This window comes from Protopterus annectens, chromosome 9.part0 (genome assembly GCF_019279795.1).
Source record: "Protopterus annectens isolate FY-2018-M chromosome 9.part0, PAN1.0, whole genome shotgun sequence".
In the NCBI taxonomy this organism is placed as follows: domain Eukaryota; kingdom Metazoa; phylum Chordata; order Ceratodontiformes; family Protopteridae; genus Protopterus; species Protopterus annectens.
In genome coordinates this window covers 1,837,009,634-1,837,133,370 of record NC_056743.1, presented here as the reverse complement: position 1 = coordinate 1,837,133,370, position 123,737 = coordinate 1,837,009,634, and the positions used below count along the sequence as shown (strand labels likewise).

General features: G+C 43.7%; 2 protein-coding genes across 2 annotated transcripts in view; both read right to left on the bottom strand.

Moving 5' to 3' along the window:
- Nucleotides 1–2,689: 2,689 nt before the first annotated feature.
- Nucleotides 2,690–73,771, bottom strand: LOC122812289 (F-box/LRR-repeat protein 12-like). Its single transcript, XM_044084691.1, has 3 exons — nucleotides 73,362–73,771; nucleotides 35,916–35,988; nucleotides 2,690–3,740 (listed from the first exon to the last, which is right to left on the bottom strand). The coding sequence occupies exons 1-3, from the start codon at nucleotides 73,568–73,570 to the stop codon at nucleotides 2,955–2,957; spliced, it is 1,068 nt and encodes a 355-aa protein (XP_043940626.1). The 5' UTR covers nucleotides 73,571–73,771; the 3' UTR covers nucleotides 2,690–2,954.
- Nucleotides 73,772–110,418: 36,647 nt separating this feature from the next.
- The window catches only part of LOC122812288 (F-box/LRR-repeat protein 12-like), a 101,762-nt gene continuing 88,443 nt past the window's right edge, over nucleotides 110,419–123,737 (bottom strand). The window contains exon 3 of the mRNA XM_044084690.1: nucleotides 110,419–112,082. Coding sequence (XP_043940625.1) covers nucleotides 111,273–112,082 — 810 coding nt within the window. The 3' untranslated portion in view covers nucleotides 110,419–111,272. The remainder of the gene's footprint in view (nucleotides 112,083–123,737) is intronic.

Genomic DNA, 123,737 nt, shown 5'->3' with positions numbered 1-123,737 from the left:
ACAGTGCATAACAAACCAAAGGAAAAAAGGCAAAGAGATAATGATTTGAAAACGGTTAACTTGTACCACAAAAGTAAAAGATGATGCATTTTCATCAATATATACAACTCACAATAATGAGACCACAGAGGAGTCAAAGCCTAAGTGCTGTGGACAGGAAACATACAAAATGGTTTCCATGCTCGAGCACATCATGGATGGAATCATGCTCAAAACACGCAAGGCTTAAGTATACATATAGTGAAAAAAGGCTGATGATCATGGAGAAGTACTAATATCAGGATACAATAATGGAGAAGTACTTCGGATAAACTACAGTGCACAGCAAAGACATTTCATTCAAAATACAGTTACACAAGTGTCCACTCAAAGAAGGAAAATCAAAATGAAACTAGAGCAGAGAATCCGTGATTTTCTGATATCTCAATTAACTTATTCTTTACACTGGTCTGTTCGAACGCTGACTCACTGGGTCACAAGAATAACCTCCTCACATTCATGTCTTACCACTTATGTTCTGCTCAGTCAGTCTATTGGTCTATTCTCATTTTTCACACAAATTATCCCTTATTAGCTTCATTCCATAATTTTAGGTTTAAGCGCCAATATTTCTTTAGAAAAGATATTACAATTTGTTCAATCTCGTGACTCCTTTCTCACAGTGCCTGCTCTGCCAAAGTTCCTACAGTGTCTACCTCAAGGAAATCTCATGCTGTTTAACAGACTACCTGGCAATGCAGGACAGTAACAAAACAACTGCGCTGTTAAGCACAGAAAAGAAGGTTATAGCTATGTTCCGCTAATGAACTCCATCTTGCATTCTTAAAATTGAGAGCTCCAGCTTTCACTTTCAAACTTGAATAAGCAGTTTTACCACACAGTGGTTTCAGGGGGCTCTGGAAAGAGGCACCTGTGCCTAACAGGCTTACCTGATTGAATAAAGGTAAAACAAAAATGATGCATCCCTTGCACAATGAGATTGCTCTTCACTATACAACATACACATTGTTGGAAAAAAAACACTGCAAAATGAAGTCCACAGCTGACTGCACTGCTCCATCAGATGGGACTCCCTTTTGGGTGCAAATGCCTCACCATGTATAGAGGGATAATCTACATGGTTTGCCACTCTTAACACACTAAGCTTTAATCCTGAAATAAAACAGTAACATGCTTTGCCATACAGAAAAAAAAATCTACACTTGTGCCTAATTATATAAAGAGTAGCAACATATTCTCCCATTGCTATCTGGCTGTTCTCCCAAACCATCTGCTTTTCTTAGGCTATGGCACTCTATAAAATGCACCTGCACATGTGCGCACACACTTGTGAGCACATGCACACTCACACAAGCTCATCAGCCATTAAGAAATGGCTCACAAAGATATTAAGTCACTCCCGACAATTGTGTGCTGTCCCATGAATCATGTCTGCCTTTGTTACTGCTCCAGTTCTTGACTTCTCTGACACTTCATGACACACTCACGACACACTCACTTTTACAACTTAATGTAATATTACTATATTTAAATTCTTACAAATTTCAGCAATCTTATCATTACTAAAACATGTACCATACCTGCTGTGAGCCGTAATAACAAGGCAGACAAGTCACAGCTCTTCGAAGCCTACAGACTTCAGACATGCACTGCTTGCTTCTATTATCATCGTCATGCAGGTACTCCTTTAACCTCTCCTTAAGTAAAGTTCCCAACAGTGTAGGCCTGCATGTTGCCAATTTCCTCTCTGCTTTCCTTTTTTTGAGCACAATAATTACACAGGTCTGTTCCTTTGCACTACAGGTAGACTACCAGGTGATGATGCCAGGCTTCATGCTTCACTTTTACAGCAGACAAAGGGTACCATTACTAAAGAATGTGCCAAATGCCAGGGCAGTGCACACCTTTAAATGGTAAAGTAGAGAGATTAATTAGAAGGGGACGCACATTGCAGAGAGAGACGGCCAGTATCTTACAGTCATTAGGTAGGGACAGATGCTTTGTAAATGACCTTTTACCTAAATTCCCTATCAAAGGAATGAAAAGGTGTCTAAAATGCATTTCAACCAATTTAAACAAATCTTCTTCAAGAGAAGCACCTCCCCCCATTCAACTAATATAACCAACAGCAGGATCAGTGCATTTTGGGGAAGGGCCTTATAAAAATCCCTACCTGATGCAACCCCTTCAATGAGCATGTTTTTCAGCCAAAGCTTAAAAAATAAATTATATATGTTTCAGTACCACTAAGTTGAAATCATGATATCACCTACTTTGTGCACAGGTAAAACTGCTTTATATGCAAAGCATTATGCACTGCTTTTGCTTACTGGTTTTGTTACCCAAGAAATTTTTTTTTACATTTTTTTTTAATGCAAATATAGTGCACCTAAGATGACAAAACTAAAGCAGTACAACTTTGAGGAGCAAACGTACATGCAGGCCAACATACGGAACAAATTAAGTCCAGGCATGGTTGCCTGGTACAAAGAGGTATAAAAAAAGAGAGTGCTCACTTGCTGCTGGAGAACTGAAAGCACAAATGCAGGGCAGAGTAAAATGCAGAACATTCATTCACCTACAAAGACCTGAAAGGCACAAAGTGGAATCTGCACCATAAAACTGGAAATGTACCTTTCAATCTGGACAAAAAAAAAAAAAAATTGTGGAATCTGCACAATAAAACTGGAAATGTACCTTTCAATCTGGACAAAAAAGAGAGAAAGACTGTGGAAGGTTCATCTCCCAAATGCCACAGATGAAGATTACAAGTACAAATATAGTCCGAGAATGCATTGAGGACCATCTCACCTAACCATGACCACCACTTAAATGTAAACATGGTATGCAGTAAGGTATAAGATGCTGACAGGAGGGTATCTGATTTTACAGCTGGCATCAAGCTACCTAGCTAATGTACACCATCTGATTCTGCAAACAACACTGCTCAGGGATCAACGGTTTGGCGGAATTAGTACTGTACATTTTGGGAGTGCTGCCCGAATTATCTGCAGTTCCTCAGAACTGAATGAGCTTCGTTGGAGGTCAAGGCTCAGCAGTGCTGGTAGTGTACTGCACAAAGAGACCAGTCTCTCATAGGAAAGATTTAAACAGTAGTCCAAACACAAGTAACATAATGTTTTATGACCAGAAAGACAAGACAGACTGTCGGGATACATAAACCGAAAGAAGGAAAGCTCCAGTACAAGGACCTTCTGAATATGCCCTAGAATTAATGAGAGAGAATCTTCTGTGACATTATAACCAGTCAATTTCAAATGAGTAACGTCTGACAATGCTGCTGCTGACATTTTAATTCCGTAATCTGTCACAGAGCACTTTCCAGAAATAATCAGTGTGCTTAGGCTCACACGACTACAGATGTGCACCAGGTGTTTATCAGAGAAATCCTTCATGTTTTTCACAATAAGATGATGTATTCTTGGCGGCTTAAAGGAGTCCTCTGGTATCCCAGTATCGCTAAACCAATCTGGGTGAAGTACGCAGAAACTAAGTTCTAGAGTTTCAAGAGATGGTGGGAGAATGCTGTAAGCAATACAATTAAGATCCATTGTTGAGATGCAAAGCTGTTTTAAATTCGGGCATCGTTGTTTAAGATTCATAAGCATATCTCTTGTTAACTCTTCCAGCTGAAGCTTCAACTGCCCCTCTAGTTGCAAATTCTTCAAATTATACCCCAGATATTGCTTCACTAATAGCCACAACCATTTAAAAGGCATCTGCAAGAAAACAAAAACAAATGGAAAATTTAAATTGCCAGCTCTGGGTACGAATCGATTGTATCACTCCACAACATAAAATTCACAAGTCAATTACTTCTTCCAAAATAAAACTGCAACTATCATGGCATACACTGGCTGTCACAACTACCCCTCCTTCTCCTGGTCTATAGAAACTCCCTTAAGAATATTACACCTTCTGCTAGATTCAACATACGCAGAGCCATGAAATAAAAAAAATTACACACACACACACACACACACACACACACACACACACACACACACACACACACACACTTCAGGGAGCGGTCTCAAAAATCTAACTAATTAAAGGGTCATCCAAGCTAAGAAAGTAAGCTGAACATAACAGTAGATGTTTTAAGATCCATTACCAGAATAACCTTAGATACATTGGCTATATCTTGCCGAGGATACAACAGCCTTCCAGCTTCCTGAGCTTAAGGGTACATTCCACATGCCCAAACCATCATCAGCTCAAGCACAGCTGCATAAAAAAAGAAGTTATGTACTCACCGTAATGTTCCATGTTTGTTGTCCAGTATCTTGCCTTCATTCTTGCTGGTTGTGTTTGGAGCCGATCCTCTGCTCCGACTCAGCCGCATACCAAAGCTCAAGAACATCTACTGGCTCGAGGCTACAACCTATCCCAGGATACCTAGAGGCTGTTCCCCAAATCTCATTTGAGAGACCACTCCCTAGAGTATGCTAACATGCAGAAAATTAATTTTTAGAAAATATATTGGTCATAAAAAGTAAAGAGGCAGGAAGGGAATCGGATCATATTTGTCAATTGTAAAATCCTCTAGATCCTCCAGGAAGGGGAATGGATGGTTGGGACGCAAGAATGAAGGCAAGATACTGGACAACAAACGTAGAACATTATGGTGAGTACTTAACTTCTTTATGTTATGTTGTCCTATCTCGCCTTAATTCATGCTGATAAGTCCCCAGCACCTTTTTCTTGGGTGGCTCAAGGGAATAAACTCTTCAGGAAAGAGTAACCAAAGGATGCCTGTTCCGGGAGGCCACATCTACTTTGTAATGAGAGATAAAGGTGCGAGTATTAACCCATGTAGCAGCAGCACAAATTAAATCCAATGGGAGTCTGGATTGAAAGGCAATGGAAGTAGACACCACTCTAGTTGAATGTCCTTTAACTTTCCTTGGTGATTCTTTATTATGAGAATTGCACACATAGATGATGGTCTCAGTAAGCCATTTGGACAAAGTAACTTTTGAGACTGCCATGCCTTTTTTATTTTCTGAATAGGAAACAACAACTGGTCTGTCTTTCTGAAATCTTTGGTCCTATGCAAGTAAAAACGCAACTGTCTATGCACATCCAGTTGGTGAAGCTTATATTCTGCCTTGTTGCCATAGCTAAGAAAAAAAAAAAACACAGGCAATTCTATACACTGGTTTAAACTCGCTTCAGAACAAACTTTTGGTAAGAAGGAAGGATTTGTGCTGACGGAAACTCTTATCTTTGTGGAAAATCAAATATGGTGGGTGGATAGACAAAGCTTGCAACTCTGAAAGTCTCCTAGCTGAAGTAACTGCTGTTAGAAAGACTGTTTTCCAAGATAAAAATTTTAGTGAACAGGACAATGCTGGTTCAAAGGGAGGAAGGATCAGGGATGATTATCTAAATTTATGTCCCATGGAGGAGGGGGTTCTCGTAAGGGTGGTCTTAATAGAAAAGTACCCCTGAGGAAGGCTTTGCATACTCTATGGGATATTACATTGGATCCAAGGTCTCCCACATGATAATTTGATATGGCAACTAATTGTACTCTTATAGCGGCCACCGCTGCCCCTTGATTAAAGACTTCTGTTAGAAATTCCAAAATTGCAGGTATAGGTGCTGTAAAGGGATGTGTTTTTTGTCCGCTCAACAAGAGACTCTCCTCCATTTGCTTGCATAAAGTTTTAGTCTTTTTATGCGTGGAAACCAGAATGTGGCATACCACAGGGGATAATTCTGGAAGCCTGGCTAAGATTGGAAGTGGAGTAACCAAGCTGTCAGCTTAAGGCTCTGAAGAGCAGGATGGAGCATTCCTTACTGATATGTCAGAAGATCCAGCACTGGGTCCAAGATCCACAGGCCCTCCTGAAGGTGGGGCCAAAGGAATGGGAACCATGTCTGACGAGGCCAGTAAAGAGCAATGAGAATTCAACGACCTGGCTTTCTGAATCACCTTCGGAATAAATGGAAATGGAGGAAAAGCATAAAGAAGTCACGGGGGCCAATCGTGGATGAGTACATCCCTCGGTGACTCTCCCGGAGGGGAAATGAGGGCAAAGTAGTTGCTGCATTTGGCATTGAATGGAGTGGTAAAAAGGTTGCAGCAAGGCTGGCCCCACTTGTGAAAGATTTGATTCACAACTTTCTGATTCTTGGACCACTCGTGAGGCATGAGAATTGCTCTGCTTAGCCTGTCTGCTATTATGTTGGATTTCCCCAGGATGTGCTTTGCCGTCAGAAAGTGATGAGAAGAAACTGTCCATTGCCAAACTCTCTGGGCCTCTTGACATAGGGGATAGGATCTGATTCCCCCCCTGTTTGTTGATGTACCATACCACCGACATATTGTCTGTCTGAATTGCAATAGTCCCCACGGGAAGAGAGTTCTGAAAAGCATGCAACGCCAGAAACACTGCCCTCATCTCTAGGACACTGATGTGCAAATGGCACTAGTGATCTTTCCACACCCCTTGGACAGTCTATCCCAGATAATGCCCCCACCAATATGGAACGTGTCCGTGGTTACTGTAGCGACAGGTTGGGGAAGTACAAACGGTCTGCCCATCGTTACCTGAGTGGACTGAAGCCCCCATAGTAGGTCCCTCTTGCAGGAATCTGTAATGAGAATCTTGTGAGACATGGGTAACTCCTGTATGGACCATTGAGTGAAGAGTAGCCACTGTAATATCTGCATGTGTAGTCGTACCAGTGGAACTAGTGTTATCACCACTGCTACTGAGCCTAAGACCTTCAGGATGAATTTTGCTTGTACTTTGAGTAGGATAGATACTTGACTGGGTAGCATTTGTATTCTCTCTCATGGCAATTTTGCTACCATGTCATTTGTGTTTAATTCTGTACCTATAAAGATAATACCCTGTAATGGCAACAAGGCAGATTTTTCTGTATTTACAGTAATGCCTAGATTGGAGCAGAGATGGATGGTGGCGTCCCTCGTTCCGATTAGTAGGTGCTTGGTGGTGGCAGTCAGGAGCCAGTCATCTAAATATTGAAACACCTGGAATCCTTGACGTCTCAGCTGAGCTGCGACTACTGCCATGCATTTGGTAAATGCTCTGGGGGCTGTAGTGAGACCAAAGGGCAGAGCTATGAACTGATAATGACTGGCTCCCAGCCGGAAGTGTAGAAGTCTTCTGGAGCGCCTGTCCATCTTTATGTGGTAGTACGCATCCTGTAGATCTAAAGAGCACATCCAATTGTCTTGTCCTAGAAAGGGGAGTATAGACTGCAGTGTTGCCATCTGGAATTTTGCTTTCTTTACTGACTTGTTTAGTCTGCTGAGATCCAATATTGGTCTCCAGTCACCTGTCTTTTTTGGAACTAAAGAACCTTGAGTAAATTCCAGATCCGATATGGTCTGCGGGGACTTCTTGGATGACTCTTTCTAGCAACCTTTGAATTTCTAGGGTTGCTTGATCCCTTTGACCGGGTGGAATGTCTGGGATAGACTTTGACGGACGAGGTGGACAGTGGAAAGGAATGCTGTATCCCCTGGATATAATGGACTGTACTCGTTTGTCTTGAGTCAATTGTTGCCAGGCTTCTGGGCACAGTGATAGTCTTCCCCTGACTGCCTCCAAAGGTGGACAGTCGGGCCTCCTTTCAGGAGCGCTGGAAGGGCCGACTGGAGAGTGCATCTCTGTCGCTCTGGTTTTGCGTACCCCCTCTGCTGCGTGGACGGCATCTTCCATTGTTATTCCCCAGTCTTCCCCTGGGGGGGGGGGGGGGACCACGAGTGACTGAAAAGGTTCCTTTGGAATTCCGGAATCACATTTTTCCACTCTTTTGACCTTTAGGATAAGGTCTGGTGGGGTGGAAAAACGTACTCCGACGGCAGAGTCTTGCCATTTTGTTGGGTCCTGGTGAGTCTCTTACTTTCAGCCTGAACAAGGATGAGCCATCAAAAGGGGTGTCAATAAAGGAAGATCTGAAGGGTTCAGCAAACTCACAAAGGTGCATCCAGGAATGCCTCCTAAGAGCTATTCTTGTGCCTGCTGCCCTGCTCACTCCATCGGCTGCGTAGGAAATGAGACGCATGGAGGACTTTGTAATCAAGGTTAAGGTCGCAAGCTGGGAATTCATCTGATCTGATAAACCCTAGGCCATAGCACCTTGTAGGGCATCTCCTAGCTCTTTAAGGAGATCCCTCTGAAGTCGGGTGAAATATAAGTAATTCAGCAACTGTAGGGTAAAGGCTGCTGAGGAGGACATACGCTTCCCATATTTGTCCATCGTATGAGACTCCTTGTTCAGTGGATGGATAGATGCAGAATTTCAGCTAACTCCTTCTTTGTGGCCGCTGCCACCATCATCACATCTACTGGAACTCCCTTTGTTAAGTATGGTCTATCCTCTGGGGCCCTAATGAATTTATTTGGCCTCCTCAGAACAGGGTCCACCGACTCCGGGGAGTCCCACGCCTTTTGACTCAACACCCAGGAGTGGGACGAAGGGCTGAGGACACCCAAGAGGTGGAGGGGTGACAGTCAAATGTTACCTCTGCTTAAGGATCTCTAGGATGTCTGAAAAAGAGAGCCTCAGAGGGCGACCATGGGGATCCTTCCGAATCCTAAGTCTGTATCAGAAGTGACATACTCAGGGGAGTCTCTTACACGGTCTCTTCCAAGGGACCTCCTCAGGGGGATGTTCTGGTAAGGTGTCTGAAGAGGGGGTGCCACCCATTGGGGTTTCCTGGGCACAGTTTCTACTCTGGGGCTGGTGGCGGGATGATGAAGCAGTAGTCGCTGGGCCTTTAAGGGAAAGAGTGTCTGGAGCCAAAGATGGAGCAGACTCAGTGGAGAGCACACCCCTCATCACCTCGAAGGCACCGCGATCCTGGACCGAGAGAGACTCCAATCATAAGTGACTGGGAGATCTCCCCATCACAGAGGAGGGTGGCTCCATCAGAGGCTGATGTGGACGCTGAACTCACCTGTGCCGAAGTGCCAAGGGGGAAGACTCTGTTCCGACAAGGGTCCGACTCGATTCCCCCCCCCCTGGAGCCAACCAGGGAGTGTCAGCTCCCAAATCCCCCGATTGAAGACAGCATCAACGAGATTGAAGCAGACGGAGCAGAGATATCATGGGTGGTTACTGGCTTCACCAATTCCAGCACAATGACTTCCTAACACACTGGCTCCGAACTCGTCTGAGTTGGAGGAGGAAGAGATGACACCTGAGGTACAGTGATCAGCTCCATGATCCAATGGGCTGGGCTCACAGGAATTTGTGCCAGGGCCCGAGTCGGCAGCAACCTCTTCACTACCCACTCCACGTCATCATCCGATAAACTTCTGGGGGACCGAGAGGAATTGGTCGAGGACCTGTGACTACCTGCCACAGATTGTAGTAATGGAATCTGACGCACTGATCGTACTGGATCCAATAACAGTGACAGACTCCTTTTTCGGCTTCACAATGGTTCCGAGGACTCAGATGAAACCGAGGGAGGGCCAGGTTTGTTGGAAATGATAACGTTCGGCTCTGAAGATACTTGTTCCTTATGACTACTTGACAGCTCAGACACCGGAGCCGATGAAGCTTTTTTGTCTTGTCCGATTTTGAGGCCTGATTACCTTCTTCAAAAGGGCCTTTCAATAAAGCTCTTAATGTGAGTTTATTTTTTCTTTCCTGTGGGACCCTCGCACTAAACCCATGACAAATGGAGCAAGAATCCTGCAGGTGGACTACTCCTAAACAATATACACCACTTGTGTGTCCGTCCATTTTCTGGGTGCATGAATCGCACTTTTTAAACCCAGATTGTCTCGATTCCTTAGTAGGTTCTTTAGACATTGTAAAGGATACCAAAGGAAAATCAACTACCAGCAACAACAATAAGAACAGTAACAATAACAGCACTGAAGCAAAAGGTTAAGGAGAGTTTTTTTTTTGTTTTAATTAGGAGAGAAAGAATGGGTGGAGGAGAAGTCTCCAAGTTAAACGACAGTCTCCTCCAACTTAAAAACAGAGACTCCTTAAGGAAAGGAAAAGCAGCCTTGTAAGAAAAAATGGGTTAAAGAGAAAGAATCCCCTAACTTAAAATGGATTCTTTAAGGGGATAGAAGAAGAAAAAGGGCCCTAAAGAGAACAGCTGAAGAACACACCCAAGTAATAAAACACCACATGAGCACACTACTTGTAAGGGAAGATATTATTAGTTTTTGTCAAAGATATACAGAAAATATATGATAAAAGCAATTACTAGCCTGAGACAGCAAAGACATTCCCGATGCTTCAAGCAGCAAACGAGATCTGGGGAACAGCCGCTAGGTATTCTGGGATAGGTTGCAGCCTTGAGCCAGTAGAAGTTCTCGAGCTTTGGTATATGGCAGAGTCGGAGCCAAGGATCGGCTCCGAACTATACCAGCAAGAATAAAAGCTAGATAGGACAACATAACATTCAGTGGTTTGGGTGTGTTCTGAAACCCTTCTAGCTGAAGTGACTGCCAAAAGAAAAGCTGCCTTCCAAGAAATAAATTTTATATCCGCAGTAGCTGCTGGTTCAAAAGGAGGCAGGGGGAGTTTTTCCAGCACAAAATTGAGGTCCCATGCAGGAGTTGGTGCGTTCTCCTGGGAGGCCTTAAATTTTTGGCCCCTCTGAGGTACTGTTATAGCAGTGGATGAGAAAAGGGGGGAGGCTCTGTGTTGTAATGAGCTAAAATGGCAGAGGCATGGATTTTTACTGAAGAAAAAGATAGGCCCTTGTCAAGCATCTCAGTTAAGTATTATAAAATCTGAGGAATATTGGGCTTTGCTGCGTCTATTCCTTGTGCCTGGTTCCAAACACAGAATCTCTTCCATTTATCAGCATAAGATTTTCTAGTACTAGGCCTTCTGGCTTCCAAAATGACATCCATCACAGGTTTACTGAGAGATGTGGTTGGTAAAATTAGTGGATTAGCCATGCTGCAAGATTCAGAGTTTGGAGATGAGTGTGCAGAATCTGATAGTTCTGCAGAGACAATAGGTGAGGTGTTTGAGGCAAGTACCACGGAGGAAGGTGAGACATATTCCTTAGAAGCAGGTACCAGTGCTGGCGAGGCCAGTCCGGAGCAATTAGAATCATTTTTGGTTTTTCCTGTCTGACTTTTAGTAAGACCTTGGAGAGTAGAGGCAGAGAGGGAAAGGCATAGATTGATAGGTTTTTCCAGCTGAAGGACAGAGCATCCACTTTCCATGCTTTTATGTGATGAATTCTTGAGCAGAATTTGTCCAACTGATAGATTTGCCTCTCCCCAAAACTATGTCTGGGCTTCCCCATTTCTGTGTTAACATGCTGAAGATTTGTGGATCCAGTTTCCATTTGTGCGGGTCCATAAGATTTCTGCTTAGGTCGTCTGCCAGAGTACTTAGATGTATTTTGCAAGTCAAGGCTGTGTTCTACAAGGCCATGGCTAGTCTACAAAGGGGGAAGGAATGGGTACCCCCCTTATGTACCACATAACTGTGGTGTTGTCCGTCTTTATCAGTAGTTTTCCTGGATAAAGTAAGTCCTTGAAGCTGTCACAGCATTCTGAACAGCTAGCATTTCTTTCTGGTTGATATGTAGATACATTTGGTTTGGGGTCCATTTGCCCTGAATGCATCTCCCTGCCAGGTGGGCCCCCCAAGCATAGTCTTGATGAGTCTGTAGTTAGGGAATGGGTGGCAGGGGGCAGAGTAAATGACAGTCCCTTGTTTTGGTGACATGTCTGCCCACCAAAGAAACTCCTGTTGCAGCCAGGGAATGAGAGGAATCATTGTTTCCAGGCTGTGACAATGTTGACTCCCATAAGCTTTTTAGGCACCACTGAAGTTTCCTCATATGCAGTCGCACATATGGAATTAGTACAATGCAGGATGCCATGAACTCCAAAGCCTACAGAATTTGTCTTGCAGATAACTGGGTTGTTGTCATTTGTTTGACGTATGTTGTCAACTGCATGTGTTTGTCTGGCGTGAGGTAGGCCATCTAGGCAGTTGTATTCAAGCTTGCACCCAGGAATGTATTTATTTGAGAGGGTACCAGTTGCGATTTCTTTTCGTTTATGGTGTACCCTAGGGCATGCTAGAAGTCTTTTTACAAACGCCAGATGTTGAAGAAGAGTGTCCTTGTCCTCTGCCTGAATGAGACAATTGTCTTCTTTGTCTGCAGAATGCAATTACTTACTGGTGCCAGGCACTTTGTAAAGACCCTGGGCACAGTAGATAAGCCAAAGGGCAGTGCAGAGAATTGGTAATGCAAAAAGCGGAGGTATCTTCTGCAGGATTCCCTTACTGGGATATGCAGGTATGCCTCTTTTAAGTCTAGAGTTACCAACCAGGCATTCTTGCCTAGTATAGGCAGTAGCTGTTGTAAAAAGTCAGCATTTTGAATTTTGGAATGTCCAGGAACGTGTTCAGAATTGATAAGTCCAGTATTGGACGCTACGGATTTGTCTTTTCTGGGTACCAGGAAAAGTCTTGAATAAAATCCTTGTCCTTTTTCCTTTTCTGGTACCGGTTGAATAGCCCCCATATCCATGAGGGACATGACTTGTTTCTGGGCCTCTGCTCACTGGTTTTGTGGCAGATCTGGCCATCCGTTTTGAAATTGGCAAAGTGTGGAAATGAAATCTGTACCCCTGTCATACTATGTTTAATACCCACTTGTCCTGGGTAATTAACTGCCAATTTTTGAGCATGAAGTGCTAGTCGTCCCCCCCCCCCCCCCAAGGGGGCTGCCAAAAGATAAGTGCTTGGAGATGGTAGAGAAAGTCATTGAGACTGCTTACTGTAGGGTTGTGCTTTGTTACCTCCAGATTTGGAGGTGGAGGCACACCACTGCTTTGACCTGTAAGATCCTTGTGATTGATATCTGGAGCCTTTGGGGCACCTGGGTTTGCCCAGAGTGGCTCTGTTGGACACAGGAAAGGACCAATTCTTAGTAGGCCAGTGCCTACTGAACCTGGGTGGCGCACTTGCAAGAAATCTTTTACAGTTTGCATAGATTTAGCTTTGTCTTCCATTTTCTTTAAAACCTCTTCTGCCTTATTACCAAAGAGTATCATGCTGTAAAGGGGCATCCAACAATTTAGCTTTAAATTGATCAGGCAGATTTTGCTCCTTGAGCCAGGCATACCTTCTCATCACAGACCAGTTATGGCGGCCCTGCAAGAGGCCTCCAAGGAATCAAAACCACATTGCAAAGTATGCTTTCCAACTTGTTCTGCTGAATGCAATAAATCTTGTAACTCTCTATTTTCCACACAATCAGAAATCAACTTCAGTTTCTGTTTCAGTAAGCCCATAACTTGCTGTTGATATTTAAGCATATGAACCTGGCAGTTTAAAGCCAAGGCTGCCGACATATAAACCTTCTTACCCTATCTATCCAGCACCCTGGAATCTCTATCAGAAGGGGTAGGATTTTTGGCTGTAGAAGCCTTAACACACTTGGGACCCTGAGAAATAGTCTCAGGATCAGCCTCAGGATTTTTGAAAAGAAATTTGTGGGAGTCAGGAACCCTGTAATATCTATCTGGCTTACTAGGAGCCGGAGGCAGGGAATCAGGAGCCATGCTAGATTCAGAGAACACATCATCAACAATGTTTAATACAGGAGGTATTGCCAAAGGCCTATGCCGAGGAAAAAGAAAATGCCCAAGCCTCTTTTTGATTCAGAGAAGTCCTGACTCTCCCAGTGAAAATGTTCCCTTAAAGTATGCAAAGTCTCCCCAAAAGAGTAATCCGCAGGAGGAGATGCAGATGGGATGGATTCCTCTGCATCAGAATCCTCATAAGGTGGAATAGAAAATTCCTGATCAGAAGAAATGGAAACCTTATCTGAAGAGTCATAATCAGTGCCTTGCCTAGGTCTTTTAGGGGGGGGGGGTTGGGAATCCCTGATCAAGGTAATTAAATCCTCAGCCATTTTGATCATTTGTTTTTTAGGCATAGGGGCCTGAGCACGTGGCTCATGCATCGGATTTTTTAGACACAGAAGTCGGTTTTGACCTTGTTTTTGTTGGTGTCGGTTTAATATAAAAGAGGCCTGAAAACACCCTCAGAAGCCGGTGCCTGCTCAGCAGCTCTGCACCCACCCAAGGGAGAGACATCCGCAGGTTCAATACTTTGCGAATCTTGCGGCATACTGGACTCAGAATGGGTCTCGGTAGAGGCCTGCGACTCAAAAGTAGTGGGTATCAGGGGCTGCGAAAGCGCCTCACTGAGTACTGGTGACTGGCTTAGGAGAAGCTTCGTCATCAGTTTTGAACCTCGACGGTCTCTGTCTTTTTCCTTGCATTTTTTGTGAACTCCAATAGTCAGATTGCTAACAATCAGGGTAGTTCAATCTAGAACCAAAATATTTAGAAACAAAAATATTCCGAAGCTTAATAGTGCATTGGTTAAATTTAGTACAAAACCAACAGCAAGGAACATTGTGATCAGGGCATAGGCAAGGAATACAGTATAAATGAAAATCCTTATGAGGTATTTGCTTCCCACAAGTAATGCAATTATTAACTTTTACTGACATCGGTAAGGAGCAAGAAAAAGTTTCCCCAACGGGGCACTTGGCTTTAGTTTGAAGACTTTGGTTCTGAAACTCGAAAACGAAAATTTCAGGAGATGGCCGACCAGCACTTGCTAACTGTTTCTGCTTCGGGCACCGTGCGGCAAGAAAGACTGATTAAAATGGCGCTGGCTGCATGTTTTATACCCCTGATGACCTGACGTCATAGAAGAGGAGACAGCAACCGACGCAGGACCCAAGACTTTGTTATTCAGGCCGACTGAGGGCAACCTGCCAGAAGATTATCCAAATGTAATGACTGCAACAGTGAAACACGAAGAACATCTGACTAGAGTTTCTGAAGGTTTTAGTTCTGTTAACATCAGGTTGTTGTCTGTGGATATAATATCCAAGTTGTCTGTGGACTTCCCAGAGTATGAAAAATCCTCTCCCCCTTATTTCTAGGTTCTGGAAAAGGACAGGAAGAAAAACAGCTTGGCTCAAAGTAAACTCTAATACACCACTTCAGGCATAAAAGATTAGTTCTTAAGAAAAGAATATCTTTGGTCAACCTTATTTCATTTTTCCACAACCACGAGAGTGCAACTCTTCATGCAGAAGTCAGAGCAATCAGTACAAACTGTTTTTTCCAGGTTCTGAACCTCAAATCATCCTAAATGGGCTGGTCCAAATGGAGCAAAAATTAATTTTTCCAAAACAAAAATTGGGTACTTGCGTATTATCGTAACCAGATTATGGTGGTAGTACTGGTTGCTTCCTGATATTGAAATCAGGCTGTTGATGTTGTAATGAAGTTATGCAATCTGTTTTCTTTCACACCTAGGGTTGTTTTACTTCATTCATTTTCCATACTAAGCATGTGGACATAGCTAACCTGTTAGCTGACAGCTTCTGTGAAAACATCACTCCCCTGTCCCCGCCACACATACCCTATGACATCCCTACCGCCTGTCCTCTACCTTGCATCGCTAAAGAGCAGGTCATAAAATGCTCCAAGGCCAAAAACACAGCATCTATGAGACCTGATAACACCCCAGGTTGCATCCTACATGGGCTCAAACAAGAATTAGCAACAACACTGGGTACTCTTTTCAATCATAGTTTAAGCACTGGCTTTATCCAGGCTGAATGGAAAACAGCCACCATTATCCCCTTGCACAAAGGCGGTGCTTCCACTGACCCTGAAACTATAAACCTATTAGCCCAACTAGCCTTTAAGCCCATGGACCAAATCATTATGGACCTTCCCAAATACATGACCCTACTCAGTTTAGATTTGTCAAAGGGAGATCATGCCTGTCAGACCTGGTGGACTTCATTGAGACAGTCACCAAGGTCCTGGATGAGGGGAAATCTGTGCATACAACCTACCTAGACTTAGCAAAGGCTTTTGACATGATCCCCCACTTGGGCATCATTAACAAAATCACCCAGCTAGCCAACCTTATAGCGTTAGATGGGTTGCTAACTGGTTCACTGCAGTCAAAACAGGGGAATCCACCTCCAATAGCAGACATGTAACCAGTGGTATTCCAGAAGGATCAGTCCTGGGACCTCTACTGTTTGGAATCTATTCCCCCAAAGTACAAGCTAAAACTAGTGGCAGAGCAGTGGTGCAGCGGTCAACATTGTCACCTCACAGCATGAAGTTCACTGGTTCAGTTCTTGGCTGGGATGCCTTCTGTGTGGAATCTGCATGTCCTCCCAACGTTTCCTCCAGGTACTCCGGTTTCCTCTCACATTCCAAAGACACATGTCTGCAGCCTTTCTCTCTAGGCCTCTGCTGAAAATAGACTATATCCTAGTCGGACTTTCCCAGTCAACAAATGCTAAATAAAATATAGATATAAATAAATATGGTCTGGCTGACAAAGTTTGCTGATGACTGCAAACTTGGAGTGGTCACAGAATCTCCAGATGAGAACATCCTACAAAAGGGTCTTACACAAACAAATGATTGGTACCAAAGTCATGGCCTTAAGCTCAAAGCAAAAGAAATGTATTATCATCCATTTCAGTAAGTGCGAAGTTCCTGCTAACTGCCACATCAATAACAATACCCTAAGTATGCACTCACTGGCAACAGACCTGGGCACACACGTCTGACAGCAATCTTTGATCACCATGTCTCTATAGTGGTTAAGAAGGGTATTCGACATTGCTCATCTCATAACTTAAGAGACTGCATCCAGAAAAAAAAGAAATAACCTCTCTGTACTCTTCCCTAATCATACCAATAACTGATTGCAATGCCTCTTTTGGTATGTACCTTTACAAGCACCTGCAGCAATCGGAGAGACGATAAAAGTTCCTCAAGAAAATGACAAGGTATTCAGCATCTGTTCCATGTGATCATCTGAAATCACTGTCACTTTCTTCTGTTTCATACTCAAGAGGTGATATATGCCTTGCATACAAAGGCAATCATTGACCCTGCTTTATTGGGAATGCTGCACATCCACAAGTCAAATGGTACATGGGTTACTCGCCCTTAACCTGCTATGTGAAATCAATAGAACCTTTGATGGAAAAAAACGCTGTCTGGCAACAATAAAGGCTGTCCTCCACGTATAATACCAAGGAAAGAGCAACACTGAATGAATAATTAAGACAATTTAATATTAAAAACTTCACAAAACAAAAGTCACGAAACAGATTTAGCATCTCATACATGAGATAAAAGCGCGCTAAATCTGTTTTGTGACATTTGTTTTGTGAAGTTTTTAATATTAAATTGTCTTAATTATTCGTTCAGTGTTGCTCGTTCCTTGGTATTATACAAGTGGAGGACAGCCTTTGTTGTTACCAGACAGCATTTTTTTTGCATCAAAAGTGTTGGTTGTCTACGGGTTGCTGCTATTTTACATTAATAGAACCTGCTAGAGGGACAGATTTGTCTCTCAGAAGTTACCACACCTTTGGATCAGACTCCCACTTCATGGAAAACACAGCACCTCATTGGCCCACTTCAAACACATGGACAGCTGGATGGGTAACAGTAAATGTATCCTGGGGGTTCCACCTGTGTCCCTCTTGGACTGGGGCAACTGGTGCTGATCATGGAAATAAGGGTAGAACTTGGGCTAGACTTCCAAGGACTGTACGGGCATTAGCCTAGTATTCTAAGATTCTATAAGGGTCAATGTTGGTCCTCATCAGCTCGTCTATCTCAACCTTTTGCTCTATTGGATTAATGTGAACTTGGAGGGTTAACCAATGCTTCAGGTGCCCTTCCAAGCCACCACAGCTATCTTGCACAGAAGGCGGGACCTAGTGCCCCAGTTTGCGAATCACCATGGTGTGGTCTGCAACCACCTGCAGAGGTCCCGGGGAGCACAGATGAACAGATTCTAGAACATGGATTACAGCTAACATCTCTGACATGCCTCATCCCTGCAAGTAAACAGCACATCTATTATCAAATTCTAATCAAATGTCAAGAAGCACAGAATGACAAGGTAGAAGAACTGACAGACAAGTAATTAAGCCTCAATGTGGTTTAAATCTGGTTAGAATGATGGCATTAAGGGTCTCAGGCGTCAGAAATAAAGGAGCAAAACAATAGGGCAGATTTCACCGGACAAGTGAAAATGCTAAGTGGGAGACCAGGGAAAAGCAGTTATTTGCAACAAGGTTCTGGAAGAAGATGCAAGCAGCTGTGTTCAAAAGGCAGTCTTCTCAGAATAATTAGGAAAGGCAACAACAACGGGTCACAGCAGGATGGGAAAGGAGTTGTGTGAAAACAAAAAGACCGTGTACATTAGGATTGTGGATGCATATGCATACGTTCAACAGAACTGGACAATGGGTGTGATTTTAAATACAGTAGTGAAAGCGAGAAACTGCATTAGTACTGGTTAAGCAAAAGCCATGGGTTCAATAAATTGTGTACCTTTATTCCCTTGCATACAGCAATGGCATGTGTGTTATAAGGACTCCGTTTAAGCAAAAGGGATTGTTAAAGACACCAGAAATACCTAAACAAAGTCAGTGAAATACAGACAATGAACTGCATAATCACAAAGTAAATGACCGTGTAGCATACTTTGTTAGGGACAATGATGCTGCAGGAATACAGACAGGGCTTGCTCATGTACCTCAAACGTTGTGGAAATTAGCAGCTGATGGTTAAGGTACACCAATCAGAAATGTGCTGTTCGGTAACACAGCTCACAGTATTACTTTTCATTCCATGCACACACAGTAGCAAGGTAAAGTGCATGTAGGTCGGGGGCTTGTACCACAGTCTCCTCCTCTAGCTGCAGACATTACTTCATATTCGTTACTACTTCCACTGCTTGTGTTGCTCACAATGCCGGCAGTTTTTTAAATGTCCTTTCACTGTGTTGGGTACAAAGACAGCTGGATTCACATCGTCAGAGTGACAAATCTTCCACAGACAGAGAGAGGGAGAGGGTTAATCAAAAATTGCTGCAAGAACTTTTAGCATCCGCCCAATCACCCCCATGTGGGAGGATACCCCCCCCAAACTTTTACATACCTACTCCAAGGTCAAACACTGGAAAAAAACTCCACGGGTGGTGAAAATTTTCATAGAAACATTACATGGATGACTGGCACTTAAAACAACAGCCAACTGATTGTCATTAGGTCCATTAATCAAATACATGCAACCTCACAAAAGGCAGCTCTCACCAGATGAATTTAACCTATTTCAATTACTGACTACTGTTGGAGCATGGTCAGTTGCATGTGTCCTCTTGCTACCCTACCTGAAAAGGTGTTACCTACCAGCATCTGACCAGAATTAGAACTGCTGGTTGATGTCACTTACTTTCTCCAAAGATGGCTCAGATCTACCTTTGGGTGCCACCTCCTAGTTCCTGACAAATATCAGTAAAGCTCATGGATACTGTAACACAACCTGAACTACATCAGAACTAGAACTAATTGTGGATGTAATTTGCCTGTATGTTAGCTTCTTGGAGGCCACTCAATGTCATCTTAATGTACAGTGGATAAAAACAAAAAAGTGTACACACCCTTGTTAAAATGCCAGGTTTTTACGATATAAAAAAATGACACCACAATAAATCATTTCAAAACTTTTCCCACCTGTAATGTGACCTATAACCTGTACAATTATTCAACTGAAAAAAGTCTGTTAGGGGAAAAAATATAAAAAATAAAAAACATACAAAGTATTAGTTTAAGGGTGAGCACACTTATGCAACCTCACCTATCTGCACCCAAGATGAAATCAGAGCCCCAGTGAAGGTCTTAACACAGGTTCATAAGCAGTAGATCCTGGTAGCCTCTGCAAGATATACCTGTCCCGCAAAATATTCTGTTAAATGTTACAGGATAAGGTGTTTATATTCCATAGACAGACTATTTCTGTGCCATTTGACTTGCTGATGTGCAGTAAATCCATCAGTAATGGGTCAGAGGATGCCTTGTATGCCAGACACAGGTCACTTCTTAGCAGTCTGTAGGGCACAGAGTACAATGACAAGGATACAAGTTGGTCTATGTAGGACATGCTATTTAGGCCTATTACCCTTTATCTCTGTGGGCTTTCCAGTTGTTGCATTTGTCTGGACTGATACATGCTAAAGAGATCATTATACTGAATGATGGCCTAATGAGGCCCTTCACCTCCACCTCCCAAATCTAGTTAGCTGTGGTAATCTATCATAAACCTAAGACTGCCCTCTAAAGTGCAAAGTGTGTGCAAACAGGAAGGATATTGTGGTTTCACATGTTTCTCTTGTGGGTCTAGCCTATTTGTTATGTTTACTATTACACTGCTTAGGTGTACATAGATGCAAATATACAAATGATGTAACAGTACCTGTGGGCCTAATCACTCCAGAATGGAACAGAATGTGACAACTAGGGCCGAGAGAGAGACGCAATACATCTCTGTCACACTTTCATGGTGTATCACAATGTCACAACCATACCGTACTGTGTGTACAAGGCCAAATGGTGGCACACTGCTTATCATTCAACAATGGCCTTGTTCTTCTTGACATACAAACTGTTCAACCTTTGACAATGCTCAACTATTTCTTATCTCAATTAGCTCACAAACAGTGTTATACTCTCAAAAACAACAGTGCAGCAGCAATGGATTCACAGTTTTCTGTCTGGTAGATCTAGAATACTATCACTCATCATACAAGACCTCAGCACACACTCCTTTCTTCAGTGATGCCTTTAAAGCAGTACTCCAGATGGGACACTTCCTGACATATTCAACGGTTCATAGGTTTACGGTTCATAGGTTTACACTAGGCTATCTGCCCTAAGGCATTTATAAGCCTAGCCCAAAGTTTTGTGGCTTACGCCACCCCTTATATGAAAAAATACTGTACCCATAAGTTTGTTGTGCCTCTGTCCAGCAGTGACACAGAGAGAATTCCCGGGGTAAACCTACGATCTCCCATACACAGGTCAAGATTTCTCTTGAACACAGCCAGCGAGGTGCTCTGCCTCACATGGACTGGGATTTTATTCCACAGCATAGGGAGTCTCTGAGTGATAAATCTATCCCTCCAGCACGTCCTATTTATATCCATGCTAAGGTTTAAGTCGCTTGCTCTACTGGTTTTGGTGGATTTGGATTTTTTGAGGTGGAGCATATCCATTAATTTCGGGTTGGACATGGCCTTGTATGTCAGGTACATGTCACCTCTGAGCAGACAGTATGTGACTGAATAGAGCTGGAGTTTCTTCAATCTGGCAGTATATGACAGATTTTGGAGTCCCTTTATCCTTTTGGTGAGGAACTTTTGGGGTCTCTCCAATTGCTGCAGATGTCGGGTGAGATACATCCCGAATGGGGCATTGTACTCGATCATTGGTCTGATAAGTGAAGAGTACAGGGGAACAATGACCTCACTAGATCTGGATGTGAATCCCTTCATGATCAGGTGGGCAATGTAGAAGGTCTTTCTAACCACTTTAGCAACGTGAGTGTCAAAAGAAAGGCCACTAGTGGATTGCCACCTATATGGTAGCTTGGGGTTACCTTGTTTTTCCCGAAGGGTATGACTATACATTTTTTGGCGTTTAACTTCAGGCCATGGCTCTGGCACCAGCTATCTGTTTCCATGAGTCCCTTCTGAAGGATATCCGTGTCCGATGCACTTTCCACTATGGCGCCCAGTTTGCAGTCATCTGCAAACGTTGTCAGCCAAAGTCCTCCCATGTTGGCCTGTACTTCTGAGAAGTAGATGCCGAACAATAGGGAGCCAAGGACCGAGCCCTGTGGGACACCACTTGTGACCGGCTTGGAGTCTGACATAGCGCCAGCAACTCTAATCCTGTGGGTTCTGTCCTTAAGCCAGTTTGCAACCCATCTTGTGACATATGGGTTTACATTTAAGCTGGTAAGTTTTTCTACAATACCCGAGTGGGGTATTGTGTCGAAAGCCTTTGCAAGGTCAAGGTAGGCTGTATGGACTGCCTTTCCCTCATCAATGGCCTTGGTGACTGTTTCGAAGAAGTTGACCAAGTTCAAAAGGCATGATCTGCCCTTGACGAAGCCAAACTGGGTCGGGTCCAATGTCTGCAAGTCCCCTATATCTTTGTTTATGAGCTCCATTATGATCCTCTCCATAGCTTTGCAGACTAGACTTGTTAAGCTTATGGGGCGGTAATTACCACGGTCCGTAGAGGCACCGCCTTTGTGGAGTGGGACCACAGTTGCCATACGCCACTCCTTGGGCATGTATCCTGTGGTAAGGCTGAGATTAAACAGCTGCCTTATATGCAGGTTTAATTCCTCATTTAGCTCGTGTAGCACACAGCCGGGGACACCATCCGGTCCCATTGATGCTGTGTTTTTAGCTTTAGAGAGAGCAGCTTTCACCTGCGCATTTGAGATGTCTGGGAGGCTACACTCTGCTGGGATAGTTCTCTCTCCTTTAGGGGGGGAGAGGGGGGTGAAGTTTGCACTGAACCTGTCTGCCAGTATGTTGGCAATGTCGGTGGGTTCAGTGATTTTTGTATCATTTTGGACTAATTCTGAGCATATCTGGGAGTTTCCACCCAGGTTCCTAACATAGCTGAAAAAGGCCTTATGATTGTCCTTTGAATCCATGGCAATTTTTCTCTCAAAATTGGCCTTAGTTGATTTTATGAGTGCTCGTATTTTTTTACTAATAATGATCAGAGGTGACTTCCCTTTTATGGATTTTGTTCTATCATGTAATAGCTTTCTCCTCTTATTGTAAAGTTTGTTAATGGTTGGGGTCCACCAGACTGGACGTTTGCCCTTTGTGGAAAGAGTCTTGGTTTTATTTGGGAATGCCTGATCCATGCAGTCCTGGAGGTGTTCATAGAAGGCATTTGTAAGGGCTTCCGCAGCTTGGGTTGTGGTTTCCACTGGCTTAGGGGCCTTGAAGGATACCACACCAGTCTTGAGTAGTGTGAAGCTTGCTTTAGAGAAGTTCTTCACTGTGGTCTTTTTTGTTTGGGGTCGGGGGGGGATGTGGATTTCCAGTGAGATTAGTTTATGATCAGATCTCACCAATGAGGGATATACTTCCAGTGTGGAGCATTTTGTCCCCATGTTTGTGATAATGAGATCTAGTATATTTTCTCCTCTCGTGGGAACAGTGACTAGCTGTTCCATGGCATTTGAATTTATGAACTCCAGGAACCGTTGGGCTAGAAAGTTAGGGCTTGAGTAATGTTCCCAGTCTATATTCGGGTAGTTGAAATCACCCAATATGATGGTGTTTGGAGATACATTTATACCCTCCAGTGTCTTCAGGAAGGCTGTGTGGGGTTCCCGAGTTTGAGAGGGTGGCCTGTAGCATGCTACAATTTGTAGAGCAGATTTGCCTATGGTTAGTTGCACCTGGATGGTTTCCGAAGCTTCATGCGTTGCCACCAACCCGGAGGTGTGGGTATCCTTTATGAATATGGATACACCCCCTCCTTTTGTGGTGTGGTCCGGGTTTTGGGGCCGGAACGCATGATATGAGGTAAAACCTAATAGTGCCGGGGTGCTCTCAGGAGCCTTGAACCAGGTTTCAGTTACAGCACAGACATCGATGTTCTCCATACTGAGAAGGGCCTCGAGTGCGTGCATTTTGAGATTTAGACTTCTGGCATTGAGCAGCATTACCCTCAGTTTCTTCCCATTTTTGTTTTCTAGGGTGGTAGGTTTAGAATTTGAGCCTTGCCTAAAAGAGGCACTATGGGGGTGGCAAGAGCCTTAGCCAATATCCGGAATCCCATGGTGACAGGTGCAAGCTGTCCCTTGAAGCAGCGTGGCTTGTCAAGCATGTCATCCCAGGCAGACAGACACTGGATCCCCTTTGAATGACACCAGACATTAAGCCAATTGTTAAAGCTGATCATCTTGTCTCTATATTGTGGCATCATTCTTGGTGAAGGAAGGATACTGCTCAGGGTCAGGGTCATACCTGCCTGGGCTACATAATCAGAGAGCTCCTCTATGTCTCTTTTCATGTAGTCCAGGGAGGTACGTCTCAGGTCGTTCACACCAGCATGGACAATGACTGTGTCATATTTGTACTTGCCGTGGAGTGACCCGAGTGCTTGTGTTATGTGGCGGATTCTAGTGCCAGATAGGGAGCTTACTGTGACCCTCTCCTTGTTCAGTCTGGTGAGTGGGACGTCAGTGTGTCATGGAGTCACCTATGACAAGTATGTTTGGTGTTGTATTTGGCCTTAAGGGCTGTGACTGCTTTGCACACTGATTTTGTGGTTTATGTGTTGCTTGTGGGGTGTCTTGAGGTAGCAGTTGTTTGGGTGTCTGCTTTGGAGGCCTCTGCTGTTTAGGTAAATTTTTACTCAGAGCCTCAGAGTATGTCTTTGTGTGTTTATGTGTTTGATTCAGTGGTGTGGTAGCATTATGTGAGGCTGGTTTTGTGGTGAGTGTAGTTGCCTTCTCCTCCTGTCTGGCCTTGCCAGTCCTGAGTTGAGAGAGCTCAGCCTCCAGTTTGGCTAAATGGCTGCATCTCTTGCAAGTATTTGTGTTATGTGGGAGGAGGAGAGGGTTGTCTGTGTACATGAGGCAGTTATAACATTGCCTCAAGATTCCCAGATTCACCAGCTGGACCGGAGAGGAGATTGACAACTGACCTTTGGACATGCTAGAATAATATTGGGAATTCCTTAATTGAAAACAAGGGCCAGTGGGGAGTGAGGGTGTAGTGCTTTTAATTTTTAGTGCTGACTTATATAATTGCTTTAGTGAGAAAGTGCCAGGTAACTTGAGTGCAATGTGTTACAAGTAACTAAATGCAAAAACAACAAACAGTAACTTTCTTTCAAGTGAAACAAGGAAATAAGTACAGTAAGCAATGCAGATATCACTAGTGATCCACAGAAGCGCTGAGAAGCCGTGTATTAGGTGGAATTAGCGTTGCAGGGAAATAACAAGCAAACAAACAACAAGCATATAAACAAAGCTAGATTCAGCAGGCCTGGATCTAGTCTATGCTACATCAAACAAGGTGTACCAATTTCAGTAAGATACAGTTCAAATATTCAGGCACTATAAACCTTTAACCAGAAATTCCCAGCTCAGAAGGGCAGAGTCCAGCCTCTTCTCCCACAAGAGTGCAGACCACGAACCTTCTTAATGTAAAATAACTGGCCTGAAGCCAAAGTGCTTAAACCAGAACTAATACACTTGGACACTGGGCTCTCAATCAGCAGTTCCCAACTTAGAAGGATGAAAGCTACCTGTCCTGCCACCACAGTGCTTGCCACAAACCTTCCTGAATCATCAGGGGACAATGTTCTATATCTTCAGGAATCATCAGGGGACAATGTTCTATATCTTTGGGGTGTCTGTTACAGGTAATACAGGTACAATTATTACCGTCTACTCAAAACTAACTTTGTTCATACCGGATTCCTAGTAAAGATGAGTAATGGTAAGAGGCACTGTGTGGACCAGACAAGTCTATTCACATAGTTATGAAAAGAAAAAATGCAGACATTAGAATAATGGGTGTGATTAGGCAAAATGCAAACACTAGTAGTGCAGAAGGGAAAGGATGCTACCCAACTGCATTAAAATGGACCACACGTAAGCACTTCTAATTACTAACCTTTTTGTATATTCATAGACTCCTAGGTTTATGTCCATTAACCTGTTACAATTCAGAGCGAGTGGTGATCACAGGTGAGCCCAAGACTACTGAAGTGAATGTAATCCTCATAATACAAAAACACACTGTAAAACATCTCTATTTTTAAGCAACAGATTCAATTATCTAAAGAAATGCAACCACTACAAAAACTTTGCACATATCAGAGTACCTCAAGACATGGACAGTACAGTTACACTAACAGTAGACAATTGAACAGATCAAAGTTGCAGCAGCCTATGCTAGACTGGTTATATTCTGCCAAGGATATGATAACTGATAAGCATCCAAAGCTTTAGAGCCTGTTCCAGGCATCCTAACTGCTGACCAGATGCAGAAGCGTTTAATAAAGTCAGTGGTTAGGCAGTGAAACCTTCACAGCATTCTTACCTCCGAATAAGGGAGGACAAAGCCCTATCATTTAAGTATATGCTAAAAACTAGTTATCTTTTTACAAAGGTGTGAATATAACACACAAAAAAGGGGTGGATGGAAGGTGTCCCTACTGCTACAGTGATCCATCTGAACATCTACTGTTATGGCAAGTTAACTTAAAACAAACTGTGCTACATCCATCCTTAGCCCAAGATATATGGGTAGAATATCAGAGCTCAGAACGAAACTAGCAAGGAAGAAGGGTCATCGTCTAGGAGCACCTGGAGAATATTCCTAACAAAACCTGCTATGGACTTACAAAAATAAGCTAAACTGATTTGTAATGTTTTGTACATGCATGCTCAGAGACAAAGTTGTTGCATTTCTGTCACCAGAAAGATTCCTGTAAAATCAAATCATTTCCCCGTTAGTCTGGGGAATAATTCTAGAATGCCTAGACACAGCATTTTTTCTAGGACAAGGGGAAACATGGAAGTTTGGTTTGTTGGATGAAAAGGAGGAATAATTCCCACTGCCAACTGTGTCCTTTTTTGATGGATTCTCAGTACTCATTTATACGACATTATCGCATGCTACAGGAGGAAAAAGGCCGTTTCGGACTTTGCTTTCTCTGGCTTCCTCCTTCCATTTTGAGTCACACTGCCTTTGCTTTTTGAAATTCTTTTTCCCTGAACTCTGCTGAAACTGTCTGTTCCTTCTCCTATAGAAGGATCCTGAAGAAGAAGGGTCCTTTACACTTTGGCGACCTGAGTGAACCCCTTAATTAACTTCACTCTTTCATCACATCTTTTAACAGGTTCAGCAGAAGATGGCCCAAACACCACATTTCTATCTAGGGGAGCACTCAAGACCACTGTTTTGACAGACTAGTAAATTGTGTGCACTATAAAAATCAAACAAACCTCACTACTGACCCAGGAAGAGATGCTCTGGATACAGCAGAGTCATAAGAAAACCTCAAGATGTATTTGGTTACCCAAGAGACAGAAGCTGTTAAATTCAGAAATGCTTTAATCTCTGAAGAGAAGTTAGTACTTATTTTTCCATACCTTCAAATGAAGCAAACAGAAATATGTTTATAAATGCATCAAAAACTAAGCATATGAGATTTGGGAGACAAACTAAAAGGTGAATATTTAATACAGCACGCAGTGATTGAAACTTTAGATTAATTTAAGGACCTGGGTATATGGGTAGATTCAGCTAGGAGTTTTTTTCTAATCAGATCAACCAATTGGCTAATGTTAGTTATAGAACTATAGGCTGTATAAAAAGACTTATAAAGTCTAGGAAATCAAACATAATGAAGTCATTGTTTGTTAGTTACATTAGACCCAAACTTGAGTATGGAATAACAATATGGAAACCCTATAGGAAAACAAGCATGAATAAACTGGAAAGAGTACAGCGGAAATATACTAAAGGACACTAATACTAATGGATGCGAAAATCTATGTTATTATGAAAGACTAAAATATCTGAACTTTTACAGTGTCTCTTACAGATATTTAAGAAGAGATCTTATTCAGGTACATAGGGCATTTAGGGACAACTACCTCTGGGAATGTTTGGGGTTATCAAAAAGTACTAGAGAATAGTCAGATAACCTATGTAGAAGAGTCTATAGGAAAGTGTACCAATTGGTTCTCCGACAGAGTAGCCGATGCTTGGAACATACTACCAAATTACATTAAAGCAAGTACTAGTTTAGATATTTTTAAGAACAACCTGGACATTTATGATGGGAACAAGTGTTTTGGCATAATGGCAAGCTAGAAGGGCTTTAATGCCTGTGCTTGAAACATTTGTATGTATGTATGTATCTATGTATGCTGACGTACGAGCCTGACAATATACTTTCCTCCCAAATCTATCAGAAGTTTTCCCACAACTGTCAGAAGGAACAGGGTCAGCATTCACAAGACGTTTGGCAAAAGATCTGCCAAAAAAAAAAAAGTGTCTGACCCAGGATTGGAAAATTGATGTGTTTGTATTTGGGAAGCTTTATAATTATCTGTCTGACCTTAGGGGGGGGTCGACTGTGAGGCATACTGCAAGTTGAAATCATACTTTGAAGCTAGTAAGACAGATGGAATGGCTGAAGACTAAAGAAAATCCAACTATAATAAGTCATACTACTTCTGCTGGGACACTGGAATCTCAATTACGTTCCTGCTGAAACATCATTTTGGTTATAATTTCAGGGGAAAAAAATTTTCAAGGGGAAAATCTGAAGGAAAACTTTCAGGATTCCCCTTCCTGTGACACATGCACTGGAGATAAAAAAAAAACTCCCAGTCTGAAAGTCCTTCACACTCAGAATCAGTATTCAAAATTTTGTGAAGAATCTCATTTAAAAAATGAAAGGCTCAAAATAAGCCCTTGGCAAAACCCAGAAATCTTCCCTGTCCATCCTATGTGAAAGCAGGACAGCATGGATATGCAATTTCCTAACACCTCTGTAGCCAGCTTGGTGGATCTATATCGACGTCCACTTAATCCTTAAAAGAAACAGTATGCAAGAGGTGTGCTTACACTGGCTAAACTCTCACATACAAGCGCACATCAGGTCACTGAAACCATGCACAACACACAGAATATGCTGAGGCACTTAAAAAGCAATCTTCCTACACAACAAAGATTTCCTTAACCCCTCAATGTCAAAGCTATGCCTCAGCAAGCCCAAAAGCACTCAGAAAAAGCGCCGCCTAACACTGCACATACAGTCACACTCAATACAACTCAATACAACCCCAAACACAAAAGTCCCATAAGGCAAACAAACATTTCCAGATCTCTTGTCAAAGGGACCTCCATTATAAGACACAGTGATGCCCCTCTAACCAGGCTAAGCAAGGAGAAAATAGCAGTTAGTTGCTTATCTGGAGCCAGGATCCACCAAAACATGCAGACACTAGTTATTATACCACCGGTACCAGTACAACTGGATCATATCCCCATGTAGGAAATGACCTGAAACATACCACCCTGAACTATATGTAGAGAGAGACAATATTAAGCTCTCAAACTGCTAAGAGCCTAGCACTGAGCATCATATTACCATCACAGAGGATGATACCACAATATGAACAAAATCAATTAGCTCTTTTTCTAGTGTCATTCTAAGATAAGCCAATATTTGTCAGCATGGGAAGACATGGTTAACACACCACGTTGCTTTGCCAAGGATGATCTGTACCAGTCCCTTCCAGGCTTTCGAATAGTGGACAAAAACTTCATCCACCTCTATGGCGGCTTTTTTAGGCAATGCCAAATTGACAAACCTATCAACTTGGCAAAATCAACAACTCTGTTGAACCTCAAAGCTACTGATCAATGCCAGGAGCCTAAATAAAATCAAACTATACTCCCTCCAAGCCCTCCTTACATTTATGCAGTTACTGAAACATGGTTTAAAGGGAGTACCCCAGCAGTGCAAGGTTTCAGTGCCTTACACACGTCCCAGCAGTGCAAGGTTTCAGTGCCTTACACATGTTTAGATCGGTAACTGCACACACAACGGCTAAAGGTGTAGTGCCTTGATATACATCAATAAATGAGCATAACTCTAAGGTAGTCAGATAGGATGGTGCACTGGAGTTCTTGTGTGTTACAGAAGACCATAGACAAAATCTTGTACCGTACCTTAGCCAGCAACAGGCCACTTCGCATGTCCCAAGAAGCTCACATTGCTTACAGTAGACACTATCCAACCCAACACACTACTCATGGAAGACTAATTGCCCATCTATACACTGGGAATCCTATATGCCTGCTGTAGAGTGGTGATTCGTCACTGGGACAAAGCAGAAATTCCCTAAGACTCCAAGAGCAGAATAAGTTAACTTCTTACATTTATTTTACTGAATTGCACTTGACGCTTATAATTGTGCTAAACAGCTAATCTACTAGATTTTGCACTGTTATAAAGCTGCTTTTTACTGTTTTATTAACTGTATTTTTCATTGTCAGGTAGCATAGTCTGGATACAGGCCTGCTGTTAATCCACGCCTGGTTGTTTTGTTTGTGGAGTTGCCCGTGTTTCTGGCAGCTATCTTCTGCTGATATAGAACACAGCACTGTGTGCAAGGTATTAACTCGCAATTTTCACCATTTGTTAAACATCTGTTTGTTCCGATTTTCCTCTCACTCTGCTCACTACTGTTTTTCTACTGTGATAAACACCAACGTAGTGTTTTCTGCCTAAGCTACTAGCTGTAATAGTTTCCCATCCCCCTCCCTATTGGTGTCTTGTTCTTATACTCTGTGGCTTTGCAGCTGCCTGCCCCTACTGTAAACTTGATCTGGGACTCTCCTCTCAATCTAGTGTCATTAGCTGATTCTACCCAATACAGAGAGAACATTTGAGAAGGCCAACCCACTTAAGAGAGACAGAAGATAATTGGTTAAAAACCTTTTCTCCCTTTCCACTTGACTAACAAAAAAACAAAACACTTTGCTAGAATCTCCCTGTGTTCTACATTTTGTGCACTTAACTGCTCAGAGTTGAATAAAACAATAACACAATCCAATAAGTTCACAAGCACAGTATAAGCAGTACAGCAGACCAAGGCTGAAAAATAAACCCCACATGCAGCACTGGAATAAAATCGAATGCTTATTCGCAAAACAGGAGCAGTCAGGTTTTTAAGCACTTTCATCCCAGAGAGCTTCTTCAGACCATTTACAGATGGAAATAATCAAGGCTGAATTAACTTGTTAATTTGTACAGGATTTAAAGTGGTACTACCAAAGCCACAGCAGTGTAACAATGACTAAAATATATGAAAGACAAAAACAACGAGACAGAAAATAGAAAATAAACAATCATGTAAAATCTAATATACATATAAAACCATTCCATTAGTCGTTTACTTCACTTTTAAACCTCTAAAGTATTGGCCTTCGTGGGAACCTTGTCATTTAACCTGGGCCACCGATCTGTCCTGAACCTAATAATCCACTTACTCTCTCCTACATTGAAAGACAGCTGAAGTGCCTATAGACCTTTTAGAATGTGCTTTGATGGGTTTTAGGCAAGGTTAGCTTGTTTTTATCATATATAAATAAAATGCAGTCTTTCAGCCACTTAGAGTAATCTTGCTTGACTGTCTTTTTCCTTTTCCACTGCAAAGTTGGGCAACAGTTGACTTGAGCTTTGTTCTGTGAAGATAGAAATGTAACACAATTGTCTATGGACGCCTAGTAAATGCAGGGCGCATTCTCCCTTGTTAGTATGATTAGGGAAGAAATTGTGTAAAATTAATCGCCTGATTAACATTAGTCTCCGATATAACCTTGGGTAAAAAGGATAGGTTCATTTGCAACGATACACAAGGTAAGGAGGCTCAGGCAAGGCCTGGACCTCTGAAATTTTTTCTGGCAGAGGCAATGGCTACAAGTGTATTCCAAGATAAAAATTTCAGATCACATTCTGCAGAGAGTTTGAATATCACTGCTTGAAGTACTAGGTTCAAATCCCAAGGAGGGTTGTCGAATTAGACACTGCCAAAGAAAGGGGAACCAAACCTGTTGAGGCCAAAAGGGAGTAATGAGGATCACAGTGCCCCTTACCCCATTGTTTTCTGCAAAAACTTGGGAATTAGAGGTAGTGGGGAAAGGAGTCAGTCAGTCTCTGGATGACTTTCCTGGAAGGAGAATCAGGGCGAAGTAACTGCTGTTTGCACTTTTTGTTTAGGGGAGACGTGAAAAGATTGCAGCAAAGTTGACCCCAACGGCAGAAAACCATCTTTGCCACTTTGACAGAGACCACCTGTGAGGATGAAGAATGCATCTGCTCAGCTTGTCCAATCACACTGGAACTTCCCAGAATGAGCACTGCTATAAGAAAGGTTTCGACAAAGGGGGTTTAAGACTTGGTTCCTCCCTGTTTGCTGATGTACCAAACCACTGACACATTGTCTGAAATGCAATAGTCCCCAGTTTGAAATGCAATAGTCCCCAGAGGAAGAGCTGTCTGAAAGGCCTGCAATGCAAATAGCACCACTCTTATCTCCAGTACCTTGATGTGCAAGGTGGCCTCTAATTGGAGGCCAAGTGCCTTGGACACTCTTGCCCAGAAAAGTGCCCAACTGCACATCTAGGAGGCATTCATGGTCACTATAGCTGTGGGCTCCATAAAAACAAAAGGACAACCGTGGAGAACTTTATCAGAATGCATCCACCAAAGATCCATTTTGCAGCAGTTGGCGATTGTTCTGACAACAGATGATGAAGTCTAGACCACTGGAAGGCTAGTAGCCATTGCAGAATTCTCATATGTATCTTGGCTAGTGGTACTAAAGTTAAAGAAGCTGCCAATGATCCTTGAGCTTTTAAGATTAAACGTGCTGGAACCTCCTTTTTGTGGATTAACATTTGTACCAGAACCACAATTTTCTGACAATGTTCTCAGAGTATTCAGTACTGCTCCTATGAATTCTAAATTTTGTGTTGGGGTTAAATGTGACTTTTCTATATTTACTGTGATCCCCAGATGGGCACAGGTGTTGAGGGTGTAGTCCATGGTTGTTATCAACTGATGCTTGGTGGAAGCGGTTATGAGCCAGTCGTGCAAGAATGGAAACACAGAATCCTTGCAGTCTCAAGTGATGTGATACTACTGCCATGCATTTGGTGAAACACTCTGGGGGCTGTGGCAAGTCCAAAGGGCAGTACTCTGAACTGGTAATGACTGGTTCTCAGATGGAAAAGGAGGAACCTTCTGGAGCATTTGTCCATTTTTATATGGCAATACACATCCTGAAGGTCTACTGAACACATCCAGTCATCTTTCTTCAGAAAAGGAAGGACAGACTATACCACGACCATCTGGAACTTTGTTTGCCGAACTGATTTGTTCAGTACACCAAGATCTAAAATTGGTTTCCAGTCCCCTGCCTTTTTTTGTCACTAAAAAGAATCTTGAGCAGGTTCTGGATCCTTCTTGGTCTGGCGGGGCTTGTTGGATGACTCTTGTCCAGCAGTTTTGGATTTCTTGTACTACTGAATCCCTATGACTGTTACACCCAGTCAGGGATTTTCTTGTAAACAGGGGGAGGATGAGAAAAGGGAATGGTATAGCTTCTACATATGATCCGTTGCACAGGCGTTTAGGTGAAACGATAAGCATTCCCAGACTGCCTCTAGAGGAAGAGGTGGTTCAGGAACATTGGGTTTGCCTGGGAAGGAACCCCTGTAGCCCTGGGTTTGCTGACCACTCTGCCACAAGGGCGGCGTCTTCCATTGTGGTTCCCCCCTCTGCCCATAGGAGAACTCTCTCCATGTGTCTTGGAAAGGCCCTTGGGATTTTCTGAACCATATTTTTCCACCACTCTTCTGCTTCCCAGGAAAGACCTTGGGGGGGGGGGGGATTATGTCCACAGCAGAAAGGGTTTTACCAGCTCTCTCACACACAGACAAAGTTCCTTTCAATTTGAGGCCAAACAAGTATGTTCCATCAAAAGCAGCACTGATGAACGAAGACTTGAATGGTTCCATCACAAGGAGCACTGATGAAAGAAGACTTGAATGGTTTTGCAAAATCAAAAAAGTGCATACAGGCGTGTCCTCCAATGGATATGCCTGTACCCGCTGCTCTAGACTTCCCTTCAGCTGTATGAGCGATCAGCCTCACGGACAAATTGGACACAGACTCCAAGGTGGCTAACTGGGAAGCCACTTTCTCTTGGACTCCCTCAGTTAAAGGCAGCTGGTACAACCACAGCGTCAACTGCAAGACCCTTCACCCAAACTGTTTGTGGGTGCAGAAAGTATTTTGGCCCATCCTTCAGAAATGGGCTCAACGGTGTCAGGAGCCTTCCATGCCCGCTGTGAAAATCAAATGAATGAGCTCATCAGCATGTGGAGTCACCCAAGAAGTAGATGGGCAGGCGCTAAATGCCTTCAGCTAAACCGCCTCCTCAAGAGGAAGGGTTTTGGGACTTCTAGCCAACCCTCTGTTTCAGAATTTCCAAGATTTCTCGAAAGGAGATATCTTCAGAGGGTGATCATGGGGACCCTTCCTCCTCCACAAAATATGCATCTTCAGTGATAGACTCCTGGGGGAAAATTCAAGCTATTCTGAGGGATCTCATCAGGGGGATAAATCTGGGGAACTATCAGAAGATGACAAGTTTGGTGACTAAAACTTGAGGCTTCAGCACCTGCTGTCCCACTGGAGAGGCAGGAGGAATAGTAGAGCTATGGGGAGGGGTTACCAGTTCCAAGGGGTAGGCACAGTGTCTCTGCAAGAGAAAGGGCCCTCTGCATAGCCTCAAAGGCTGGTCCCCCTGAAGAGGGAAGGCAGCCCAGAAACAAGACTGTCTCGGAACTGGGGTCACTCTCCGATCTGAAGAACCAATGCTGAAGACCAAAGCCAGAGCGGAACTAACTCAAGCTGAAGCCGCAAAAAACCTACAGTCAAAACTTGCTCCCTGGAACAGACAGGGTAGCCACAGGTCTTGGAGCTCTCTGGTTCAGAAATAACCAAAGAACTCAGGGTAACTGCTGGCTCCGCAGAAGCAAACAACTCCAGAGCTAACACAGATGGTGCCGGAAGAACTGGAACAGCAGACTTTAAGACCTCCGAGGAGGTTAGAGGAGTAGTCAACGGGGTGAAGGAAGTGTCTGTACCAAGACCGAAGGGAATAGATACCAAAAGGTGGGCCTGAAAGCCCTCTAGCCCACAAAATTTTAATTCAACAGCCTCTCCACATAGAGTTCTAAAAGACTTTTGGTAGAGCGGACCAATGCAGAGGAAGGGAGACTCTGTAAACATACTTCTGGTAGTTCCCCACACAATGTGATCTGTCAATGGAGAGTAAGATGTTCTAGGTACAACGGTCTTAGTTGGTGAGTTACATGCATACCTCTCAACTGTACAGATTTTTGCCTCATATTTTGGTCTGGTTCTCATAATAATTGTATTTTCTGACAAATTACTGGGATGATCTAAGGATTAAAGTCACTAATTAACAACATGCACTTGAGTTTCAGACTTGATCTTCAAAAAAATGCACGTTATTGCAAATCCTGCTTTTCTAACAACTTTTAAGTTTATAAGCGCAATATTCAAAATATGCCCCTATGTTTGGGTCTTTGTACCCCCATTATGTCAGGCTTTGTCCAGATCTCTTGTACTACGAGGTTGAGAGGTATGGATAGACGCTAATTCCTGTGTCCAGGCAGAGGACTCAAAATTGTAAATTGGTGCTGAAACTGAAGTTGTCTGTACCATATTGTCAAAAACAGAGGCCTTTGGTTCAGAGGGAACTTTTGGACAGAGCTCTTTAATTTTTTGGCTTTCAGAACAGATGGGGAGGTCGGAACAGATACACAAGAGAAGGAGGGAGATGGAGATGGAATTTCTGTCTTCGCTTTATCAGCAGTGGATAAGGCTTCTCCAAAGGCTGAAGGCAAAAGTCCTTTTAGAATTAACTTGATGCGTCTTTCCATCAAAGTCCTGTGGGTGAAGGCATGATGTATACTACAATCCTCCTGTAAGTGAAGGGGGCTAAGGCAGTAGACGCACAAGGAGCGATTCCAAATACATATATGGACTTCTACGAACTCCATGTCCGTTTTCCTAAGAGTGTCTGGGAAGTGAAAATGTTGTACACAATAATGGAGATTAGTGCAGTCAAACTGCTTTTTCTACATGTAGTGTGTGTGTGTGTGTGCTTTTTCTACATGTAGTGTGTGTGTGTGTGTGTGTGTGTGTGTGTGTGTGTGTGTGTGTGTACAAGCACAGTTGCTTAGTACTACTAACTCTAATATGCAGCCTTGTTCACCAACAGATTAGCTCTTTTACCGACAGCAACTTGGGTGAGACAGAATACAGCTATTAAATACCATACTACCAATATCCTACAATATTAAGTTCTCTTTACCTTAGATGGCCTCAAATCCACATTTTTCCAGAGCCGTTTGCGTTCAGCTATTTTTTTCCAATATCTGCACACACTGTAATAGACAGAAAAGAATTCAGAACAATTCCTACATGTCTGAAATATGTACAGGCACAGCTTGACCAGTCAGAAACATAACACCAGTAATATACAAAATTTGGTATTCCAGCAATACCAACCATAACTGCATATAATACAGGTCTTAAGAAAGCATAGACTGAAAACCTATCATACAAGCCAGTAGCAATGTGAAGCAAAGCAAGCATTATATACACAATTCAGGAGATAATGTACAGTTACCAGCACTACCTACAAACTTGGACCAGCTTGTTAAAAAATTGGTTGAATAATATTTGAAATGAAACACTGAGATGGCACTCAGCACTGAAATAAAACATTTTTTTTTGTTTCATGGGAGCTAGGCAGAGCCCTGGTCCCCCTACTCAATGTGGTCAAGTTTATGGTTGCCATTCCTCGTCAAGCAGGGAGATTCCACCCCTCTCACTGACTGTTATTGATCCACTGGTCAGGGGACCTTGCCACTGCTGTTCACCCTCAGTCAGACTTTTTGTAATCCAGGGAAGTGCTTCACCATACAGTGTCCTTTGTAGGTCAAACAGCTCAAATTCAGTATTTACTTGGACATTAAATACACTCCCTTTAACAGACAGGGCATGCACTCAAAACTATCAAATGGTGCTGCATAAACTACCTGCATTAAACTTTTCTGCAAAAGTCTTTTCAAACCGTTTATACAAATAACTTCTACATTATTCTTTCCTTCCAAAAAGTAGCAAGAGATCACCACAAAATGCAAAACAAACAGAAAACTAAGTTAGAAATTTTAAAGAAATACCCCATACTTTTAGGTTCATAGGTTAGTACTAGGCTAACTGCCTTTGCAAGTCATTTTAAGCCTAGCCAATTATACCCTGTGAGATTCAAACCCTGTACCTTGTGTTTGCAAGGCAAACACCTTAACCATTAGGACACCCTTTTTCTTCCTGAATTATGCAAATGGAAGTCAAACATCTGTCAAACTCTCAATATTTAATAAGGATAATAACACAGGACAATAAAAAAAAAAGTGAAATAAACCACGTAAAAGGATAAAACCAACTCCTTGTATATAAAAGCAAAACAAAGGAAGCGATCAACACAGCAGGATAAAAGCAAATGAAATTTAATGCAGCATTATACTCCATTAAATTTAGTTTGCTTTTACCCCGTTTATCGCCTCCTTGGTTTTGCTTTTATTTACGAAAAAAAAGAAAAAATGTAACAAATTTAATATATTTAAAATAATTTCCAATCTGCATTTATGACAACTCGCAAATCTTTGTTTGCAATTATTGTACTCAGCAGCCTTAAATGAAACACAAAAATGCTGGATATGAAAAAAAAAAAATAATGCACGATTGTTGGTATTGTACTATGTAACATGGTATACCCGAATATGTAACTATAAGCGGTATTCCTCAAAGCTGTATTCAAATGCAAAATGCTGGAAAACAATTAAGTCTCATAACACAGCATTGCACAATTCATAAACGTCTCACTATGAAGTTTGATACTTCACAGGATCATAGTTACCAGGTTATTGGCCCCGAGGCCCTTACAAGCCTAGCCAAGAATTTAACCCATATTCCGACAAGTCATCACCAGATGGCCCTTGTCCAGCAGGAACACAGGTGGAATCCCAGGGGTGTATTTTCTGTTTCCCATCCAGTTACTCAGGTTGTGCTTAAAAAGGGATAATGAGGTACTCTGCTTGATGTGGAGAGGGAATCTATTCCACAGATGGAGTCTCTGGGACACAAATATGTCCTGCCAACAAGTCCTGTTGATGTCACAGACCAGGTTGAGGTTGTGCATGCGGGTTACTCGAGTGGAGCTTCACTTGCAGATATGCAGCAGTCCCATCAGGGAGGGTCTGAGATTGCTTTATATGCCAGGGATCACTTCTGAGGAGTCTGTATGAGACTGAGTAGAGGGATAGGGCTTTTAGCCTGAGTAGGGTAGACGTTTAAGGCCCTGGATTCTCTGATGAGGAACTTTTGTGGTCTCTCCAGCTGCTGCATGTGCTTTGAGAGGTACATGCCGAAAGGGGCATTGTATTCAATAATGGGTCTTATAAGGGAAGAATACAGGAATATTATGAGGTTGTCCCTAGATACCTTTACTAATGAGGTGGGCCATGTAGAAAGCTTTCCGTACAATGGAGGCAATATGGTGATCAAAAGTCAGTTTGCTTTCAACTTGGGGGCCCAAATCCCTCACAACTGACTGTGTACTTAGGACCTTGTTATTAATGTGATAATTTGCAGGGACGTCACTCTCCCCAAATGGATGATTAAGAGGGACATCTTCAAAATGCATAATGAGGTCCACGATAATCCGTTCCATGACCTTGCAGATCAGGCTAGTTAGGCTTGTGTGTCTACAATTGGATCACTGGACGCTCCACCTTCGTGGAAAGGGAGGACAGTGGCTGTCCTCCACTCGGATGGGATGAAGCTGGTATCGGGCTTTGGTTGAATAGGGTGTCTAATGATGTTACAAGTTCATGTAGAATGCAGCCTGGGATGTTATCTGGTCCCATGGAGCTGTATGTTTTTGCCTTTGAGAGGGCAGTGATTACTTGCTCCCCAGAGATAAGGAGACGGGGGCAGGTGCTGGGGGTGTCCTGATTTATGGATGGGGGAAACACAGGGGTGAAGTTTTCACTGAACCTGTGTGCCAGCAGGTTGGCTATATCTATGGCGCTTGTGTATGTGGTGCCCTTTACCACCATTTCAGAGCAGATCTGAGAACTTCCTTTGAGATTGCGGACATATGTGAAGAAGGCCTTATAAAACTGTCTTTAGTAGATGTGGCCAGTTTGGACTCTAAGTTTGCTTTGGAGATTTCACAAGTAAATCTCATTTGCTTGTTCAGGCTAAGGAGAGCTTGCTTCCAATTAGGCACCTGCTCCTTCTTGGTTCTGGACAGCATTTTTTTCCTTTTGTTATATAGAGTTTATTTATTGCAGAAGTCCCACTAGACAGGTTTACACTTCCTTGAGGAGAATGAATTTGTCATATCAGGCATTCCCGATTTCCATGCAGCTATATAAATACTCGTATAGTATTTTGGTGCAAGTTTGGACATATCTGCCAGTTGCTATGGAGGGGGAGGGGGCTGTGAAGTAGTTTATAACTTCCCTCAGGAGGTTGTAATCAGCTTTGGAAAAGTTTTTTTGTTTGACTCTAGCTAGGTGGGGGGTCAGGGGAGATGACGACTTCGAAAGTGACCGCTTTTTGGTCGGATCTTACCAGGGAGGAGACCACTGTAGGGATGCTGCAGTGGTTACTCGTGTTGGTTAATACCAAGTCCAAGATATCACCTCTTGTGGGGGTGTTGACCAGCTGGTCCAAGGCATTTGCAGTGACAAAAGGAATCTCTGGGCATATGTGTTTTGGCATGAGTAGTTCTTCCAATCTATGGTTGGATAGTTAAGGTCACCCAGGATCAGGGTAAAAGGTTGAATCTTGACAGATTCAAAAGAGGTCTAGATAGGTAGAGTGGGCATTGAGTCAAAGTTGGGGGCCTGTAGTTCGCTACGATATGAATAGGGGTTTTGCCAATGGTTAAATGCATCTGGAGTATCTCCTTGTCATACTGTTTGACCAGCCTGGGGGTGTGTATGTTTTTAACCCCACCCCCTTTTGCTTTGCTGCCCACACTTTGGGGTCTGAATGTATGACAGGATGAGTAACCTGGTATGGCTTTGAACCAGATTTCTGTGACTGCACTATGTTAGCCTCTTCCAGGGTTAAGAATGCATGCAATGAGTGCACTTTCATGGTTAGACTCCTAGTGTTTAGTAGCATGAGCTTTAATTTGAGTTTTGAAGAGGTTTTCATGTTGGTAGTTTTGACCTCATGGCACTGCCTAAAAAAGCACTATGGAGAAGGCAACAGCCTTTGCCAGAAGTCTGAAGTCCTAGGGAGACAGATGCAGGCCATCTCTGGCAAAGCATCGCTGTCTGTCGATCAAGTCTTCCCAGACTGCCAGGTACTGGATCCCCTTGGAATGGCACCAGAAACTAAGCCAATTGTTAAAGTCAATCATTTTCTATTGAAGCATCATTCTGGGTGACGGCAGAATGCTGCTCAAGGCTAGGGACATACCTGCCTGGGACACACATTCAATGAGCTTGATAATGTCTCTCTTCATATAATCAAGGGAGGTATGGCTCAAGTCATTCTCGCCAACATGGACTATGACAGAGTCATAACAATACCTGTTGAGAGACTTGAGTGCATGGGTGATACGGGGGATTCCGGCACATGACAAACCACTAACAGTGACTTTCTCCTTATCCAGCCTGGTGAGGGGCACATCTGTGTGTCTTACAGTGGAGTCTCCTAGGACTATGTTGGGTTTATGTTTGGGCCTTAGCGGCTATGAGACCCAGGTGTGTAGACTATTGGTGGGCATTGGATTTTCTGTGTTTTTGCCTCGGAGGTCTCCCTTGTTTGGATTTATTTTTGTTGAGGAACTCCACAAATGTGTGTGTGTTCTGTTGACAACCTTCTCAGTGCCAGACATACTGGCTTGTGAGGGAAACAGCATAGACTTTAGGTTCTTAATGTAATTGCATCTCTCACAAATTGTGTTCCTAGGTGGTAGCAGTACAAGGTTGTCTGTGTACAAGAGGCAGTTGCTACACCATCTCAGGATGCCCATATTAATTAGACTAGCAGGAGAAAATGCAGGAAATTGTGCATCATATATCTCAGAATCTGAGGGAAAGACCAGAGAGAGCTAAGGGGGTAAAGGGTGGAAGATCTAAGTTGAGTATTACTAGGTGATCACACAAGTGCTACTAAGAGAAACGTAGCTGGAATACCTCACAGTGGGTTAAAAAAACAGTGCGACTGCAGTATGTGATGTACAAACAAGCCCAAACCAACTCAAACATGGGGTTTAAATAGCACAAAATAAATAAATAAATAAATAAATAAATAGAAGATTCTAGTAACACAGAATCTATCCAATCCAGCTAGTCCCCACTTTCTTTACCAGCAGTGCCAGACAAGGTATAGGCAGCCCTGCTACTCTCACTAGCAGAGGGAATAGGCCACTACCAACACAAGATGGCTGCCAGAAACACAGAAGGCAAAAAACAAACAGCTTTGGATGCAGCAAACCTGCATCCAGACTATGCTGTTCAATTAAAGAGTAAGAACACGTTAACACTCTCAAAAAAAAGCACACAAGGTCAAACAGCACTAGATTCAGCTCTATGCTTGTTTTTTTCCAGTTGCAGCCACAAGTAAAAGGAACAAAACAAGCAGAGAAAATAAAACTGACACAAATATTAGAACAGAGGAAAGGATTCAATTTACTAAGCCTAAAAAACAGGTGCACAGTTTTAACAGATATGCAGAAAATATTGTTTTAGTTGATGAGAAGTGCAGAACAGTTGAAAATTGTAGTCTCACAGCAGGTTTTTGGAAAACAGCAGAGCAAGGGCAGAAGGCCTAACTCGCTGCTGAACACATTTGTTAGACAATCAGCAATGCAGACTCCTGCCAAAATTACAATCCAAGCTTTTTTTAAAATGATTCGGTGAACTTTTTTATGTCAATAGGAAACTTATTCCAAAAGTTAGGAGAAACAGGTACATCGCCTAAATTATTCCAAAGTGTTTTGTTAAACGTCGTAACAGGACAGCCCACCATCTCCAATGCCAGAATGTTGTAGAGCTAGTCATATACAGTTCTAAATATTTAAGCCTATTCAAAACAGGAAGTTGTTAAATAATTCTTATCCTTTTAGCGCAATGTCTTCATACAACTCCTTAAGTTCCAATATCCACCTGTGATAACAAAATGGAAGACAAATTCCACACTTGGCCTTACAGTAAACACAGCCCCAAGAATCTTAGGATGAGTGGGTTTGATTGTACTAAATATTAGGCCAGCTTGTTTAAATGCCTGTTCTTTACATTCTGTATAGGATACTTAGACTGTACTTGTTACAGCTCCCAATATTTTCATTTGGTTACCTCGATCTAGAAGACGAGTTCCGATCATGAGCTGTAATCCCATCCCCCACTGCTCTATGCAGTACCACCTTACTTTTTCTGGTATTAAAAGGCCACATTCATCCATGTCTCTTGCATCCTCAGTTACTAAACTGATTCTGAATGATACTACCTAAACTGAGGCTAAAATTATTACAAACCTAATGGTAGATAAATTCAGATCTAACATTACCTCTCTGTCACTCTTCAATTAGAACACACAAGACCAAATTCTAAAAGCTAAAAATACATCAACGGGTTCTGAAAACATCCCGCGATGCATCTTAAATAGCATGAAACACATACACTTCTCCAACACTAGTGTAACCTCAGCTTCCATACAGGTTTTGTACCAAGTGAATGCAGAACGGTTAGTCATTCTACTGCATAAGGGAGGACCTTCTACAGACCCAGGTAACGGCATATCCATAAGTCTGATCAGCCTCACTTGTATGCAAAGCTATGGAAAGACTTATGGGACTGATCAATAAAGGACAAAGGGAACCTCCAAACACTGGAACCGTATTAGTTTGGATTTGTCGGGGGCAGGTCATGCCTACCCAACCCGGTGGACTTTTTAAAAATGTCACCAAAGCAACGGATGGAGGTAAAATGGTATACGCCACATAACTTGACCTGCTGAAAAGCTTTTGACAACTTCCAACTCGGGCATAGCAGAGAAGCTAAATAAACCAAGAATAAATCCTTATGTCAACCAATGGATTGCCACCTGGCTCACATCTAGCAGTCACTGAATCCCCAAATAACTTAGCCATCACACAGGATGGTTTGGCCAAAATAACTAGTGCTAAAATCATGGACTGAAACTAAAAGCTAAAAAAATGCATTATTGCATCTTTTCGGAAGTCATCTACTCTAGGAAATACCACATCGACAAAAAGTTCCCGAGAGCTGAACCAGTTTGGATCTTAAAGGGAGTCTGGAAGCACAGTCCCCTTCCAAAGTAAAACAAAACTCATCCCTGCCCATATTCAAGCACAACTTGGATCTATGGGTGGGAAATAGAAGAATTACCCCAGGACTGTCCTCTGCCCTATTGAAGGGCACAGAGAGCTCCTAAATACTTTACCTTATGCATAGGTTCCCTCAATTATCTACGGTATGATCCCAGTTATTCTCACTAGGAGTAATCTATTAATACAACACCAAATGGGATTGGTTAATTAAAACACCAAAAGGGAACTCTTGTTAGGCTAGGCTTAAAATGTCTCTAGGACTTAACCTAGCCTACCTTACAGTCATTAGCATACTTAAACAACTGTGTTGTGGGAAAAGTCCAAAAAAAGAAGTTATGTCCTTACCATAACGTTCCATGTAGAGTGTTCATCTCGCCTTTGTTCTTGCACACTGGTTCGGAGCCGATCCTCGGCTCCGAGTCGGCCGAATTGCAAAGCTCTGAATCTCAGAGAAGGTCGAGACCAGCCCATATCCCACAATCCTCCCTGCCATTACTCAGATCTAGTTTGCAAGCAAACCAGACGAAAGGATCCAACACCTGCGGTGCTAGAAGCATACACTCTCTTCAGCCATTCAGAGACACTCTCTCACCATAGCAATAACTAATGGTCTAAGCATATATCCCATGACACACAGGACCATATACCCCGCAAAGGGTCAAGACACGTTGATCAGACTCTAATCCTACCAGTTCTTCCAAACACATGGGGAATGTAAGAACAAAGGCGAGATGAACACTCTACATGGAACGTTATGGTAAGGACATAACTTCTTTATGTAAGAGTGTTCAATCTCGCCGTTTGTTCTTACACACGGGTAGCATCCCTAGCTCCGTGACCCCGAGTGACTCATGGAAGAACGTTCCTAAGCACATTGGAACCAAATGATGTCCTATCCTTGGAGACCTTGTCCACTCTATAATGAGTGATGAAAGTATGTGGTTTAGACCACGTGGCTGCTGCACAAATAGTGTCCAAAGGCAAGCGAGCCGCATGAGCTAAGGAGGTGGAAACGGATCTGGTAGAATGGGCCTTAGGTTTGTTTGGTAAGGATTGGTTTGATTTAGAGTATACAAATGTTATACAGTCAGCAAGCCATTTAGATAGTGTACGTTTAGTAATTGCCATGCCCTTTTTATTGTCTGCAAAAGCGACGAGGAGTTGATCCGTTTTTCTGAAAGCTTTGGTCCTGTCTACATAAAATCTTAGCTGCCTGTGAACATCCAACTTGTGCAACATATACTACAGTTTGTTAGTATGTTTTTTGAAAAAGGTAGGGAGTTCTATAGACTGGTTAATATTCGTAACTGAACATACTTTTGGAAGGAAAGATGGATTTGTACGCAAAGAAACCCTGTCTGGGTGGAATATCAGGTAAGGTGGTCTGACTGATAATGCCTGCAGCTCTGAGACTCTACGAGCTGAGGTCACGGCGACGAGAAACAGAGTCTTCCACGACAAGAACTTTAGGAGGCATGATGAAGCAGGTTCAAAAGGTGGCAACATGAGTTGCGACAGCAGCAAATTCAGGCTCCATGGAAAGAAAGGTTTTCTGACAGGCGGTCTAAGATGGAAGGTTCCTTTCAAAAAGGCTTTACAAAGCCTGTGAGACATAATGGAAGAACCTCCCTCACCAATATGGAAGTTTGATATGGCCGCCAACTGTACTCTTAAAGTGGAAGTAGAAGCTCCTTCGTGAAAAAGGATGGATAAGAATTCTAAAATTTTATGTAAAGGAGCTACCAAGGGATCTAAGTTTTGACTAGATGCCAATATACAAAGCGTTTCCACTTACTCATATAGAGCTTAGTAGTAGAGGCTTTATGAGAAGCAACTAGGATGTGTTGAACTGACGTAAGGAGTAGATGAGACCTGGCTAGGCAGGGAAGCGGAGCAGCCAAGCTGCTAGTTTGAGGGACTGTAGAGACGGGTGAGGAACACCCGACGAGTGTGTCAGCAGGTCTGGCACTGGGTCCAGAATCCACGGTTCCCCTATTTGATGAGCTAGAAGAAAGGGAAACCATATTTGACGAGGCCAGAATGGGGCTATGAGTACTATAGTCTTTTCCAGGTTCCTGGCTTTCTGTAGAAATCTGGGAATCAATGGAGTTGGTGGAAATGCATATAGGAGACCCGGGGGCCAATCGTGTATCAGTGCGTCCCTGGGGACATCCCCCGGAGGGGGTAGAAGGGCAAAGTAGCTTCTGCATTTTGCATTCAATGGGGAAGCAAACAGATCGCAGCAAGGCTGGCAAGGCTGGCCACATTTGCAGAAGATGTTTTCCGCCATCTGTGATTTCAGGGACCACTCGTGAGGTAACAGGGTGGCTCTGCTCAACCTGTCCGCAATGACGTTGGATGACCCCGGGATGTGCATTGCTATCAGAAAGCGACCCGTGGACTCTGCCCATTGCCAAATTCTCATGTCCTCTCTGCATAACGGGTAAGACCTGGTTCCCCCTTGCTTGTTTATGTACCAGACTACAGACATGTCTGTCTGAACTGCTACTGTCCCTAGGGCTTGAAAGTGTTGCAACGCTAGGAACACCGCCCTCAACTCCAGAACATTTATATGTAGAGTGTACTCCATGCTGGACCATTCTCCTTGGACTGTTCTTCCCTGAAAAAGGCCTCCCCACCCTATCAGGGAAGCGTCCGTGGTTATTGTGGCTGTTGGAATGGGTAGAACGAGCGGATGACCCACAGTGAGGTTCTGGTCGCGCACCCACCATGAGAGGTCCAGTCTGCAAGATTCTGTTATCCTGATCTCGTGCGTTAGGGGTAGGTGTTGGAACGACCACTGCGCAAAGAGCAGCCATTGAAGAACCCTCATGCGTAACCTTCCCATAGGGACTGCAATTAATGCGGCTGCCATCAGTCCCAACACTTTTAACACCAGTTTGGCCGGGGCTTTCTTGCTGAACAGAAGTAGGACCTGCTGTTTGAGCGTTGAAGCTCTTACTGGGGGGAGGTTTAGTAGTGTTGATAGTGTATTTAGATCTGCTCCGATGAAGGAAATACACTGTGAGGGCGATAAGCAAGACTTTTCGAAGTTTATGGATATCCCTAAGTGGGAACAAAGGCCGACTGTATAGTCTCTGGCTTGCAATAGTCGACACTCGGTGGTGGCGGTGAGGAGCCAGTCATCCAGATAGGGAAACACCCGGAATCCCTTGTCGTCTCAAGTAAGCCGCAACTACTGCCATGCATTTGGTGAACACCCTGGGGGCTGAGGTGAGTCCAAAGGGCAGAGCTCAAAACTGAAAGTGACTGGCCCCCAGCCGGAAGCGCAGGTGATCTCTGGACGGTCTGGCCATTTTGATGTGGTAGTACGCATCTTGGAGATCTATAGAGCACATCCAATCATCCTTCTGTAAGAATGGAAGGATTGATTGAAGTATGACCATCCGGAACTTTTCCTTCTTCACAAAGTTGTTGAGATGGCCGAGATCTAAGATCGGTCTCCAGTCCCCTGTCTTTTTTGGAACTAAAAAGAACCTTGAGTAAGTTTCGAATCCTCTTTGGTCCGCCGGGACTGGTTGGATGACACTGTTTTCGAGCAGCTTTGAAATTTCTACAGCTACTAGTTTTCTCAGACGGGGTGGCACGTCTGGAAATTTTCTTTGTGGAGGTGGTGTTGAAAAGAAGGGAATTTTGTATCCTCTGGTTATAATGCTTTTTACCCAAGTATCTGAAGTAATGTTTAGCCAGGCCAGTGGGTATAAAGCTAAGCGACCCCCGACTGCCTCCAGAGCAAGACAGCCGGGCCTCCGTTCAGGAGTGCTGGAAAGGCTTCCCAGGGACGGAATCCCTGTTGCCTTGGTTATGCGGACCCCCTCTGCTGCCGGAGCGGCGTCTTCCATTTCTACCCCCTCCTCTGCCTCTGGAGGGGGCATCACTGTGTGGTCTGGAAAGATCCCTGATTCTTACGGAACCACATTTTTCTGCCTTGTTGCCCTTTGGGGTACGGTCTAGTAGGAGCGGAAAAACGGACCCTGACAGCAGACAGGGTCTTTCCCTCTTGCTCGCACCAAGTGAGAGTCTCCTTAACCTTGGGCCCGAAAAGTGTGGCACCATCAAAAGGGGCATTGGCAAAGGAAGACTTGAAGGCTTCCGCAAAGGAGCACAGCCGCATCCATGATTTTCTTCAAAGAGCAATCGCTGAAGCTGCAGCTCTACTCGATCCCTCGGCTGCATACGAGATGAGCCTCATGGATGAGTTTACTATGGATGTGAGGGTGTTAAGTTGTGCTGTTACCTTATCTGAAACAGCAGCATCTGTGTTACCCTGGAGGGTATCTGTCAGCTCCTTCATGAGATCCCTCTGCAAATGTGTGAAATGGGTCAGGTAGTTTAGCGAACGCATGGAAAAAGTCGCTGAACTAAGAATGCGCTTCCCATATCTGTCCATAGTCCTAGAATCCTTATTAGGAGGATGAACAGATGAGGAAGACTCAGACATCTCCTTTTTCGTGGCTGCCGCCACCACCATAGCGTCAACAGGGACTCCCTTGGTGAGATAAGATTTATCTTGGGGGGGGCAGTGATGAACTTGTTTGGTTTCCTAGGTACTGGTTCCACTGTGAGAGGAGTCTCCCACAACCTTCGAGCAATCAAATCCATTAATTCATTGAAGGGCGGGGTCACCCAGGGGGTAGAAGGTTGAGCCCCAAAAGCCTTCAGCAGCACCGACTCGTCCTCAGAGGGAGCTAAGGACTGCCAATCACCCTTCTGTTTCAAGATCTCCAGGATATCTGCAAATGACACATCCTCCGAGGGCGATTTGGGGGACCCCTCTGCCTCATCCAAGTCGGTGTCAGACGTTAGAGATTCCTGTGGGGAATCTATGTGCCTCCTCTTGCACAACTGTTTCCTTGGGACCTCATCAGAGGGGGCTTCTGGTGAGGCCTCCAAGGAACAGGGGGAACCCTCTGTGGGTGGCTGAGGCAATTGGGCTCAACGCTTGGGATGTATCATGGGAGCAGAAACAGAAAGTGGCCCTTTTGGGGAAGGAGAAGATTCCCCTGATGATGTGGTTGTCTGTGCAGACAATACCTTCCTCATAAGGTCAAAGGCCCCCGAACCCCTGGCTAAGGGCTCCCCCGGTTCCAAAGAGCATCCCAGAACCAGGTGCCGTGGGCTCCGACCCAGAGGATGGAGCCGAACCAGTCTGTACAGAGGCCCCGAGAGGGAGAGTCTGTACGACTCTGTCCCGGAACCGAGCAAAGACCGTTGGCTCCGCGACTCCCCTAACTGTTCCGAAGGAGTCGAAGTTAAAGGTGTCGATCGTGCAATGGACGGTTTCGGCACCGAGGGCTCCACTATCATCAGGTCATCTTCTCCCGGCTCCGAGATCTGGATGGGTCTCGAAGGAGGACCCGTTGGAGATATGGGGAGGCGTTCTAGTTTCGACACCAACTGGGAGGAAACCGCAGTTAACTTGGAAAGGGCCGTGTTCTCCATGAGTTTCTGCACGACACGATCCACATCTGTGTCAGACAAGGGTCTGGAAGAACGGGTCGAAGGAGCCGAAGATGGCACCGACCGAAGAATGGACGGTGGTGGCAGTTCCAACACCGGTTCCAAGATCTGGGGCTCAGTAAAAGATAACTGTTCGACGCTCGGCCCCGAGATCGGTGGAACCGGCGAACGAACCCGAGAAGATGAACTCGGAGCTGATGACATGGGCTCCGATATATTCGACCCCTTCGAGGATTTAGAAGCCTGATCCGACTTGTCCAAAGCCTCTTGAAAAGCCGGCTTCAACAATCCTCTGTCAATAAGTTTCCTGCGTCTATCTGTCATGACCCTCCCGCTAAAGGAATGACAAATAGAGCAATCCTCTTGGAGATGGAGAGGGCCAAGGCAGTAGACACAGGAAGCATGACTGTCAGTAATGGACATTTTCTGTCCACACTGACATCTTTTAAAACCAGATTTGGCTTTTTCTGACATTGTACAGTTACAATGACAATAACTATAATAACAGGAACAAATATATAAAACTCTCACAAAAAAAAAACACACACCCAAAGGAAAGAGGTGGGCCACAAAGCCTGAAGAAAAAAAAAATAGTATATATATATATATATATATATATATATATATAATCTCACACACACACACACACAAAGCACTAATAAAAATTTGAATTTCTTGAATTCAGAAACAACACAAAAACAACAGTCTCTATCTGGTCGGCTCTCCCTCGATCTGTTGCAGCGGCAAACTAGATCTGAGTAATGGCAGGGAGGATTATGGGATATGGGCTGGTCTCGAGCTTCTCTGAGATTCAGAGCTTTGCAATTCGGCCGACTCGGAGCCGAGGATCTGCTCCAAACCCGTGTGTAAGAACAAACGGCGAGATTGAACACTCTTACATGAAACTTATTAAACTGAACTAAACCGAACAGGTCCCAAAATGGAGCTCTGGGGAACTCCTGCACTGGTACATTTCCGAGATGATATAGTATCACGCAGCAAGACACATTCACAACTTTTAAACCAACTGCTTCCCTTTAGGCTACATACCAGGTAAAATATGATCACATAGATGTTAAATGCTGCTGTCACATCCAAGAATACTACTAGCCAACATTTTCCATGTTCCTTAAGATTTTTTTCATAGGAGTTGCAAGTGACAGGTTAAATTAGGCAGACCTTTATTAAAGCCATGTTGAGTTCTGTCCAACTTTGATCCACAATTATTTTGTCTTACAAGACACCAAGACACTAAAGCAATCATCTTTCAAAGCATTTGCCTATGACCGATGCTAGACAAACATGTCAATAATTATTTAAGCAACTTGCACATACTGCACTTCTGGAATCTTCAGTTAGTACCTGTGTAAGTAGGTAACATAAGGCCCATATTAACATCTGTAATTCAAAATGTGTACACTGTAGAGTAGAGTTTAAGTGTAGCCTGTAGGGACCACGAATACGGTCTGGCAAGAACAATGTAGGGCTCAGCAAGACAAAGCTTAGCATTATCATCTCCATAAATTCAGTTACTTACTGACCATCCTGACAAACGGTCACATTCCATATGGAGCCAGAACAGGGGAAATCTATCTGAAGAAATGAAAAAATATTTAGAGAAATACACCATGGAAAATGGTTCAAATGCAACTATCAGAAATGTTTTTTTTTTACTACATGAGAAACTTGCCAGAAAACTGTAGTTTTAATCAAGAAATTAGATTTGGTATGGCAATTCCATTGCTTAAAGGGATAAAGGCCTCACTATGGCCCAGGTGACCTACATTTCATTAGCAGCTTGGACACCTAAGAGCAGGCAGGTAGGTAGGTAGGTAGCCTGGTGGAAACAGTCAAATGTACAACTCCTAGGATACACTTTGTGGCAGCCACGGTCTTTTTTTACAGCAATAGTCAGGGGGTTGTAGGAGAGGCTGGCAGACCCAGAAATGGACTGAGACACTCTGGTAGCTGAAAAGAATGATGCAGAAGAATGTGTCATTTACTCAACATGAGCTTTTACAGATGAATTTATATTATTCTTTCCTTTCAAAAGTAACACAAGAAATAATGGCCAAGATACAGAGTACCAACCCACACCATCAGTGTGACATCTGCACTGCAATTACAAAATCTAATCACACACACAAAGACTGACAACGTTAATGATGTCACCAGAGACAGATACTGTACATTAAGCTTTATTTACTATTTGGTGACCCCATAGGTGGGCTGGTCAAACCTTTTCAGCATCGACTCTGACACAGAGACAATAAATGTTGCACTGGACTAATCACAAAGTCTTTTTTTTTTTTTTACAGTTTTAGGTGGAGTTAATTGACTGACAACTGTCAGTATGTCTAAAGAGAGTAGCTACCCAAATTTGCTTGAAAAGTTAAATCAGGTTAAGCATCAGTGTGCAGGTTCTGAAAAGTAAAAAATGATACATGTGTAATGAATGACAGTACTAACTGACTGCAATCCTCAGTGATTTACCAGAAAAATCAACATTTTTACAAAGGCAAAAATATAGGGATGTTCTACAAAATCAAGGACAATTAAAGAAGTGCATCAATTTGGTGATCCTACAAACTGCCCCCCTGTGTGTGTGTGTGTGTGTGTGTGTGTGTGTGAGCGCGTGAGTAAGACTGCAAACCTGTCAAGCACACCTCATTATAAGGAATGTTGCTGTTCCACATAAAGGGTTTAGCGCACACTAGCTAGCCTATAAAGAAGCAGCTGTAAACTTACAATATAACCAATTCATCACTGACCACAATCCTGAGCTGTTCCAACCCCATCTGTTAGTCAGATGCCAACTTGTAACAAAAGCTTAGAAAGACACACCCATGTTCATCCACATCTAGTCATTCTTACGGCATGATCAGTTAGTACATATATAAAATTAACAAAAAGCAGTTATGTTCTACTGTAATGGGGGATTTATATTGGTTATATCATGCGAACCAGAATAATGAAGTGATCTTTACAGAACTAGTTTTAGCCATGGTGGTGCAGCAATACAGGAACATACTGGCAATTAAGACAGAGGAGAGAAAGGGCTAAGCTGTGCAAAAGTGTCTATCAATCTGAGCAATTACCACTATAAGCATGCAAGGAATCGCGTTAAGCTTCATTCTAAAAATCGGTAACAGAAGAAAGAAGAAGTTATTTAACGTTCCATGTTAGTTGTCTTCTCGCCTTCTTTCTTGCGGCTTCGGCTCGGCCATCTTCTAAAGCTCGACAGCTATTTACTGGCTCGAGGCCTCCCCATATCCCACAATGCCTGGTGCTAGATCCCCAAATCTCGTTTGGTAGACCTAACTACAGACAAACATAAGGACACCTGTTCTAACAGCATATGTTTAGCTACAGAGCTAAAAGGTTGAGGGAACAAACCAGATAAGACTCAGCCAGCGAAAAGGAACTCAGAGGGAAACTCTTCTCAGTCTATTAGGATAGGGGGTCGGAGGGTGGGATGCAAGAAAGAAGGCGAGAAGAAGACAACTAACATGGAACGTTATGGTAGGTACATAACTTCTTAATGTTAAGTTGTCTATCTCGCCTTCATTCTTGCTGGTTGGGACAGCGTCCCTAGCACCTCAGTCCTGGGTGGCTCATCGGAATAGACTCTTCAGCACAGTGGAACCAAAATCAGCTCTGCTCCTAGAGGCCACATCCAGCTTATAATGAGAAATGAATGTATGGGTAGTGGCCCATATAGCTGCCGCACAAATGGCTTCCATTGGTAATCTTGCCTGAAAAGCTACAGAAGTAGCTAAAGCCCTAGTAGAGTGGCCTTTTGGTTTAGCAGGGAGCTGTTTGTTCAACTGATAAATCATGGTAATAATAGAAGTCAACCACCTAGATAGAGTTACTTTAGACACTGGTAGACCTCGTTTACCTTCAGCATAGGACAGGAAGAGCTGGTCTGATTTTCTAATTTGTTTAGTCTTATGCAAGTAGAAACGTAATTGTCTATGAATGTCCAATTGATGTAATTTATGTTCAGCTTTGTTGGAATAATTTGGGAAGAAGACCGGAAGATCAATGGACTGATTCAGATTACTCTCGGAAGGTACCTTAGGAAGGAAGGAGGGATTAGTCCTGAGCGAAACTCTGTCATTATGGAAAACTAAATAAGGAGGGCGAACACAAAGGGCCTGGAGTTCAGAAACTCTACTAGCTGAAGTAACTGCCACATGAAAGGGGGTTTTCCAAGAAAGAAACTTCAAGGAACATGAAGCTGCGGGTTCAAAGGGGGGGGGGCAATATTAGGAAAGCTAAGATCAAATTCAGATCCCACGGAGGCGGGGGATCTCTTACTGGGGGCCTGAGCAAAGTAGTCCCTTTAAGAAAAGCTTTGCAAAGCTTATGGGACATAATAGTAGTTTCAGACAGGCCTGTATGAAAATTTGAAATTGCGGCTAACTGAACTCTAATGGTGAGAAAGAGAGGACCCAGCCTGAAAAAGTTCTACTAAAATCTAAAACGTGGTGGACAGGGGCTGAAAAGGGATCTATATTTTTAGACTCTGCCCAGCAAGAGAAATGTTTCCACTTACTAGCATAAGTTTTTCTGGTGGTAGATTTATGCAAAGATAAGATGATTTCACGCACCGATTGGGAAATGTTCGGAAGCCTGGCTAAGGTTGGAAGTGGAGCAACCAAGCAGTGAGGTTGAGAGACTGAAGGGATTGGTGCAGCCCGCCCGACTGATGGATCAGGAGGTCTGGTACTGGGTCCAGTGTTGCTCCAGAAGGTGATGATGCAGGAACGGAAAACAAATTTGTCGAGGCCAGTAGGGAGCAATGAGGATCATCTTGCATCCCGGCGGAAACCAAATTTGTCGAGGCCAGTAGGGGGCAATGAGGATCATCTTGCATCCCAGCGTGGTAGCTTTCTGTATTAGGGAATGCATAAAGAAGTCCTTGAGGCCAACCGTGATTTAGAGCGTCTCTGGGGGAGTATCCGGGAAGAGGGAGGAGAGAATGTCGCACTTGCTGTTGAAGGGGGTGGCGAAAAGGTCGCAGCAAGGCTAACCCCATTTGCGGAAGATTTGGTTCGCCACTGTCCGATTGAGAGACCACTCGTGAGGCATGAGGATTGCTCTGCTCAGCCTGTCCGCTATAACGTTGGACTTCCCAGGGATGTGCGTTGCTATCAGAAACCGCTGGGAAGAGATCGCCCACTGCCAGAGTCTGAGTGCTTCTCGACATAGGGGGGTAGGACTTGGTTCCGCCCTGCTTGTTGATGTACCACACTACCGACATATTGTCGGTCTGAATTGCAATGGTCCCGGTGGGAAGAGAGTTCTGAAGAGTTTGCAACGCTAAAAGTACAGCTCTCATCTCCAAGACATTGATATGCAGATGGTACTCGTGGGGTTGCCAGGTGCCTTGGACTGTTCTGCCCTGAAAGTGCCCCCCCCCACCCGATCAGGGAGGCATACATGGTCACCATAGCTACTGGAGGAGGAAGAACAAATGGTCTGACCTGGGGTACTGACGGGGAAACCATCCACCAAGCAAGCTGGTTTTTGCATGTCTGTGCAATCACGATCATGCGAGACATTGGAAGTTGTAGAAATGACCATTGGGTGAAAAGCAACCACTGAAGAATCCTCATATGAAAACGAGCCAGGGGGACTAGTATGATCGCTGGTGCCATGAGGCCCAGTGTCTTTAGGATGAATCTGGCCTGAATTTTCTTGCATAAACATCTGTACATGTCGGCGAATATCTAACACTCTGTGTAATGAAGTCTCGCTGACATGTCCTTTGTACTTAAGCTTGCGCCTACAAAGGTTATAGATTGACAAGGCGACAATGCAGACTTTTTGAAATTTATTGCGATACCTAGCTTGGAGCAAGTTTGGATGGTGTAGTTCCTGGCTCGTAGTAGCTGATGTCTGGTGGTAGCAGTAAGGAGCCAGTCGTCTAGATAGGGAAACACCTGGAATCCTTGCCGTCTCGGGTGAGAGGTAACTACTGCCATACATTTGGTGAACACCCTGGGGGCTGTGGTGAGACCAAAGGGCAGAGATCGGAACTGATAATGACCGTCTCCCAGCCGGAAGTGGAGGAATCTTCTGGAGTGCCTGTCCATTTTGATATGGTAATACGCATCTTGAAGATCTATGGAGCACATCCAATTGTCCTGACCCAAAAAGGGTAAAATGGACTGAAGCATGACCATCCGGAACTTCGTTCTTTGTACAGACCTGTTTTGTCTGCGGAGATCCAAAATCGGTCTCCAGTCCCCTATCTTTTTTGGTACCAAAATGAACCTTGAGTAAATTCCGGATCCTTGCTGGTCTGCTGGGACTCGTTGGATGGCTCGATTTTGTAGCAGTTTTGAGATCTCTTGCACTGCTTGCTCCCTTAGACTGGGTGGAACATCTGGAAGGGATTTGTTTGACGTTAAGGGGGTATGAACGAAGGGAATTCTGTAACCTCCGGATATGATAAGACAGATCCATCTGTCTTGAGTTATGTCTTGCCAGGCTTTTGGGTACAGCGATAATCTTCCCCCGACTGCCTCCAAAGGCGGGCAGCCCCTCAGGGATGCTGGAAGGGCTTGTCAGAGAAGGAATCTCTGCTGTCCTGATTTTGCGGGCCCCCTCTGCCTCGAGGGCGGCGTCTACTGTTGTTCCCTGCTCTGCCCCTGGAGGGAAACTCACCACGTGTGTTAGGCACGGCTCCCTGGGGTTTCTGGAACCACATCTTCCCACTTTTCTGACCTTTGGGGTATGGTCTAGGAGGAGTGGAAAAACGGACTCCCACAGCAGAGAGAGTCTTGCCTTCCTGCTCACACCTGGTAAGGGTATCCTTCACCTGTGGTCCAAAAAGAGCAGAACCATCAAATGGGGTATTGGTGAAAGACGCTTTGAAGGGTTCCACAAAGTTACATAACTGCATCCAAGCATGCCTTCTCAAGGCCACACCTGTGCCTGCGGAAATGAGCCGCATGGAGGAGATCACTATTGAATTAAGAGTCGCCAGCTGGGAGGTAATCTTATCCTGGGCCCCCGCAGCTGATGGATCTTGAAGGGTATCTCCTAGCTCCTTAAGGAGATCCCTTTGAAGGCGAGTAAAATAGCACAAATAGTTCAGCGACCGCATGGAAAAGGTCGCTGAGAAAAACATCTGCTTCCCGTATCTGTCCCTCGTCCTAGACTCCTTATTAAGGGGATGGACAAACAAAGAAGTCTCAGCCAACTCCTTTTTCGTGGCAGCTGCTACCATTATAGCATCAACAGGGACACCCTTTGTCAAAAATTGCTTGTCTTGTGGTGCTGTGATGAATTTTGTTGGCCTTCGGGGAGTTGGTTCCACTGTGTCTGGGGCTGACCAGGCCTTTCGAGCCACCACTGCCATCAGCGGATTGCAAGGCGGAGACACCCAGGAGGTGGAGGGGCGAGAACCAAACGCGTCCAGAAATACCGACTCATCCTCAGAAGGGTTAAGGATAGTCCAGTTCCCCCTCTGCCTAAGCATCTCAAGGATGTCCGAGAAGGAGACATCTTCAGATGGGGACCCTTCCGAATCCTCTAAGTCAGTATCCGAAGTGACAGACTCAGGGGAGTCAACATGCTTCCTCTTAAATTTCCTCTTTTGAAGGGGCTCATCTGAATGATCAGGGGAGGCCCTTGGAAAAGGAAGACACACCCACTGGGGCGACCTGGAGTGCTTGTTCTCCTCGCTTGGGGTCTGGAGGAGGGGCAGAGGCAGACGCAGGCACCATGGGGGGAGGAGCCGAAGAGGCTGATCGTGGGGCTGACTCAGGGGCCAGCACACTCCTCATGACCTCGAAGGCATCCCTTCCCGGCAGAGGTGGCGGCTCAGGCTCTGAAGAGACCGGAATCCTCCCCAGCACAGAGAGGGATGGCTCCGAGGCTGATGTAGGAGCCGTGCTCACCCGCACCGAAGCTCCGAGAGGGAGAATGGGGTCGGACAAGGGTCCGATGCCACTCACCCCCTCGGAACTGACAAGGGAGTCTCGGCGCTCAGATCCCTCCAAGGACGGCACCATGGAAGTGATCTGAGCCAAAGGAACCGAAAGGGTAGGTATCGGCGCCGACGGTTCCACGATCTGAACCCCAACAAACTCCGGCTCCGAACTCGAGGGGTGAGTCGAAGGAGGAACTACTGTAGAGACGAACAGAGCCGAACCCTGATGAGGGCGGCTGGATAACATTTTAGCCAGGGCCTGCGATTTCAGAAGTCTGCTCACCACTCTCTCCAAGTCATGGTCAGACAGTCTCGAAGACCGAGAAGAGTGAGATCGGTGACTTCACTCCGACTGTAACAGAGGCGACCTCGGAGTCGAGTGAATCGACTCTAGGGTTGGGGACCTAGAACAGTTTTGGCTCCCTGAAGGTTCCGACACCAGGGATGGAGCCGACTGAGAGGCAGGTACTTCGGTTCCGGTTGGAACCGAAGTCGAAGCAGACGCCACTCCCGATGACTGCTCCAAGCTGGGAGCAGACGGCTTCGTTGGCTTGGAGGGTTTCCCTGGCTGAGTCTTAGCAGGTGACCCTTCAGGTTTTAGTAATCCTCCAAGGATTAACTTATTCCTATGCTCCTGCAGGACTCTTGGACTAAAGGCGTGGCACACCGAACAAGAGTCCTGCAGGTGTAGTGCGCCCAAGCAGTAGACACAAGAAGTGTGACCATCTGTCAGAGACATCTTCTGACAGCATGAGTCACACTTCTTGAATCCCGATACCTTCGCATCTTTGGACATCCTGCAAAAAGGAAATATCACAAGAAAAAAGGGTCAACAGTACGACAGTAGGTAACAAGTATATAGAAACCCGTACACACAAAACACCAGTTACCACACCTTAACAACGCACACACATACTATAACTATTACGCACACAATATATATATATATATATATATATATATATATATATATATATATATATATATATATATATATATACACACACATACACCAGAAAATAGTAAAGTACTACAACTATTTCTACCTGAAACACTATAAAAAGTATTTTAGAGAACAAGGGTTAGCCTCTAACTAAAAACAGCTACCTTGAAGAGAGAAAAAAAAAAGTGGGGGGTACTCTTAACAGTAAAAACAAGTTTTCTAAGGGGATGGGATAGATCTAAAACTACACAGAGACAATAAGAGTACTAAAACTACTATAATAAATTTAAACACCAACTATCTATAAGAAATGTTTATAAAGCCCATCAAAAAGATGAAAAATACGACCTGAGCCAGCAAAAGCAACCTTGCAGCACAAGCGGCAAATGAGATCTGGGGATCTAGCGCCAGGCATTGTGGGATATGGGGAGGCCTTGAGCCAGTAAATAGCTCTCGAGCTTTAGAAGATGGCTGAGGATCGGCTCCGAACCCAACCAGCAAGAATGAAGGCGAGATAGACAACTTAACATCCATTTTTAAATGTGAAAATGAAAACACAAATGTATTGAAAAGAATCTTCAGACTGTTTAACACAAACATTAAAAAATATATATGAAAGTAAACAATGTGTCAGTGCTACTAAATTGAAAAAAATTGATATAGTATTGAATTTACTTTACACACAGGTGTAAAATGCAATGTTCAACTTAAAAGATTTTAAGCACAGAGGCTGAAAAACACTGCAAACAAAACCATACATACACTGTCTATACAGTCAAATAATCATGCAGAGCCAATGGGTAAAAAAGTTGCTAATGTGACTACAAAAAGAAAACAAGATTCATTCTGGCATTTAAATTCTTCTAGAGTGCTGGCTCACACAGCTTGTGAGTAACTAAGAATAGTAAAATGATTAAACTACATGAAAAGGAGGACTACAATTACACACCCATCTACATACATTGTAGAGCTATCAAGACTTTTATTCATTTAAATAAATCTGCAATTGTTTACAATGGGACACACCATGGGTGGTGCAATGGGACACACCATGGGTGGTGCCAACCTGATTGCCATTCAATTGGGGCTGTCAGTCAAGTGTGGTAGTGTTTTTCAAATGTTATAAGTTTAAGAAGGTTTAAGTAAAAGTGTTGGAAACTTTAATAATCAGAAATTACAGACTTAAGTGTGAAAGACTAGACACATACAGAGGAAGGGGACTACTACCCCCCCCCCCCACTACTCAAAATTTTAAGTTCCACTACCTGGTAGCCTTATGGATTCAGGGTGCAGGAGCAAAGCCCCCAACGGACACTAAGTAGTCTTTTCTCTCATTAACAACTTAAAATAATAAAAAATATACTTTTTATGTAATGCTCACCCAAAGCACAGCAGGGCTTGCTACTGCGGATCCAGGTATTTCTTAACATAAACAACTGCCAAGAAATCCTGACGGCATGCCAGTGATCTGGTTTACATGAAAAGTACCAGTAACTCTCAAGTACAAAATAACAGGAAATAAAGTAAATGAAATGTCTATACATCACTATAAGGCACCCAGAGCTGCAGAATGGGTAGAAAGACACCAGAGGTTCGTCATTAAAAAGATTGTGGCTTAAAGACCCCGAGTTACTAATAAAGACTGTTGGCACTGTCCGTTTATTCATCATCTTGAAATGTCCATGCCTTGCCTTTCATGCCATTAGAGCCCCTTTTGTCTTGGATCTCCACACATCTAACAATTCCACCAATAGCAGAGTCCTAAACAATCACCAACAATAAATAAAATGTGATATGGGGGGGGGGGGATCATGCACAGCCTCCTCCAGAACAGACTGTACAAATTCATTCAGGACTTTACTGGCCTAGCCTTCCGAGAGAAAGGGGGTACAGCCTAAAGGTGGGTACTGACAAGGCACAAATATTCACAAAACTCAACTGCCTTGAAATTCCTATTAATGCTATAGAGAGGAGATTAGCACTGAACTTTAAATAAGTGTTGACAGCAACGATACTCTGATTTGTAGAAAACTACACAAACAAGGTGAGGAGGGTGACAGGGTGGAAGTGGGGGCTGCTGGTGATACAGAGCTTATTTAAGAAGGGAAAAGAAAGGGGAACATTAATGGACAGTGCGACTAAGATCTGAGCAATAACTGAGAAAATGGGGATTTCCAGTTTTAAGGGATACCTCAGGTTAAAAGCAGTTTATATGGCTTTTATGAATAATATTTTCCTGGATGGTCCCTGTGAAGAAGTAAAGGCTGCCACCCCAGCCAGATAGAATTCTGTAGATAATTCTGTCATTTGTAAATATTAATGTAAGCCACAGGCTTGTTCTCTTAAATGTTAACCTTGTCACCACAATAAACAGAACATGCTGGAAGGATAGATTCCTGTCCCAGAGACTTCCAATACTCTGGAACAGACTACCTATGTGAAACAGAGCTCCTCATTAGCACTCAAGAAAAATCTTGACGATTGGATGGGAAATGGGAAATTCACCCCGGGGATCACATCTGTGGCTCTGCTCGACAGGGGCACAGGAAAATAATTTTCTTGGGTGGCGAAAGCCAGGGTACATTTTTTGGCTAGGCTTGTATGGGCCCTAGGGCCGATAGCCTAGTACCTACCTATGAAAAGACTGCATTGGACATTGAACTGCAAAAATGTAACAGTGCACTCTGCTGTAAGAAAGCCAAGTCAAAAGTTTTATGACTGCCTTTGATGTCAAAATTCAGAACCAACATGTCTACAGGGAGGCATCCCCGACTACTGTTTTAAGACCAGAGTTAATGGCTAGAATTTGCATGTATAAATGTCCTTTATTGCTCTGGTTTCTGACTAGGTGTAAAGAATGTAAATGTAGTTCCTGTTAGCCTGGGAACACCAGAGAAGTGTGAAGAATTATGTCATGTGAAGCAGCTCTGTGTTATCAATTTAAAGAGACAGAATCAGACAGCTCAGAGCATTTTGTCTTGAGAACATCCAACATCACCAGCACTGTCTTGCTCTACATACAAGTTATTTAGAATTGTGTTTTCTCTTAGATATCGCTAGGAAATAGGAAGATTAGACTAGTTTTTCTGTGATGTCAGAACTTTTGCTACTGTATTATTTTAAGTATTTCTCTGTGATTTCTGAACTCGACTAGCACTGTGCAGTAAGAAGTATTATCTTGTGTTTTTATTATTTATTATTAAATGTTTTTAAACCTTTCAACTGTGGCTGTTTTATGTAGAAATAATTTAGGGTCTAACGGTACATTGCATGTATATAGTGATACTGTACCAAGTAACTCCATAAGTCTCAACTGTTAGGTTGCACTTACCATTTAGATAATAGGTGATATTGTAGTGGAGGGCCTCACCAGTTCGTTTCATGCAGAAGAGTGCGTGTCGCAAATTGAGTGACAACCCGGTCTGCATATTACTTGGGGTTTTCGACAACTGGCAATAAATTCTATATTTCTTAACATTTTAGGTCGATTAAACTTGCCATTATACACAATATGTGCATATCAAAGTTCAGTCATGCTGCAACACCCTGTAATACTTAAGACTTAAAGACTAATCCCACAACTGAGTAAAAGAAAGAAGCAGTTACACTTCCATACAATTGAATTGCTGTACTGACAGCGCATAACCGTTCAAAGTGTCAATATGAGATTTTGGTGACTGTTTGACTATTAAAAGCACTGTGACAACGGAAACACTTTCGTTTAAATAAGAAGCTATTACGTTGCATCAATTCCATAATTTAGAAGTTGGCAGTCCTCTAAGAAACTGAAATACCCCAAGGTCGAGAAAGTGTTTTTGTTTAAATGTTCACGCATACTGGTAATTTACTTAAGTTTACCGTTACATTTACTGTCCTATTACAATGCCAAGTGCACTTTCTTCGGTTGTACATTTGGAGGGAATGCATATTCATGAAGGACATATCACGGGGGTGGGTTTTGGGCGTGGCTTGCTACTGCGCATCTGGTGAGGCCCTCTACTACAATATCACCTAATAATATTGCACAATAATAATTGGACACCTTTTTAAGGGCTTTTGAGTAGCTGATAAATATTAGCTCGGTGGTTGCAGTGATTTTTACTGTACAGTCTGGGTAAAAGGAGCCCAGCTGGTGAACCATTTTGGGTCAATTCCAAACTCCTTCATCTTCCTCTCTTAAAACCTGGTTGCCTCGTGGTTTTGGCATATTTTCAGGCTTGTTAGCTGTTGAAGCACCCACCAGAAGGAGAAAACAATGAGAGAAGAAAGGAGCCACTTTTGAGATTTTAAGTATTTTTCCTCTGTTTATTTGCTACGCTTTTCTGCACAGCCGCCTATTTTGAGCATTTTCTGGCTTGTTAAACTTGATTTCTGCATTAGTAACTGTATTTAGAGCACAACCTGGAGCTGTTTACTGAATTTCCTGTTTGCACTTATTTTTAAAATCTTTTTTTCTCAAAACTTGCATTTTATCTGTCTTTGGCCTAGCACTCTTGTGTGGGGTCATTTACTGCACTGTTATAACTTGTTGATACTTGTGAACCTCTGCTATCTCTGAAAAAACAAAAAAATCTTGCTTTTTTCCCACTTTTCTGAGATTTAAAAAAGTTCAGTTACAGGCTTGCTGTTCTTGAACTGTTTGTGAGTTTCTTGGAGGCCATTTTTTGCTTGGGCTAAAGGGAAGTCTCTCTGTTGATCAGTGGCAGTGAAAAACATTGAGCAGCCTGCCTGCCCCTGTGGGAGTGGTTACTGACTTGAAACTTTTAGTTATGTACTCACCATAACTTCAGATGTTTGGGATCCATCTCGCCTACATTCTGACTGATGGGTTAAGAGCAAAGTCTCTTATTGGCTGAGCTTACTATATCCCAGGATGCACCACTACCAGTCCCCAGATCTAGTTTGTACACACGCATGCACTGCCTATATAACATTGACAGATGAAACAAGATAAAAAACAGTAGAACTCAAACCGTTCAATCTCTTCTGATCTCCAAGGCAGGGGGAAGGAGGGTGTGTTATTAGGAATGTGATGGATCCCAAACATCTGAAGTTATGGTGAGTACATAACTAAAAGATGTTATGTTATACTATCTCGCCTACATTCTGACTGATGGGACAGCGTCCCTAGCACCTAAATCCTGGGTGGCTCACTGGAAAACACTCCTGAGTACCGTGGAACCAAATGATGCTCGTCCTTTAGATGTCACATCCAATTTATAGTGGGAAATGAAAGTGTGCGGGTTGGACCAAGTAGCCGCAGCACAAATCTCAGAAATAGCGAGCTTGGAATGGAATGCAATAGAGGTAGCCATAGCTCTAGTAGAGTGAGCTTTGACAGATGTTGTAAGTTGTTTATTTGAAGAGGAATAAGCTTGAGTTATGCAATCTCTGATCCATTTGGCAATAGTAGCTTTAGTGATGGTTTGACCCAGTTTATTATCTGAAAAGGACACAAACAATTGATCTGTTTTCCGAATTTGTTGAGTCCTATCTAGATAGAAGCGCAATTGCCTGTGAACATCCAATGTATGGAAGGTGTATTCTGCTTTGTTTGAAAATTTTGGAAAGAAAACTGGTAGCTCTAAAGATTGTTGGAGACAGAGATTAGAGCAAACTTTTGGGACAAAGGATGGATTAGGTCTAAGTGATACTCTAACCTTGTGAAAAATCAAGTACGGTGGTTTGATAGATAGGGCCTGAAGTTCTGAAACTCTTCTTGCAGAGGTAATTGCAATTAAGAAGGCAGTTTTCCAAGACAGATATTTCAACTCACATGTAGCAGCCGGTTCAAAGGGGAAGATGTTAAGGCACGTACCAAATCAAGATAGGATGAAAAACTGGGGTCTTAAAAGCACAGCACCTTTCATGAAAGTTTTACATAATCTGCTGCTCATCAACGGTGGGTCTATGGAATCGTGAAATTTGGAGATAGCTGCTAGTTGGACTTTAATAGTAGAGACTGAAGATCCTTGATTAAACAAGGATGTTAAAAATTTCAAGACCTCTGGTATCGGGCAGTAATAGGGTCTAAGCCTCTGAGTTGAGCCCAGATAGCAAACCTCTTCCACTTACTGTGATACAATTTCTTAGTGGTGGGTTTGTGGGCTGAAGATAAAATGTGAATAACTTCCGGGTCCAAGGTGTGATTTCTGACTAAAGTCGGAAGTGGAGGAGCCAAGCTGTTAATTTCAAAGTGTGAAGGGTCTGGTGCTGTTGTCCCGACTGATGAACCAGAAGGTCCGGAGTTAGATCCAAGAACCAAGGACCGTCCAGAGTATATTTCTGTAGGTAGGGAACCATACCTGACAAGGCCAGTCAATTAGAATCATTGTGGACCCCAATTGGGAAGCTTTCTGGATGACTTTGGAGAGTGGAATCGGAGGAAAGCATAAAGCAGTCCTGTTGGCCAAGGTTGGACTAGAGCATCCGTAGCTGCCTCCCTTGATGCGGGTCAAGGAAAAGAACCTTTGCACTTGTGTTTGTGGTGTTGCAAACAGGTCACAGCACGGAATCCCCATCTTTGAAAATCTGAGCTGCTACTGTTTCATTCAGAGACCACTCGTGAGGAGAGAGAATAGTCCTGCTCAGTCTGTCTGCCAATACATTGGATTTTCCTGGAATGTGGGTCGCTACCAGGAAGCGCTTGGTAGCCACTGCCCATTCCCACACCCTCATGGCCTCTCTGCAAAGGGGTAAGATCTGGTCCCTCCTTGTTTGTTTAGATACCAGACCACCGACATGTTGTCTGTGTGGATGGCGATAATGCCTTGAGGGAGAAACCTGTGGAGGGCTTGTAGGGACAGAAGTACAGCCCTCATTTCCAACACATTGATATGGAGAAATGTTTTGTTTGGAAGCCAAGAACCCTGAACTGACCTGCCCAGACAATGCCCCCCACCCGTCTGGGAGGCATCCGTTGTCAAGGTGGCCACCGGAGGGGTATAACAAAGGGTCTTCCCTGATTCAGATTGGATGGCAGAAGCCACCAGCGGAGGTCCCGTTTGCGTTTCTGTAATCAGTATGTGATGATTGAGGGGGAGATCCTGAAAAGACCATTGTGTCGATAACAGCCACTGGAGAATCCTCATGTGCAATCTTGCCAGAGGAACTAGGAGAACCGTGGCAGACATTGAACCTAAAAGTTGCAGGACCATCCTGGCTGGGGCTTTGGATCTTAGAAGCAGGGCTGGACTTGATCTTGTAATGTTTGTATCCTTTCGGTAGGAAGGAAGATTCATTAATTTTGAGTCTATCTCTGCTCCTATGAATCTTATGCGCTGAGAAGGCAGCAAGACAGACTTTGACCAGTTGAATGTAATTCCCAGGGAAGCACCCAGGAGATGGTGGCTTGTAGGTTCTCTAGTAGTAGATGCCTGGTGGTGGCAGTCAGGAGCCAGTCGTCCAGATAGGGAAACACTTGGAATCCGAGACTCCTCAGGTGAGCAGTCACTACTGCCAAACACTTGGTGAACACCCTGGGGGCTGTGGTGAGACCAAAGGGCAGTGCACAAAATTGGAAATGACTGTCTCCCAGGCTGAAGCGCAGATACCTCCTGGACGCCTGATGTATTGGTATGTGATAATAGGCGTCCTTGAGATCTATGGAGCACATCCAAACATCTTTCTCCAACAATGGGAGAATGGAATGTAAAGTGACCATTCGAAATTTGGACTTCATGACGGACTGGTTTAGTTTGCTGAGATCCAAAATGGGTCTCAGGTCCCCTGTCTTTTTTGGCACTAAAAGAACCTTGAGTAATTTCCGGATCTGATCTGGTCTGTGGGGACGGTTGGATGACTCCTTTTCAAGCGGCTTTGAAGCTTCTACGGCTGCAATTTCCCTTTGACTGTGTGGTGGGTCCGGGATTTTTTTGGACGGTGGGGGTGGGTGTGTGAAGGGAATGGTGTAACCTCCGGCAATAATCCGAAGCACCCATCTGTCCTGAGTAATAGACTCCCAGGCTTTTAGGTGCTTGGCAAACGGCACCCGACTGGCTCCGGAGCAGCACAGCCGGGCAATCCCTCATGGAGTGTGGGAGGCTGAAGAGCCACGAAAGGACTCGCGGTCTCCAGTGTTGCGGGGGCCTCTGCCGCCTCTGGGACGACGTCTCCCAGAAAAATTTCCCCGTCCTCTGCCTCTGGAAGGGGAATCTTCCTGCTGTTGAGGAAAGAATTTCCGTGATTTGCGGAACCACATCTTCCCTCCTCTTTAGCCTTGGGATAAGGCCGAAGGGAGTGGAAAATCGTGCTCCAGATAAAGTCTTTCCCTCCTGCTCACAGCGGGTAAGAGTGTCTTTACCTTGGGTCCAAACAAAGAGGACCCATCAAAGGGAGCGTCGGCAAAGGAAGACTTGAAGGCCTCCGCCAGGCTTGTCTTCGTAGAGCCACGCCTGTGCCTGCTGCTCTGCCTTCGCATATGAAATGAGCCTCATGGACGAGTTAGAAATCGAGGTAAGGATAGCCAACTGAGAGCTAACCGACTGGGCTAGCTGCTCAGGTAGGTTACCTGAGAGGGAGTCTGAGAGCTCCTTGACCAGATCCCTCTGTAGTCTGGTGAAATGTGCCAAATAATTCAGGGACCTCAGAGTAAAGGCCGCTGAAGTCAGGGTGTCCATGCTCCTAGACTCCTTATTAGGAGGATGGACGGATGTTGAAGCCTCTGCCACGTCCTGCTGGATAGCAGATGCCACCACCATGGCATCTACAGCCACGCCTTTTAAGAACTCCTTCTCGGGTGGGGCAGACAAAAATTTGTTAGAAGGCACTGGTTCCACAGTATCTGGATGTTCCCATGCCCTCCGACAAACCAAATCCAGGAGCTCGTCGGGCGGAGACACCCAGGAGGCGGAGGGCTGAGCCCCGGCCTTGAGGAACACCGACTCATCAGCGGAGGGGTTTGGAATTCCAGCCGCCTCGTTGCTTGAGGATCTCTAGAATGTCTGCAAATGAGACATCATCCGAGGCGACTTTGGGGACCCCTCCGCATCATCAAGATCAGTGTCCGATGTAAGAGACTCATCGGGGAGTCCACGTGCTTCCTCTTGCACGATCTCTTCCTTGGGGCTCCTCCGACAACTCTGAAAGACCCTCAGGAGGGAACCCCTCCGCTCCTCAAGACAACTCAAAGACCCTCAGGAGGAGGGAACCCCAGTGGGGTAACCTCAGGCGGGGCTCCGCTGCCTAGAGACAGGGGAACTGCCAAAGACCCAGTCTCCATGCCCAGGAAGGTGCCGGTAAAGCCGTAGAGATGGCGAAGAAGATTTGGCCAAGGCACTCCTCATAGCTCTGAAGGCCGGACCCCAGAATCCTGGGAGGGTCCAGTCTCCGAGCCATGATAGCAGACGGAAGTCCCGGGCACCGAGAGGGAGGCTTGGAACCGACTGCATTGGTCCCAAACGTCACCCGGGCCCGGCCAAAGAAGTCCGTGTGCAAACTCGACCCGAAGGCCGGGTTGGAGCCGACCCTAGGATCTCCACTGGCTCCATCAGCACGGAGCGGGAGCGGTCGGAGGAGGAATGGCAATGGAATGGGCTATCGGCTCCGAAGCCAATTGGGTCGAGAACAAATTTATGAAAGACTGGGGACTGGAAAAGTCTTTGGAGTACCCTGTCTATGTCCGAATCTGACATCCTTGATGACCTGGAAGAGACCGAACGGGTCCGAGTAGGCCTCTCCAACGGCTCCAAGGGACTAGGGGACCAGCTCCGAATCGACTCGATAATTATCGGCGAAGGAGTGTCCAAACCAATTTCTATCGGTGCCGAAGAGGGCTTGGCCGAGGAGGAAGTGTCTGAGCGGACAACCTTCATCGGCTCCAAGATCAGTGGAGCCGATGAAGATGACCCGCCTCGAGGCCCCAGCCGTCGGCTCAACCCAGAGGAGTCGAGGCTGGAGGCATCGAGGCAGACCGTTCCGCCTCGGCTCAAGTCCGTGGAGCCGAAGGAGAAGCCTGCCTATGTCTTTTGGCGGTCGGTTCCGACGGGCTGGTCGGAGCCGGCGCCTTTCTTTGCAGTAGAAGGAGAGGAAGCTAAAGCCTCTTCAAATGAGGGTTTAATAAGGCCTTTTAAAATAAGTTTACTTTTCCTCTCTTGGAGGACCCTCGAGGAAAATACAGGACTCCTGCAAATGTTTGGCGCCCAAACAGTACACACAGAGAGAATGGTCATCTGTTATTGACATCTTGAAACTGCACTTAGTGCACTTCTTAAAACCTGAAGGCCTAGGAGCCTGTGACATTATGGCAACCAATTTAGTGAACTAGTTAAATCAAACACACTAAATATCACAGAAAAAATTCTTTTTTTTTTTTTTTTTTAACCAAAGGCTGTCACAAAAATAACTAAAGGGATCCAAAAATCCCTAAATAACGGACTGACAGGGGAAGGCCCTTCAACTCAAAGGGGACCTCTAGTCAGAAAAACGCAATCACCACACAAAAATCAGACAGAAAATATCCACTCATACACAAAAACACGAGATAGCTGTTAAAACAGCTTTTTGTTGAATTTTTAGGAAATTCCTGACAGGAAAGTAAGTGAAGAAAACACTACTTAGCTCAGCCAGCTCGAGACCACGTCTTTGCTTGTTAGCGGCAAACGAGATCTGGGGGACTGGTAGTGGTGCATCCTGGGATATAGTAAGCTCAGCCAATAAGAGACTTCGCTCTTTGGCATAAGCGTGCCGAGTCGGAGCCGAGGATCGGCTCCGAACCCATCAGTCAGAATGTAGGCGAGATAGGATCACATAACATCTGTAGTTTTATTGGCCATTTGGCCAAATCCAAACTCCTTCATCTTCCTCTCTTAAAACCCTTTTTTGCGCAGTTTTGTGCATAGCGCAACAGCGGGCGGCGCAGCCTAATTGGGTTTAAACTCTTCCTGGCTCCACAAAGTCTGCTCTTCACTTTTTCCCTTAGAACTGCTCTATCTCTCAATTTAAACACCATATTCTCATTCTAAGGCCCTTCACTGGTCCAATTAAGTAATTCTACAAGTTAGCACTATTAAACCATAAGCACTACTTACTCTTATACTCTCTACGATTACCCAGTCCTCTATTGGTCCGTCTTAAATTCAGTTTCCCTATATTACTCTAGCATGTCCAAAGGTCAGTCAATGGTTTCCTCTCCAGTCCAGCTGGTGAATCTGGGAATTTTGAGGCAATGTTACAACTGTCTCATGTACACGGACAACCCTCTCCTCCTCCAAACAGGTTTAAATATATGTGAGAGATGCAACTATTTAGCCAAACTGGAGGCTGAGCTCTCTCATCTCAAAACTGGTGTAACCAGTCAGGAGGAGAAGGTAACCTTACACAAGACAATTCCAGTATCACATAGTCCCACCACATCAGCAAACCAAACACAAATGCACAAAAAACATACCCGGAGGCTCTAAATAAAAATCTACCCAAGCAACAGAGACCTCCAAAGCAGACATCCAAGCAAATGCTACCTGAAAACAAAACACGCACAACACATAGCCCACTAAGTCAGTGTGCCAAGCAGCCACAGCCCTTAAGGCTGAATAACACACCTGATACTCTTGTAATAGGTGACTATTGTCAGACACACTGACGTCCCGCTCACCAGGCTGAATAAAGAGAAGGTCACTGTGAGCTGCCTGTTGGGTGCTAGGATCCACCACACATAATGCAAGCACTCAGATCACTCCAAAGCAAATACAAATATGACTCAGTCATTGTACATGCTGGTGTGAATGACCTAAGACATACCTCCCTGGACTACATGAAGAGAGACATAGAGGAGCTCTCTGATCATGTAGCCCAGGCTGGTATGACCCTGACCTTGAGCAGCATCTTACCCTCACCTAGAATGATGCCACAGTACAAAGACATAATGATCGATTTTAACCGTTGGCTAAAATTTTGGTGTCATTCAAAGGGGATCCAGTGTCTGTCAGCCTGGGATGACATGCTCGACAAGCCACGTTGCTTCGCTAGGGACGGCTTGCACCTGTCACCACTGGGCTTTCGGATATTGGCAAAAGCTCTTGCCACCCCCATAGTGCCTTTTTTAGGCAAGGCTCAAAAGTCAAACCCTCCCCCATAGACAGCACAAGGTACAAGAAACTAAGGGTAATGCTGCTTAATGCCAGAAGTCTTAACCTCAAGATGCACGCACTCGAAGCTCTCTGTGGAGAACATCGATATCTGTGCAGTGACAGAAACCTGGTTCAAGGCTCCAGAGAGCACCCCAGCACTACCAGGCTATACCTCATATCATGCTTTTCGGCCCCAAAACCCGGACCGAACCACAAAAGGAGGGGGAGTTTCCATATTTATCAAGCATATCCACACCTCCAGGTTAGTGGCATTGCACGAAATATCGGAGACCATCCATGTGCAACTAACAGTGGGCAAGACTGCTTTTCAGTTTATAGCATCCTACAGACCACCCTCTCAAAGTCAGGAATCCCACTCGGCTTTCCTGAAAACATAGGAGAACATGAAGATCTCTCCGAACACCATTATATTGGGTGACTTCAACTACCCAAACATTGACTGGGAGCACTACTCAAGCCCCAGCACCTCAGCCCAAAGGTTCCTAGAAATTATAAACTCAAATGCTATGGAACAACTAGTCACCACTCCCACAAGAGAGGACAACATACTAGACCTGATCATTACCAACATGGGGACTCTATGCTCCACACCAGAAGTATATCCCTCCCTCATTAGTAAGATCAGACCATAAATTAATTTCACTGGATGTCCACATCCCGACCCCACCCCTAGCCCAGAAAACCACAGTGAAAAACTTCTCAAAAGCGAACTTCTCACTTCTCAAAACCGAAGTGGAATCCTTCAAGGCCCCAGGGCCAGTGGAAACTACGGCCCAAACTGCAGAATCCTATATAAACGCATTCTACGGACATCTCCAGGAATGCATGGATCATGCTATCCCAAACAAAACCAAGACCCAATCATCCAAAGTCAGGCGTCCAGTCTGGTGGACCCCTGCCATAAATAAACTGTACAACAGAAGGAGGAAGCTACTACATGATAGAGCAAAATCCCTAATAGGAAGGCATCTCTGATCAGTACTAGCAAAAAATTACGATCCCTCATAAAATCCTCCAAGGCCAGCTTCGAGAGAAAAATTGCACAGGACACCAAAGACAATCATAAGGCTTTTTCAGTTATGTTAGGAACCTGGGATGCAACTCCCAGACTTGTTCTGAGTTGATTCTAAATGACAAAAAATACACTGAACCCACAGACATCGCCAATATCCTGGCAGACAGGTTCAGTGCAAACTTCTCCACCCTCTCCCCCCAAAAGAGCAAGTATCTATCCCGGCAGAGGGCTGCCTCCCAAACATCTCTGATGCTCAGGTGAAGGCTGCCCTCTCCAAAGCAAAAAACACTGCTTCCATGGGACCAGATGGCGTCCCAGGTTGCGTCCTACATGAACTCCAAGAGGAACTAATCCGTCAAATAAAACAGCTATATAATCTCAGCCTCACTACAGGATATGTGCCCAAAGAATGGCGTACAGCAACAGTGGTCCCACTCCACAAAGGTGGAGCCTCTACAGACCCTGGAAACTATCGCCCCATAAGCCTGACTAGCTTAGTCTGCAAGGCTATGGAGAGGATCATCATGGAGCTCATAAACAAAGACATTGGGGACCTATAGACACTAGATCTTACCCAGTTCGGCTTTCTCAAGGGCAGATCCTGCCTTTTGAACCTGGTTGACTTCTTCGAAACAGTCACCAAAGCCATAGATGAAGGGAAGGTAGTCCACACAGCCTATCTGGACCTTGCAAAGGCATTTGACACAATACCCCACTCGGGCATCATAGATAAGCTATCCAGCTTAAATACAAACCCCTATGTCACAAGATGGGTCGCAAACTGGCTCAAAGACAGAACCCACAGAGTGAGAGTTGCTGGAGCCATGTCAGACTCAAAACTGGTCACAAGTGGCGTCTCACAGGGTTCTGTCCTGGGACCACTCTTGTTCGGTATATACTTTTCCGAGGTACAGGCAAACGTGGGAGGACTATGGCTCACCAAGTTCACAGACGACTGCAAACTGGGCGCCACAATCGACTCTCCAGCTGACACAAACATCCTTCAAAAAGGTCTCACAGAGACAGATAACTGGTACCAGCGCCATGGTTTAAAGCTAAATGCCAAAAAATGTATAGTCATACCCTTTGGCAAAAACAATGTGCCCACAAATTATCACATAGGCGGAAACCCATTAAGTACAGAGAAAGTTATTAGGGACCCAAGTTGACAGCAATCTCACCTTTGAAAACCACATTGCCAAAATGGTTAGAAAGACCTTCTACATAGCCCACCTCATCACGAAGGGTTTCACATCTAGATCAAGAGAGGTAATCGTGCCCCTTTATTCATCCCTCATCAGGCCCATCATAGAATACAATGCCCCTTTTGGGATGTACCTTACCCGACACCTGCAGCAATTAGAAAGACCATCTCACCAAGAGGATCAAGGGTCTGAAACAGATGCCATATGCTGCTCGGTTAAAAAAACTCCAGCTCTACTCAGTTGCATACCGCCTACTTGGAGGCGATCTATGCCTGACATACAAAGCTATGTCAAATCCAGAATTAATTGTCATGCTCCACCTCAGTAAATCTAAATCCCTTAGAGCCACACGCTCGAGGGACTTGAACCTCGGCACAGAAATAAATAGAACTTGCTAGAGGGACAGGTTCATAACCCAGAGGCTCCCTTCGCTCTGGAATAGAATTCCAGTTCATGTGAGGCAGAGCACCTCACTGAATCTCTTCAGGTGGAATCTCGATAGGTGGATGGGGGCTCGTAGGTTTGTCCCAGGGATTACTCCCGTGTCACTATTAGACAGAGGCACAGTAAACTAAACCTTAAAAAGGGCACAGTATACTCAAATCAAGGGGTGGCGTAAGCCATACAGAATCGGGCTAGGCTTATAATTGCCCCAGGGCAGATAGCCTAGTATGAACCTATGAACCTGTGCCAGCCTTCCCAGGAGTGTCTGTGTGGTTGTATAAACTAAAAGTGTGTGCGTCAGCTACTTGGGCAGGGACATGAATCACTGGTTGGATAGAGAGGGTGCTGGAGGTTTTGGCTTCCTCACTAGGCTGACATTGGGACCCTATTGCTGTGCCAGGGGGGAGTCTTCTTGGGACCTAGGGAGAAACTAGCCCCAGACTGAGTGGGAGCTCGGTATGCTCTTGTACTTTACTGTGCGTCTACTTATTATTCTTTCCCTATATGGACACCCCTTACTGGTGTTAGTGGTGAGGATTGAGGTTCCTTGATTGAAGGGCCAGGACACCGGCGTCACAGTCCCTTTTGTTGACGCGGATAAATTTACTGGAAGAAAAATAAAATATACACAGAAAATGTTATCATGCTTGTTCAAAAGCATTGCGGCAATGTCAGCAGAAAAACTTACAGTAATAAAAAGAATTTACTTCGTCAAATACTATAAGAAAACATGAAGCATTTTGTCTCAAAGCTTGCATACGCAGATTTTTTTTTTCAAAATTAAAGGACTATCTGCAAGAAAAATCCACAGCAGAACTCTGTCCTTTTACTGCTAAAACAGCGGTAATGTACACAGCGGTTACAGCATAATCTGCAGGTTTGTGTTCCAAGGGAGTAACTACCCAGACCAATTTCAACTACAAAAAGATTCAGTACAAATTGATATATATATATATATATATATATGTATATACTGATGCTTACATATATTATGCTACGGCAAAAAAAGGAATTAGTCAACCAGACCACATCTCTAGAGGTCAAAAGTGCGCATCCGTAGTGCCCAACAAATACAACTTAACTGCTTTCAATCAGTGGAGAAAAGGACAACGCAATAACTACCGTCATTTAAAAGAAACACGTAAAAACAACCCCTTGAACAGCCTAAGCGACGATTGTTAGTGCCCAGTAGGACTGCTACTTTAACCAGTGTTAGGAAAAATGACATCCGGCAGCGCACTGTAACAAACACTCACCGGCTACAATGTATCAGATCGGCCGCAGACAAAAACAAGAAAACAGTCTCTAAAACATTTTCAGGGAGACTACAAATCGTCACCATCTCGTGCGATAAAGCAAAACAAAACAAACCTGCTGAGTGAGCGTGTGCACCCAGGAAACAGTTTCCTTTTTTGGTAGTCCGGGGGAGGGACGTTATACGTCGGCGCTCGCGGAAGTCGAACATGTAACTTGTTGATTACGCATGATTATTTTATTTTTAAATCTTGTTTGTGTCTCCCTGCTGTGATGATTTTGTTGCAGTGGTTTGATGTTTTAGCACCATATTTTCGTCGTTCACTGATTTTCTTCATAAAATCTGACGTTAAAAACATATACATTAAATGAGTACAGTAGGTTTATATAAATGCCGTTTGGCGATTGTTTATATTAGGACAAAGCAAACGACAAGTAAACAGAAAGAGAATAACGTCCCCCCCGCTGCAAAGTGTTTAAAACTATGAATATCAGAGGGTAGCAGCCCCCCTTGCTGAATTTGCTTGGTTGTCCTTCACTAATGTTAGGTACGGTCGTATTACGGTGGCGTTCCGTACTGTATACAATTCCCACATCTGCACGCACTTCCGGAAACGATTACATCAACAATAAGTATAGAAATAATGTATGACATTATTAACAGACAGCAATTTTCAATGGTTTACCAGAAAAGCTAACATTTTATGAAGAACACGACAAAAGTATACGGCAAATAGTCGTTCTGAAAAATCGAGCAGGTGTACAATTGTTTTAGCTCTTCAGCTGATGAATTGGTGATTTTTTAGTCAGCTGCCAAGTTACGTTACTGTCTCATACCTCTCAACCTCTTAGTGCAAGAAATCTGGACAAAGCCTGACAAAATGGGGGGACAAAGGCCCAAAATAGGGACAGATTTTAAATATTTCTCTTATAAACTTAATAAGTTGCTAGGGTAACAGGGTTTGTGTTAATGTACATTTTCTGAAGGATCTGAAGTCTGAAACGCAAATGTATGTCATTATTTAGTGACTTAAATCCTCAGATATTCCCGGTAATGTGCCAGAAAAATCACACATTTTATGAGGAACAGACCCAAGAATATAAGGCAAAAATCTGGACAGTTGAGAGGTATTCCTTTTCATGCTGACAACTGCGCAAACACCCAGCCATGGTCCAGTGTTTTCCATTATCACCCCCAAAAATCTGCATGACCTGACTTAATTTTAGCAGTCATCTGTTGATGCAAAACTGTTTTCTGATTAACAATTTAACATCTCAGATTTTTGCCCTGTCCTTCCCTGTCATACTTAGCATTCAGAAAATGCATGCTGATATAACATCTGTTGATGTCCTTACATTCACTGCTGCAGTATTCATTACTTATGGGGATTTCCTGCCATGAAGCCCTTCGTCCGGCCAGTCTACCATTGCTTTAAGGTACATTGAATGTCACCTGCACACTCTTCACGTAGTGTACGGCGTAAAGGTGATGTTCAGGCATACCATCTTCAGAACTTTGCTGCCAGTCCGAACACTGTTCATAGGTGTGTACTAGGCTAATGGCCCTGGAGCCTTTACAAACCTAGCCCATAGGATTACCCTGACATCATGCCACCCGACCTTAGTTCCCAGTGCCTCTGTTGAGTAGAGCCACTGGATTGATCGCCGGGGTGAATTTTCTATTTCCCATCTACTCATCAAAGTTTCTCTTGAAGAGGGCCAGTGAGGTGCGCTATTTGACATGTATGGGAAGTCTATTCCATAGCAAGGGCATTCTCTGGGTTATCAACCTGTCCCTCCAGCACGTTCCGTTGATTGTGGTAATGAGGTTGAGGTCACTGGAGCATGTGGTACGGAGAGATTGGGATTTCTTTAGATGTAGCATTTCTAACAGAGCGATCAGACATGGCACATGGCTTTGTATGTCAAGCAGAGATCGCCTCCAAGTAGGCGATATGAGACAGAGAACAGTTGGAGTTTTTTGAGTCTGTCCATATATATAGGCCTATGACCCTATTTGTGAGGTACTTCTGCGGCCTCTCAACCTGTGTTCCCAGATCTCTTATAACTTTCTGTGTTCAGTGGACTACTGTTGTTGTGGTAATTCATGGGAACCGGGTTTTTCCCAAAGGGAATAATGACACTTTTTTTGGCATTGAGCTTAAGGTTATAGTTCTGACAACAGTTGTTGGTCTCAGTGAGGCCTTTCTGTAGAATGTCAACATCACTTGGGGAGTTAATAATAGCTCCCAACTTGCAATCATCTGCAAACTTTGTCAGCCAGAGACCGTTTGTGTTGGCCTGGACTTCAGAGAAGTAGATACCAAACAGGAGAGAACCCAGGACCGAGCGCTGTGGGACTCCACTCGTGACTGGTCAGCAGTCTGACTTAGAGTCCTCTACTTTCACACTGTGGGTTCTATCTGTGAGCCAGTTTGCAACCCAGCTAGTGATATAGGGGTTGTTGCATAGCTTAGTGAGTTTTTCTATGATTCCTAAATGGGGAATGGTATCAAACGCCTTGGCCAGATCAAGGTAGGCGGTATGAACCACCTTGCCTTCATCCACAGCTCTGGTGACTGACTCAAAGTTGACCAAGTTGAGCAGGCATGATCTACCCTTCACAAAACCAAACTGTGTGGGATCCATAGTTTGGAGATTCCCTATATCCTTGTTTATTAGGTCCATGATGATGTGTTCCATAGTTTTGCATGTCAGACTCATCAGGCTAATGGTGTGATAGTTCCCGGGGTCTGCAGTCACTCCTCCTTTGTGGAGAGAGATGACTGTAGCAGTGTGCCATGTGGTAGGGACAAAGCCTGAGGTGAGGCTGCGATTGAACAGGGCACACAGGTAAGGCGCCAGTTCACTCTGTAGTTCATGTAGAACACAGCCAGGGATATTGTCATATCCCATGAGAGCTGTATTTTTGGCCTTGGACAGTGCTGTTTTAACCTGTGCAGCAGTAATACTGGTTGCCTGGCAATCTACTGGTATTATGGTTGGTCCTTGGGGGGGGGGTAAAGTTGGCACAGAATCTGTTGGCCAGTATATTGGCAATATCTGTTGGCTCGGTATAGGAGGTACCATTGTGCAGTAACTCAGAGCAAATCTGGGTATTGCCATGGAAATTCTTTACATAACTATAGAAGGCCTTGTGGTTGTCTTTACTATCTGCTGCAATTCTGTTTTCATAGGTAGCTTTAGAGGATTTGATGAGGGATCTCAACTTTTTGTTGAGGCTGATAAGGGAGTTTTTCCAGTCTTGGGACTTCACCTTATTCCGCATCAGTTTCCTCCTTATGTTGTAGAGTTTTTTATGGCTGGGGACCACCAGATTGGCTTCCTTTTTTGGAGGAGAGGGTCTTGGTTCTATTGGGTATGGTGAGATCCATGCATTTGGGTATGTGTCTGTACAGTGCATTGGTGTATGATTTGGCGGTCATGCCAAATATTCACCATTTGCATGGGTGCCATGAAGTTAGCCACCTCTGTTTTTAGGAACCTAAAGTTAGCTTTAGAGGAGTTTTTCATGGTGGTTACCCTTGCAAGGGGGTGGGTGTGAAGGATGTGGATTTCCAGGGTGATTAGTGTGTGATCGGATCTAACCAGGGAGGAGTTAACTATTGGTGTAGAACAACGGTTGCCCATGTTAGTAATGACCAGGTCAAGGATGTTGCTACCTCTAGTGGGTGTAAGAACGAACTGGTCCAGGGCATTTGAATTAATGAATTCCAGGAAACATTGGGCAAGTGTATTGGTACATGAGTAGTTTTCCTAGTTAATGTAGGGGTAGTAGATGTCATCCAGTATGAAAGTGTTAGGTTGGACCCTAATATTCTCCAATGAGTTTAGGAACGTGGAGTGTGAGTCTTGGGACATTGTTGGAGACCTATAGCAGCCTATGACCTGAATCTCTGTCTTACCCAATTTTAGCTGCACCTGAAGTATCTCTGATGTGTTATGTTGGGCTACCAGTCTGAAGATGTGTGCATCCTTTATGAATATGGAAACACCACCGCCTTTGGAGCTTCGTTCCAAGTTCTGGGGCTGAAAGGTGTGGAATGAATTATAGCCCGATAGTGCAGGGGTGCTTTCTGCTGCCTTGAACCAGGTCACTGTTACAGCACAAATGTCGATGTTCTCCAATTTAAGGAGTGCTTCGAGCGAGTGCATTTTCAGACTTAGACTTCTAGTGTTGAGCAGCATGACCCTCAGATTGCATTTGTTTATAGCTGTTACGGTGTAATTTGGTCTTTGGAACACTGCCTAAAAAAGGCACTATAGGGCTGGCAAGAGCCTTGGCCAGTATCCGGAAGCCCAGGGGTGACAGATGCAGGCCTTCTCTGGCAAAGCATCGGGGTCTGTTAATCATGTCATCCCAGGCAGACAGATACTGGATCCCCTTAGAATGACAGCAAAAACTTAGCCAATTGTTGAACTCGATCATTTTCTGCTTGTACTGTGGTATCATTCTGGGTGATGGTAGGGTGCTGCCCAGGGCTAGGGTCATACCTGCCTGGGCTACATAATCTGAGAGCTCCTCCATGTCTTTTTTTCATGTAGTCCAGGGAGGTACATCTCAGGTCATTCACACCCACATATACAATGACAGAGTCATATTTGTATCTGTTGTTGAGGGACCAGAGTAAGTGCGCTACGTGGTGGAGCTTGGCACCTGACAGGCAGCTGACTGTTACTTTCTCCTTATTCAACCTAGTGAGTGGGACATCAGTGTGCTTCACTATTGAGTCACCTATGACTAGTGTGTTGGGCATGCTGTTCTGCCTTAGGGGCTTTGGATGAGTGGCACACTGTTTAGGAGAGTTTTTAACTGTTGTCCGTTTGCCTCTTTCTGTTTTTTGCCTTCTAACAAGGACAGCAGAACCATGAACAGACTGCATAAGAAGGTTTATATTTCTGCTGCCCTAGCTTTTAGGGCTATTAATTATCAGACCCCTATATCTAGGTATGTGTTGGTTCTTCTTTCTCAGGCTTGTCAGCTTTTTTCTGATCTTCCAGAATCTGAGTAAATCTTCTGCTCTTTCCTTTCTAGGGACTTCCTCTCAAGTAGTATGTAATTCTATCAGATGTAGTTATGATGCAGTGGATGCCTCTTCTCGGGCTGCTGCTCTTGGTTCAATACTGAGGAGGTATGCTTGGCTTAGGCTTCAACCTTTACCCGATGATATTAAGGCTAAGTTGCTGGATGCACTTCTGGATACTAAACTTTTGTTTGGCGAAGTGGCTGCTGGTTTGTTTAAGTCTCTTCAGGACAAAGGGAAGGCCTTACAGGAACCTAAACATATCTTTGTCTCTCCTGTGCCTAAATTTCATAGAAACTACCCTTCTAAGCCAGTCTTTGTTTGCAGGCAATCTCTCCCTCCTGCTAAATGAGAAAAGGGTGGTAAAGGGGCTCCTCCTGCTAAGGCCACTCAGACTGCAGTGATTCTAAAGCCTTCCTTTCCTGACAAACCAGGTGCTCTCTGACTATTCACCTGTTCCCAGCCACATTCCTCTTTCTCTTCACATTTGTCTTTCTGTTCCTATTTGGCTTCGAATCACTCAGGATTCTTGGGTTCTGTCAATCATTCGTCAGGGGTACTTTATGGTGTGGATATCCTGTCCTCATTTTATGGGCATTCCTCAGTCTCCTCGAAAACAACTTCCTTTTTTCCCAGAGGTTCTTCGAAATCTCTTGTCTCAGGGTACTATTCATGAGGTTAAGAACCAAACATGAACTAACTAACAAAATTAAAGGCAACGGCAGGTACTAATCGTGATAATTTAATAACCACACCGATTAAGTGCTTTCAGCACTTATATAACATAGACTTCTTCAGAATCTCATATTCTTAACCTGATGTTTTCTCAAGCAGGAGAGCTATTGGATCCAGGAACAGTCAATGGGGTACACAGTGTAATCAACACAGTGGCACAGGGAATACCCCTGGATCTGATGGGCTACCATTAGATTTTTGGAGATTGGTGGAGGGAGTATGAGCTCACATATTCAATAATGAAACCCGATGAACTACCCTGTTTCCAGAGCTTTGAAAGCTGGTGGTGGCTGTAATAGTAAAGGACAGGACAGACCTGAGTTCCTGTCCTCCTATAGACCTATTTCTGTAATAAACTATAACCACAACAACTTCCTCTCATTTCTTGCAGCACAATTAGCAAAATATGTATCCTAGTTATTAGACTGGGATCAGTGTGGAGTTGTGGAACAGCAACAAACTCTTGTTTGTTTTTTAACACCCTTCACACTTCTAGGGGGCCTTGCCCAATGACTGCAGTACCTGCACCCAATCAGCCAGTTCATTTTGCAGTGGTGGGAGCTGGGAATCCCCTAGGCAACAGACAATTGCTTCACAATGGCCTACCCTAGACTGCCTGCAAACTCATAATGGTAGACCAGTCATGAAATACACGTGTGTGATCATACACATACCACCCTTTCTCTGAGTCAACAAGAAATCCATGCCTGATGCAGCATGAACCAATGAGGCTACTGCAAGCAGATGATACATACATCCAGCCCCCAACAGGTATCACTAAATATATGTACCTACCAGCTCCCCTGCCCCAAAGATGAGTTCCCTGAAGCTCTTCTCCCACCTAGTCCCTCAGATGCTCATGCTGCCAAATGAAAACTGGTTATCTGATCTGTATTCAGGACTTCATCTCAGTATGGCTCAGGGCCTAGGCAAGATAGCAGACCATTGAAAGCATTTTGAAAACATCACCGATTATAAGAAAGGCACAGGATAGGAAGAGCTCTTTTCAGTTCAGACTAGAAATAGAATAAATGTCTTTACTGTAAGTGTGTGTTCTTAACACACATAGCCTTGAGCGATTACTTTTTGCGACCTACAAGAACCCAGTGCCTCCTATTAGGACATATCTTGGTTTGTCATGCACCTTTGCATTTTCCAGCGGAACAAGACAGGGGTGCCCATTGCCCCCTTTATTGTTTATCCTGTACCTGGAACCTTTGGAAGATGCAAATACAAAATGGACAATTACAGGATATAAAATAAGAGAATTTGAAATTAAAATCTCATTTTATGCAGATGTTTTCATCTACATAAAGTTAGGGAGGGTCTCAGAATATAAAATAAACAAAGAAATAAACCTTTCTTTCCACTCCACTAACTACCTTGATTATAGCAAGCTCAGATGCTCATAAGCCAGTACTTATTATATAGCACAAACTGCTTCTTCTTGTAACATTTGTTAATGTCTGGTATGCACTTCACAGATAAAGATTCTATTTGTCTACTGATGTACTATGTTCTTCATCTGGAAATATGTTGTAAGTAATTGCTATGTAAATTGTTATTCACTATATAATCCAATGTATATACTGTCTGTTTATTTTAACTGTGGAGCTTTTCTCCCCGGGCCTCCGCTGAAAATGGACCTACGTACAGTCGGACACTCCTGGTCAACAAATTTAAATAAATAAATAAAAAGAGCAAAATAGGACAATATGATACCTTATGCACCATCTTCAGGGCATAGATGAGAATATTCTTATCTCCAGAAAGCTCAGTTTACTACATATTTAGGCACATGGTTTGGGTTTGGCCCTACCATAAGAGATTCAATGAATAAATCCTATGAGATCACCAAAAGTATCAAATCAGATGCAGAGAGGTCGAACATTGTACTTTCCTAGGTTCATAGATGTGTACTAGGCTAACTGCCACTGGGGATTTTTTAAGCTTAGCCATACATCCCAAGTCTTTGACAAGTTCTAGCACCCTTGCTATTATAAGCAGGGGCTTGGAAGATGAAATGTTTACAAGCAGGGGCCTGAGCGATAGACCATTTACAGCTGCCTGTGTCTAAGAGACACAAGTACCAAGCAGGGTTGAATGTCTGCTTCCCCATCCAGCTATCCAAGTTACATTTGAATTGGGTTAGAGAGAAACTCTGCTTTACATGGATGAGGAGCCTGTTTGAGGGAAGGGGTAGTCTTTGGGATGCATACGTGTATATACTGGGAGCATATCCAAGTATGACTGTAAATTCTTGTTTATTAGATCCATTGCTCTAGCTGCTACTACTGCTGGAACTGTCTGGACATCATTCTTTCACATTGCTCATGTTTCTGCTTGCAGATCCTGGTATTTTATGACTTTGTGTCTCTCTCTACTTAAGACACTGTAATCACTGGTGTGGCAATTTCAGTGATTGATGCAATGATATTGTCTTTTTTCATGGACTACTATATCTGGTTTTCTTTCATCTGTTTTTAACTGTTGGTAATAGGACAACCCATGTGATATAAATGTCATCATTCTCTATCATGCTTTGTGGTTCATGTGTTCAGTGTTTCTAAGTTACTTTTACATTGTAGTGTTTACACAATATCCAATACAACAGTCTTGCAACATTACAGTGCCTTTCAGTATACAGGCAGTCTGCCATGAGTGTATCACACCCAGCAACAAGAAGTACAACTGTTTCCACTTTTATTTTACAGAATCCACATTTGCTTATCCCCTCCCCCACTCCTTTCCACAAATTTTGTAACCCAACCCTCTTTATAATTTCTCCAAGTTTTTTTGGTTTCTAATACTATGACGGGAATGGACCCCATTCCCTAGTCAAAGTATGATTAAAGTTCATGAAATTAGTATTGTTTCAGTCTTTGGTGTTAACCAGGAGTGCTCTACAAAGCACACGCAATATGCCAAATAATGACTCCTCCTGCAATTTCTATGGAGTTGCATGTATCGATAACACATCTACGTGCGAAGTACGATTATAAATTCTTTTTTATAAGACCCGTTGCTCCTACTACTATTAGAACTGACTGTAAACCCCTTTGTTGTGAGATGGGTTGCTAACTGGCTCACAAACCAGACACACAGCAGACCTGTTACCTGTGGGGTGCCACAGGGGTCAGTGCTGGACCCTTTACTGTTTGGCATATACTTCTCAGAAGTTTAGGTCAAAACTAAGGGGTTGTGGCTGACCAAGTTTGCAGACAATTGCAAACTGGGTGCACTTCTTGAATTCCCCAAATTATGTCAGTTTACTCCAGAAGGGTCTTGCACAGACCAACGACTGGTGGCTTAGTCACAGTCTGAAATGGAATGCAAAGAAATTCATCATCATTCCCTTCAGGGCAAACAGTGTCCCCTCATGCTATCAAATCAGCAATACTCTAAGTACCCACAAATTGGTAAGGGACTTGTGTTCACAAGTTGACTGTGACCTTAACTTTGACCACCATGTGTCTACTGTAGTAAGGAAGGCTTTCTACACAGCACACTTGATTAGTAAAGGCATCACCTCAAGAACAAAAGAGGTTATTGCCCCTCTATACTCAGGACTAACCTGGTCTATAATTGCGTATAACGCCCTGTTTGACATGTACCATCCAAAGCACCTCAGCGACTGGAGACCTCAGAGGTTTCTAACAAAGAAGATCAAGGGACTCCAGCATGTGCCATACATAGACCAACTAAAGTCCCTATCACTTTACTCTGTACGATATAGACTTCTTAGGACAGACTTATGTCTGGCTTACAGAGCAATCTCATACCCAAACCTAATGAACTTGCTGCATATCCGTAAATCTAATGGGACTAGGGCCACCCATTCCAGAGACCTAAATATGGCCTGCGACTTGAATAGGACATGCTGGAGGGACATATTTATCTTCCAACGACTACCGCATCTTTGGAATGGGCTACATATTCATGTGAAACAGAGCACCTCTATGACACTATTCAAAAGGAACATGGACAAGTGGATGGGGCACTGTAAATTCTTCATGGGAATAGTGCCCACAACCCCCCTGGACATGGGCAGTCATTACTAAATGCAATCTTGGGTATTAACTAACATTTCTGTGGTATTACATTGGGATGAAACAGTTAGGCTTGAAATGATCTCCGGATCAACAGCCTAGTAATCTCCTATGATCCTATGAGCTATCTTGGTATCCTTCTTCCATATTGCCCTTGTTTCTGCCTGCAAATCCTGGTATTTTATGACTTTGCGTCTCTCTGTATACAAGTCACTGGGCGTAGCAATGTCAATGATCAATGCTACTTTTGTCTTCTTTTCATGGACTACTATATCTGTTTTTCTCACATTTATTTTCTGAACTGTTGGTAATAGGTGAGCCCATGTGATGCAGACTTTATCATTTTCTATAATGCTTTGTGATTTTAAGCTACTTCAATATTATAATGTTTGCACAGTCCCCAATGCAAAAGTCTTGCCACACATTATTATGCCTTTCAGTATACAATCCTTCTGGCATTAGTATCACCACCAGCAACAAGATGTATGACTGTTTCCAATTCTGTTTTACAGAACCTACATTTGTCTGTTTCTCACACATATTCAATGGACTTTGTAAACCAATGTGTATGTCAGGGGTCTCAAACTCAAATGAGCACAAGGGCCGCAAATAACACCAAGGATGTTTTGGTGGGCCACAAGTTCAAGTCATCCACAAAGTATACGTTTTTGTTGTTAATGAAAAAAAACTATGTTATAAAACTTTTTATTTGAAACAACAGAGCAACACTATTTTATTGTATTAGTTTCAATGTCCTTAATAAGGTTTCCACAACACAGGCCCATCTCAAGTGTATCAAAGAAAAAAATATAAATTGTCTACATTACATTAAAAAAATGGTAATGTGATAATATTGTAATAGGGACTGGATGGCAAACCAGCACAGGTTCATAGTTACTAAGAATTTCATCCAAAGGAGGACAAACTCAGGACTGCAGCATCCCCCCTTAAAAGTACAACCCACAGCCTTCTGCATCAAAAGCAAGTATGCAATCTGTTGTATTGCTTGCAATTTTTGATGACCATTTGCTAACGTTAAACAAAACAGTTGCACATTGAAAGACTTAGCATGAGCAGCAGTAAACTTCTCTTTTCTTGAGCCTCACAATTACTTGAAATGTACTGAAGCTCACAATTTCTTCAACTGCACTGAAGCACACAACTCCTTGAAAATGTACTGAGGCGCACAACTCTTTGAACATGCACTGAAACTCACAGATCCTTGAAAATGCAGTGAAACTCAAAACTCCTTGAAAATGCACTGAAAGAGGTCACTACTTTGCATCTAAAACAGTGGTACATAAAAATTAGACAACGAAGAGGAAAAGAAATCCAGATGTGGCATGTAAAATGAAACTGGACATAGCAGTGCAATGTTTCCTGTTAACAAAATGCAATGTTAAATTGAAATTTGGGTTTTATATTAGGCTTGAAAACTGCAGTGTACTAGGACACATGACAATAACTGAAATCAGCCTTTGTTGTGATGCCTCAAACCAAACTGTTTGGTTGTCACACTTGTTGAAATGAATCACAAGGTCAGAGCTGGCTATACAAACAGTATTATCACAAGAAACAAAAATAGGGAACAACACAATTATTGCTTACAACGGTTTCAATTAATTACCAGTTTATTTGCAAAACCTTAACTCCATTACTTAATTCTAACTAACTTACACCTCTTATAATCACTGTCCTAAGGCAAGCTCCCTTGATTCTTCTTTCAGTTTTCCCGGTTAGGGGCCACCACAGCGGATCACCTGTCCACTCATGATTGGCAGTGGAGTTTTACGGTGTCGAGTTGCCAGCCCGGCACCCAACCTTCCACAGAAAGTACACACATGCATGCACTCACTCCTAGGGCCAATTTTAGAGTATCCATTCCACCTACCACATGTCTTTGGGATGTGGGAGGAAACCGGAGGAAACCCACTCAACCACAGGGAGGACATGCAGACTCTGCAAAGAAGGCACCCCGGCCGATGATCAAACCAAGAACCTCTTGCTGTGAGGCAGCAACGCTAACCACTGCACCACCGTGGCCGCCCAAGGCAAGCTCCCTTGATGCAAACCATTAATTTACACACATACACAAATGAAAAAAATAACTTAAAAACAAGAGCACTTGTGTTCTTATTTACTTGAGGACAACAACATTACACTGCCAGAGGGACCTCAGTGGTGTTCTCTGTCCTGATTTTTTTAATGCTCTACCCAGCACCATTATGATTTCAAATGACCAGAATCTATTTTCCCCCAGTTCAGTATCTTTCTTTTTAAAATTTACCCCTTCTTGCTGTTGCTAACTGCAATATGTCCAGATGAGAACCTTACTGATAGATAGTTCATCTGTCTGTGCGTGATATTTAACTCTATGGAAGCATGGAGCACTAATAGATGGTTGTTCAGAAGCAGGCATCAGGAACTTCTTGTATTTAAAGTTCACATGCAAAAAGAATAAGAGCAAGCAACAGAAGAAGGTGCGTCTGTTGATGCATGCAGGGACGTACAGATGCAAAGACTGTACTGAAGATGAAAATGGAAATGTATTGTTTTCAATAGAAAATAGTGCAGTAAAAAAAAAAATCGGACGGATACTAACGGTAAAAAAAATAACATCAAACAGATATCAGCGGACCGCATAAAAGTAATTTGTGGGCCGCTTGTGGCCCACAAACCATGTGTTTGAGACCCTTGGTGTATGTAGTCCATTATCTTGGGCTGCCAATATTAATCTTTTGTCTTCTGATTTAAATTAACCTCTGTTAACCATTCCTGCATTCAGACCTGATCAACATGAGGTGGTTCCAAGAGTTTTCTATACTTGCAGTTATATTTATGCATTTTCCAGATTTCTTGCCTTCTGAGCTGATCCTTCACCTGGTATTCTGTCTTTTGTTTTTTGGCACATTCATTTGCTGCCGGATTTTTATCTGCTTCTGGTTTGAGTTCCATTCCTACTTGATTCTGACATGCCTCTGCTAAACTAAGCAGAGAAGTAATCTTAGACTTACTCTCCTCAAGTTTCAAAACTTTCACTACGTTTGGGTCTTATGAGGTCAGCTGATATGCATGTAGTCCCACGATTACAGACCTATACATGTAATCAATTTCTAGGAGGCCCATATGGGGAATATATAACCTTGTTATGCACTGATTTTTATAAATCATTTGATGAGCATCCTTGTTTTTCTGTCCAACCTATCCAGTGCCTTTTGTGGCCAGTCATTAACTCCAAAGCTGTAACTTAGGATAGGAAGAGGAAATTGGTTTATAGCTTGGACTTTGCTCCTAGACGTCAGCACAGTTTTAGTATTAAGTTCTAAAATATTCCTTACTAAGTTTTATTCACATTTACTCATGTTTTATTGTTGATCCTTCATCAATTCCCAAGTATTTATACACTCCCTCTTGCTCAAGTTCTTTTATATTGCATTCTTGTCCCAAACTGATGTTTTCATGGTGCTACAGTTTTCCTGCTTTAAAGGTTGCTTTTGCACATTTATCAAGACCAAATGACATTCTTGTCATCTGAAAAGGTTTTGACCACATGCAGTTGTGCTTTCAGTTCCTCATCTGATGAACCATACTGTTTTAAATCAGACACAAAAACACAAGAAGTCTTTACACTTTGCTGTTTTCTGGGAGGCAAATTATAGCCATGCCACAATCTGTTAAGTAGACAGTTTAATGGGTTAAGGGCAAGAAAAAAGAGCAGTGGTAACAAAGAGTCACCCTAGAATATTCCCCTTTGAATTTTTCTCACTGGAATTATCATGACTTAACTGCAAAGTGGTTTACCACTATTTCATGGTCGCTGTAATATAACTGATCAGTGTAGGGTGTATCTTACACATTTTTAAGCAGTCTTTTATCCATGAATGTGGGATACTGTCAAATGCTTTTTTGTAGTCTATCCACGCCATACTTAGATTTTTCCCCTTTATGCATTTCTCCATTATGACTTTATTTAACAACAAATTATCCATTGTTCCATTTGACTTTCTTTTATTACCCTTTTGTTCTATTGCCATGAATGAGTTTTCTTCTAAATGACTACAAACTCTATGGCTTCAATTTCAGCATATAGTTTATACATAGTTGGAAGGCAAGTTATTGTCCTATAGTTTTTAGTATAGCTTGCAGGTTTGTACTTTAGTAGGACTATTGTTTTTCCTGTTGTTAGGCAGGCTGGTGTCTATTCAGGGTGCACACATAAAGAGTTCTTACTCATAGCTAAATCATCATGTAAAGATGTTAGTAACTTTTAGCCACAAGTTAGGTACTGCATTTGGGCTTGGGTTTTCCAACTGGGTGCTATTCTTAACATTGCTTCAATCTCTCTAGCCATTACTTCATGTCATTTTATATCCTGTACATTCAAACCTCTTCTTTCTTTTACTTCTTCTGTCCACTTACCATCTTTGTTATGGTCTACAGGATCTCCATATACATTTATCCAAAATCTATTTCTTCTCTTTTTGGTGATGTTTCAATTCCTTTTGCCTTGTTTCCCAATTCTCTATAAAACTTTTTGGGTCATCAATAAATTGCTTATTTTGTACTTTTCCTTTACATTTATCTACATATTTTCTAAGTTTTTCTGGCTGTGCTGACATTTTTAGTTTATTATTTGCAATGGTGCATGATAGATCCTGATCTGATACTGCGTATTGTTTTTATCACGTCTACCTTTGAGTATTTCTGTTGATTTGTTCTCTCTTCTATACTTTTCTAAGAGTGACAGTTCTTAATTACTTTATAGTTTTCTCTGATACTTCCATGATGCATTTGATTTTTTCCCCCTCCTTTCCCTTACTACCCTGTTTTTGTGATAAGACTATCTGTTATTAGCTGCACAGTAATATATCCTATTTACTTTTGTTATGCCATATGAATCACTATGGACAGTCCTAATTACTGTGTTCATTTGTTTTAGCAAACGTCTAACATTTTGGGTTTTACTGATTTTCTGTAGTCTATTTCTTTCATTTATCTTCGTATGTCTGCCATCTCTAGTAAGTCAAGCAACTCTTCTCTTAGATCATTTTCTTCTGAACTATGGACACATTATTTGTTCTCCATTTCTTGCAGGCATTCTGTAGAATGTTCCAGAGCATCCTCCTGTGCTATGTTCTGTTCAGTTTCATCCTGAGTCACCCATTGCTCTTTCATACAGGAACTCACTGGCTTATCTCTCCACAATATTGTCTGCTTCATAGTTGCCACAGTTTCCTGTTCCTTCCCTTGCTGTACAACTCCAACTGAACATTTGTACTGGTTTCCTATGGAAGGCTTCAAAGTATCTTCATATGGCAACTGATCAGATGTTTCCCGCTCCACTGGTTTCTCCTTCATTTGAGGTTGGTTATAAACCAACCCTCTCTTTTTAATTTTTCCAAGTCTTTTGGGTTTCTAATACCATGACGGGAATGGACCCCATTCCTAAGTCAAAGTACGATTAACGTTCATGAAATTAGTATTCTTTCAGTCTTTGAGGTCAGCCAGAAGTGCTCTTTGCAGCACCCGCAATGTGCCCAGTAATGACTTCTTCTGCAATTCGTATGGAGTTACATGTCTTGGTAATATATCTAAATATGATTGTAGATTCTTTTTTATAAGACCCGTTGCTCCTACTACTATTGGAACTGTTTGGGTATCTTTCTTCCACATTGCTCTCGTTTCTGCCTGCAAATCCTGATATTTTATGACTTTGTGTCTCTGTGTACGCAAGACACTGTAGTCACTGGGTGCAGTGATTTCAATAATCAGTGCTACTTTTGTCTTCTTTTCATGAAGCACTATATCTGTTTTTTCTCGCATCAGTCTTTGGACTGTTGGCAATGTGTGATCTTATGTGAAGTAGAATTCATCATTTTCTGTGATGCTTTGTGGCTCACGTTTCCAGTGTTTTTCACCCACTTCAGTACCATAATGTTTCCACAATCCAAAGTGCAACAGTCTTGCTACATTATTATGCCTTTCAGTATACAGTCCTTCTGCCATTAGTTTGTCGCAACCAGCAACAAAGTGTGTGGCTGTTTCCAATTTTGTTTTACAAAACCTACATTTATCTGTTTTTCCCACATGTTCAATGGACTTTGTAAACCAATGTACATGTAGCCCACTATCTTGGGCTGCCAATATTAACCAATCATCTTTTGGTTTGAATTTACCTCTCCTTAACTATTCCTGCATTTGATCCTGGTCAGTGTGAGGTTCTTCCAGGAGTTTTCTATGCTTGCAACTATATTTATGCATTTTCCACATTTCTTGCCTTATCATTTGATCCTTCACCTTATATTTTTTCTTTTGTTTTTTTGGCACATTCAGTTGCTGATTTTTATCTACCTCTGGTTTGATTTCCATTCCCACTTGATGCCGATATGCTTCTGTTAGACTAAGCAGGGAAGTCAGCTTTGATTTATTCTCCTCATGTTTCAAAACTTTCACCACGTTTGGGTCTTGTGAGGTCATCAATTTCAAGGAAGCCCATACCTCATTTGGAATGGGGAATATATAAGCTTGGTATGCACTGATTTTTATAAACCCTATGAGCATGAAGCATCCTTTTCCTGTCTGTTCTATCCAACAGCTTTTGGGTCAGTCAATCACTCCAAAACTGTAAGTTATGACAGGAAGAGCAAACTGGTTTATAGCTTGAAGTTTGTTACTAGATATCAACGCTGTTTTCAGAATTAATTTAAGTCTTCTAAAATATTCCTTACTAAGTTTTTTTCACATTTGTTCATGTTGTATTGTTGATCTTTCGTTAGTTCCCAAATATTTATACACCCCCTCTTGCTCAAGTTCTGTTATATCACATTCCTGTCCCAAACCGATGTTTTCTTGGTGTTGCAGCTTTGCTCCTTTAAAGGCTGCTTTTGTACATTTATCAAGACCAAATGACATTCTTACATCATCCGAAAAAGTTTTGACTACTTGCAGTTGTGCTTTCAGTTCATCTGGTGAGGTATACAATTTTAAATTGTCAGCAAAGAGAAGATGAGACGTCTTTTACACTTAGTTGTTTTCTTTGAGTTAAGTTCTAGTCATGGTCTAATCTGTTAAGTAGACAGCTTAATGGGTTAAGGGTAAGATAGAATAGCGACAGTGACAAGGCGTCATCCTTGAATATCCGCCTTTGAATTTTTATTCATGGAATAATCTTCTTCTTCTTTCGGCTTTTTCCAGTTAGGGGTCACCACAGCAGATCACCTTTCTGCTTATGATTGGCAGTGGAGTTTTATGATGTCGAGTAACCAGCCCGGCGCCCAACCTTCCACAGAAGGCACACACTCACACCTAGGGCCAATTTAGAGTGTACAATCCACCTACAGCATGTCTTTGGGATGTGGGAGGAAACCGGAGCACCTGGAGGAAACCCACATGACCACAGGGAGGACATGTAGACTCTACTCAGAAGGCACCCAAGCTGAGGATCGAACCGGAGAACCTCTTGCTGTAAGGCGGCAACACTAACTGCTGCACCACCACGGCCGCCCTATCCATGGAATAATAATTTGTCCTTTATCATAGCTTAATTGCAAAGTGGTTTGCTACTGTTTCATGGTCACTGTAATGTAATCAGTCAGTGTAGGTATATCTTATACGTTTTTAAGCAGTTTTTTATCCATGAATGTGGGATACTGTCAAATGCTTTTTTGTAGTCAATCCATGCCATACTTAGATTCTTCCCCTTTTTACAGTTTTCCACTATGACTTTATTTAACAACAGATGATCCTTTGTTCCATATGACTTTCTTTTATTGCCCTTTTGTTCTGTTGCTAGAATTGAGTTTTCTTCTAAATGACAAACTCTGTCGGCATCAATTCTGGTGTATAGTTTATATGTCGTTGGAAGGCAAGTTATTGGTCTACAATTTTTGGGGTAGCTTGCAGGTTCACTCTTATGTAGGAGCATTGTTTTTCCTGCTGTTAACCAGGCTGGTGTCTGTTCGGGGTGCGCATACAAATAGTTCTTACTCATGGCTAAATCTTTGTGCAAAGATGAACTCATACTATGAACCAAACATTACGTACTGCACCTGGGATGGCATTTGCCAATTAGAGGCTTTTTTAACTTTGTTTCAATCTCTCTGGCTGTTACTTCATCCCATTTGATATCCTTTACCTTTAAACTTCTTATTCTTTGTTTCACGTCTTCTATCCATTTAGCATCTTTGTTATGTTCCACAGGATCTTCATAAATACTTCTCCAAAATATATTTATTTCTTCTTTTTTGGTGGTCTTTCAGTTTGTTTACTTTGTTTCCCAATTCTCTATAAAAATCTTTTTTGGGTCATCAATAAATTGCTTATTTTGTACATTTCCTTTATCTGTGTAGCTTCTAAGTTTTTCTGCCTGTGCTGATTCATAGGTAGATACTAGGCTATCTACCCTAGGGCATTTATAAGCCTAGCCAGAGTGTATTTGGCTTCCGCCTCCCTATTAGATTAGCCTACTGTGTCTCTGTAAAGTAGATGACAGAAGGTACCCTTTTAAGATTAGTTTACTGTGTCTCTGTCTAGCAGGGACACAGAAGAGATCCCAGGGGTGAATTTGCAATTTCCCATCCACGCGTCCACATTTCGCTTGAAGAGGGTCAGCGAGGGGCTATGTCTAACATGAATTGGGATTCTATTCCAGAGTGAGGGGAGCCTCTGGGAAATGAATCTGTCCCTCCAGCATGTCCTATTTATTTTTGTGCTGAGGTTTAGGTCCCTGGAGCGTGTAGCTCTAAGGGACTTGGATTTTTTGAGGTGGAGCATGTCCATTAATTCTGGGTTTGACATGGCTTTGTATGTCAGGCATAGATCACCTCTGAGTAGGCGGTAAGCAACTGAGTATAGCTGGAGTTTCTTTAGTTGAGCTGCATAGGACATCTGTTTGTAGCCCATGATCCTCTTGGTGAGGTACTTTTGGGGTCTCTCTTTAGTTTACCATTTGTGATAGTGCATGATAAATCCTGATCCATTATAATACTGCACATTGCTTTTATCATGTCTATCTTTGAGTATTTTTGTTGATCTATTCCCTTTTCTATAGCCTTCTGACAGTAACACTTCTTGTCCTAATTGCTTTACAGTTTTCTCTATTCGATACTTCCATGATAGTATTTGATTTCTCTCCTTCCTTTCCCTCACTACCCTGTGTTCTTGTGGTAGAACTCTGTTATTAATTTAGCTGCAAAGTGATCTATCCTCTTTACTTCTCTGTTATATCACATAGATCTCTATGGACAGTCCTAATTACTGTGTTCACTTGTTTTATCAAACTTTTTGGGGTTTTCTGCAGTCTGTCTTTCATGGATCTTAATTTGTCTATCTGTATTAAACTCAGCAACTCTTCTCTTAGCTCATTTGCTTCTACACTGAAGGCACATTTTTTGTTCTCCATTTCCTGCGGGCATTCGATAAAATGTTCTATAGCATCTTCCTCTGGCACATTCTCTTCAATTTCATCCCGTCTCATCCATTGCTCTGTCATATGGGAACTCACTGGCCTATCACTCTTCAACATTGACTGCATCAGAGTTTCCACAGTTTCCTGTTCCTTCCCTTGCTGTCCAGCTTCAAGTGAACATCTATACTGGTTTCCTGTGAAAGGCTCCAAAATATCTTCATATGGCAACTGACCTGTTGCTTTCCATTCCACTTGTTTCTCCTTAATTTGGATGTCCATTGCTCTATCCTGCTGTGCTGTTTTCTGAGTTAGATTTTCTACACTGAATCCTTCACTTTGCAGGTACTCCATAACCTCGGTTTCTGTTTCTTTAACCTCTTCATTAAACTAAAGCAATAAATGAGAAGGTCACTGAAAAACCAATCAGTAAAAACAAAATGAAAACTCCAGTAAAGCTAGAACTTCCACTGAGTGACCTCCCAAACCTCTTGCATCAGAGGCACATGGGATACATGCAAATGACCCTTATGAGCATCAGGTGTTTCAGCTAATTGGCGATTCTGAATGCCCATGACTTGTTTCGTCGTTTTAATGGACAATTTCAGGGCAATAAAGCCAAAGTGGGGTTTTTGGCATGCGCGAGCTGGGAAACAGCCGTATCGGTTCCGAGGATGGAACCGAGGTCCTAACAGTAAATAATGAATAAAGATTTACAACATCAGATAACTTGTTTGTGATAGTGCCCATATTCAACATGGCATCACTTCACACTCTGTTAAGTCTTCCTCTTTCAAGTTTCCTGGTAACACTAGATTTAAAAGATGCATGTCACATCCATATTTATCCAGACTTCAGGCGTTTCTTCAGGTTATGTGTCTCACATTATCAGTTCTCTGCCTTACCCTTTGGATTGTCTACTGTACCAAGAGTGTTCACAAAGAGTCTAGCGTCAGTTATAGCTCATTGCAGGCTACAAGGTATCCACATTTTTCCATATTTGGATGACTTGCTCATCTTTGCAGAGCCTTTTTCAAAGTGTCAAGAATCTCTTACTTGAGTGAGAGATCTCTTACACAAGCTGGGATTCAGAGACAATATTCAAAAGTCTTTTTTGACTCCTTCACACAAGATTGTGATCCTGGCTGTCATCTAGCACCCCACTTCAAACAACTTTTATGTCTAAGTCTGTTTCTAAGGTTTTCCATGCAGACTTTTGTCACTGCCAGGGAATACCTCAGGATTTTGGGTCTCATGGCATCTGCGATTCTCACGATACCCCTGGCAAGTCTCCACATGAGAAATGTACAATAGTATCTGAAGTCTCATTGGTCTCAACACTGACGTCCTTTGTCTTTTCAAATCCCAGTACTAGGGTTTGTCAGAAGAGAAATCACTTGGTAGAAAGAGGTATTCCTTCCCTATTCCAAAGCAGTCAGTCACCACTTCAGTCTTTGCTTGGGGAGCAGTTTCAGGAGAGATAAAAGTGCAAGGAGTGTAGGACATCATGGGCAGACGCAAGCACATAACTGTAAAATAGTGCTTGCTCTGATCAAGGCACTGTACTCTCTGAATCAGATTTAATTCATGGGATCTCTTCAAATTGTTACAAACAATACCACAGTCATGTGGTACATACATCAGCAAACAAGCGGGGTCAGGTTGTACCCCTTTGCAGACTAGCCATGGTAGCTTGGGATATAACTTCACAACGCATTCTCATTCTACAATCATCCTGCATTCCGTCAAAGCAAAGATATGTGGCAGAAAAGCTCAGCAGGACAAGGATAGACACTCACAAATGGAAACTAAATCGGAAGGGGGGGGGGTCTTCCAAGATTTGATCCATTTGTGGAGAGGTCCTCAAGTTGACCTGTTTCCCTCTTCTCAGAACAGTCAGATGGCAAGATTCTGCTCCAGGACACCATGCAAGAAGGCCTGAAAGACAGATGCCTTTATTTTCCCTTGGACAGGAATGTTTCTGTATGCTTTTCCACCCTTTCCACTGATAATCGGGGTAGTTCTAATGATTCAGAAGGAATTGCCCAAGATCATTATGGCAACTCTCTTCTAGCCCAGGTAACCATGGTTCTCCCATCTTTTGGAAATATCCAGGGCCAATTACCACAAGCTTTCTCACAGATTGGATCTACTTGCACAAGAACAGGGGTGTTTGATATACCCCCATCCCAATCAGCTTCAGTTGATTGCTTGGATAATAGGGTTTTAATGCCCTTTAGGCAACTGTTTACTGAGGACATGCAGCAGGCACTGGAGACAAGAAAGCCTGCATTAGTAGATGGAAAATATTTTCTAGTTGGTGCCAACAAAATAAGCAGCACCCATTCAGGGCTAGTTGTCCTCTGGTTTTACAATATTTCTGAAAATTTCTATCCTTTGGTCTTTCTCACTCCTCCTTCAAAGTTCATTTAACATGTGTGCCCTTGGATGCACCTCTTTCATTATATTCTTACGTCAAAATGCTTTTGAAAGGCGTTTTGCATCAGAGGCCTGCAAGAAAACTGATGGCCCCTCCTTAGGATCTTAATTTTGTGTTAGAGAAGCTAGCACTTGCTCCATTTGAACTAATGTGTCTGACTTGAGGTTCTTAACATGGAAAATAGTTCTGATTGCTCTGACCTCTGCAAGAAGGGTATCTTGTGTTGCAAGCTGTTATGGTGAGTCAGCCCTATCTCAACTTCCACAGAGACAGGATTTCATTGAGAACTAACCCTTCTTTTTTGCCTTAATTGGTACCTGAGTTTACTTAAGCCAAACTATCCATCTGCCCATATTCTTTCCTGAACCTAAAAATAAGGGATAAAAAATACTTCATACCTTGGATGTCCACACACAACTCTGGTGCTATCCTGACAGAACTACATATTTCAGATCTTCATGTCAATTGTTCATTTCTTGTGAAGGTAAGAATAATGGACACCCTGTGTTAAAGCAGACTACTTCCTAATGGCTGTCTAAGGTTATCTTTTATTATACAATGACTGGCCATTAACATTCTAAAACGAGCACGCTGATTGGCCAGCCCAACCAGCGTGTCCATTGTATATACCAACGGAAAAGGTCCGGTCGCCCAGACTTTTTTCCGTTGGTATATTCTTTAATTTTAACTTTTTTCAACAAAAATAAAAACAAAATTTGTAGTCCGGACTCCGGACATACGAGAGAGACACCATGCAGAAAATACAAGGGAAATTGGGTACATTGTTTAAAACTAAAGACACATACCAGATTTCCCTTGTATTTCCTCCATTCTGTCTCTCTTCTACCTTAAACTTCCCGAACCTTTATCATTATCAAAAACTCTCAGCTAAGAACCTACCCACAATGCCCCTCTCCTAGATACTCCAGATCTCGTTTGCAGTGTTTCTAGTCAGACGTGCTTGTAATCTTTCTCAAAGCTAAGTAGAAAATTGTTAATTTCAAGACAGTTTCTCTTCAAAATTATTTAACTTTTAGTCAAGTTAGCCTTTTCTTACTGTCGCCTATAACCTAAGCCTATTTCCTACCCTTTTCCTTGGTAATTTAATTTTTTACCTTTATTGGTACTGTCCCTCTCTCCTGTCTTTGACAGGCCTTTCCTTTCTACTAGTGGTATTTTTTTAAATAACATCACCGGTATTTAATCCCTTATTTTTTCTATAGGATAGCCTTGTTGCCTTACTATGTCAGACAAAGCTAAGTTGGGATTTAAACAGTGCAACAAGTGTGGACGTAAGATGCCCAACTCAGATACACGTTTGTTGTGTCTACTGTTTGTGTGTGGATCATATTAGAGCTGACCGTGACTTTTGTGCTAGTTTTTAGTAATTGTATACCAGCAGAACGTAATAATAAACTTATCTTAAAAGGTTTACTCAAGACACCTTTTTCGGAGGCTCTATCTGGGTCAGAGATCTCACCCCCTCCAAAGACCATAAAACATAAGGAAAAGCAGATTACTCAAGGCACCTTTTTCAGAGAATCTCTCTGGGTCAGAGGTCTTCCTCCTCCAAAGACCAAAAAACATAAGGACAAATAGAGTCACTCGGTTCCTGTATCTCTGTCAGTTATGGAACAAAATTGGCTCTGTGCTTCTTCGGCGCAGACCTCTGCGGCACCAGGCTTTGTCTCTTCTCCCTCGGTACCGTCCATGATATTCACCCCTACTTCAGCTCCGACCTCGGCATCACTGACTTCGGTGCCATCCTTGGATCCAATATTGGCTCCGATGACTGTACCTCCTTCGGCACCATCCCCAGCCACGGTGCCAACAGTTTTATTCGGCTTCAAAACTTGTATACCTGCCAAGGACAAGATACCTTCGGTGCATACTGTCTCAGTTCCTACAGCAATGTTTTCCCTGTCGGCACTGTCCACCCTTGCTGCAACGGCTCCGGTGGAACTGATGATCTCCCGAAGCAATGCTTGGACTGTCCATATCTTGGTATCTAGCCCGGCACCTATTTTCTCACTGGCACTGTCTATGTCCATGGCTCTGATGGCTTCCAGTTCTCTTGCTCTTCTCCCAACCCTCTATTTTGGGACCCCGGGCACGGGAGTCACAAGAACCCTCTTTGAAGGGAACCCCTCCTCCGGAGTCCTCCTCAGAAGATCCCACTGGAGAGCCACCCCAGAAGAAATGGTGCAAGAGGAAGCACCGAGATTCACCGGAGGAATCCATCACCGAAGACACTGATTGTGATGAGGGGGAAGGGTCCCCCACAGTCTCCCCCAGATGACATCTCATTCGGAGACATTCTCGAAATCCTCAAGCAGTGGGGAGACTGGAAGTCCTATAACCCTTCTTCTGAGGAATCGGGGTTCCTGAATGCCTTCCGTGCCCGGCCATCTACTTCCCAAGTGATCCCACCGGCAGATGACTTTGTTAAACTAATTGTGCAGTGTGCCTGGAAGGCCCTGGACAATGTAGAACCTGTCCTACGGAGGCCAGACAAAAATTTTATCTACACCTGAAGACCAGCCCCACTGGTCCAAGCAGTTGACAGTTGTTTCTATGGTCATGGCGGCAGCCACCAAGAGGGAACTGGCAGAAGATAGTTCCATCGTCTATCCTTCAAACAGAGAGTCATGTACCAGGAAAGTAAATAATGTGAGAAGAAATAGCCAGGGAATTGTTATGGCTAGGCTTGTATAGGCCCTAGGGCTGATAGCCTAGTACCAACCTATGAACCTATGAACCTATGACAGACTAGGGAAGCAGACCTATGCTTCAGCGACATTCGTCATTCAGTCGCTGAATTATCTGGCACATTTTACTTACCTCCAAAGAGACCTAATTTCTGAAATGTCTTCCTCTTTGGCGGGGGGTACTGCCTGAAGAAGTGCATGACACTGTCACCTCGCAGTTAGCTACCCTTGAATCCATCTCAAATACCTCAATGCTTTTGATATCTCACACCGTCGAGGGGGCAGCTCGAGCGGTCACATCTGGTGTTGTCATGAGATGTAATGCTTGGATGCATTTGTGTGATTTCGCAGACCCCTTTAAATCTTCCTTCGTTAATGCACCGGTTGACGACTCTGACGGAAAGACCTTGTCTGCTGTGGGCATACGCTTTTCCAACTCCCAGAAGCTCTACTCCAGGAACAAGAAGGGGGAAAGATATGGTTCAAAGAAATCCCAAGGATCCTTTCAGGACACTGGTGGTGAATCATCCCCCCAGGGCAGAGGGGGCAACTCATATGGAAGATGCCCCTTTCGGGGTAGGGGGGGGGGTCCATATAACCAGGGAGGCAGAGATTCTTTCTCTGTCAGACCCTACCAGCACTCCTGAGCAGCTGCCCGATTGCTTTCCTCTGGAAGCAGTCAGGGGTTGTTTCTCTCTGCATCTACCAGCCTGGCATCTTATTACTGCTGATGTTTGGGTGCAGAGAATAATATCCAGAGGCTACCAAATATCTTTCGACCTAACTCCCAGACCTGTCACATGAATCCCCGATGTACCACCCAATCAGAGGGAATTTGCAGCCTTAGAAATAGAAAAACTCATAAGAAAAAGGGTCATCCAACCAGTCCCACCAGAATAGTCAGGATCTGGGTTTTACTCGAGAATAATTTTAGTGCCAAAAAAGACAGGGAACTGGAGACCAATCCTGGATCTCAGCCTACTGAACAAATTTATCAAACCTCAAAAATTCCGGATGGTCGCAGTACAGTCCATTCTTCCCTTCCTAGGGAGGGACAATTGGATGTGTTCTATAGACCTACAGGATGCGTATTACCACATAAAGATGGATCACCGCTCCAGGAGGTTTCTCCGCTTCTGGCTGGGAGCCAATCCCTGCCAGTTCAGGGCACTGCCATTCAGTCTCTCACCAGCCTCCCCTCCCCAGAGTGTTCACCAAATGTATGGCAGTTGTGGTAGCCCATCTTCGACTACAAGGATTCCAGGTGTTTCCCTATCTAGACGACTGGCTCCTTACCACTCCGACCAGGAACCTCCTAGTCCACAGCCTCTCTTATACTCAAGATCTCGTTCTCCACTTGGGGATTACAATCAGCAAAGACAAATTTCAGATGTCTCCAATGAAGACACTGGAATTTATTGGAGCGATCCTCAACACAACATCCTGTCAAGCTTTTCTCCCCCCTCACAGGCTTTTGAAAATAAGACACCGAATTCAAGACCTTCTTCCTCACGTTTGTACCACCACATCTTGTACTGAAACTCGAGCTTCAAGGCAGCTGCCATTACTTTGGTACCACTGGCAAGACTGCACATGAGAATCCTGCAGTGGCTCCTTTCCGTACAATGGTCATTGTTAACCCACCCACTCAACCACATGATATGCCTTACAAACCGTTGCAAGGAGGAAATGCTATAGTGGATGGAGCCACAAAATAATCTTTGGTGTCGACCGTTATGTCTTACCCATGGCCTCGGCGACTATGGACACATCACTATTAGAGTGTGTGGGGGGGCATTTACAGGGAAAGACTTCCAAGGCACCTGGACCCCCCTCGAGGCCAACTTGCATATAAATGTCCTGGAACTGAGGGCAGTTCTCTTAGCGTTGCAAGCGTTCCATGCATCCCTGCCTTCGGGGACCATTGCAATTCAGTCAGACATGTCAGTCGTCTGGTATATCAACAAGCAAGGCAGAACCAGATCTTACCCCCTGTGTCGAGAAGCCATGAGGATTTGGCACTGGGCGACAGCTTCCAATCGTTTTTCTTATAGCAATGCACATTCCTGGGAGTTCCAACCTTATTGCGGACAATCTGAGCAAAAACATCCTGATGCCTCACAAATGGTCACTCAACCTTGTAATAGCAGCTTGGATCTTCCAACATTGGGACAAGTCTTGCTTCGACCTGTTTGCTTCCCCCCTGCATTACAAATGCAGGAGCTATTTTGCCTTGATCCCCCCTCAGTGGGAACCACCGAGGGATGCTCTAATGCACGATTGGCTCCGGGTCTTCTTTATGCCTTTCTCTCGTTTCCCCTCAATCCAAAATTTCTCCAGAAAGCTCAGAGGTTGAAAAAGCAAAGTGATTCTCATTGCTCCCTACTGGCCATGTCAAGTCTGGTTCCCGTTTCTATGGCCTCACCCGATTCGCAGCCCGTGAATCCTGAATCATTCCCAGGACCTGTTATCCCATCCTCCGGGATTGATTCATCCAAACCTGCACAATCTCAAGCTCACAGCCTGGTTCCTCCACTTCCAATGATTGCCAGGCTGCCTGACATCCCATTTCCTGTTCGTGAAAATCTTCTGGCCTCACACAAACCTTCCATTAGAAAGGTTTATTCTAGTAAATAGACTAGGTTCTTTATTTGGGCCAAAGATCAGAACTTAGACCCTTTCTCTATGCCTATTCAAAAGATTCTGCAATACCCGACTACTCTCCTGCATGCAGGAGCCTCAGCTTTAACGATCACTGTACATTTAGCAGCTATCACCAATTTTCATAATGGTCTTGAAAATTCTTCTATTATGTCACACTTCCTATGCAAGACTTTTTTTGAAGGGAGTATTACACGTTAAACCTCCGGTCAGGCGTCCCTTAGATCCCTGGGACTTGACTATGGTGCTTCAATTGCTTACAGGCTCTCCCTTTGATTCATGTGATTTGAATTTTTTGTCTTGGAAAACCATACTTCTAGTAGCACTCACCTCAGCGAGAAGAGTATCTGAGCTGCAGGTCTTGAGTGTCAGGAGTCCTTACTTGATCTTCCACATGGGTAGGCTGTCCCTTCGTACTGACCCTTCCTTTTTGCCCAATGTCATTTCTGTTTTTCCCATTAACCAATCTATTGACCTGCCGGTTTTCTTCCCAAGGCATTCTAATAAAGGGGAGTACCTTTTGCACACCTTTGATGTGCAACGACAGCTTCATTGTTATTTGGACAGGACTAAATCTTTCCAGAAAACAGACCAATTGTTTGTGGCCTTTACAGGACCCAGATTGGGTAAACCTGTTTCCAAATTGACTTTATCCCCCTGGCTTAGAAACATCATTACTTTTATCTATCAACAGAATAAGCTACCCTTGCCTTCCAGAATAAAGGCTCATTCTACCAGCTCTATGGCTACCTCTGTAGCTTTTCATTCCAGAGCCTCTATGGATGATATATGCACACAGCAGCCATGTGGGCAAGACCTCATACCTTCATATCTCATTACAAATTGGATTTGGCTTCTAGGGGATGAGCATCTTTTGGTTCTATGGTGCTCAGGAATATCCTTCCTTAGGGCCACCCAGGGCTCAAGTAGCTGGGGACTCGGTCCTAACAGTAAATAATGAATAAAGATTTACAACATCAGATAAAGAAGTTACGTCTTACCATAGCATTCCATCTGTGTTGTAGATCTTTATTCATTCTTTACTTCCCGCCCTCCTTCTCCTGCCTGGACTCCTGGTGGAATTTAGGTACTCTCGGTTAGGCTATTTGCTCAGACAGAGCCTCCTACCTTTTTTCCTATTACTACATTTTTTATCTAGGGTGGGCAAACTCAATCTGGAGTATCTAGGAGAGGGGCATTGTGGGTAGGCTCTTAACTGAGAGGTTTGGCTTGTGCGAGCTGGGAAACGGCCATATCAGTTCCAAGGACGGAACCGAGGTCCTAACAGTAAAGAATGAATAAAGATCTACAACACAGATGGAACGTTATGGTAAGACATAACTTCTTTTTTCTTTGGCAATAAAAATATCCTCAAATAAAAACCTTTCCCCACCTGAGAAAAAGGAACTGGGTTCTATGACACCCTGGGACAGCATATTATGAAGAACAGGAGGAAATAAAAGAGCCTGGTGGATGAGAGATTACCTCCTGGATAGGAGGCATTTGCCATCTGTAACCTTGATGAATGATCTTCAGAACATATTTGTCTGAAACTACTTGTTGTCAAAGAGAAAAGTGGAGATAACTTTCTGGAGGGAAAATGGGTTTGCCGGGGGGGGGGGGGTGCACAGTCTCTTAAGTAATCATTCTGACTTGTTGAAATATCCTTGGTTTTGGGAGGTTCCAGAATTATGTTTGGCACACCCTTGCCATGTTGTTGAGAGTGTTTATTTTATTTTTTGCCAAAAGTGGATGAGGAATTAGGGAATCCCTTAGAAAATTTGGAAAAGGAGGACTGAAAAATCTTAAGAGATTCTCTGTGTTAACTTATTCCTTTCATCACACTTTACCTCTGCAGCAGAAGTACCAAAAACTGATAGGGAAAAAAAAAAAAAAGAGAACTCTTGTTTAAAATTACAATACATTCTCGAGGCAGTCTGCTAAAACACAAACTCATGGCTTTAAAATAACTTTAATGAACAGGAAATAAGAAGTTATGTACTCACCATAACATTCCATCTGAGTAGATAAACTTCATTTGTCAGCAACCTGTGGGTATTGGATCCGACTTCAGATCCGAGCTGGCAGTTTTCAACAGCTTAGATCCGAGCTCCTAGCTCCTCCCTCTACCCATAAACCCCTGCCAACCCCGACTGACCTCAGATCAAGTTTGCCCCCAAGCAGCAACTGCTACAGATTTACCAATTTCAAATGTCATCTCTGAAGACAGCAAAAGTGAATGATGGCAGGTCAGGGGGAAGGAGGGGGGGGGATGGTTGCTGACAAATGAAGTTTATCTACTCAGATTGAATGTTATGGTGAGTACATAACTTCTTAATCTGAAGTAGTTAACTTAATTTGTGCAGCAACCTGTGGGACAGAGTCCCCAGCTACCTGAATCTTGGGCGGCCATCATGGAAGGATGTTCCGGAGCACTGCAGAGCCAAAAGATGCTCTCCCTCTGGAGATAATATCCAGCTTATAACGGTTGATAAAGGTATGAGATGAGGCCCAAGTGGTGGCTGAACAAATATCATCTAAAGGAACCCTGGATCTAAAAGCAGCAGAGGTAGACCTAGATCGGGTAGAATGGGCACGGACTCGCTGAGGCGCGGGCCTACCAGAACTTTCATAAGCCAAAAGAATACATTGCGAGATCCATCGAGACAACGTAACTTTGGATACCAATTTACCCAAATTCTTTTTGGCAAAGGAGACGAACAACTGGTCGGATTGCCTATGACCAGATGTCCTGTGAATATAGAATCAAAGTTGTCTATGCACATCCGACGAGTGTAATTTGTATTCTCCTTTGTTGTGATAGTTGGGAAAGAAGACTGGCAGAAGACTGGCAGATTAATGGACTGGTCGATATTAGATTCAGCAGCAACCTTAGGGAGAAAGGTGGGATTGGTCCTGAGGTAGACTCTATCCTTGTGGAAGATTAGATACAGGGGTTTGACACAAAGGGCCTGAATTTCAGAAACTCTTCTGGCAGAGGTGATGGCGACGAGAAAGGCCGTCTTCCAAGACAAATACTTGAGTTCCACGGAAGCTGCAGGCTCAAAGGGGGGAGCTGTCAAAGCCTGAAGCCCTAAGAACAAATCCCACGGAGGTACCACTTCCTTTACCGGAGGTCTGAGCAGGAAGGTGCCCTTCAGGAAGGTCTTGCACAGCTTTGAAGTGATCAAGGGACGCAGATCATGTCCGACATGGTAGTGAGAGATAGCTGCTAGTTGAACCTTGACAGTGGAACAGCTAGCTCCCTGGTGAACTAATCCTGATAAGAAGTCTAGCACCACAGGTAAAGGAGCTGTGAAAAGATCCAAGTTTTGACGTTCTGCCCAGATAGAGAAACGTCTCCATTTGCTACTGTAAACCTTCCTAGCAGAAGGCTTATGGGCTGCAACTAGAATAGCTTTGACTGGGGAAGAGATGCCGGGAGTCCTGGCTAGGAGTGGAACTGGAGCAGCCAAGCTGTGAGCTTGAGGCTGTCCAGGTTCGGGGTCAGGAGACAAGATCCGGGAGGGGATCTAGAATCCAAGGAGGATTCACCAGATGAGACCAAAGGTAAGGAAACCAGGTTTGACGAGGCCAGAATGGGGCAATGAGGATAATCCTGCTCCCCAACAGACTGGCTTTCTGTGGAAACTTTAGCATCAGGGGGAGAGGTGGATAAGCATAAAGCAGACCGGGAGGCCAAACATGCACCAGAGCATCTCTCGGGGATTCCCTGATTTGGAGAATTAAAGCGAAATAGCTGTTGCACTTGGTGTTTGAGGGAGAGGCGAAAAGATCGCAACAGGGCTACCCCCATTTGGCAAAAAACTGATTCGCTACGTGCGGATTGAGAGACCACTTGTAAGGGGAAAGGATAGTGCGACTGAGTCCGCCAGGATGTTGGACCGTCCCAGAATGTGCGTTGCAATGAGAAAACGGTTGGTGGAGATCGCCCATTCCCACACTCTCAAGGCCTCTCGACAGAGCGGGTAAGACTTGGTTCCCCCTTGTTTGTTGATGTACCAGACAACCGACATGTTGTCCGTCTGGATTGCAATCGTCCCTACAGGAAGAAGGTCCTGAAGTGCTTGGAACTCTAACAGCAATGCCCTCATCTCTAGGACATTGATATGCAAAGAGGTCTCCGTATCGTTCCACGTGCCTTGGACAGTCCTGCCCGAAGAGTGCCCCCCCACCTGAGGCGAGAGGCGTCCGTGGTCACCGTGGCCAGGGGAGGGGCCATAGAGAAGGGGCGTCCCATGTGGAGATCCAGAGATTGCAGCCACCACACGAGAGCCCTCTTGCAAGCCCTGCTGAGGGAAATGGGATGACTCAAAAGGTTGTGAAGAAAAGACCACTGGTCTTGGAGGGTCCACTGTAAGACCCTCATGTTGAGATGTGCCATAGGTAACAAGTTGATTGCCGCTGCCATCGAGCCTAGAGCCCTCAGGACCAACTCCGCCGGAGGAGATGAAGATAGGATGGCCCGCACATGAAACCTCAGGGTTCAAAGTCTCTCTGGGGTTATGAAGGTTACAAGATTGATTGTGTTTAACCTTACCCCGATGAAATCTATGACTCGGGTCGGGGTGAGAGCAGATTTGTCTATATTTATTGTGATCCGTAGCCAGGGAGTAAGGCGAAGAAAATGATCCCTGGCTGTACAGAGTAGATGCCTTGTCGAGGCGGTCAGGAGCCAGTCGTCCAGGTACGGAAAAAACTGTATTCCCTGGAGCCTCAGGTGGGCTGCTATCACTTTGGTAAACACCCTGGGGGCTGATGTGAGACCAAAGGGGAGAACCCTGAATTGGTAATGACTGGCCCCTAGCCGGAAGCGGAGAAACCTCTTGGATCGTCTGTCCATTAGAATATGGTAGTATACATCCTTGAGGTCTATCGAGCACATCCAATCATTCTCCCGTAATAGGGGGAGAATAGATTGAAGAGTGACCATCCTGAACTTTTCTTTGGTTACTGAAAGATTCAAAAGGGGAGATCGAGGATTGGCCTCAAGTCCCCCGTCTTTTTTGGCACCAAAAAGAACCTGGAGTAAAAACCCGATCCGAGCTGGTCTGGGGGGATGGCTCTTTTTTCTAGGAGCTGCCTGATTTCCGCAGCTGCGACCTCCCTCTGATCGGGTGGGACATTGGGGAGGTGTTTGGGGAAGAGAAGAGGGCAAGAGAAGGGGATCTGGCAAGAGAAGGGGATCTGGGAACCTCTGGATATGATGCGAAGCACCCAGCGGTCTGTCGTGATGGACTCCCAAGCTGCCAGGTGCCTCGAGAAACGCCCCCCGACTGGTGGAGCAGTCGGGCAACCCTTCAGGGCTATTGCATGGGCTGATCAGAGAAAGGTTCTCTTGACCCATAGTTCTTCGGGCCCCCTCTGCCTCTAGGGCGGCATCCTCCCTGTCCTCCTCTGCTGCGGAAGGACTGGGGGTCCGGAGCGGACTGGGATTGTTGCGACTTCTGGAACCACATCTTCTTCTGTTCCTTTTGGTTCTTGGAGAAGGACCTCTGGGGAGCAGAGAAGCGGACTCCAATGGCAGATAACGTCTTCCCGTCCTTTTCGCTCTGGACCAAGGTGTCGCAAACGGTCTTCCCAAATAGGGCAGAACCATCAAAAGGGGCATTTGCGAAAGACGCCTTGAAGGGTACCGCAAAATCACAATGCCGGAGCCAGGCCTGACGCCTCATGACGAGACCTGCTCTGCTGGCTCTAGCGGCTCCTTCCGTGGCATGGGATAGTAGCTGCATAGAGGTATTGGAAATGGACCTAAGAGTGGCCATACGGGTGGAGTACAACTGTTTGTCCTCCGCCGACATGGACTCTGGGGGCGATGCAGCGTATTCTTTAACAAGATCCCACTGCAGCCGAATAATGTGTGCCAAGTAGTTCAGTGACCTCTTCGAGAAGGATGCTGAACTAAACACCCACTTCCCTAAGCAGTCCATCGCTTGGGACTCCTTGCCCGGAGGGTGGACCGAGGGGCTCTCCTGATCTAGTTCCCTCTTAGTGGCCGCCATCAACATGGCATCTACGGGGGGACCCTTGCTCCAGTGGGGCCTATCGGCAGGGGGACCGAGGATCCTCTCAGGGCATTTCGGGACTGGCTCCACAGTGTCCGGCTCCTTCCATGCCCTGGTGGTAATCAGGTCCACCAGGGGGTCGGCCGGAGGGGACACCCAAGAGGTAGAAGGGCCTGCTTCAAATGCCTCCAGGAACACGGCTTCGTCCGAGGTGGGCTTTGGGGCAGACCACCCCCCTCTGATCCTAAGCATTTCCATGATGTCCCCAAAGGGGACATCCTCGGGGGTGATCTTGGGGAGCCTTCCCCCTCCTCCAAATCCGTGTCTTCGGTTAAGGGCTCAGGGGAGTCCAAGTGCCTCCTCTTGCACTTCCACTTGTGGGGGATCTCTTCGGGGGGGGCTGTCCGAGGAGGCCTCACCAGCAACATCCTGTTCCAAGGGAATGACCTGGGACATTGAAGCAGGCTGTCCCTGGGGCCGCGTGATGGAAGTCAGACCCAACAGAGGAGTGCGGGGCGGAGCTGTGGCAAGGACCGGGGGCCTGGAAGCAGTTGACAGAGCCCTCTTCACCACGTTGAATGCCGAGGGAGAGCCGCTCTCTCTGGGATCCGAGAGCGGGCCCTCACTCAGATCATACAGGCGGATCGGTGCTGGCGCCGAAGCAATCTGATCCGACGCCCCAGTATGCTCCGACCTGGACGGCGCCTAAGGCATACTGAAACCCTCAGATCCGAAGCTCAGCCCTCAGCTCTGAGAGCTCGGATCCGACAAAAACAGACCCGACAGGCTCGAGGGAAGAGTCGGTGCCGAAGTACCCGAGACTATCGGTGCCGACCCACCCCCGGTTCCAAGGCTTCCCGGCTCCAAAGATTCTGAACCTGGGAAGCGGGACGGAGAAGGAGCTATCGGGGCAAAGAAAGGGGTCGAGCTCCCCCCCGAAGGGGGGGGGGGCAGGAGCACTCCCATCTGTAGTTCGGCCTGGAGGAATCTTCACATCATCCGGTCCAAGTCTGCGTCTGAAAGGCTACGTGTAGATCTCGAAGAGGCCACCGAGGCGGGACGGGAGTGCCGCCTCGATGACCTCGAAGGAGATCGGGTCTCCTCCTCCTCAGCACCTGGTAAAAAACAAGGGGACTGGATCAGAGAAGGAGGAGACCGGGAAGCCCTGGAGGGAGAAGACCGCTTAGCCGGGGGAGCCGAAGTGGAGGCCTTGGCCCTCTGCTTTTGGTGCTTCTCCCTCCTCTTGTCTTTCCTGGCCTCCCTCTCCTCCGGGCCTACAGCGGGAGGTTGAGTCCTGGCCGGGGGAGAGAGGCAGGAGTGGCCACTGCCGAAGCCGCAGAGGTAGCCATGGTAGGACCGGAGCCCGAAGCCGAATCTGGGGGCAGGAGACCCGCCAGGATCAGCTTGGATCTCCGGTCTTTGAGTGCCCTGGGGTTGAACGCCCTGCAGATGGCACACCCAGAGGAAAGGTGTCCAACCCCAAGGCACAGAACACACAGAGTGTGGCCATCAGCCGGTGAAAGCTTATTGCCACACTCGGTGCACTTCGAGAAGATAGGTTTTGGGGCCTCAGACATTTTTAAAACTAAAGAAACACACACACAGACCCTAACAAACCAGCGAGGGAGAGGGAGGGAAAATTATATATAAACTACAGAAGATTTAAGCTAAGGGAAACAGGTACGGGCCTAACACACGGTACTCACACCAAAAGTATAGAAAAAAGTAAAACATTTTCTATTTTTTTTTCTCACAGAAATTCGCTAACAACGGAGCTCGAGAATCCAGCTGCTGACAACAAGCGCGGCAAACTAGATCTGAGGTCAGTCAGGGTTGGCAGGGGTTTATGGGTAGAGGGAGGAGCTAGGCTCTACGCTGTTGAAAACTGCCGGCTCGGTTCTGAAGTCGGATCAGATACCCACAGGTTGCTGCACAAATGAAGTTAACTACTTCAGATGTATTAATAAACTTTTTTTTTTTAAATGGAAGTTTTTTTCCCTCAAGGGAATTTATCTGCCCAGGAAAGGAACATTACAAGCCAACTTTTGATCCTTGAAAGCCTCAGAGGAGTGTACTTTTCGGTGTCAGGAATGCTCTGAAAGGCATGGCGCTCACACTGTCTTTTTAGTCAGTTGAGCTTGAACTGACTGATGGTTTAAGCATGAAGAAGGTGCATTGAAGCTTTGGAAGCTGGCTGGCTGTTATATCCTATGCAGGCTGTAAACCATACAACAAAGGCTACTGCAGCAGTCATCAATATGATTAACATCTGTAGCTATTGCTTCAAACTCATTTTAAGATATTAGATATAAAACTTGTCTTACCTTGTGTGCCTTTCTGCTGCTTTATATTAATGCTTGGTGTTCATGTTTTCACTTAAACATTATTCCTTCACAGGTCCTTCAAACACCTGCAGGAAACCAAAATGGACTTCAAGCCACAACTGTTATCACATACTAATAAACCATGAAGATAAGGAATGCTTTAAAAAACTGTTCACTATCCTGCAAAATAAAAACATTAATCATAACATTTTATTTTCCACTCACTTTGATACTGATTAATTTGGACACAGATTAACTGGTAGACATTTATTACATATAACAAAGTAATTAAAAATTAATAGTAATTAAAACTACTTACATGTGATTTTTAAAAATGGTGACCAGCACCTGTAATATTTTCTTAGAACAAAATTCTCTTCCCTCCAGATTATTCATATTTGATTAGTGGCATGGGAATCTGAGGGACTAATTTGGGAAAAGAGCTTGTGTGGCTAATGTCAACTCACTTATATTTGGGGGGATGGAAGAGAAGCTGCAAAGCCCACAGCTTTGGCAACATGCAGCAGTAGTGACATATATTACACCTGCTTGTAATGGCCTGGTTGGGTTGTGCTGTCACTGCAGAGCTCCCCATTACAAATCTGGGAAATAAAGGGAAGCATGTATGGGAACATGAACACTTCTTCCTAACCAGGCAGCTATTGTGAGTCAGCAACCCTGCTGTGGAAAGGAGTAGTAGACTTCTTGGGACCTGAAGGTGGCCGACTCCTTACAACTCAACACTTGCGACACAGGGAACAACTGGGCTAATTGGGGGCAGGTAGAGGAACCACAGACTAGTTCCAAGGAGGTGGTGTTGGTTGGGGGGGGGTGAAATGAGAAAAAAAACAAAAACAGAACACTTTTTTTTTTCTTTAGCAAGCATTACGTATGTACAGCTGGGGCAAATTAACTATGGGTTTGAGCTTAGCTGTAAATGAGAGTAGGTAAAACAAATAAATTAAATATACTGACTAATGACTGCTTTATTGTGAGAAAGCACACATTAGGAATAAATGAAAAAAATACATCTCTATGAATGAATACAAATGCAAAAATCTACATAGTTGTCACAGATTCAAAAACATAGCCAATTACATGTTTTGAATGAATCCAGTTATATACCTAATCTCTGAACTGATGTGGCTTTGTATATTGTCAAGTTAAGACAACACTCATTAAACTTTTTCATGGTTTCATGCTTGTCAGCACTTCTGTAGCTATGAGATGTTAATACTGTGCTTCCCCAAACTGTTTTCAAGACCTTGACTCTAACTCTTTGCTGCTGGGATATGCAAGTGAGAAGAAAGGGACAGGGACTGGCTGCATCAGATGTGTGCGAGAGAAAGGAGAAAGTCTTCCATATGGTACTCTTTTCATTGATGTTGGAATACATAAATCAGTGCACACTGAATGCAGACTTTAGAAATGTTACTCATCACCTTTAAAGCAGGTAATCATGTTACCTGCAGATCTTCACTTGGGGTGGGGTGACTGTGGGTAGCCATTTAGTAGCCAAGCTTCCAAACAAAATGGTGTATGCTGCATGAAGAAAAGCAATGGGAATGAAAATGCATGTTGACCAGAAAATATGGCCAACAACAAAACAATCAAAATCATTTTTTTTCATGGGGGAGCTATGCCCCCTGCACCCCCCCCCCCACACTAAATATAGTTAGCTCCAAGGCTGTTGCACCTAGGGGGAATGGGGGGACTCGGTTTTTTTTGGCTGATTTACACATTCCTCCCAGCTGCTTTTGCCCAGCAGACTACTCGCTCCTCCCTCACAAAACAAACAAAAGCCTGATTTACCTCTCCAATCCGCTCCTAATTACAGAGTGTACAAACAGGCAGGGAAGTGAGCTCGCTACATATGGATCCAATTATGTACAAACTGCATTCCAAGCTGACCGTATGCAACAGTTCAGAACAAATGCAACACCCAAGAAAACACATGCTTTTGCAACAACCTTAAGATTACAACCAGTGCTGTGGGTATGTAGGGGCACAATCCAAGCTAATCATTACCTCAATTCACTGTGATACAATCTGAACACACAACTTTTGTAGACTTTGTTAATACTCTAAAATGCGCCACTGCACAGGTGTGCACTACATTATGTACAGCTAAGAAGCAGAATCCCAGAAGGATTTTACTAAACAAAGATTCTTTTTTTAATTTTATTATTTATTTTATTTTTATTTATTTATGTGTTTTTACTAAACAACTGTTCTGTGGCAAAACTTGTTTCAAAAATAAACCTGAATCAACAGCAGTCAAAAGAAAAATGTAAAATTCCAATAAGTTCCAACGAATCTGTTCACATTGTCTAGGCTAGGACAGTTTCTTACAGAAGATGGAGATTCAAGACAGACTACAGAGCAAATTCACTGTTGATTGCTCCAAAAAGGAGCTTTTCCAAGTATGCTTAATACTGTGAGAGAAGCCATATATTCTGCACACGGCTGTTTTAATTTTTCCACTTCAGACAACTCCTCTGACTACTATATCATCCTAGCTATGGTTTTGGCACAGCATCCATGTCTGGAAAACTATTGGACACAGTGCAGCTTGAAAGACTGTGCCGTATATTCTGAAGAGTGTGTTCCTCTAATGCAATTCCGTCAAGGTTGAGATATTTTAGTGAAGGAAGCTGCTTACAAACAAATGTAATACCCCCAGCACTCAATTGACAACAATATTTCAAGTTTAGAGATTCCAGTTTCTTTAAGCTTGCCAAACAAGTGAGACCAGCATCTGTCAAAGCAGGAATGTTAGTAAGATTCAGGCTGTGCAACTGCTTCAAATGGCGACCAACAAAATGAAGGGCACTGTCTGAAATCTGACATCTGTGAAGCTTCAGATGCACAATCTCCTTGCAGCTAGTTGCCAAGGCTTCAATTCCCTTGTCTGTCACACGGTATGTTCCAGAAAGTACAAGTGTTTTTAAAGGGTGCCTGGGTGAGAGATTTTGCAAGTGATGATCAGAAAAAGCAGGCACATTACGCAAAATAAGACTAGTAAGTTTTGGAGCAGAGCACTTTCCAGGTTTTGTTGCCTCACTGAACCAATTGACAGAGATCTCAGAGTGAGCAATTTCCAATCTCGTCAGAGATGTAGGAAGACATCTGCAACTTAATGTGCGGAGGTCCATTTCTGTGATGTGAAGGTGACTGATGCCAGAGCACCTCTTCCCTAGTTCTGATAGCCATGCTTCTGTGAGGACTTCCTGTTTCTTCACCGAATGCAGACAGCCGCGCACCTTCAGACTTCTAAGACTGCTACTGAAGTAACGCCTGAGCAGATGCCATAAAGTCTTGGAATTCATCTAAATAAAAAAAATGCAAGCTACATTAAAGTGGTTTACTCCATTCTTTTAAATTTCTACAAAACTGGTAATTTAAAATGGATGATAATAAGTTTTGCCAAGCATCTTAAAACTCATTTTTAGATACATTTATAAGTCAAGAATTGTTAATTTCTCCTCTACATTGCGTGTACACCGTTCTGACTGAACAGACAGCACAAGCATAACTCACACCGTCTTCCTCTTAACTTAGTTTTCCCACAGATTTTCTTGCAGCCTTACACAGCGAGGGTGAAAAAGATTACCACAAAGGGTAGACTACATGTACACTAACTGTAATCTTTCTGAGTGACTAAAAGGCACAAAAAATGTGGTAAGGAAGTTCTTGGACAGAGATTGTGTACACTTAGTGTAGGCGTTAATAAATCTGGCCCATTCAGTACATATCTATTAGCCCTACTGCCTCATCCCTATTCGAAGGACTAGGAAATCACAGCAACTGTCATAGCAACATGATGCCATGGAGGTCTGAAGGTGGAATATATGAACAAAATGCAATGCTTGGTGGTATGATCTTGGAAATGGCTCAAGATTTATGGAAAATATAAACTAAAACACAAGGCAGACATGCTGCATAATACAAGCCAAACTAGAGTAATGCAAACAAAATCTGATAAACAGATAACATAATACATCAGTCCGGTCATTGATCCATAGTACATATAAAAAGATGCAATGAATTGTAGTAGATAAAATGGATGAAGTACAACAAACTGTGTGAGTGTAGTGACCCAAAATGGAAGTAAGAAGGATGGCAGGGCACATCGCAGGAATGCCACTGTGGTTCAGGTACAACATAGTGGGCATCAGTGCCACACTTTCAGCCAGAGCATGGCAGAGGCAGGCAAAACTTTCTTTGCCTACACATACTGGAATTCCTGGAGCGATAAAATAATACTTTAAAGTGATAAGCAGAAACATCTGACAATGACATGGACACAAAAAGCAGATTTTAAAACAGATTTGGCACAGCTGCACATGTGACTAGCCATTCTAGTTTGCATACAGAGTTGTTTGGCTTTTCATTTTGATTTGTATGGTTTCAACTTACTCTGGCCTCATTGAAATGCAGACTTACATTCTGGAGGAACTTGTTTATATTACATATCCTGTTACTGCTGGCGATGCTATTCCTGTGCATGGAAGCTACATTCACTTCATTGTTTGGGTATCTACTTCTGATATTATCTGGCTCAAATTGAGTTCCAGCTTTCAATTTCTAGGAAAGTATAAAAACATGGATCTCTAGAACCATGCAGAAGCTAAAAAATAATTGCAGTTGTCCATCACTAAGAACCCTGTGCTTTTATCAAGATGTTCCCATAGCACTTCAGCACAGCTTAAGTAGGCCATAATCATTGCATTATATTTGCTTAATGGCAGAGGGCAACTAAGCCTCTCTAGTTAGCCGTAGTGCCTTGCCATTATACTTACCTTCATCCCTACCTTCTCCTTACTATTTGTTCTACCCGTCACTTGCCCTCTTTGGACTCCCTCTCCAGATCCATTCCAGTAGTCCATTCCACAAGTCCAAAACCCTCTCTGTACAACAAAACTTTCAAACATCCAGGGAATACATTAGTCACTATAATATTTTACTTTACTCCCTCCTTCCTGTCCTGAATGCCCCCTTTCAAATCTCCTTGATTTGATGCTGTACATCAAAATCATCACTCCCCTCTCTCTTCTGGTCCCACGTGAGTTTTGGACCCACATGAGAAGAGCTCCAGCGCCTTTAGTCTTTGCTCAAACTGCTTCCTGTGCATCCAGTGGATTTTTGCAGTAGCTTTCATCTGGATTTCTTCTAGAAGCCTGACATACAGTTCATTATATAGTCTCCAGAGCTGCACACTGTACTGAAGGTTGATCTGTCCAAGGTCCTGTAGATTCCAAAATCTTGTACCCTGACACCTCCCCTCAGATATACTTCAGCATTTTGTTTGCTTCTGCCTCTGCCCTGTCACTATGATCAACATGGTATAGTCCAGGCATGCTCAACACCCACAGATACTTTCCCTGCTCTCCTGTTATTAGTTCCACTCCTCCCAGCAGATACATCAATACTGCTGTTGTGGTACAAGCACATCACTCTGCATTTGTTGTCAATGAACATCAAAGGCCACCTATCTGGCCACTTGTTCAGTTTTTTCCAAAAGCTTTGCTAAACTCTTTCCTCACCATCCCCTACTGCTGCACCCATCTGTGTGTTCCTCATCAACAGAGAGACTGCTCCTGTGCTCTTTTCCCTTGGGTATGTCTAAAAATGAACAACTGGAACTAGAAGTGCCCCCTGCAGTACTCCACTAGTCACTTTCCCAATTCCTGACATCTGCTGCCCTCACCACAACCCTCTCTCTCCTATCATTCAACATTAAGATATCCAGTTCCTTATTCCTGGTCCTACCCTCAACCTCGCTACTCTCCCTATCAACCTCCCGTGGGGGACAGACGCAAGGGTCTTGATGAAACTGGAGTAAACTACATTTGCTGGTACTCTCCTGTTTTCATCTGTAAACGAGTCACAAACTGCTGTCCTCAATAAATGCTAGCATTCCATCCTTCAAGATTATCGCCATGACTTACCCTGCAAGTACGACATTTCAAAGATAAAACAATTCCTTGTTAATAATACAGAACTATTTCTAAGAAATCATTATTAGACTGAATGTTCTAGAAATATGCTTGCCTCATAGGTGCCAAAGGCAGCACTAGTGCCTCAAAGTACCTGTCTCAGATTGATTCTTGCTTGGGTGCTTCCTGTGTGAAGTCTCTTGAGTATTTCTGCATGGCTTTTAACCACAGACCCCTTTTGTTCTCCCACATTACAAAGACATACTTGCATGTGAACAAGCAGAGCTAAAAAGGCCTGTGTGTGTGTGTGTGTGTGTGTGTGTGTGTGTGTGTGTGTGTGTGTGTGTGTGTGTGTGTGTGTCTGTCTGGCTTGATGACTATGTAGTACTGGTCCCTGCCTTGCACTTGATGCTTACCATAACAGGCTCCATCACCTACAACCTTAAAATGAAAAAGCAGGGTACACAAATGAATGGGAATCTCTATTTTTGTGTCCGTCAAACTGAAGTCCCATTTTCTTCTCAGCACTTTTGCTACCATTGTAAGTGCACGGTGTACATGCCAGCACTCATTTCTGCATATTTACATTGTACCAGCTTCCCAGCTGCTGTAATCCCAACAGTTTTAGCAATGGAGGAAAATCAGAGTTCCACACTTTTAGGCCAACAGCAATCTTCTGCAACATAAATGTAGAAAAACCATTCTGCATGTCATCTTATAGATCAATATACTTCTTAGCTCAAGAAATCTGGACAAAGCCTAAAATAATGCGGAGACAAAGGCTCAAAAATAGGGACAGGTTTTAAATATTGCTTTTATAAACTTAAAAAGTTGCTAGAATAAAAGGATTTGTGTTAGCATACATTTCTGAAGGATATGAAGTCAAACTCAAATGTATGTCATCATTTATTGACTTCAATCCTTATTGATTTGCTAGAAAACCACAAATTTTATGAGGAACAGACCAAAAATATGATGCAAAACTCTAGACAGTTGAGAGGTATGCAGATCACATAAGGTTTAAATGCCCGTTTTTTTTAAACGAATTTCAACATGCTTGAGGCCATGTGATTCTGCACTTTTAGAAATCTGTTCAGATATTTTTTTCAATTTTACTAACCAAATGAAACCTTAAGGGTTCAAAGTGAAGGAGCACACAACATCCCTGAGTAGAACCATTGGATATGCATTTCTATCAGTTTCCCTTCTATGTTTTTTTTTAATTGTACAGGCCGTACTCTTTAAAGCTTGTATTACACTAGAGGAGTTATTATAAAACATTCAGTCTGGCAGTTAGTGTAGAGGATTAAGGCTAAGAATTACTAAAGTTATGCAGTTAATTATGGATACCCGAATTCAGCTGCTGATTCACTAAATCTTTAAAGGCAGCATTATCCTGTACTGGCTTAACTAGAAAGAAGGTTATGCCTTATCCTCTTTGTGAAAAGTACTCTATTTTATTTACATTTAAAATTAAAACCGGTTAGTTTCAGATTACATACTTTAAAATCAACTGTTTTGTTTTTTGTTTTCCAGAGATACAGCTGATCACAAAGTCCGCTTTCCTAAAGGAAGCAAGGTAATAAATACACAATTGAAAAGTTGCGCACAAAACTAAGGACCTTAAGAAGCTGGGGTATTTTCTACTGTACACGAGCTCCACCCTTCCTAGCCATCACCCAGTTTTATTTAATCAAATGGCAAACACGACCTGAAATCTTTTTTTTTTCTGCATTTGGCACATAGCCAGTAATGCCAGTTCTTTCTTTCTACTTTTTATTACAAAATACAGATTTTATAATTCACAGCTGTTTAATATGACTACATTTAAATCCCAAGACTGATACAAAGCTTTAATAACATGTTAAATTGCACATATGAACATAAAGGGATTGAGAAGTATGTGTTGTGACACTGTAAACTATAGTGTGGAGTGCTACAAATCCTGGGATTTGTTAAAGATCGTGGAGGCTTTATGCCAAGCCTGCATTATTACAGCAGTTTAGTGGGATAAGCAGCAGTGCTCACCGAATATGCATGCTGCTTATATGTTTCCAAGCACTATTTCATGGCTGTGAATATGTGCAGCATAGCACAAGCACACAATGTAAACAAAGTTTCTATCTGTACGTAAATGTATTATGCGAGCATGTGTGGACAGCTTGTATAAAATAAGGGCAAGCCGATAAGATACAGGGGACATGAAATTGGAGATAGTACACAGGATACAAAGATAATAGTGCAGACATGAAATTAGGGTAGTACACAGGATACAATGTTAATAGTGCAGACATAAGTATGAGGGGAGGGTAAAAGGAGAAAACGCACTCAGTTAATGCATTCAAATGTGATTACGTCACAAAGGAACAATTTTCAACACAAAGATGTCCATACTGGTATAATAACGAGTAATCTTAATTGTTTACCTATGTATATAACTAAAAATGGATATGCAAACAGCAGGTGTGAGAGGGACACAATGCAACACTGTAAGAAAGGCTACCAGATATGATGTTACATTGATAACATGAAAAGCTGAGATAACAGTTAGCAAGGACAGTGGATACATTACAGGCTATTTGTTTACACTGCAGAAATTGAAAAGGACGTGTATATACAAGGGAATGTATGTGTGATGACTGTACTACTGTATCCTCCAGTCCACCCTGTATAAATAAGGAATGAGCCCTACAGCTGTTATGTCATGCACACCAGAAAGGGACATGTTTTACCATTTGTTGTCATTTGACAACCATAGACAGGGGTATATATTACTTTGACACATGTATCAGTCAAGCATGTGCTTTATATTTATTGACATCAAAAAACGTAAAATAATAGCAATCAAAATACACAAGAGACAAATGGCAGCACAGATCTGATGACACTGCAGTAGTTCAATGTCTCCATAAATGGAATGAATCTACTACATGATTACACTGGGCAGGTTCACAAGACATTACAGCGACCACTGCCATAAAATAGTATGTAAACAACACAAAAAGAAAGTGTCCGAACACAGACCCAATCAGATTTTATGTTGATCTGGCATCATGCCATACAGGAAGACATGTTATGCAAGTCCTCATGTCCAATAAAGCGGTTATGGTGTGATGAAAACAATAACATGAATACATAAATGTTTGGAGGAAGACATGCAATAGACTGAATTCTTATTTGGAAATACCTGTGAAGAATTAATGACATACTCAACATTTGCAACTTGCCAGACCAGATATCAGAAAGATGCGTATCAACCTGTAATGCTACAGACAAAGGTGTATCGTGATGGACACACTTGAAGGGCTCACAGCACATCCCTATTGTAATGCATATGGATTCCTTACCATGGAGGCTGAGGTCTTAAAAATGTTTTTCTCTGGTTGTGCAATGAATACTTCCTTTGCCTAAGCCACTCCTGTCTGACACAGTTGCGACAGATATTACCAGATGCAACCCCCTGCCTATAATACTACACACTACAGAGCTGTGTATTAACTGTGTCTGCTACATGACATAGCAATGGATCTTGTCACACATAAATGAAATTAATGTGTGTAAGTAATAACAGACATTTGTGGATAACATTACAATATGATTTTGTCAGAATAATGACAATGAGGTAAGTATGTAAATGGTTACACAACTGTGAGTAGTACGATGTCAATGTTTCTTAGTCAAGGAAGCTGTTCCTGTTTTGTACAACAGCACTGTCCCAGAACTGAAACACACACTGTGTAGACATGCTATGCAAGTCATTACAGAATGCATGTGCCACAGGAGTGCTCACACCATGACATTCACAGAAAGTACAGTTGTGTACAGTTACCATAAATGTAGATGTTCGAGTCTATTCACTGTTGCAGTCATCACACTTGGGTTATCCTGCCAGGGGTAGCACTCAGTCGGCCCGAATACCAGAGGCTTAATATTTCTGCGTCAGTTGCTGTCACTTCAGTACTGACATCAGGTCATCAATAGGTAGAAAAACAGGCAGACAACGCCATTACATCCTTTTTCTTGCCCCAAATGTCAGGCGCCCCCAAACAGGGAGCCAAGTTATGGTGGAAAAACACCACCAGTAAAAAGTAAATACCAATAGCCCTGTAAGGAGTGAGGAAGAGAGAGAGACACACACACAAGGGGGCTGGAGGGTGGGATACCAGGACTGCAACAGTGAATACACTCGAACATCTACATTTATGGTAAGTGTACACAACAACTGTACTATGTTTGTGTTTCACTGTTGCAATCATCACAGTTGGGTTGATTCCCAAAGCTGAAGAATGGGTGGAGGCAGTCAAGAACAGTTGGGGCTGGCTAGTATGCCCTGCAGGACTGCTGTTGCAAAACCTGCCCTGGATTTGGAAAAGATAGGCAGGTGGTAATGCTTGGTGAAGGTGTCAACAGAACTCCAAGTAGCAGCTTCCAGAATGTCCCTGGTAGGGACTCCTCTGAGAAAGGCTGTAGAGGTTCAAGTTGCCCTATTGCCCTAATGGAATGCATTGACTCCCTGAAGGGGTGGTTTCCCATGGTGTTTGTAACAGAAATGGATACAGTGTGCTATCCATTTGGAGATGGTTTGTTTTGTTATGGGCTTGCCCAGTGCCCCTTGTGCAAAGCTGACTAGTAACTGGTCAGACTTCCTAAAGGGCTTAGTCCTATCAAGGTAGAATCTGAGCTGTCTGTACACATCTAAAGAGTGTAGGATCCTTTCACCCTTATCTTAAGGATTAGGGAAGAAGGTGGACAAATGGATAGATTGGTTGAGAGCTACACTGGACACTACTTTAGGCATGAAAGTTGGGTTAGTCCTGAGGGAGACCCTGTTAGCATGAAAAATAATGAAGCGTTCCACAGCCATAAGTGCTTGTAGCTCAGACACTCTTCTAGCTGAAGTGATGGTCAGAAGCAAGGCTGTTTTCCAAGAGAGGAATTTTTACTTTGCTGATGTTGCAGGCTCAAAGGGGGGTAGTGTGATCTTTTCCAACACAAAGTTAAGGTCCCAAGCAGGGGTGGGGGCTCTTCTTGGTGGCTTTAAGTTGACAGCCCCTCTCTGGAATTGCTTGATGAGAGGGTGAGAGAAGAGAGGTGGCTCAGTGCTGTCATGAGCAGAGATGGTAGAGGCATGGATCTTAATGGAGGATAAGGATAGGCCACTGTGGAGTAGGTCTGCTAGGTAATCCAGAATGAGAGGCAAGGAGGGCTGTGCTGTATCTACTCCTTTAGTGTGAATCCAGGAACAATACCTTTTCCACTTGTCAGCATAGGATTTCCTTGTACTGGGTTGTCTGGCTTTACGTATGACATCCAGTACCTGCTTGCTTAGGCTGGCCAATGGAGGAGGAGAAGTCAAGGGATAAGCCAGGCTGCAAGGCTCAGGGTCTGCAACTGTGGATGCAAGAACTATCCCTCCTGCTGATTCAGGAGAGTAGGGATTTGGGGTAGGTGTCACAGAGGCAAAGGTGACCGACAGTGCACTAGTAGGCACCAGTGTTGGTGTGGCCAGTCTGGACCAATCAGGACTGCCCTTTGTCTTTCCTCCTTTATCTTGAGTAATATTCTTGTAAGAAGAGGTGGAGGGGGAAATGCATAGACTGAGAGGTTTGCCCACTGGAAGGATAGGGCATCCACTTTCCAGGCCTTGCTGTGAGGTACCCTGGTGCAGAATTTGCTGAGCTGGTGGTTGTTGGTTGAGGCAAATAGGTCCAGCTCCGGGGTACCACATTTCTGGGTCACAAGGCTGAAGGTGTTGTGGTTTAATTGCCACTTGTGCAGGTCTAGGAGATTTCTGCTCAAGTTGTCTGCCACAGCGTTTTGGTTGCCTGGCAGGAATTGAGCTTGCAGGTGAATCTGCATGGCTGAGGCTGTGTTCCACAGGGTCATGGCTAGCCTGCATAGTGGTAAGAGTGGGTTCCCCCCTACTTGTTTATGTACCACATCACTGTGGTGTTGTCGGTTTTGATTATTAAGGGCCCTGGTGAGGGTAGGGATCTGAAAGCTGTCAGAGCATGCTGAACAGCTAGCATCTCTTTTTGGTTGATGTGCAGATGAACTTGATTTGGGCTCCAGTGGCCCTGAATGCACCTGCCATCCAGATGTGCACCCCAGGCATAATCTGATGCATCTGTAGTTTGCGTCTGGGTGGTGTGGGGTTGTGTAAAGGGAAGCCCCTTGTTGTGGTAGCATGCTGCTATCCACCAAAGGTACTCTTTCCTTAGACAAGGTATCACAGGTATGATTGTTTCTAGGTCCTGAGTATGTTGGCACCAAAGACTTTTTAAGTACTATTGAAGTTTCCTCATATGCAGTCTGGTATATGGAATTAGTAGAATGCAGGTGGCCATAAACCCTAGAGCCTGCAGGATTCTCCTTGCGGATAGGTTGGTTCTGGTAGCCATTTGAGCGAAGTAGCCTTGTCAGGTAGGCTTGCTTTTCTGGAGTAAGGAATGCCATCTGGGATGGTTGTGTCCAAGCTTGCTCCCAGGAATACAATTGTTTGACTGGGGACTAGTTTGGATTTCTTTTCGTTGATAGTGTACCCCATTGAGGTTAGAAGGTACTTTACAAATGTCAGGTGCTGCAACAGCTTTTCCTGACTATCTGCCTGAATTAGGGAATCGCCCAAGTAGGGATAAATATGAATATTTCTCTGTCTCCAGTAGGTAATGGCTGGAGCCAGGCATTTTGTGAAAACTCTGTGAGCAGTGTATAAGCCAAAGGGAAGTGCAGAGAACTGATAATGCATAGATCCTGTCCTGAAATGTAGATATTTCCTGCAGGAGTTCTTTACTGGGATGTACAGATAGGCCTCCTTTAGATCTAGGATGGCTAACCAGGCAACTTTGGACAGCATAGGGAGAAGCTGCTGTAAGGGGAGCATTTTGAATTTTGGTACCACCAGGAAGGTGTTTAGAATGGATAGATCTAAGATTGGGCATCAGGTGCCCACTTTTATGGGTACCAGGGAAAGTCTGGAATAAAAACCTTGGCCTATCTGTTCTGCAGGAACAGGCTGAATTGCCCTTATGGAGAGCAGGGACTGAACTTGGTTTTGTGCCTCTGCCCACTGGTTTGGAGGAAGATCTGGGAACCCTTTTGGGGTTGGTAGCATGTGGAAGTAAAATCTGTACCCCTGGGATACTATGTTGAGGACCCATCAATCGTTGGTGGAGGTCCAGTTTTTTGCATGGTGGGCAAGTTTTCCTCCTAGGGGCATGAGCAATTGGGAAGAGGTGAGGGGTGGAGTAGAGAAGTCATTGTGAATTATTTCTATAAAATGGTGGCTTAGCACTCGCTGCTTTAAAAGTGGAGCTACTCCATTGCTTAGATCTCTGCATACCCTGAGACTGTAATCTTGGGGGGGGGGGGTATTTTTCCCCTGGGTCTAGCTTGAGATGTCCTTGAGGGTGCTAGAAAAGACCAATGTTTTGAGGGACAATGCCTACTAAATCTTGGAGGCTGCACTTACAAAACATCCTTGACTGTCTGCATAGACTTAGCCTTTTCCACCATCTTTTTTAAAACCTCTTCTGCTTTGGTGCCAAACAGATGTCCTTGTTTGGAAGAGCATCCAATAATTTTGATTTGACATGGTCTGGCAAGGTCTGCTCCTTAAGCCAGGCATGCCTTCTAAGTGCAGAACCTGTGACTGCTGCCGTGCAAGATGCTTCTAGGGCGTCAAACCCACATTGCAGGGTATGCTTGCTGACCTGGCTTGCAGAATGCATAAGCTCCAGTAATTCTTTATTTTCTGCACAGTTAGGAAAGGTAGATAACTTTTGCTTAATAAGTTCCATAGTATGTTGCTGGTATTTCAGCATATGGAACTGAAAATGTAATGCTCTAACGGCGAGAGTTGCAGTGGTGTATACTTTTTTACCCCATCTGTCTAAAGCTCGGGAATCCCTTTCTGAGGGGGTGAGATTCTTAGCTGTACTTGCTTTTATTCCTTTAGGTCCTTGGGAGATGACCTCTGGGTCAGCAGTAGGATTTTTGAACAGGAATTTGTGAGAGTCAGAGACTCTGTAGTACCTGTCAGGTTTCCATGGAGCAGGGGTTAAAGTATCAGGAGTTAGACTGGATTCCATAAAGACATCATCTACAACATCCAGAACAGGAGGGATAGCTAAGGGTCTGTGATGAGGTAGATATAAAAATTCCCAGAGTCTCTTTTTGAACTGAGGATAATACTGGCATTCCCAATGGAAATGCTCTTTCAAAGTATGTAGGGTTTCACCAAAATAAAAATCCTCTGGTGGGGAGGCAGAAGGAATGGATTCCTCTGCATCTGAATCCTCATAGGCAGATAAGGGCATGTCTTCATAATCAGAAACCTCAGAGTAGTCAGACTCTTTGTCAGATATAGTTGCTGGGGACAAGTCTCTTTTTCTTTTAGCAGGGGAAGGCTGGCTTCCCCTAATCAGCATGATCTGGTCTTCTGCCATTTTAAGCATCTGAGACTGTGGCAAGGAAGCAGGCGCTTGAGATTGGGTCGTCAGTTTTTTAGGCATAGCTCGTACTCTTGGCCTTAGAAACTCGGTAGTTTTAGAAAGAACAGAAGACGTGAAAGAAATCGTCAGTTTGTGTCGAATATCGGTAGTGCGAAGAGCTTCCTTAGAAGCTGGTGCCTGCACAGCGGTTCCAGATCCATCCAAGGTAGAGACATCCGCAGGTTCCATAGTCGAAGAAGAGTCTCATAGCACACTGGACTCCGAACGGGTCTTGGTAGCAGCCTGCAAATCCATCAATGCAGGTATCAGGGGCTGCAAAAGTGCCTCACTGAGTACCGGCGAACTGGCGACTAGCTTAATGGAAGCATCGTCAGCTGTTTTGGACCTGTGCGGTCTGTCTCTATCTTTATCTTTACGTATTTTCAGAAGATAGGTAGTTGGATGGCTTACTGAAGCCACTTCGGAATACGGAGATCTAGAACAAAAGTATTTAGCTGCAACAAGGGCCAGACAACGAATAATTCGGGCATTGAACAAAGCACAAAACTGACAGCGAAGTACGTTGCGCTCTGGGCTTAAACAGGTGACGCAG

What these genes read in the sequence shown, in the direction of transcription:
- LOC122812289 (XM_044084691.1), bottom strand. Translation starts at nt 73,570, where the DNA reads ATGTTCGACTTCCGCGAGCGCCGACGTATAACGTCCCTCCCCCGGACT. An exon ending in GATCTGATACATTGTAGCCG is followed by an intron (nt 35,989 to 73,361) that starts GTGAGTGTTTGT and finishes TGTCTATTACAG; the next exon opens with TGTGTGCAGATATTGGAAAA. An exon ending in TGGATTTGAGGCCATCTAAG is followed by an intron (nt 3,741 to 35,915) that starts GTAAAGAGAACT and finishes GTTTTCTTGCAG; the next exon opens with ATGCCTTTTAAATGGTTGTG.